At 35.9% G+C, this 130578-nt stretch overlaps 2 protein-coding genes, 1 long non-coding RNA gene and 2 other non-coding genes across 8 annotated transcripts; 4 read left to right on the forward strand and 1 right to left on the reverse strand.

Annotated features, from left to right (window-relative positions):
- Positions 1-9496: 9496 nt before the first annotated feature.
- Positions 9497-91712, forward strand: LOC117317582 (frizzled-5-like). 4 transcript variants are annotated; one of them, XM_033872421.1, is made up of 4 exons: positions 9497-9897; positions 24967-25075; positions 56836-56918; positions 85972-91712. In XM_033872421.1, exon 4 carries the CDS (start codon positions 86059-86061, stop codon positions 87772-87774), a length of 1716 nt encoding a protein of 571 aa, XP_033728312.1. In that variant the 5' UTR covers positions 9497-9897; positions 24967-25075; positions 56836-56918; positions 85972-86058; the 3' UTR covers positions 87775-91712. The 4 variants fall into 4 exon arrangements, with proteins under 4 accessions (XP_033728312.1, XP_033728313.1, XP_033728314.1 ...); XM_033872422.1 differs by lacking the exon at positions 9497-9897 and adding an exon at positions 19939-20036; XM_033872423.1 differs by lacking the exons at positions 9497-9897; positions 24967-25075; positions 56836-56918 and adding an exon at positions 70648-70753.
- Positions 91713-105454: 13742 nt separating this feature from the next.
- On the forward strand, positions 105455-105618 carry LOC117318215. Its single transcript, XR_004530312.1, has one exon. It is a non-coding gene; the product is annotated as a U1 spliceosomal RNA (small nuclear RNA).
- A 783-nt stretch (positions 105619-106401) lies between these two features.
- Trnar-ucg lies at positions 106402-106474 on the reverse strand. Its single transcript has one exon. It is a non-coding gene; the product is annotated as a tRNA-Arg (tRNA).
- Positions 106475-109976: 3502 nt separating this feature from the next.
- On the forward strand, positions 109977-121048 carry LOC117317651 (CD63 antigen-like). The gene is made up of 5 exons (XM_033872518.1): positions 109977-110327; positions 117594-117782; positions 118256-118543; positions 119579-119662; positions 119854-121048. Exons 1-5 carry the CDS (start codon positions 110265-110267, stop codon positions 119917-119919), a joined length of 690 nt encoding a protein of 229 aa, XP_033728409.1. The 5' UTR covers positions 109977-110264; the 3' UTR covers positions 119920-121048.
- A 1735-nt stretch (positions 121049-122783) lies between these two features.
- LOC117317652 lies at positions 122784-124546 on the forward strand. The gene is made up of 2 exons (XR_004530217.1): positions 122784-123750; positions 124339-124546. It is a non-coding gene; the product is annotated as an uncharacterized LOC117317652 (long non-coding RNA).
- Positions 124547-130578: the final 6032 nt, after the last annotated feature.

Genomic DNA, 130578 nt, shown 5'->3' on the forward strand with positions numbered 1-130578 from the left:
TAGCATGTCTCGGCCAGGGAACATAATTCCTTCCAAAGCCTTCCTCACTGGAGCGAACACTCAACAACTAAAGTGAGGCAGTGTCAATTGAGACATTAGAGAATGAAAGTTGTTTAGAGAAAAGATAATTCCCCTTATTTTGTCTCCTCTTATGATCATGCAATAGGAACAGCAGGTACAATTATTATGCACTATCTGGAGGGCAGCTATATTGTCCTTGTAGAATTCAGGTTTACAACAGTGACTTGTGTAAGTCTACTCCTTTGAGAAATTTATAACAAGAGACTTGAGTAAGTCTAAAAAGACCTAGCCAATTAACAAGGACTTAATGTTAGATCTAAAATGACCTAACAACAGTGACTTAATTGTGTAAGAGAAATGTACAACAGTGACTTGTGTAAGTCTAGTCCTTAGAGACTTGCACCAGATACTTCTGTAAGTCTAAAAATACCTAACAGAGACTTGTGTAAGTCTATAATGACCTAACAACAGCGACTTGTGTAAGAGAAATTTACAACAGAGACTTGTGTAAGTCTAAAATGAGAAATGTACAACAGTGACTTGTGTAAGTCTATAATGACTTAACAACAGAGACTTGTGTAAGTCTATAATGACTTAACAACACAGACTTGTGTAAGTCTATAATGACTTAACAACAGAGACTTGTGTAAGTCTATAATGACTTAACAACACAGACTTGTGTAAGTCTATAATGACTTAACAACAGAGACTTGTGTAAGTCTATAATGACCTAACAACAGTGACTTGTGTAAGAGAAATTTACAACAGAGACTTGTGTAAGTCTAAAATGAGAAATGTACAACAGGGACTTGTGTAAGTCTAAAAAGACCTCCAGATTTTCTGTTGATCACATTTAAGGTATCAAGTTATAGACCTCTGTGTGTGTTATGATAGACTTGTCCTATGGAACATTTACAGTAAAAACACCAGTACACTCCCGCTGACATCAGAGGTCTGTATGCCCTCCACCACCACCAGTGAAACAGATGTGTTGTACCAATCACAATACTTAACAAGGTTATATATCTACACTAAATTTTCTTCTGGTTACCCAAAGAAGCATATGTCACTGTTGTAATGATTTGATTATTTATGTTCTTCTTATTTTCTAACCAAATGAATATACCTGGTATTTACATTTGTTCCGCATTTCTCCATTGACACAATGCTAAGAGGCAGTTGCCACCATACGCCTATAACACCCAGTGCCTCAGGCTATAACACCCAGTGGGTCATGTGACATTAAAAGAGGCGGGATTTTTTTGTGTTGGTTTAGTTTTTTTCAAAGTTGACGAAAATGGTAAGACAATGTAAACATCAGTATTAAACAGTGGCTGTAATGTTGTTATAGTGATATGGCAGCATGGAAACCCTAACGGGTTCCAATGCCATTTGCGCCCCATACATCTTGCTGCCATATCGACTATAACAACATTAAAACCACTGTTCATTGTTTAAATGTAGCCACCTTGTTTCAAAGGAATATCTGTGCTTGTCGTTCCTTGTTATAGTGGTTTCCCTTTATAAATCTTCACTCCAAATGGTTGCCTATACTCATTGAAATAAACTGAAATGCTGCAGAACAAATCCAAGATGAAAAACAGCATCATTATACTGTCACAAAATTCATATACATGTGTACTTACATACACTTAAATTTCTCAGATGACCCTGGCCGTTAATATGACGTTAAACAAAATAAACCAAACCAAACCAATCAAAATTTCAAATCTTGAAGAGTTGGCAGGTATTATGTATATTCCTCATAATGAAGGTAGCACACATTGTCGAGAGAGAGCAAGTTTGGTTTGGAGGGGTACCTTATGCTTGACCTCCAGAGGGGTCTTAGAAACCATTGTAACTTTATAACATTGTTTATTGGACTGGCTGTTGGTGTGTTTGGAAGGTTTCCTCTGGCAAGTCTCAGAAACCCTCCGACCTGATCAGTACTTGACAGTGATGATCTTGGAAGGATCAGTGTTGTGGTTAAGAAGAGAGACAAATTGGCTACGATATACTACCAAAACACTTAGATGTTAAGTCTACACACAGCGTAAATCTACGTAAATCTACGCTGTACAGAATGAGGTTGTCCTAAGCCTCAGTCTCCCCACAATGACATGGGAGCCAGCAATCCACAGGCCCCAAATTACTGTAAATTAGCGCCAGCAGTTTAGGTGGTGAATAAATATGCTTCTTGTTAGGAACATTATCAGATATTTAGCAGAAAAACTGGTCTCCCCTACAGAGGGATACACAAACTAGAGTCTAGAGTTTCTGGCACCTCAGGATGGGAGCCCAGGGTGAGCGGCATCACATTTTTACACCTCTGTAATTGGAACTGAGAACTAAGAAATGAAGCTATCACAGAGAACTGGTCCTGTTAGGCTACAAGGAATACTATGCACTAGAACATATCTATTGGAATAGCTGAAATACATAGATCATTGTGGTCTCAGAAAATATTTTTCATTTTAAGATATAACTTATGATAGATCAAGGGGTTCATCGAATTCGTATCAATAAATGTACCAGTAGCTATGATGTCAGATGACTCCAAGCAAAGCACTAGTTATTACTCGATATTATATATATAAATCACAGGTATTTGAATCAATGGAACAGCAAAATAGAAATCAAAGGTCTAGTTAACTCAATATAATTAACAGGTAATTTAACTCAACGGAAATCACAGGTATAACTCACAATAGAAATCACAGGTGTAACTCACAATAGAAATCACAGGTATAACTCACAATAGAAATCACAGGTATAACTCATAATAGAAATCACAGGTATAACTCACAATAGAAATCACAGGTATAACTCACAATAGAAATCACAGGTGTAACTCACAATAGAAATCACAGGTGTAACTCACAATAGAAATCACAGGTATAACTCACAATAGAAATCACAGGTATAACTCACAATAGAAATCACAGGTGTAACTCACAATAGAAATCACAGGTATAACTCACAATAGATATCACTGGTATGGTAACTCACAATAGAAATCACAGGTATAACTCACAATAGATATCACAGGTATAACTCAAAATAGAAATCACAGGTATAACTCACAATAGAAATCACAGGTATAACTCACAATAGAAATCACAGGTGTAACTCACAATAGAAATCACAGGTATAACTCACAATAGATATCACTGGTATGGTAACTCACAATAGAAATCACAGGTATAACTCACAATAGATTTCACAGGTATAACTCATAATAGAAATCACAGGTATAACTCACAATAGAAATCACAGGTATAACTCACAATAGAAATCACAGGTATAACTCACAATAGAAATCACAGGTTTAACTCACAATAGAAATCACAGGTTTAACTCACAATAGAAATCACAGGTGTAACTCACAATAGAAATCACAGGTATAACTCACAATAGAAATCACAGGTATAACTCACAATAGAAATCACAGGTATAACTCACAATAGAAATCACAGGTAGAATTTGATAATAACATTCCAAGAAACTTAAGTCTTTAGGACTCGCACAACTAAATAATTTACTATATGTTATTACTAGCAACTCCGTCCCTTTATTCGCTCGTTTGAAGATCAAATGATGTGAAATTTATATCAAATTAAAGTTTGAAGTTTTTTCTATCGGATAAATGTTATTGTATAGGTTTAATGGGATAAAAGAGCACACAGGTACTCGAAAGACAGTAACCCTGACATTAACAGTACACTGGGGAACCCCCACCTAGGGAATTCCCGCCTTTTTACATCTCGAATCCTACTCTTTATTCTCGTATATAGAAAGTACCCATTTCATATGTTATTTACTCAGGAAAACAGCTTAATCTAAGAAACACATTTTCCTCAGGGACTTGGTTCAGGTAAAACACCAGCTGATTGGCTGATTTAGTTGTGCGAGTCCTTTAATGTTACCGAAAAAGAATTCCACTTTTTCTTTAATCATGTTTGTCAATGAAATAAAATTTGTCCGAAGATGAAAATCTCATTACCTTTTTGTCAGCTTATAACTCGGAGATCGAGAAAAACTTCTCAAATCCCCGAGTTATAAGCTGACAAAATGGTAATAAGATTTTCATCTTCATCAGTCATTAGAACTGAGAAGAGTGAGGGCTTACGTCCAGTATGATCTAATACTCTACTTATATCGTTGAACCATTACCTATACTGTCTGTTTGTACAGTGGAACTTCGTTAACTCGAAGTCGACGGGACCACGAAAAAACTTCGAGTTATCCGAGTGTTCGAATTAAGCGAGTTATCGTTTTTGGTGAAAAGTTTGGTCAATATTTGTCAACATTATATAATCATTATAACTTCGCTCTGTCGCTCATCAGTTTAGTGTGAAGACTGGTCAATACATGTAAATATATATGTAATGTTTCGTTATGTCACTTGTAATTTGGTGTAGTTTTGCCGATATACAGTCACGATAAAGTTTCTTTCACTTAGTCACTTCAATAACGATCTGATGTGCAAGTCATGTTTGCAAAAGGTAAACGATAAAACGGAATTCGACAAAATAACAAGTTATTAATGTCAAAACAAATAACCATTTAAGTTTAACACAGATTGCATACAAAACGTATCATAACCATTACCTTTTATTGGACATAAATAAAATACTGTTTGATCGGCCTACTTACTTTTTATTGATAACCACGCCATTTCCATGTGTATTAGCACCGGAAGTTTGGCTGCGCATGTGCGTATAAAATGTTACTGTAACTGAGTTGGCGTTTTATCCGATTTAATAGACAGCACTGACTGTTACAGTTGTACTCTGAACACCTCGGCAGTAATTACGCTATTGTTTCAGCAGTTTAAAGATTTAATAGGCGCCGGTGACTGTGTCATTTCTACACCTGTAAAAACATCAGCCGGGTAGATCTACCGGTGTGTCAGAGATTAGTTCCGCTTGAGCGAACGGGTAGATGAGTTGTTGACTATCGTGTGTACTGATATCGGCGACCGCCTTGGGAAATTACCTGATGTAAGTAAAGCAGTACTTTTTATCACCAAGACTTGTTGTTATAAGATTCAACCGACAATTTCTTTTATGAATTTATGAAACACTTATAATAGCATGTAGGTTAGTAGTGCCGATATGTTCAGTATTACAAACGGATATTTAGCTCTTAAAAAATGTCGGCGTTTGCCACCGATCGACGAAAATTATACTTCGAGTTATTCGAACATTTCAAGTAGGATTTCTATTGTTGGGACCAAATTTTTACTTCGTATTATCCGAGTTTTTCGAGTTATCCGAATTCGAATTTTCCGAGTTTTTTTTACTAAGATAAAGAGAGAATTCGGCTGGGACCGGCGAGGTACTTCGAGTTAAGCGGGGTATTCGAGTTATCCGAGTTCGAGTTAACGAAGTTCCACTGTATATGTGTAATTCCACTAAATTATGTAATTAGAACTTTGCAATCAACATTTAAATTGAATTTAATTAATCAAATTGAAGTGAAATGAATTGAATTAATTTAAATTAAGTGAAATGAATTGAATTGAAATAAATCACAGGTAATGGTATTATAATGAAAACAAAAAATCTTAATTTCAGAAACAAAACCTGCTAAAATCATTTAAGCAAAAATTCAACATATGTCTATGTTAGTTATGTGCATTACTCTTAGGTTAGTTTTTAACCTTGTCAGTGTGGCTTGATATAAACATTTATCACAGGCTCCCATGTTCCCTGTTAAGCCACACATGTAATTAGTTGTGACAGCCTCAAGGGCCTTCATTTATCTACAGCAATTTTATAATATGTCTTACTACTCTCAGTCACCTACTTGAAACGATAAACTTTTCAAAAATTAATTATTATTAATTTACAAACATCTAACATGATGGATGTTAACATTAATTTGAAATTCAGGAAACTAGACGTTTGACATAAACCAGGTGGTGACCAGAATTACATTTTTTCATCGATGTTTGAGGGATTCATACTAATGCTAAAGATGACTTTAGGCATTCATAGCACTGGTAATAAAGCTTGTAACATTGAACCATCTGAATACACCTAAACGTCTTCAGACGTATATATTAAAGGTAATAAATGCTTAAGTAAAGCTCGAACAGGAAGAAATTCATAGTCAAGGATGAAATGACTTAATGTACAAAAAGTGATGAGTTCAAGCCGACTTTCAAATTTTGAATAAACCATTAGCATACCAAGTGTAAAATCGTGTGTTATGTAACGGGTGTCTACACTGTACTCATTTAATCCATAGATCTTAAAATTGTTGGTCTGTCCGTTCTCCAGTCACCACTTTTCCAAGTTCCTACCATTCAAAATGTCACCACCTTTTGTCCAACTATCCTGTCACCACTAATCCATTTGTTACACTAACCAGTCAACACAAATTCATTTGTCCCACTAACTATTCACCAATCCATTTTTCTAACTATCCAGTCACCACTAATCCATTTGTCCCACTATCAAACATCACTAATCCATTTGTCCCACCACTATCCATCACCACTAATCCATTTGTCCCACCACTATCCAGTCACCACTAATCCATTTGTCCCACTATCCAGTCACCACTAATCCATTTGTCCCACTATCCATCACCACTAATCCATTTGTCCCACCACTATCCATCATCACTAATCCATTTGTCCCACTATTCAGTCACCACTAATCCATTTGTCCAACTATCAAACATCACTAATCCATTTGTCCCACTATCAAGTCACCACTAATCCATTTGTTACACTATCCAACATCACTAATCCATTTATCCCACTATCCAACATCACTAATCCATTTGTCCTACTATCCATCATCACTAATCCATTTGTCCCACTATCCAGTCACCACTAATCCATTTGCCCCACTATCCAGTCACTACTAATCCATTTGCCCCACTATCAAGTCACCACTAATCCATTTATCCCACTATCCATCACCACTAATCCATTTGTCCCACTATCCAGTCACCACTAATCCATTTGTCCCACTATCCAGTCACCACTAATCCATTTGTCCCACTATCAAACATCACTAATCCATTTGTCCCACTACTATCCAGTCACCACTAATCCATTTATCCCACTATCCAGTCACCACTAATCCATTTGTCCCACTATCCAGTCACCACTAATCCATTTGTCCCACTATCAAACATCACTAATCCATTTGTCCCACTTCTATCCAGTCACCACTAATCCATTTATCCCACTATCCAGTCACCACTAATCCATTTGTCCCACTATCAAACATCACTAATCCATTTGTCCCACCACTATTCAGTCACCACTATTCCATTTGCCCCACTATTCAGTCACCACTAATCCATTTGTCCCACTATCCAGTCACTACTAATCCATTTGCCCCACTATCCAGTCACCACTAATCCATTTGTCCCACTATCCAGTCACCACTAATCCATTTGTCCCACTATCAAACATCACTAATCCATTTGTCCCACTACTATCCAGTCACCACTAATCCATTTGTCCCACTATCAAACATCACTAATCCATTTGTCCCACTACTATCCAGTCACTACTAATCCATTTGCCCCACTATCCAGTCACCACTAATCCATTTGTCCCACTATCAAACATCACTAATCCATTTGTCCCACTACTATCCAGTCACCACTAATCCATTTATCCCACTATCCAGTCACCACTAATCCATTTGTCCCACTATCAAACATCACTAATCCATTTGTCCCACTACTATCCAGTCACCACTAATCCATTTGTCCCACCACTATTCAGTCACCACTAATCCATTTGTCCCACTATCCAGTCACCACTAATCCATTTGTCCCACCACTATCCAGTCACCACTAATCCATTTGTTACACTATCCATCACCACTAATCCATTTATCCTGCTATCCAACATCACTAATCCATTTGTTACACTATCCATCACCACTAATCCATTTGCCCCACTATCAAGTCACCACTAATCCATCTGTCCCAATGTCCAGTCCCCACTGACACCATCAGTCTGTCCATTTCCAGCTAATCTAAATATCTACTAGCATCAGAGATTCTAGGGTTACCTAATAGGAAGGTGGTTCTAATTATCTGTATTATCAAATCAACAGGCAAGATACATGGTATATACCAAGCATTAGGTGACTTTAGCTGTTAATAGGACCTTAAACCAAGTGTCCCTTATCATGTAAAACCAAAACAAAACCTCATCAAGTCGTAACATAATGTTGAAGCACTAAGAAATATGAATTACATTATTTGTAATTTAATAAAGAAAATAAATTTGTTTTTTCTTCTTAATTTTGTAAAATACTTGGTCAAGAAATCAGTCTCATATGATTGAAAAGAAACATATCTCATTTGTATTCTGACTGGTATAAGAGTCCTTCTCACCCGCTCCTGAAGACAGATGAACCCCTCCCACTCCTGAGGAAGATGGGCCCCTCCCCACCAGCCCCATTAACAAAACACATGCGGTGGCCCCTAGTCAGTAAACATGCAGTCATTAGGGTGGTGTTTTCTCTCCCCTAATCTGATGATAGATAAGCTTATCTCATGGTCAATTTGGCCGTGACAGCATGGCAGGTCTGCTTCAGCCCTCAAAACTTAAGCTTTGTTATCTTACAGGCAAAACCCAGTTTACACTCCCATGAAACTAACTTTTACTACTGTCCATCGTAAAGTCTTATTGGCAGAATCAGGAATTTTTTTCAAGTCGTGTGCTCAAATTCATAAAAGAGAGAGAGCAGATTTCTTGGAAGCTTTATTGATACACTATTTTGAATGCACAAATTAAAAAATAACAATCTGGAGGGGAAGAGATAGGCGCCAAGCCTCCTAGGGCATTTCATATCTGCCATCAGCCTCGTTATTGAAATAAAACCGCTTGAATTCAAATTGATCACAAAATATGAGCATATACTAAGTTTGATATTAAATTAAAGTGAGTTGTTTCTTGAAATTCTGTATCTGAAGTTGACTAGGAGGTGACATTACAGCCTGATGCAGTCCTTCTGGCTAACTTTATCTGGGTATAGGCCCAGACACTGAATCAGTGTACTGTATGTAAGGGAGGAGAGATAGAGAGCCAGATGGGGAGGGGGAGAAACAGTGTGACCACATGGTGTGTACCAGTACCTCAGTTCCTCACAGGTCGCTTAGGTGTATAGCAGGTAAAAACCCTCTCTGATTCAAATCGGATTCTTACAGAGTACACCAGGTAAAAAATACCTCAGATTCAAATCAGGATTCTTCTTAGTGGTGTACATCAGGAATCTTGGCATGTACTGGAGAAGGAAGTGACAGATTACCAACAGAGCGAGGGAATGTGGAGTCAAAACGTTGTCAACATATTACTAAGACAGTATAACCAAGGAAAACGTACCAAAGGAAATGTGCAAATATTTGATTTTAAATAGTCTTCCTAATTAGTGAGGACATATTTTAAATATATCAATCTTTTAAATTTTTTAAACATTATTTTTTCACTGTGAGCATCACATGCGAAATTTTAAAAGACAGGAATTGGAAAACATAAAGACTTTTTGATGTCGACATTTTAAACATTTACGACATGTGTTTTGAAATTTCATCCGAGTTAGTGTATCAGGGTTAGCAATTCTAGAAGTGATGATTCTGAAGCCTATATACTGCAGCACTCTGATAAGGACCCCAAATAAAACCTTGGACAGTATACAGGAGAAATATACCAAACTATGTGGTGTACAATTTGTATAAAGTTTTACTCTGAACATCAACAAAGGTATTGAACGTTTCAACAAAGTGTCAAATTCATTGGATATTTCATAGATACTCGCAATCTTAATGGAATTGTGTGATTTTTCATCTATGGATTAAAACAACTTTGATGACACAGATTCAACAGAACAGCAGGTAAATATATACAACAATATTGAAGAATAATCATTGGCTTAAGTTTAATATAGAAATTACTAACGAGAAAGATCCTACATCCATCATGGATAGATGATATAAATGTATTTAAAGTTTGAATTTTATTCAACAGGACAACATAATATATGTACTGTAAACCTCTGGGCAGTTCGAACAGGCTGATAGTTCGAACATGTAAATTCAAAAAGTTTAGTTAAGTTCAAAAACGCTACCGCTTCATATATTTCTGAAAGAAGAGTGAAAACTGGCACGTCTTCCACTAGAACGAATATTCATTGTCCATCCGTCGTCCAGAGCTACTTTATCACAGCTAGTCTTCCACAAGTTCCTTGTAAAAATATCTTCATGATATTATTGAACTTACTTTGCTTTTTAGCTTAGGGAACTATCACAGAATTCCAATCGAACAAAGTCTCTCAAACCTGCACTGTTGAAAATCAGAAGATAAGTCATGATCAATTATCAGATAATCAAAATATTGTAATTTTGGAAAATCTACACAGTGAATCTAGAAAAGTCTCTATGCAACGATGCATCCTGTATAGAAGGAGTCAAAGATGACCTGAAAGTTACCTTTGACCTTTTGACCTTAACCGATGACCATCAGAATGTGATAGGTTTAGAGTTATATGAACTCAATCTGTCCTGACAAGTCATTGATTAGGAAGAGGATGTTATTGACAGGGGAACAGTTAATTCATTGGATGTAGGTGGGTACAATATGTCCTCCCCGCCCCAACCATAAAATGACAGGGGCCGCGGGGCCGGAGCAGAAATATAGAAAGCTGTACCTAGTACAATATTTTGCTTCAAAGATAAAAAAATTCTTTTCGCATGTCTACAAGATGACTTCAAACAATTTTTTCATAGGTGCATTTTCCGGGTTAGTTTCTCTAAGTATAGAAATATTACTTGCACTCGTACTTGCACTAGAATTTGACATAAACCCATGGAACATGAAAAGTCTGTAGCTGTTAGAGTGGAGCAAATTATACTGTTAGGATTATCAAGTATAAGTTATGACAAGAACTATTCAATTACTTCTATGATTTTAAATAAAATATGTTCAATTTATACAACATTCAAACTGACAGTTAAAACATTAGTACTGACATTCTGCATATATTATATATATACATATACAACAGATACAAAACTCACAGAAATGTACAGATAATTGTATCTTTAAGAGATTGAACAAGAAGAATTCTCAAAACTTTCATAAGTTGACCAATCAAATAACTCACTGACAAAGTTAACAGAAATGTACGGATAATTGTATCTTAAAGAGATTGAACAAGAAATATTCTCAAAACTTTTATAAGTTGACCAATCAAATTTCTTCGGGATATTAGCTCCAGTACTGTTTTCTGACATGATAATTAACAAGAGGAAATTTCAGCAGATCAGTGTGGTGGCAGTTATAAAACATTGGCTCTGTTGACTGGCCCCAAGTGTCAGACACATGATCAGTCTATCAGCACTGATAACAGTGAGGTAATGGGGCTGGGATAATTATCCTCCTAGGGGCCACCTCACCTCCTGACCTGACCCCCTAAACACACACCCAAACAGGAAACACTCACAGGTGCCTTCCTAACTTTTTTCGTGACATATCAGTCAAAAATAACATTCAACGCTTCCTGGCTGAGGGTTTAACAGAAAGGCGAGGGAACCTTGGCCTTTAAAATACACTAATAAAGGTTTAAGGCAAAACAATCTTTGTGTTACATTTGAACAACAATCTTCATTAATCAGGATTCAAAGTAATTTCCTGTTGTAGTTATTTACAAAATGACCTATTGGCATTAATATCTTTTCCTAAATTCATTTGAAATTTTCATTAAACTGGAAAAAGAATTCTAATTGGACTGCATGATCATGTTCTTTTATGTATGACGCATCTATATTCCACAATGTGATTTTGCGTCGCCTGTGATGAAGTCGCGAAGCAAGACTATGGCAACGTCAACAATTCACCTTAAAGTTTTGCATTTAGATAATATGTTGCTCAAAAAATTTAAGTCCAAATTTAACCAAACTTGGTATATAGTTTGATCACATAATGAACATTCTAAAACAGCCATCATTTACGAAATATCATCCAGAAATTATGGTCCATCAACTCTAGAAGTTAGGGATGCTGGGAATCGGGACTTAAAGTTTTGCTTTTAGTTTCTCAAAACACAGCTGCATAGCAGAATGAACATTTAACAAATCATACTGATTTTTTACTATATTTTTTTTTATTAAAACCTAAGATTTTGAGAAAAAAAACTTGATTGCTTCACTAATAGATTTACAAATAAGTTTATAACCGAATTGGAGTGATTTCTATAATACGAGGGATGATTGACATGTTGTGAGCCTCGTAAATCAGATGTATTTTTTCTTCTTACTTTTCATAAAGAGTGAATTTTGGGAGTAAAAAGGACAATATTTAGGTGAATTTAGAGAATGAGTGATTTTGCGAAATTCTTGTTGTTAAACTTGCCTGTAACAGCTGATGCAAGGGAAGAAACAACAAGATCGAGTCCTGTGGGGTGGAACATTATACATTTGAATGCTACTACTGTATATAGTGTTATATACTATCTAGTGGTTATAGCTCGCATGCTTTAACCCTGACCTTTATTTTCACTTCAAAATCAATGAATAATGGAATTAGAGAAATATCAGTAATCAGGAATTACTCAAGTAGTCTCCAACTCATTAAACACAACTGGATATCATGGTAATAAAACCTATACCAAGTTTGAAAGAAAATCATTTGAAAAATGTAGGATCTCAAATAACAAACACTGAAATAAACGAAGTGCAATAACTTTTGCAAACATAGTCAAATCCAAATGTTGTTGAGTGAAACATAACTATAAGTCATGGTAATGAAGGCTACAAAGCTTCAAAGAAATTGGTCGAAAAATGAAGGAGATCTGTGGACAAAAAAATCAAAAGGGCAATAACTTTAGAAAAATAGTGTAATTATAATTTCTATATGGGAAAAACAATTACATATCATAATCACAATGCAATACCAAGTTTAAAAAGATTGGTCATTAAATTTAGGAGATCTCTGGCCAAACAAAAGTTTACAGCTGGACCAACGATAAAAATTGCCTTAATAGATCTAGAGGTTCAGTGCAAGAACAGGGCTGCTTAGATTGGGGAGGAGTGAGCCTGAGACTTCAGCAACAATGAGGGGAGACGGTATGTAATTGAAGTGAAAGTAATTTTCTGTGTGAACCCTTGAAGTCAAAGTTTATATCTTCAGACCATCATATATATATACTGACCAGGCTGTAACACATGTTGATGTCAGTGTATTTATAAGGAACACAAGTGATAATTAATAACACACTCACTACCAGCAGGAGCTGATCATCCTCTATAAACAATTGGTCAGGTTACCTCAGTCACACTAGGGATGTGTGGAGGAGGGCAGGATCAGGGAGGGATGGTTTGGTGGAGGGCGGGATCAGGGAGGACTCACTAGAGATGGTGAGGTGGAGGGCGGGGACCAGGGAGGGATGGTGTGGTGGAGAGAGAGGATCAGGGAGGACTCACTAGGGATGGTGAGGTGGAGGGCGGGGATCAGGGAGGACTCACTAGGGATGGTGAGGTGGAGGGCGGGGATCAGGGAGGACTCACTAGGGATGGTGTGGTGGAGGGCGGGGATCAGGGAGGACTCACTAGGGATGGTGTGGTGGAGGGCGGGGATCAGAGAGGACTGAACATGGCTGGGTGGAGAGGGGGAAATCAGGATATTCCTTCTAACTGACAAAGTTTTCAAGAAAATTTAAAATCTGCAGGGAATATTGCAGCATTCTTCATGTATATATATAAAAGAAGTGTTCATGACTGGTAAAATGATCAATCCCCCTCCTCCTCTTTCTAATCTACACAATTTCAAACCTTTTTGGGGGGTAAGTGGAGGAAAGAGTTTGGTGTTTTTTTCGAAGGTTGGGACTATTTGTATGTCCTTGCACATGTCATATGATGACAAAAGGTTCCTAGGAAAAACAACCATTATACATCTTGAATACTATTTCTGTGATTTCTGCAGGATCTTTATAATACCACCTAGAAATCTATTAATACCATTTCATACCTATCAAAATCAATTAAATATAAAAAGTTCTTATCAAGATAACCATGATAACCTTTGACCTTTCTGCTGACCTTCCACCCTTGGGTAATGAAGATTAACAGGTTATGAGGCTTTCAAACAGCATTTCAAGTTTGAGACACAATTAACATGAAGATCAGTTGTGACAGTTAAAGATAGCAGGAATATTTTTGTACTTTTTTATCCAGCGGTATGCCCAAGTCCTACTCCATCACAGGGTATTAATGGTTGAGAGGTCTGTGTGAAATATCTCAGATAGTTATGTGGATAACTGGTATAAAGATGGAAAACACCGATTTTTGGATTTTGTTCAGAACTATAGAATTGTTATCATGACTTGCTATGTGCACCATTTCGGGCAAATTTATTAAAAATGCTTTATTTTACGACAATTATGGAATAAGTTATTTTAATCATGCTTGTTAGCCCGTTGGAAGCGCAGGAGGGGTCTTACTGTGGGAGGAAACCGGAGTACCCGGGGAAAACCCATGTGGTTTGGCAGGTGACCCCATACCTTTTCACGTCCGATCAGGGAATCAAACCCAGTGTCCGCCTAGGTGAAAAGCAAGTGTTTCCACTGTGTCACCCAACCAAATTTATTACATTGATACACTCAATATATTCAACCTTCAATGGGGAATTAGCTTCACAAAATTCTTAATGGGATTTTAAGTCAAGCTAATATTAGGTAGTTTACATAGTAGACTCCTGAATCTTAAGTTATAAATGTATTTCTAATAAAAAGTAGAAAACATGTGCATATACAAACTGAGATGTTGATTATTTTTGATAATCAGAGGGAAATATATCCTAATTAATTTTTAGTGTATTTCTGATAATTAGCAAAGTTATTTTTTTCTGTAAAACCCTGGCATCATTGCAGCATATCTATACAACTATATAATTTTGTGGCTTGTTGGAATGTTTACTGATGATCTCAGTGGAATGTCTGGACCATGTTTGGGGAGGAGAAACTGTCACACAGGCTGTCTGGTATACCGTCATACCAACCTCCTATAGTACAGGTGATCTCTCAATGCTGACACAGTATCACCAGACCCCTTCTCCTCAATTTATAAAACGTGCCAAAAGGTAAACAATTGAAATATATAAAGTTATATGAAATATTGATGGTATATCTTACACATTTCCCACTACAGGTCATATGACCATTTAGATATCATGTACAATGCTAAAGATTTCACAAAAGGGACATGACTCTCATAAAAGTAAAATATCTAAGAATTAAGAAAACAAGTTAAACATGTGCAATCAATGATTGCGAAAGCTCACCGGCGACAGCAATCACACTATGTATGGTATTCATTTTTAGCTCACCTGGTCCGAAGTACCAAGGCGAGCTTATTCCATACCTAGCGTCCGTCGTCTGTCCGTCTGTCCGTCAACAATTGACTTCTTCTTCATAACCACAGATCAGAATTAGACCAAATTTGGTCAGAAGCATCCCTATTGAGTAGGGATTCATAATTGTACAAATGATGGGGCTGACTCCTAGGGGCCTGAGGGGTGGGGCCGAATGTGGTCTATTGTGCTATATTGATATAAACGACTTCTTCTCTGAAACCGACCAATGGATATTACTCATATTTACCTGGTAGCATCACTATTGGGTGGGAATTCAAAATTGTACAAATAATGGGGCTGACCCCACCAAGGGGCCTGAGGGGCGGGGCCAAATGTGGTCAATTGGGCTATATTGATGTAAACGATTTCTTCTCTGAAACCGAGCTATGGATATTGCTCATATTTGCCTGGTAGCATCATTATGGGTTGGGAATTCAAAATTGTACAAATGGTGGTGCTGACCCCCTGGGGGCCTGAGGGGCGGGGCCAAAAGGGGTCAATATAGCTATATTGATATAAACGACTTCTTCTCTGAAACCAAGGAATGGATATCACTCATATTTGCCTGGTAGCATCACTATGGGGTGGGGATTCAAAATTGTACAAATGGTGAGGCTGATCCCCGAGGGCCAAAGGGGCGGGCCAAGAGGGGTCAATTTGGCTAAATTGATATGAACAACTTCTCCTCTGAAACCAAGCAATAGATATTGCTCATATTTGACTGTGAGCACCCTGGGGAAGGGATTCAAAATTGTGCAAATGACAGGGCTGACCCCTGGGGAGCTAAGAGGCGGGGCCAAAAGGGGTCATTTTCGCAGAATTGATATTAACAACTTTTTCTCTGAAACTAAGCAATGGATATCTGATATTTGATTGGTAGAATTCCCATTGGGAAAGGTTTCAAAATTGTACAAATGACGGGGCTGACCCCATGGGGGCTGAGGGGCGGGGCCAAAAGGGGTCAATTTGGTTAAATTGATATAAACAACTTCTTCTCTGAAACTAAGCAATGGATATCACTCATATTTGTATGATAGCATGGTCATGGGGTGGGGATTCAAAATTGTACAAATGGGGTTGACTCCCCAGGGGGCTGAGGGGTGGGGCCAAAAGGGGTCAATTTGGCTAAATTGATATGAACAACTTCTTCTCTGAAACAGCTCATATTTGACTGGTAGCATCCTTTTGGGTAGGCATTCAAAATTTTATAAAGGAAGGAACTGACCCCCCGGGGTGCAAAGGGCGGGGTCAAAAGGGGTCAATTGGTTTAAACAACATCTTTTCTGAAACTAAGCAATGGATATCACTCACATTTGTGTGGTAGCATCCTTATGGGGTTGCACCAAAAGTCAATTTCATTTCATGTACCCATATAAAATGCATGATATATTGACACAGCAATACCAGTGACAAATATGCTTAATCATCATTCTTGTTTCATATCTCATGAAATCCATGTGAGCGATACAGGCCTTCTGGGCCTCTTGTTTATGTATGTATAAGCATGTCATTTTGAAATTGTATGTGACATAATATCACTCCTAGACCTCAAATGGATGTATAAACCAAATAAGAAGGGTGTGTACTTACAAGCTTTCCAAAACTTACCCCCAAAATCTTTAAAGTGGGTTTTGGTGCTAAAAAGTCCACTAAATGGTAAAATGTGAAAAAATCACAAATTTGTTCTGCATGATTTTGCCATAATATCACACCCTCCAACCCTTCCCACAACATTGCAGACAGTAAAGTTGCAAATCTCAAATATATAAATCGATGAGAAATGAACTTATGCATTAAACTTTCATCAATTTTCAACTTGATTAGTAAAGCATTAAATGAATTATAAACCCTTTATTTCCATGTAAAACACATACAGGTGATTAGCACCTTTACATATTGGTGAATTAATAGATATGGTGTATGCTGAGTAATGAATATAAACTACATCATACAGTTGCTTCGTCCTTCTAGGACTCCTCAGCGATGTTTGGGACATCATACAGTTGTTTCGTCCTTCTAGGACTTCTCAGCGATGTTTGGGACATCATACAGCTGTTTCATCCTTTAAAACTTTTCAGTGATGATTGGGACATCATACAGCTGTTTAGTCCTTCTAGGACTTCTCAGCGATGTTTGGGACATCATACAGCTGTTTCATCCTTTTAAAACTTTTCAGTGATGATTGGGACATCATACAGCTGTTTCGACCTTCTAGGACTCCTCAGCGATGATTGAGACATCATACAGCTGTTTGGTCCTTCTAGGACTCCTCAGTGATGTTTGGGACATCATACTGTTGTTTCGTCCTTCTAGGACTTCTCAGCGATGTTTGGGACATCATACAGCTGTTTAGTCCTTCTAGGACTTCTCAGCGATGTTTGGGACATCATACAGCTGTTTCATCCTTTTAAAACTTTTCAGTGATGATTGGGACATCATACAGCTGTTTCGTCCTTCTAGGACTTCTCAGCGATGTTTGGGACATCATGCAGCTGTTTCATCCTTTTAAAATTTTTCAGTGATGATTGGGACATCATACAGCTGTTTCGTCCTTCTAGGACTTCTCAGCGATGATTGAGACATCATACAGATGTTTGGTCCTTCTAGTATTCGTCAGTGATGCTAGAAACAAAATACAGCTGTTTCGTCTTTTTCGGGCTTGTCAGTGTTGCTAGGGACACATACAGATGTTTGGTCCTTCTAGGACTCGTGAGCTATGATTGGGACATCATACAGCTGTTTCTTCCCTCTAGGATTCCTCAGTGATGCTCGGAACATCATACAGCTGTTTCGTCCTTCCAGAACTCCTCAGTGATGTTGGGGACATAATACAGCTGTTTTGTCCTTCTAGGACTTGTCAGCGATGATTGGGACATCATAGAGCTGTTTTGTCCTTCCAGGACACCACAATGATGATTATAAACATCCTAAATTGTGAAAATCGGGAAAATCAAAATGGGCCTTATTGAGAAAAGTTTTTTTTTTAAACCTAACAAGGGACAGTTCATCGACTTCGTAATTTCATCGATTTGGAGATTTTTTGATACTGAATTATTTCAGTATTTTAACATATGATTTATGTGCATTTTTTGAGATGTTGTCATTACTTATAAGGATCAGATGTTAAAGGGTAAAAGGACAATTCCTGGAGGGAAAAATAAAGTACCAACAGAGCTTGCCTACCCAGACAAAAACAGCAAAATGTCTAATTGAAATTTAAGCAAGGGGTGGAAATGAAGGTTGATGACTGGTTGATCTTGAGAAAAATTGTGTATTATGCAAAAGACTAAAATAATGGAGATTTGACAGGAGGAGGGCAAAAAGTTGTATGAAGGGTGGGGACCAATGCCATGCTTTTTTTGTTTGTTTAGTTTCTTTAAAGGTACTTTCTAGGTCGCTACATTATCGGCATAATGTCTATAAATAGGTGTTCATATAGTATACATGCAATTACATACAGGCAAAATGGGGGGGGGGGGGGGGGGGGGGGGGGGGGGGGGGGGGGGGAGAAATATCATAGGTAGGTAATACTGGGAGTATGTATATAAACAATAGACCGACCTTATCCTAACTGACCTAAGCTGTCTAGGAAATTCCCGTGACCCTGGTAGGTAATTATACTGTACATCTCAGGGGATGGGATATACATGTAGCTAAAAATAATAACAGTCTTTGTGATGATGATATTCTTTCCTTGTGACAGAAACATGACATTAACAGTATTTCAATGTGATATTATCAGTCTGTGTGATATTAACAGTATTTTTTGTGATATTAACAGGATACTTATGATGATAACCATGAGAATATAAACAAGAAAAAAATAAATTACTATTTGCCTGATTAAAATCAATAATAAAACAAACTTTAAAACTATATTTTTGAACCTTATTTGATTTATTTTACCGTAAGGGCCCAATATTTTTGACATTTTGAATATCTAAAGGGGCATTCTTTCGTTTAAATAAAGTTTAGGTCATAGAAATTAAACTTACTGGAAAACATGTGTTCTTTACAATAATACGGCAGTTTTACTAAGTTTATATAAGTCCTGAAAATTCTTAATTCGACCCAAAGTATCACTAATTACCGCAAAGACATACAGGTATTTGCTTACGATACGCCTTTTTTCCTGTACATTTTGGCGTTAATTTCATTACTTGTAGGCACAAACACTCATATAATCATCATTCAGACAAACAGTAGATTTCATCAACAGAAATTGTGCATGTTTCCGATGTCCAAACGAATAAATACCCCTTTAAAGAGTTTAGGTGATACCGACAAAGACATGACAAAAGCTTGTAGTGTAGAGAGATGTGAACAGGCACAGGTACTTAATCACCTGGCCTAAACGGATTATTAATGAGGATGGTGACCTAGTCCGATTTACCAGGACAGGGTCAGCCTTATGATGTCTTCATCAGCCCATAAATCACAGGTAGTAAAAAGTCACATAAGTAGTTTGACCAGACACTGGACATGAAACTGACCACTGACCAGAGGAAAGTGGACAACAGGAAACTGACATATGTAGCAGTAAAGTTGTGTCAGTTATCATTACTAAAGGGGAGACAGAACCAGCCACACTAGTATTAGGCCCTGGACAGGTGAGACTTATAGTCAGGTAAGGCAGTGATAGTTTATGGGCGTCCATACACATATATATCCATATTATCATTACCGTTCATTCTATATGGCCGTTATGTTATAACTGTATTATCATTTATTGCCATGCAAATTGTATTCCGTGTCCATAAATAACGAGCAGCATGCATCTTAATTAATACATCCATATATCCTACAAAGAGGTGAAAACCATAACACTATGAAGATCTCCAGTTTTGAATTTTTTTTTTTCAAAACTGGGGGTTTCATTTAAATCACATTTGTTGCTAAATTATCTTATAACATTTAAATGTAATATAATCAACTCACCTTTAACGATAAACTTAAAGATAAATAATACATATTTAGCAATGGATATGTACATTAGGGGCATTATATTATGAAGATCGATGGATTAGGGATTTTATCCCTGGCACAATAGTTAATGTTGTGTTATCTAGAACTTACAAAGCAAAGACAAATGGCCAGTTACACAACTTTAATTAATTCTCATTTTTTCATGCACGTAACTCCAAAAACAACAATTTTTTTTACAATTTCCAAAAGTTTTCTAATTTGACCCAATGCAATATACAGAATATTTCATACAGAGTTATGTCTAAATTGTAATATTGTAATATGCACATTATAATATTTTTTTTTTAAACTAAAAAAAAACACATTAATGTAATTTTTTCTTCCAAACTAACAAATTTTGTGGTATTTATGAAGGGTGGGTATCATTGATAAAAACATTTTAATTATCTACGTATATTATAGTTATGATAATTTAATTGCTGTCATTAATATCCTGTGACTGTAATTACACCGAAAAAGGACATAATGTAGATTTTGTGGCCATAACTGTAGTGTTTTTGTGTCGGACGGTAATCGGTGTGTCTATAGTATATATATCATTATTTTTTTCTTTTCCCCCCTAAGAACACTGACGACTCCCATAAGATATGTGCCCTGTTAAAAAGCTCTTCATTTGACATAAATTGAAACATGGACATATGATAGGCCTACCTAAGCCTTAGGGCTGAAGGAGATGTAAACAACGGAAGTTTATATGCCTATACAGATGAAACATAGTTTGGTTGGAGTGATGGGGGGGGGGGGAGAGATTTTCGGCTCATTAGAATATTTAATTATCTTTCATAATCTTTGTTCCACAAATGTGTTATATAATTACCAAAATGTGGTAATCATTTTTGAAAGATGTTTGTGTTAAGTTAGAAGTATATTCCATAAACAATTTAATTTGTGTAAAATATACAGCGCCATGAATTTTATGTACATGTATATGTAATGTTAAAGCCAATATAGCCTGTTGTAACATTTTAGTGATGTATTTTGATTATGTTCTGTGTAGCCTTAAGAGCATTTTATCCCACTGGCATAGAATTTCCTCATGCTGGTCAGAGTGGACATATCAAGGTGTGGTAATTAGGTCTTACCATTAGATGTCCATCATTTTTGCACCTGCAACATGCTACAGCACTCCTAGACCCCCAGGTATGCTGTACAGTCACCGACTGTCTCACCTGGACACAGGTAGAAGGATCGTCATCTGTCAATAGATACATATGTAGGTAGAAATGACCAAGGAAAACCTTAGTTATCTTATCATATTTAACACAATACATTATACTGCAAACAAATTTGAATGTAAAACTTTCACATTTTCATCAAAGAACTTAACATGACTGGTATTCGTAATTTTTCCTGCGTGGTTAAATTTGCATATACAGTATATAGATTTTCACCGATTTAATTAGCATTACAAGTCAACAAATACTGTATAAAACAAACTCTAATAGACATATTAACTACTCTATTGTAATATCATAATTATGACAGCAATGAATGCCATGGCCAATATAATGTATCTATCTACATTTTATTATTTAAATTATTATGACATCATAATTGAAAATTATGAAGGAAGCTAAAACCTGATGATCTTTCTTTGAATTAATTAACCTATTCCACTTACCTAATTTAAAAGCCCATGTCTGGTAATAAACCCATCTGCATGTAATACAAATTCTACCAAGAACTATATATTCATCAAACCCAGTGGTTAAGGTGTCCCAACACTTAATGACTAGCCCTCCGTCACTGGGTCGCGAGTTCGAAACCTACGTGGGGCAGTTGCCAGGTACTGATCGTAGGCCGGTGGTTTTTCTCCGGGTACTCCGGCTTTCCTCCTCTTCCAAACCTGGCACGTCCTTAAATGACCCTGGCTGTTAATAGGACATAAACAAAATAAACCTAACCAAATCTACAACTAAACCTATCCCATAACTTTGAGTAAATTTAGTTCTTTACTTAACACTTTATAGATTCACATGAAAAGAAAATTAAAAACAAAAAGAAAGTCGTTTCCTTAGCTCTGTCATCATTATTGGGCTTATTTTTAATCAAATGGTCTTGAATCAAATTCTAAAAAATACACAAAAATGGGCATTTACTCAATAAACATGATAAAAAAAATGTATACGAGATTGGAAATTATGATTCCTCTCTAAACAGAGAGATTTGGAATTTGATGTTAGAACTAGAAAGGGAAGATAACTCTGTTACCACAAAACCTGGCAAACATGAATAAGTAGATTTTAACAAGCCATTAAATTTGTGTTCCTAAGATTTACAGTTTATGACCTGACAGATCATACTGCCCTGCCCCTACACCCTGCATAGCTGTACAGTATCAGGGTTAGTTCTCATTCCTCACTCACAGGACAGCCACACAGAGACAGATCCCCTGTCTGGCAAGCTTTACTCCAGCATGTACTTAATCTTATCTTCAGAAAATGTGTAAGAAATTTAATTACCAATTACTTTAAATTATAAGCCATATTTACACTGATGTTAGTGTAACTTGCTTGGAATAAAACCTTGAATACCAGCAATTTTGAAAATCTATTCAAACTACCAACTATATTCCTTTTACAGTTAGACCCTATGCCTATATCATCTATCTCATATATTTTCAAACTTAAACTGTCTCAAATTGTTTTTGACAAGCTTTCTAGTACCAGGTATTCTCAATGTTTACAATTGTTATATTATCTGGTCAGAGACAAACTAATCATTCTGAACAGTGTGATGTTCCCATGTGATCTCAGAACCCACAGCATTCCAGTATACGCTCCTAATACAGACATCAGACACTAGTGATTACAGATGTAGCAGGTTTTCACACTAGTGTACTAGTATACTGTTTGGTTTAGTATTGAACCTCCTATGGTCCTATGGTCCTATGGTCATTTTATGACAGCCTCCCCTATGTGGGTGTTGTTTTGGGAGGCTGCGATGTTTTGGGAGACTGCGGTATGTTCAGTTATGTTTGGTAATTTTATGTTGGTACAAACTTTATAGTGCTACCTCACTGAAACATACTGCTGGAGATATCCAGCAGGACACCACAGGATAAAATATGCCTTAAAAGAATACTTTCTTTAAAGATAAAAATGTTGAAACGGAATCTTTATCAATAAGCTAAGACTGAAGATATCAATAACACAGTACGTAGTGACTGAGCATCAAGTTTACTGTATTTTAAACATTCTCATTCTCATACTCTTTCCCAGAAATAACTGGAGGCATGATAAAAGAGGCAGACGGCTGTATGAGGTGTAATGGCCAATGGTTTACTTTAATGTTTCATTTATATCTGTATATGCCCAATCTATTTCCTTGTTTAAATTAACCCATTACTTCCTAATAGATGTGCCAATATGTTACTTAATACAATGTGAAACACCAACTATCAATTAAATTGACTTTTTATAATAATTAAAACTTGACCAATGAATTGCTCATTCAATTTCAAACAAAGCAACACTTGAATATCAGAAGGTCTTGAAATAAGAGTTCTCGTTTTCAGGAATTCAAGCTAGCTTGATACTCAGGCAATATAACCAGGTACAGATATCAGCAACTAAAATTTGATATTATTTTCTCAGTAAAATTCAGTTAAGAATATCACAAGTTTTCAAAATGAAATAGTCAATAAAAACAAAATAAAACAAAATTTTGTGATAACCAACGTTTTATTTTCACAAAATTTGAATTAAATTGCCATTAAAAATATATCTGAATTGGAATTAGGTTATAAATCTCTGACCAAAAATAGGGTTCAAACCGACAAAACGGAATTCAAACACTAATAAACATTATAGACCTGGCTATAGAGCTGGCTATATCTGGGGATATCTATATAAAATGTTGCTGGTTTTCCATGTATATAGGTAAGAGACAGTGTAGATATAACATTGAAACATCTGTTAGTGATAGTGTTTGTCTACCTTTAATAAAACAACAAAAAATATTTCTAAATCATTTTAGAAACTTTCAATAAACTTGATTTCAATAAAATATTGACTTCCTAATATGTATATATATATATATATGGGGGAAAAGAGAAAAGAAAAAAAGACTTTGACCTGGTGGATAAGGGCAGATAATCCAATTATCTCCCTTTCCATGTAAACTTTAACTTTCAAAAACTGACCATTTGGTACAGTACCATGGAGGTTAATGTACCAAAGAGCATGACAAATTGAATTTAATTCAATGTTCCTGCCTGGGGATCGAACGTATGACTTCTGGCATATTAGTATTATATACTCTCAAATGATCACGTTAAAAATAAGATCATTCGTACTCTAGCCAAGTTGTTTTGCAGCTAGTAAAGGGTTACATTACAGTATAAAATGGAATCTCCAATTTGTAAATTTCAGCTTTTGAAAAACAATTCCAGATCCATATACATGTCCTTTATTTCAGATGAACAAAATACTTTTTATTTCCAACTTAAATTTCCTCAGAAAATTCAGTTTGTCCTTCCATTTCAGCCGGCTAAGAACACAAATCAGTTTAATTTCTCTTTCTAATATTCAATAATTCTTTCTTAATTCTATATTTTTTTTTTATTTCAGATTGGTAGACCTTTACAGGGAAGGAGACAAAGAGACTATTATTATACTTGTAACTAGGATCAGCATCTCCCAGTGATCATAAAGACTACCATATATTGTAGAAGACAAGGTCAGTAACACACAAACTTACTTTTTAATTAATTTACAATTCAATCATTTGACATACCTGGCAGATTAATATCACATTTACTAAATACATACAAGCATCCTGGGTGTTGCTTGGTATTGCTAAAGCAATACATGTCCCCTAATAGCCCCACTCAACAGAGTAACAGTGGCCTTGACGTTGCCCACTAAACAGAGTAACAGTGGCCTTGACGTTGACCCAAAAGCCTTAAAACTCAAATTCTTATCTGTTGATATTCATACTGAAGTTACATACCAACTTTTGCCAATATACCTTGAAGCACAGCTTAAGAAAGGTGTGAAAAACTAATTGGATGGACTGACAGATGGAGGGACGGAGGGATGGAGTGACGGAGCGACGGACAGATGGGGAAGAACACCTATAGTCCCCCAGATTTCACCAGTAGGGAACTAAAAAATTTCTTAATATATTAAAAGAATTATAAAAAAAGACTTATATTATGCAAGAAAGGGTAGTTAAAAGGAACCATAAATGAAAATTAGGTCAAATAGCATTTGTTAGGTAGAATTTGGCAATTAAAAGTTACAAAATGAATTTGATGACTAAAGTTTGTAAAATGACAGTAATTTAGAGAAGATAAATTACATTTCATGATTTACTTTGTATTAATAAAACAGTTATCTATTATTTCACTTTGTGTTAATAAAACAGTCTTTTTATAATATGAACATATCTCTGACAAACAAAAGACTACTCATTATGAAAAAAAACAATAATTATATCATACATGTATTTAGTATTTTTTTTTCTTACTAACTTTTTTTTTTTCAAAATTTCTCCATTAAGGATCAGTTAACTGACGAATGTATATATATATAGATAAGAATCAGTAACTTCTGAATGTTTTTGTTTTCGTGATCGATGAACCACAGTTGCGATAACTATAGTTATCACAGAAATTGTAAGATGACCGAGCACGACTCTTAAGCCTGTGATAGGAGAACAATAGAACCCCTGGCGATGACCATTAGGGGTCGATGTAGACCTGACAGGCCGGCTGGTGTGTTTAACCCACCCGTGTAGTATCTGATCACGCATCAGAAGCCGTGTGTCAAGTGCACATCAATGTGTAACGATTGAATCCCTCCCTCCGATTATATATCTCCTATACAGTATCTCTCCACACCTCCTCCTAAATCTTTGTGTATTAACATACATATCCTAATCTCCAACCGAACTAATTGAAACTAATGATGTATCAAAATTCAATTTTGAAAACTTAATTGATGTTAATAATAGCGTTTACATTGTGAACTGCATGCTTGATGGATCATGTCTATACAAACACAGGGGTTGTCCCCCTTTACGCTCCTCCTACTCTGTGGTAACCGCCGGTAACCAGAGCCGAGAGATTTTACCCAAAGCTGATACTATTGTGTACTTGTCAAGTCCCGTGAGTACAAGACGTATTAAGTGCAAGGTCATAATTAAAGGTCGCCCAGTGTCAGGTGTCAGTTTTTTTCTGAATACAAAATTTCTGTCAGCTGTCAATCTTTACCAGCCATTTACAGCTAATTTTAAACTTTTCACATAAACAATGCATAAAATATTTTCAAAAATGACAACAATTATGTGGAGCTTATATCTTTATATCTATAGCGTTCCCCCTATAGCCATGGTACGAACTATGTCAACACTTCTATACAAAGTAAATTAATTACAACTGATTTTGTTTTGTTAGGTTATAAACATTTTAAAGGGAATTAAACTTTTTTTTTATTTTAATATACAAACTTGAAAACTGCACTGCTATAAACAACCTTTTCCATACAAATGGGCTAATATTCTCATGAAACAAAGACAATCATTTTAAATGAAACTTTGATAGATGAAATGTTTTATATTTCAAAAGCTATTTTGAACTGTTCATAAGCTTTAAATTTGGAATCACAATCTTTTTACGTCTAGTACCGTAATTTACTTCTTACAATTGTTTAGTTACTAATCGAAGAATTAAAAGTTCACTTTGTCAAAAAAACTCTGCTGTATGATACAATATATTTTGGTATGTAAAAAGAATTACAATATTACATAAAGCTAACCAATATCTGTGAGACTACATTGTACAGTACAATGACGGCAATACTACATGGTTCCCACCCGAATGAATGAATCTGTCATGTAGTGTAAAACGACATACCTGTGTGACACTGACATGTTACACATGTTACCTGTTTTATACCTGTACAGGTAGATTGAACTTAAGACAGGTACTGCCTGTTAGTGGAGGCTTGTGTCTCGTCTGTTAGCACACAATCTGTCCGAATCTGGTTTCAAAATCACGCTCTGGCATCAATCACTATGGAGTAAATAGCTTGTTGACAAATATGGTGCCCAACACTTGGCAGGTTACTTACAATCTGCAAAGTTCTTTTTTTTTTGTCTCTCACATTTTTGTCTAAAGAACATATCTGTACCAGAATTTTGCAAAAAAAAATCACAGACAAAAAATTTAAAAAGTGATAATTTTTATAATCTATCAAATGAAAATGAACATGATTTTTTCAGTTTAATTTCAGTATGAGAGAAAACTGGGCTGTTTTTCAAATGGAAATTTAAAAGATTTAAAATATGGTTTACGATAATAAAACATAAAAGTATGTATATACATGATATTACATGTAAAAAAAATTATGACCTCCTAAACAATAAGCCTTTATACCCAGTATATATATGTATCCACTAATTGAATCCCTATGATTGGGCAGAGATCGCTTGGAGAGTAATTCCAGTGATTTGAGTGAATGTGTCCCCTGTAATTCTGTGGATGGCCTGCATCAAGAACTAGGTAAAAGTTGACATATAATGTAAAACGTTTATGTTTTTAGTTTTTAACACATTTCAACATTAAGTGTTCTTGATGCAGAGAAATAGCCTTCCTATATATATTGGCGTGTCACTAAGTGTGTGTCCCTGTCACTTATACAGTAATCCTGACAGTTCTGGAGATGTCAGCAATTATTAAAATGTCCCATCTCATCCTTGTCAAACTTTGGTGTTTGTTGGTTGGCATGAATGTCTAGACAAATTAACCAATCAAACTTAGCTAATTGAAAAAAATTAACCAATCACATACTATTTAAATTTTGCCAGCAACCAGCAACAACACAAATAGCCAATCAAATTCTAGCATGGATCATGAATTAACCAGTCAGAAATTTACATGTCAATTGAGTTATCAGTTCACATGTTTGGAACAGGATGCATCTAATCTGTAAGTGTCACAAGTTACGTCATGCTTAACAGTTTATTTATTTAACTGTATATAAAGCTGTCAGCCCTGATGTACCTCTTAATCATACAGCATGTTTTATTAATGTCCCTATTAGTCTTTGCAGGTAAAAAAAATAAGAGGCCTAATGGGCCTGAATTGCTCGCTACATTAAGCAAGTACCTCGTAATAAAGACAATTCTTTTTTGGGTAATTTTATGTAGGTGACTCAGACCTTGGAATACAATTTTTTCAACCTCTCTTTTCTAGTAATTTATAAGTTATGTAGTTACAGAGACACCTGGTTATTCTATAGAAACTTTAATCTTTTTTAGATTTGCATTATGTGATCCATGACCTTAAATCTTAATCCCAGGAAGATACAAGGACTAGGCTGCAGAATAATGAAGTTAACAAAATCAATAAAGTCTCTCAAATTCCATGTGAAGAGTTATGTAGAAGAATAATGTTAAACCTGTACAAATGATTGTAAACTTTTAGATGCCCAAAATAAATAATTTGGTAAAGCACCTTTGCTTCTGGCATATCTAGGTCAAAAGAAACATATTGTTGAACTTGAAAATGTCTGTAAGACATAAATGCCCCTGCTGCCTCTTGACACCCCGAAACAAAGTTTGATGAGGATCGCATCAGCAGTTCCTGAGATTTGCTAACTTAAACATTGCAACGGGTTGGGATGAGACGGGACAGGACGGGGACAGGACGGGACAGGACAGGACAGGGACAGGACGGGGACAGGAAGGGGACAGGACGGGGACAGGACGGGACAGGACGGGACAGGACGGGACAGGACGGGACATGTCGACAGAAGAGGATGGGACAGACATGGGTAACACTATATATGCCCTCCATTTATGGCAGGTGCATAGAAATTAACCAAGAGAACCAATTCAGAGTATTTATGTGGGCCGCGGTGGCCGAGTAGTTAAAGTGTACCCCGCGGTGGCTGAGTAGTTAAAGTGTACCGACACTTTAACACTAGCCCTCCACCACTGGGTTGCGAGTTCGAAACCTAAGTGGGGCAGTTGCCAGGTACTGACTGTAGGCCGGTGGTTTTCCTCCGGATACTCCGGCTTTCCTCCACCTCCAAAACCTGGCACGTCCTTAAATGACCCTGGCTGTTAATACGACATTAAACAAAAACAAACCAAAGTATCTATGTGGACTGAAATTTACTTCATACTGTGAAAGAATTATGTAGCAGAACTGGACCTGACTTAGCACCATTGACCAGGTTAAGCTCAAATGTTTAGAGTGTCCGTCTCCAGTTTAGAGGTCCCTGGTTCGAGTCTCGGTCTGGTCGTTACATAAATTTGGGGCCCAACTAAATACCAACGGAGGAAGTATAGGGTCTTGTCTATCTTCAGGGGTGAAACCTTTGTTGAAGGAGGTAGGAATGGTCTGAGCCCCAGTGGCCATGCAGGTACAAATGGCTAGCGCATTCGACTATATGGGCAAGATATGGTATTTTAAATATACGGCCCATACACCTTTCCAACAAATGGCCTATATAAACCATCTAAGTGAATTCTGTAATGGTAGAGATCAAAACTATAATATCATTTGATCTTTTATTTATAAACATCAATATTCTAGAGACATTAAGGGCCAGTCTACCAGTCTATGAGTCTTATAGGAGTACCCCCAAAAAACCGGGGGGGTGGGGGGTCTGTGAAGATGGGGGAAAGGAACCACTGTGCCATCTGAATCACCCACACCAGTAAAACAACTCTGGATAGAATTTACACTGAATCCCATTAGAGTATAGCTATCAACATTTCAGTGAACTGTACGTAATACACATGGGTCACTCGGTGCACAACAGTTTCTATTGTTACATCACTATTGTTACATTTCCATCGATAGAACACATTCTGGTAATTCAAGAACATAACAGCTTGTAGCTTTGTCAGATGTGTTACAGAATGGTTCATTAAAAAACCATAATATGAACATAACATAAACATTTTCAGTAAAAAATTGCATCGATTCATTAATTGTATTTTTCCAGTGGAAATCACATTGATCTAGTTTACACAATATGGCGGTTGATTTCACCATTATCGTAAAATCTTCAACAACATCCCCTTAACAAACCTAGGAATGTGTTGAGTGCGTATCACATATATGAGTTGCATAATACAATATCAAATTGATTTACTGTTTCCCATTGATTTTTATGTCCACCTAAGTAAGTCCATGAGTAAACAGAGAATGAAAATTGTTTTTAAAATCACTTAATACTGAGCAGAAATTAAAAATTAAAAACTATTTTATCACAATAAACTTACATTTTTGTCATAAAATGGAACTAATTACCGCTACTGAGGTTCACATTAATTCCTAATATGTCAATTAAACACAACATACTGCAAAAATGTTTATTTTGGTGCACTCAAATTTTTGCCATATCCAAATTGTCAGAAAACAACATAGCTCACGGAGTTAAGAGACCTAGCTCTAAGACAATAAAGGTAAAATGCAGTCAGCAGGTCATTATAAGTTTTTTTAAAAGTAGGTCATGTTCAAGGTCAGCGGGTCCACAAATATGTATATTTACAGTAACACAGTATAGGTTTTCTAGCACAATGGCTACCAAATACATTATACCAACAGTGCAAAAGATTTCTTCAGCTGGCTCATAATGATCACACCAGATGTTTCAGATAATGATAAGCTGAAAATTGTTATCAGATCTGATCATTGTCTAACCAAATGGGACCAGAAATCTGAAATAAACATTTCACAAATATTCCAATGCTGTAGCAATAACATTGAATTTTAGAGGTCACAGAGTGCAGGAAGCATGCTGATTTCTACTGATTTTTAAGTCTAACACTATTACATAATCATTTAGAATAGGATGCAACATTTCTTTTTACAACATATTTATGACTTATTTTGGGGATAAGCTTATATTATAGCTTATTTTAAGACTTGCTTATTTTAGCTTTATTAGGGAATGTAGCTTATTTTAGGGAATGTAACTTCTTTTAGCTTGTTAAAGTGTCTGTAGCTTGTTTTAGAGACTAGCTTATTTTAGGGAATGAAGCATATATCTTAAACAGGCTTATTTTAGGGACTGTAGCTTCTTCAAGCTTATTTTAGTACATGTAGGTGATTTCAGGAACTAACTTATTTCAATGTCTGTTGCTTATTTTAGAGACTAGCTCATTTTCGAGAATGAAGCATATTTTAGAGAAAGGCTTTTTTCAGGGACTAGCTTCTTTTGGCCCATTTTATTGTCTGTAGCTAATTTTAGGGACTAGCTTATTTTAGGGATTAGCTTAATTTAGGGACTAGCTTATTTTAGAAACAAGAATATATTCCAGAGACTAGCTTATTTTAGGGAACTAAGCTTCTTTTAGCTTATTTTAGGGGCTAGCTTATTTTAGGGAATCAAGCTTCTTTTAGCTTATTTTAGGGGCTAGCTTATTTTAGGGAATTAAGCTTCTTTTAGCTTATTTTAGGGGCTAGCTTATTTTCAAGATTTGTTAAAGATGTACCATAATGACTGATTTGATTAATGATCAATTTAACATAGTTTAACATAAGAGAATCTTTTAAATCATAATATTGAAAAATTGAAAGCTGACTGCCTTTGGAGAATAAAAGTATTTATGGTATCATTGGACAATGGTTTATACATTACTGTAGCATTTCAAAATAAATCTACACTACTTACAATGACTTGTACCTTTCAAAAGTATCCACAGAAATCGTATTCAGTATTATCTACAACAATTGATATCTAGCAATATCCACAGAAATAGTATTCAGTATTATCTATAAAAATTGATATCTAGAAGTATCACCAGAAATAGTATTCGGTATTATCTACAACAATTGATATCTAGCAATATCCACAGAAATAGTATTCAGTATTATCTACAACAATTGATATCTAGAAGTATCACCAGAAATAGCATTCAGTATTATCTACAACAATTGATATCTAGAAGTATCACCAGAAATAGTATTCGGTATTATCTACAACAATTGATATCTAGCAATATCCACAGAAATAGTATTCAGTATTATCTACAACAATTGATATCTAGAAGTATCACCAGAAATAGCATTCAGTATTATCTACAACAATTGATATCTAGAAGAAAATCATTTTTCAACGAGACATTTTTCATTGATTCCTGTCACCTTGAGGTTTTTCTTAAATTAGCCAGTGATATAGATTTGTGTTTCGAGTTCATTGATATGAACCATGGTGACCTCTTCTGACAACCAAACTGACCGGAGATGACCTTTAAGGGGTTTATAATGTTACCCCGTTCAATACCTCACAAGGTACAATTACCGTAAATGTCCCTGAATAAGGAAGTTTTTTAATGAATAGAAATAAGAAAAGTTTAAGTTTAAAAGTATATTATTATGGTTTCAGTGGCGGATAGGAACAAATCTGAGAGATGTCATAAATAATCCTTCCTCTTTAAAATGCTGTTATGAAACGATCAATCATTGTAGAATTTCTTAGAAACGCATAAATGTACTACAATTGACAGTTAGAACTGATCAAGTCATGTTATTTTAAATTTTTAATCAAGGTAGCTTCGCAGTCTTTGATATAACATTATCAAAGTCAAGGATCATTCCTCATACAAATACTAAAGTCATCGATAGTCATAGATATACGATATTCACTTAAATAATATATGTCCAGTTTTCAGGGAAACATCTCTCAGATTGAGATACTGACGGCTGTTTTCTGCCGGCCAACTCATTATAACATTTGTACCTACTCTGATAATGGAAAATACATTTTTTTTTTATGTTTCTTACGGTTTTCTTTATATACTCAGTTGTAAGAGCTGTCCCTCTATGAGGGCCATTATACTTTCAAGTGTTTTCCCTTGTTACCAATTTAAAAGGATCTTAACACCACTTCAATTCCTATCATATGACCCTTGTTTAAATATTTAAAGGTCAAAAACCGGGGAAGAAGAGATGCGATATTTACAATTTTTCAAGGAAAACAGCATTAATGTAATTTGAGACAATAAAAATCTGCAAGTCTGATAGTCTTCTGCTGTTAAACAAAAAATCAGAGATAATTTACATTCTTATTACCATGGTAACAGATGACATATGATAGAAAGTCTTTGTAGACTTGTAAACAGCTAAGCTTTATTTTAATTAGCTCACCTGAGACAAAGGGTTATGTGAGCTATTTATGTTTTTTTTTTTAATCCAATGATTTAAAAAGATTTAAAACATCAAATCTGTGTTGGGTTTTAACATAAACACCTTCTTCATTCAACTCTATAAATCATGACTTGGTTGTTTCTAAACTATACTTCATTCAGATTTAAATGTACAAAGTTCAGCTTAAATTCCCATGATTCAAAATCTAAAGAAAAACATTTGAAAAAAATTGACTTGTGACATTTTAAAAGATTTCTTCCCGGTGTAAGATAATCTACAACATTCTAACATTTTAAACAAATGACACTGACTTATACTGTATTTCTTAGTTTCATAAACAAAAAGTTTTTTTGAAATCTGACAAGCACATATGTCAGTTTTAAACAATTTACCTTGATTGCATAATGCTAGTCTTCATGGCTGACAGTAAAAACCTACCGAGATATTTGAAATTTGGCCCACACCAAAAAAACTGGTAAGAAAACATGTCAATGTTAAATTTGATAAGATGACGGGATAAGATAAATCCTTAACAGTACAGACAGCCTGAACAAAATAATGTAAAAAGCTGACACGGCCACAACAAATGTTAAAGTTCTATATGACACCGGATATTTACTGCACATAAAACATATCGTGGCGTGACTAATGATGTTCAATTCCTCAACACTCAATGAAACTCATTTTTGAATTTGACAAGGGAGATAACCTCATTTTGATTTTCAAATCAAGCAAGAAAATCTTTGGTATAAAAAAATAGATGTCATTCATTACAACATAAATCACTTTACTTTAAAGCTTATTATGTTAAGTTAATATGTAGGTCATCACAATTTTGAAATCGAGCAAGTCAGTATTTTGAGTTATTTTACTCTTCTCTGAATGGCTATGACTATAAATCAGGATTCTAAATCTTTAGAGAACAAAAAAAAAATCTTAGCTATGGTGACATATTGATCATCCTATGATAAGATGCCTGCAGGTCTAATATAATACATTTGTTGATAATTTTTTGCCTGGTCATTTCTTCTATACATTCAGTGTTAAATTTTCCAAAAAATATTGAAAATAAACCGTAAATACCTTTGGAAATTTAAAGAAAAAATATTAATAATTAAAGGACCATACACATTGTAAATTTCATTCATAACAGTGATATCAGAACTGAAAAAAAGTTACAAAGAAGAAACAGTTACAGGACGTCTTCAAAGTCAGGTGTCAGTAAAGTCAGGTTTTACTGTATATTACAGGATGTCATTAAAGTCAGGTGTCAGTAAAGTCATGTTTTACTGTATATTACAGGATGTCCTTAAAGTCAGGTGTCAGTAAAGTCAGGTTTTACTGTATATTACAGGATGTCATTAAAGTCAGGTGTCAGTAAAGTCAGGTTTTACTGTATATTACAGGATGTCCTTAAAGTCAGGTGTCAGTAAAGTCAGGTTTTACTGTATATTACATGATGTCATTAAAGTCAGGTGTCCGTAAAGTCAGGTTTTACTGTATATTACATGATGTCATTAAAGTCAGGTGTCAGTAAAGTCAGGTTTTACTGTATATTACAGGATGTCATTAAAGTCAGGTGTCAGTAAAGTCAGGTTTTACTGTATATTACAGGATGTCCTTAAAGCCAGGTGTCAGTAAAGCCATGTTTTACTGTATATTACAGCACGTCCTTAAAGACAGGTTTCACTGTATATTATAGAACATCCTTAAGACAGATTTCACTGTATATTACAGAACGTCCTTAAAGACAGGTTTCACTATATACTGTAGAACATCCTTAAGACAGGTTTCACTCTATATTACAGGACGTCCTTAAGACAGGTTTCACTGTATATTACAGAATGTCCTTAAAGACAGGTTTCACTGTATATACAGGGTGACATTAAATAATTGTATATTACAGGATTTCTGAACCGTCTGGTGTCAGTAAATAAGAAATAAAAATAAATCATTAAAATCTGCCTTAACCCACATTAAGTGATTAAATCCCCAATTTGGACGTGTTATCACCTCATTAGACACACCTAGAGATAAGATTAATCAAATGATCTTAAATCGTCTACCAAATCAATTAGTAAAGGACTTCAGGTACATGTTTTTTTTACAAAGTTATGAGTCAGGCAGTGGAACTGTGGATTACTTGATCCGGATATCTGGACATACATCCCACCTGTGTGTGGCAGGTCCCCTCCACGAACCAATTATCTCTGGACTGCTGATCTCCATCTTAATAATGATTCGACAAAAACACTTCAATCAATGTTTTAACAAGAAACTGCAGTACAAATTTTAGCATGGGTGTACATATAGATTCCTATCTTCTTTAATGATTTGACAAAAAATATAATGAAAGCAAACAAACTGTGTGAAAATAAAATTCTAACACATATCAGTCAAATATCTGAATTATTTAAGTTAAACATAAACATTTATTGTTTTTCCAATCTATGTGAGAATTAACCTGATACCAACAAATTAACTTTTAAACAGAAGATTTGGAGATTTATTGCTTTCTTTCCACTGGGATTAACAAATATACATTCCACAAAGTCACGGGATAAACCACAGAAATCAGATGGACGCACGCAAATTACGATTATTTACACTCTAATAGCATTTAGTGTATTGTGAAAAAACTGGAAAGTTCCTGATCTAATCAGAGAAGCATTATCATACAAACATGACAAATTAAACAGAGGGTTTGTCATACGGAGAGTAAATTGTGTTCAGGTGACTACAATCTGACTTTTACATGCCACTGGATCTCTAATTCCATTCACAATATACACACAGGTACCCGATTGTTTTACCTGTCAAAATTTTATAAACCTGCCTGTATTGTTCGTTTTGTTGGCGGGTCTTTCGCCTCGTTACACCTGCCCGTCAAACCATAAAACATCTATTGATGCCTTCCTCGCTTTTGATTTATTACGATAAACATTTGACCATTGTGGGTGTACTTGTCAGTTTTTTAGCTTGCCTCATGTTACCACATTTGGGAGTCGTCGTTTAACGGCTGTATTTACGCCCAGGGTCAGCACTGACAAGCATTGCAATTTGGGAAGTAATTACTAAATGTCTACTGTGTCGTTGATTTCGGTAGTATTTTGTCGTGTGACAACGTAATTACAAGCTAGGTAAGTGTTCTGTGTGTGTTGTCATCCTGTAATGATGTTGTAATTTTGTGAGGACAGAACTGGTAGGATTTCCAGTGCTTAAGCCCTGAGCTCACAGATTTTATCCTCCACTGTAGTGTTATTCCTTTGTCCCCTATGATTAGATACCCGAGTGTGGATAATTTTATTAATAACTACCTGGAGAGATATATTCGTGACCGTACACATGAGGATCAATACTTACAAACCAATGTGAGATATATATCGGCACATTATACTAAGACTTCAACAACTTTACAGATATAGCTATGATAATTAGAATTTTAGAAATATCTAAAATGACTTATGGGTGTTTTTTTACAACACATACGGATCGATGTTTGTAACATGGTGTGTGCTGGTTGTGGATGAGGTTTTAGACAGGTAAGTTTGTTTTTATTACATAAAGGTAAAATGCCATGTTCTATGGAGTAGAAATGACTTTTGTACCCAATTGAAACCATAGACTTAGTGTCGACACTAGACGTAAATATATATATGCACTCTTACGAAAACAAGGATGGTCCAAACTGGGCTGGGAAACAAAAAAGATATCTTATTTTACATTGGTAAACAATCTTATTTGCGAAAAACGGGTAAACGGCTTTAAGAAAACATGTTTTTGTTCTTACTTAAACAATCCTGTATAAGGAAGACACTCTTACAGTAAATATCAAAATAAACACGCAGAATTTCAAGGAAACATTGTATACTTCAAACGGCTAATTGTTTACACCTTGTACAATACATGTCCACAGGTATATATGTACACATTGTACACAGGTAAATATGTACACCTTGTACACAGGTAGACATGTACACTTTGTACACAGGTAAACATGTACTCTTTGTACACAGTTAAATACATGTATGTCCACTTTGTACACAGGTAAATATGTACATTTTGTACACAGGTAAATATGTACACTTGTACACAGGTAAACATGTACACTTTGTACACAGGTAAACATATACACTTTGTACACAGGTAAATATATACACTTTGTACACAGGTAAATATATACACTTTGTACACAGGTAAATATAAACACTTTGTACACAGGTAAACATGTACACTTTGTACACAGGTAAACATATACACTTTGTACACAGGTAGACATGTCCACCTGATACACAATGAGATAGAGGACTCACTATGTTGTTCAGATAGGATTTGTGTTTTTCGCTGATAACAAAATTGAAATTGATCGATGTGGTGATATTAGTGAGGCCTCACTATCAAAACTAGTATGTACTGAATACCACAATGTCAATATATTGAATAGAATCAATACAATTATGTGTAAAGCTGTGAAAGTTATCTGTCCAGGCAACACTTTGAACAACTTTAGGTAAGCCTTGAAAATACACATAAAATTCAGTCTACTGGCAACACTTCGAACAACTTTACGTAAGCCTTGAAAATACACATAAAATTCAGTCCAGGCAACACTTCGAACAACTTTACGTAAGCCTTGAAAATACACATAAAATTCAGTCCAGGCAACACTTCGAACAACTTTACGTAAGCCTTGAAAATACACATACAATTCAGCATGTTCCTCAGGATAATAGCTGTGATTAGCCATGTAAATCAGTACCTATGTTTGAGAAGTAGCATGGCATGAATCTTGTGTTCCATCTCAACATAAAAAGTCCAATCACAACATAACTAATCATGTTCAGTCTCAACATGACAAATCACATATGACATGTTAAATCACATGACAAATAATGTCACATCACATGACAAGCCTGATCACAACATAACTTAATTATCATGTTCAACCACAACATGACAAATCTTATGACAGTGATGTCCCAATACAACACAACATCCCCGACCCCCCTCCGACCCCCGACAGGCTACAGTGGGAGGTTAGTCTCAAATGGTACTATCACTAGGATATACAGGTCCTGTCGACATGATAACTCCGCCAACAACAGTGTTTATGATATTAAATATCTATTATAAATGTCAAGGCCATTTTATATCTCTCTCCTGTACATGTAATCCTACAGTTTGATTAGGTTTGTATTTTACTACAAGGTCACGTGATGACAGGATTATTATTACAGAGGTAAGTTATAACATATTAATCATAAAATCTGTGTTCAGTGAGATATAGCGCTGGACACAATATATCTTACAAAAAGAGTCAGAATATGTTTGTTTCATTTGGAAGTTTGCTTTACAATACTGGGTTAAATATTTGTTGAACTGTAATTGTATGTCAGAATGTTCTTTGCATGTTTAACAGTTTTATAAATTTATGAGTCAAAATCACTATGTTGTTTTTATAGGATGTCTAAATGTTCTGGTCAGAGTTGGTAGTTTTTTTCAGAAATTGGTTAAAATAGTTATGTTTGATTAGACAGGATATCATGATACCAGGTCCGGTTAAGCTGAGTTTTCATTAGAAACCAGTAACATACATTGTGTTGTATTAAACAGGAAGTCTTAGTATCCAGCAGGTTATAACTGTATTTATGCACAGTCAAAGCTCCTGCCACAAATAAGCCACCCTCCCCCCTCCCATACCCCACAAATAAGCCACGTACACACACCCCACAAATAAGCCACACACACACACAAATACCAATCTCTCTTGTAAATGTACTAAACTAAGACACATATGAAACATCATCTTCAGTTCATTTTGTGTGATGCTGAGCATATCAATATTACATGCTGGGATGAGGAATCGAGTGAGAATGTAAATGGCTATGGTTACGTACCCCGATAAAAAGATACCTGTTATAGGTCTATAGAACAGGTGGTATGTCCCAGAATAATAAAACTTTATATAACCCCTCAATTCATATAAAACATTCTGTGTGCTCATTATAAGTCGCAAGACATGTCTTGAATGAATGATATCGTGGATTAAAATGTATAGTGTTCGATTCTCATAACATGGAATCTTATGACTTGTTGATATTTTAATTGCAAATTATGTGTAGTATAACAATATCATCTGAATTTTATTGATAAAAAAACCTTACACTCTTTAATTAAGCTTATTTTTACTAAACAATCTTTGAAATAGGTGAATTCCATAAAAACCACATATCCAAAATAAATTATTTTGTTGAAAAAATGTATCTTATGATGGAATCATTTAAACATTTATTGGGGGGGGGGGGGGGGGGGAGTTGCATTCATAATTACTAGATGAGGGAGAAAATTGAAATCTAAGGTCAATCGAATTGGATTTTAACACGTTTTACTCACGACCTTAAAACAGGTCCAGACAATCCACGCTCACAATACAAGTATCATGACAACAGTCACTTAGGTTATCCAAAAAGTTTGTTGTAGAGCCAGACAAACAGATGAGGTAATAATCCTGATAAAGTACTGTTATAATCCAGCAATAGCCCCATACATAGTAGTGATAAGCCCATCCCTGTCTTGCAGTTCAGTATAGAAATCTTGGAATAGAAAAAACTCAACTTCACAATTCTGAATACTCCTCTTACTTGCATATTTTCTCCTGGAGAAAAAGCATGCAACTATTTACTTTGTCCTTCAATAAGCCAATGCCTAACAACAAGCCAGTGCTTTACAACAAGCCCATAACTGTCAACAAGTCCATGTTGACAATAAGTCCATATCTCAAGCCCACGTCTGTTGATAAGTCCATATTTGGTAATAAGTCCATATTTGGTAATAAGTCCATGTCTGATAATAAGCCCATGTCTGGTAATATGTCAATGTCTGGTAATCCATGTCTGATAATAAGCCCATGTCTTGCAATAAGCCCATACCTGGTAATAAGCCCATACCTGGTAATAAGCCCATACCTGGTAATAAGTCCATGTCTGATAATAAGCCCATGTCTGGTAATATGTCAATGTCTGGTAATCCATGTCTGATAATAAGCCCATGTCTTGCAATAAGCCCATACCTGGTAATAAGCCCATACCTGGTAATAAGCCCATACCTGGTAATAAGTCCATACCTGGTAATAAGTCCATACCTGGTAATAAGCCCATACCTGGTAATAAGCCCATACCTGATAATGAGTATATGCCTGATAATAAGCCCATGTCTGTTGATAAGCCCAATGATATGTCTGGTAATAAGTCTATGTTTGGTAATAAGTCTGTGTCTTGTAATAAGCCCATGTCTGACAACAAGCCCATCTTCTTATTTTTCAAAAAGATTTACTCAGGTAATATAGACAAGCAATCCTGGCTTTAAGTCCTTCATTAAAAACAGTAAAAAAAACCTTAAGATTATAAGCACAAAAACACAGGGTAAGTAGTGTTAGCAGAAACACATGATGTTCAATTGGAAATCTTTTTCTCAGGAGGTAGCATTTGACATTTGTTTCGCACCACATTAAATAAGTCAGTAGGAAACTTACTTGTATCTTACCAGGGCGACATGCTCTCCCGTCAGATAATAACTTATCACAAAATTTTCTTGGGGTTAATTTTTACCATTGCCATGACTATAGCGCCCACTATTACGGCCTTTCAGTGGGCGAGGATTTAAAGTAGTAACTTCAAGTTCTTGTAAAATTAAGGTTGATTATTTGCATTACTCATATTGATGCGAATGCTGTTAAAATCAAAATCAGGGCCCCCCCCCCCCCCGACTTACTAGCTTGACACTCTACTGATTGAGCTAAAGAGAAATTGTTCCAAGTCAACTCTATATAAGGTAATGACTCAATATCTTACTAAGGGGGACACACAAATGTAGTATTACATGACGTCACAATTTATTGGGGACATTTAATAATTGTCTTGTTTTGAATATCATGATTCAGGCTTTACAAATCCACCATAATTAACAGGAAGCACAACCCAGATTTAATATGTTGTCGTTTGGTGAGGTATTGTGTTCTTGTGATAGCCTTGAACTCTTATGTACGTATGTTTGGAGAAAGAAAAAGAAGTGATATATTTCCTTAAATTCTTTATTACTATGTGCATGATTGATTGAATGAAATCCAGTTGATTTATAATATCAGTAGGTGTAAATATCATATTTCTCTTGAAATTTTTAATGGATTGTAATTACATATATTTGAAGATATAATTTGATTTATGAATTTCTGTACATTTTTAAAATTTCTGAATTTCTTGTCTCACTTCCTTCTCATATGCTAGATTTATTTTAAAATCCCAAAAAAAATTAGGAAATTAATTTAACTAAAGTGAATTATTGGGCTATTTTTTTTTTTTTTTCATCTAAATCCAGATTATGAAAATTATATTCGAGTTTCCTCCATTACCTCCTCAAACCTTCAGGCCCTTACAGCATTACTGTCAAGTCCAAGAATGAAAACACTGTATGATGCAGTTAAATTCATTTTTTGGCTCTACTGTTACAAAAGTGTACCTTACTCTCAGTTTGTATTGAAAGATGTTAATTTCCCAAAAGTCTTCAACAAACTTGTTCACCAGTGATACACAGCGAGTTTACCGCAAGTTGAATTATACAAACATTAAGATTACTGGCAGTATCAATTCCCAATCAATTTGTAAATCCCAATATAAAATTGCTAATACATGCTACGTTGAACATCTCCATAAATCTCACAAAGTCTAAATTATAACCTTATATTAACAGTGGAGATAATATTGGCATTTTATTGTTTGTATACAAATTAAATATTTACTTCTGATAACAAATTCTCTAGTATCATTCAGTAGGCTCATGGCACTGTCTTACAGGGCACTGTACCATCTGTCTATTCTACCAACATTAAACTGCCAAATCTCTAAACCTAAAGCCTGGTTAGCTTCGCATCTAATATTATCAATATTTAATTTCATTATTAAAATTTAAATCTAATTATAGTTTAATTCTTTTGTTGAATTAAACTTCAAATATGTTAAAATAACTTATATGTTGACATTTATCTTAAAAAATATGTATGTATATTGAAAATTAAACAATTTATTTGGACATGTCTGGTTTTAAAACTGTGGAGGCTTTGGTTTATCCGAAACAGGAAATACTTACCTTGAATTATACAAAGACTCTTGTAAAGCTAGAGTTGCCTCTTTAACCCACCACCAGAGGGCACTTGAGTGAAGTTCTTCATTGCACACCTTTAAAGCCTGTTCTACAAAATATTTACATAAATTGATGTTATTTATGAGGTTTGCTGCCTACTAAACATGGCATATGAAGATTTATAGTTAAGTTAAAGGATCGCTACGACATCTGTACATAAATAGTTGCTGAATGAGGCACATACACCTGCCAAAAAGATAGGCAGGTATTTTAGATTTGTCATATAAATGACAAAATCATGAGGGCAAAACAAACAGTTTTTAACAAGTTTCTACCCATTATTCTATACACACATTTAACTGCAACAAAACTGATGATCATATTCATCAAAATAATTGGAATTTTAATCCATTGAAAGAAAAATAATATTCAGTAGTAAAAAGGAAATAAAAATGGCAAGTGTGAAGAGTTATGAACACATACGTATTATAGATGGAATTCTTGTATATCAATATCATCCAGAAATGTCTCTTAATAATAATTTCATCGGAGACCCCAATCTTTGTAACTGTATTATGGTGTCCAGTCCATTTGCGTCAGTGTTCTACTACAGACTTATTTGATTGTCATCATTATAAAAGACAAGTTCATAACATCTTTCATAAGGCATATTTTATGGGGTAAGAACACAGTGAAGTGGGGTTTTTTCACAACCACAAATCAATGTCATATATGTCAAAATTTGGACTTATGCACTGCTAAATTCCATCTCCTCTATCACTTAAGGGTCAACTAAATAGCAAATCTAGATATATTTTACAAGCCTATAAATCACTACTATGGTGAAATTCAATAGAAGTAACTTGATCAATTTTTAGTAGGTGTCATGGCTAAGCTAACTATGGGCCTTGCTGTTGACATGTAATTTGTTAAGCTGTTGACAAAACATGCAAAAAATGCAGGTTTCGGGGTGACACAATTGGCTCATGTGTAATGCATATACAATGTATTGCACAAAATGACCATGCTCACATTCTATAGCACACATAAATAGGAGCAATCGTTTATATGCATTTAAACATTGATTCTGTTTTTAATTTATGATATGCAAATGGTGGTTGTGAATAACATCAATTAAATATGGCATAGGGAGGCATTTCAAACATCAAAAATGCTCTTATGAGAACTCTGAACATGGCAAGAAGACTGTTTTAAGAAGAATTGTTCAACTGCTTAGTCAGAGGAAAAGGATGAATATTTCTGAAAAACCTACCACAAAACTCCACAGTTTAACTAGACATGTAATTGTATTGAAAACATGCTTCTTACTTTGATTACTGGATGTCAAAGTAGTATCCAACACTTCATTAACTGAAATGCCTCCCTTTATGCCATATTTGTGTAAAATTATTCACAACTGCCACAAACATTTCAAGGTCAAAATAGAGTCTGTGTGTATATAAATGTATATGAAGTCAAATTCAGACAAACAAATGCGCCTATCTTTATACCTGTGAGTATAATGGCATGGATATTTTTAGTTTTGATTGTTTGTGTGACCAACAATTGAGCTACTGCAACTTACCACAAAGTAACTCTACAAAAGAAACTGTCACCATCTACAGTCAATTATTGACATTTTTTTAGAAACTACATGTCCTGACAAACATTTTGGTATATCACATCATAGGGGCTGGGTTCTTATAAAAACGCCTAAGTTTCCTTTGGCCCTGACATGGATAGCATGGTGTCAGGGCCAGAGGAAACTCGGGCAAATATTTTATTGAGAACCTGTTTATCTCATGACCAGCTTTATGCATAGATCTATGTGAATATTTTTGTGTATATTTTTTCGTTTTTTAAAGTTAAATATTATTTAAAAATATAAGACTAAACATGTCCCTGTGATTGAATACTGTGTATCACCAACTTATAATCCGAACTTCTGAAATACGACTTGAATAAGAGGTATCTATACAAGAGTGTCAGAATTAAACAAAATTAGAAAGTTTTACCTTCACCACACAATTCGTCATAATCTGTGAGCTTATAGACGAATTCTATGTTGTCTTTGTCGTCATGTTGCGGGGCACTCTCTTGTGATTATACCGAGAACCGCAATGCACTCTGGGATAAATTGTTACACGTGCGTTTTGAGATCACGAATTATATGTTCCGGATTAGCATCGGGAGACATTTTTATGTAATATATATTGAAATAATAAGGAACGCTCCACCACTGTTTACCTCAGACATTTTCCAAGCTAAATATAGCCGCTAAATACTCAAAAATGTCATGTAGATTATGTAGAAAAAATATTTTATATTTTTTTATGGGGGGGGGGGGGGGGGGGAGGGGGGCTCCCCTTTGACAAGCTTACTTAAATTAAAATAATATGAGATAATTTCACTTGATCCTTATCATATATGGAGTGAGTATCTTTAAATGGTCACCAGCTCCTAAGTTTTGTTTGTCAGACATTGCTTCACTAAATTCTAATACCAGATGATCTCCCCCTAGGTTGAAACTTTATCAGACATATCGTCGAGACCAAAATAATAAACCTCAATTCAATTTATAATTTTAATATCCCAGAGACAGATGGCCAATCTATGGGTATCTTAACAGAACTACATTAAAAGGTATAAATTTAAACTCGCATAAAAACATTCTTTCATGAGTAGTCTTTGGGATTCTTACTTCTTTTAGAATATATTTATGTTCATTTATTTATCTCTTGTTTTGCCCATAAACGTATAAAGCCTTTACATTTACGATATTCACGTGAAAAATAAATGTCCAGTTTTCAAGGAAACGACTCTTTAGTTGAATAGGTGATTTTGTTTTGTTTTCACTGCAGTAATCGTTTATGAAGGATATATTGACCGTGAACCGTTTTGTTTTCCGTTAACTCATTATCATCGTACTAATGACAATTACATAGTGATTTTCAACAACAAAATTTGTATTTCTCGAGTAGTATTCAAGTTTAAAGAAATTTTCATACGTTTCTCAATACACATTACAGTTACAGTTTTATCATTTTTAAAGAAATATCGTAGATCCTGTATATAGGTTATTTGACATAAAAAAAAACACCCTATAAATTGATGTGGAGAATGCAGAATTCCGTTTTGTCCGTTTTAAAAGTTAAATACTGTATATTTGTTGCCAAGAACACAGGCCAAGGCATTAGTTATTCAAATTAATATCCAAGTCGCGTGTATATGTTCTCCTGTGTTGTAAGGGGGGTAACTCCGGAGACAACCGCAGCAATCCCATCCCGACGTAATATTTGGCCTTGGTTGTTTCAGCGCGCATTTTTACCCTACATTTGTGAATATTAATCAGATAGTATCACCAAAATAAAAATGGCGTTCTGGTATCTAGTAGAGTACACAGGGACTCGAAACACATTTCAAACCGCACACTCTATATGATTTCAAATCCCTATGATGCAGTATTCTCTGTAGAGCATAGATAATTGCACTAATGCCAAGATAAAACGGAATTAAGTTGACAAATATTGCATTTGGTGTTCAGAAAGGACATATATACAATAGTGTCATATTACAAGGTGCGTGTAAGTGGTGTGACCCCGGTATATTTCATTACTTTAGCGCCAGAGAACACTTGGACCCCGGTGTTAAATTAAACAAGTTTGTGACATAATTCTTATAAACAAGACAACAATTACACATTGTTTGACTGGTAACTGTATGCATAATCACACGCTATATCACGTTCAAGTTATATTTAAAATGGCACAGGTTTTAATTACAATTTATTGGTTTTGTACGCGAATATAACATGTTGTGGTTAATAATTGTTTGGATGCTGGTAATGTGGCACATATAATGAATTTTACCGAGAATCTAGATACATGTTATACATATACAGACATGAACTGTTTCCATAGAATACAAAAGTCCATATCACAGGGACCTCAGCATACTCATATTTCGATCTTTTTTAATTCAAGGGTCATTTATTCGATCGGACATCAGAAACGTGTAGAGTTTATATTGATAAAATATATATTATGCCCGTATGAGGATTATTTGAGTTTTTGTGCCTACCAGTAATGAAAGTAACGCATAAATGTACAGAAAAGAAAAATGATGTTTCGTACACAAATGTATTACCGCCTTTGCGGTAATTAGTGATACTTTGGGTCAAATTGAGAATGTTTATGATATAATACTTGAAGCACTTTGTTTTCCCTTGAGAGTAAAATCGCCGTATTATTTTAAAGATCATAACTTTTACTACTTCGGGAAATACACATTTCCCATTAAATTTCATTTTGGCGACATACACTTTATACAAACAAATTAACCTTTTTTTAGGGGGGGGGAGGACTCATATTAGCATTCAGTCAAATCAACACAACTCGATATGTCTTGAGGTTCGGTTGTTTTTATTTCTACTGTAAACTTTTATCTGGCTTACTAAAACTAGGATAGGTCCAAAAACCTACAATTTAACACATTCTCAGAACTTTGTGACGCTGCCTACAAGTAAAACTCCTTCAATATTCCAGGGACATATAATAGTCTTATTATATGTCCCTGGATATTCTAATGAGGTGTTTATCCGTATTGTCGCTTATCGCGTCAGAAAAAAAAACAAATACAATTTACATGCACACATATTTAAATAGATAGATAAAAAGATAAATAAATAAATAGATAAATAATATGAGATCTAGTGAGAATATCATTAACGACTTATATTGGACATTGGTTATCGGAGAAGTAGTCAGTTATGAAATTGATATATTTTGCTCATGTTTAGGGGAAATATATTTAAAATACAAAAAGGTGGGTGGTAAATTTACTTTTAAATTCAAATTTGCTGTGGATAATAGAAACTTTAGTGTTGTGTGAATATGTGAATTCACACGAGACGAAGTAGTGTGTTGCAGCAAATTTATCAATATGTGGGCGTCACTCTACGGTGAACACGTAGACTTCATTCAGGAAGTGATATACACGTATTGTTACCCTTTCTAGTGGCATTAGGTTATTCAGGAGGAAAAGCGTTAGTTAATTTCAGGACTGACATATAATGACCCGGAATAAGCCATGCCTTGTCCATTTTGGATTTAGGATGGAGTCTGGGTGGGTGGGTGTTTTTTTTTTCTTGGACGTGAAGGAATGTGTTTCCGACCTGATTCCTTGATTTTCCGTTACATGAATTAGGAAAGCGTTATCACATGGTCCCATTGTCTAGCGTGGCAATTTAAAAACTATCTGAATATCATTTGTTTGAGGAAAAAAAATGGTATGCAAAATTGAGACTCAATTCAACTTCATTAGCACATTTATAATTACAGTTGTAATTTGATGGTTATAATCCTTCTACAAACAGAAGTAACTAAATTCCTCAGAGTATCCAGACATATGCTAAATAAATTTTGGTTTGGTTTATTTTGTTTAAATTCCTATTAACAGCCAGGGTCATTTAAGGACGTGCCAGGTTTGGAGGTGGAGGAAAGCCGGAGTACCCGGAAAAAAACCACCGGCCTACGGTCAGTACCTCGCAACTGCCCCACGTAGGTTTCGAACTCGCAACCCAGAGGTGGAGGGCTAGTGATAAAGTGTCCGGCCACCTTAACCACTCGGTTTGATGAATATATATAGGTCTTGGTAGAATTTGTATTACATGCAGATGGGTTTATTACCAGACATGGGCTTTTAGATTAGATATAAAAGGCAACAATTCACTGCCTGTCGTCAGGTCTCATTATTAACAATACAAATGTATATTTTATGTAAATATATATATGCACCAGTTAGCATGTTTTTCATTATGAGATTTGTCATTTCAAATTGGTGTACATATTGGCTATGAATTCTAACTGAATCCAGAGGGCTAGTAAGGGCTACTTTAACCACTCGGCCACCGCGGCCCCCCTGCTGAAACAAATATGCTATATACACTTGTAATATTAAATATATTTTAAAAAAAAAAAGGGGGGGGGGGGATTCGTTCATATTGTCGCATGGCTACCTCGTAAAGTGTCACGCATGAGATTGCATTATGTAGACAAGCACGCGCCATCAGCTCAAATAGGGTTACATAGTCCACTTTAACGCTGACAAATTAAACTCATTAAAATATTTTACTCTGTGACCCAAGAGATACTAATTTGAAATGTCACTATGTGAGAAAGTGCCAGCCAGGTATACCCATGCGATACATTAGGGAATAGCAGGTGCCCGCCATGTCACGTGATCCATACGACTGAAATAAAATTAATGAAGTTCGATCACGGAATTTTACTTGACACTTCCTTTATTTCTGTTGCCGATATAAGGTAGACATTGTTGTTTAATTACCTTCCGTGATAACCACAAATTAGGCGCTACGATTGGTTAAAAATGGACTCTGTGAAATGTGTAGAAAATAAACCTCTTTTCAATTCAATCTTGTCGTGAATTGTTATGGTCCTTAAGGTTCTACTGTGCTGTCAAATAATAATAATAATAAAATAAAGTAGAGCCATTTACGATTTAAACGGTATGTATACTGATTGTTTTGAATTACAATATATTCTGACAGTCAATTGATTTGATATTCAGCATTTGAAATTCTTCTTGAAAGCAATTAATTGAAATGATCTTTTATATGAAATCTGAGTTTTGACTGAGTATCAGCATACAAATATAGCGGCTTAAACAAATAAAGTGAAAATGTCATTTTTTTTTCAATTGTAACAAATCATTTATATAAATGTAGCATATTATAAGAATTTCGGTTGCTGTTAAATGTTGTTCAATTCCACCGTGTGACTTCTGACTAGTCCACATTAGACCACCCATGCACACGATAGACCTAATCTGTGTCTAGGCTCGGTCTTGACATTGTTTAGACGTTTTTTGACACATTGCGATATCCGGAGCCCGGTATCGTTACATGATATTACGCACGCCTGTCATCAGGCTATGGTTTAAGTCAATTGAATGCTTGATTTGAATGGAACATATTGTAATGTAGAATATCTAGTTTCCCAATCTGCATTTTTTAATGCAGTTAAAGTTGAACATTTTTGTTCAAATATGAAAAGAACATTTATCAGAAGATAATCATTCATAAACGGCTAAACTGCAGAGATACCAGTATACACATTACTGTATAGCGAGCATGTAGCGTAGTCAGTTCATGTCTTAACCGAGATTTGAATTGCAATAAATTTTAAAACAGACTATATTACAAATTTCAATTGTACCGCAAAAAGAATATAGAATTGTAAATTACAAATAAACACATGCCGAATATGCATCGCTCATCGTTCCATAAATACACGAACTTCTTGGTAAATCTTTCGGAAAACTTCACAACAAAATGATTTATAAAAACACTTTTAAGTTTAAAGAAGACCTTCACAGTAAAAAATACAGTTAAACACAAGCGTGCATATATGTGAATAAAGATATAGATGTTAACTTAATCATCGTATAAAAAATGCGAAACAAGTTATAATAATATCCATCAGTCCCGTTGATGGAAGCGCGCGACGGGTCTTACTAACTCACGTGGTCGGTCGGGGAATTGAGCACCGGCCGCGAATGTGTTACCACTGAGCCACCCAATCATCCAATACTTTATGTTCTTCTCTGATTTTATTGAGCGCAATTTTTTGTTCATTTTAAAACTGTATTCAAGTTCCTTGTGAATTTTACACATCGCCCGCAGCCTTCTAATCCGACCCTTTGTTTGACCCATACAGTGGCATGTTTAAGAAAAGATTGACCCGAATGGCTTTATTTAACAAAAGATTACTATCAATCTCTTGTCATTCTCGGCATAAAATGACATTTCAACAAGCATATTATAGACCTAGTAAGGATAACGCAGCGCGAACCCAGACTAGTCCTAAATAAACTCGGCTACTTAGCACTGAGTTTGACGTCAGATGGGGCAACACGCTGTGGTGCATGCTGGGAGATTGACAGTGACGGCGCGCCACCTAGTGAGAAGACACGGCGTTCTGCGATAAAACATCACTTGTAATAATACGCCTTACTAACACGTCCGTCTCCTGTTTCATACAAACGTTTAGAACACTTATTTGTTCTTGTTATTTTAGCAGCAACCATATGCGTTTTAAAGACCCCCCCAACCCCCTCCCCCCATCACCCCCTCCCCCTCCCCCCATCACCCCCTCCTCCCTTCCCCCCTCCAAATACGGGACTCACGATAGATGCACGAAAAGCGTCGCGTGCTCCTATCTTATACAATGTATATATATCGAACTTTCTCTGACCTTTACAATCCTGTGCAATTTTCTCTAACTGTAGGTAAAATTATATACATAGTTCTAAAAACCATGTCCCTTCTCCCTCCGTGTATTCCCCATTCCACCACCTCCAGCTAAATATCGGTTTTTCAAGATACCAGATGGCATACAAGACAATAACGTGTTCCCCGATCAGAAAATGAGTAAACAACTAAATCACATTACCAATTTCTATAACGAAGAATCCAAAATGGCGTCGACCTCTCATACATTAGATTCATGTCAAGTGTCTCGAAATCCATCGTGGATAATAGTATTTATTGACCTTTCATCCAGAGAGTTTCCGAACAGATGTGTTTCACCTCTAAATCGAGGCTTCCTAGATGCTGTGTTGGACGGGCTCGGATGTTTATCATTTACATAGAGTCATTATGAATCATTTTAAAGCTTTTTGAATTGCTGATAGCATGTTCTTTGAAATGTAATGCGTACGACAATTTATTAATTAATCAAAATATATATAACGCTACATTCAGACCCAACATAAATTGGCATGAAATTCGAACAAATGAGTTGTCATGGAAACACATCCTCTCCTTTCTAGGGCCTCCATTGTTGTCACCAACACTTACCTTGGACTGCGGAGGTCCGTCCCGTGCCCTTAAGTTCACTGAAGGACTCCCAAGGGACATGAGCACGTCATAACAGATCAGACAGAAATCTGCCGCCGAGCACGCGCTAATGCCGAGTTCTTGTTCCTCAATAAATTACATTATTCATGCATTTGATTTTGAATTTACGGCAAATTGTAGAATTGTACAAGATTTAATGTCGTTTAAAGTACACGCGACTTTTGATAGAGATGTGACATGTTTGAAGGGGTTGGGGGGGCGGGGGGGGGGGGGGGGGGGGAGGTCTTGAGAAGGGGTAGGAGTTAGGTGATTTTAGGTCAGACAGAATCAGTGAGTGTACATATGGAATATGAATTTCAGGTCTGACATAAACAGGGAGGGTAGAATAGTTAGTGCGTGGATTACCGGAAAGAAGCGGGAGGGTTCAGTTATTGTACTTATATCATTAAACATGACGCCATCAACTTTAAGTCTTTTTTCAATTTAAAATAGTGTTCTTCCGACTTTTTCACCAGTAACGATCGATACAATTTTCCAGTATACAGGTATCTCATTCCAGAGAACCTGCTTTCTCTATAACACGTTTTGTCTTCTAACAAACTATCACAGTCCTATCAAAGCAAATTGAACAAGGACGACTCCCAACTCTTTAAGATGTTTTGTATTATCTTTTTGAGTTTGCTTTCCATACATGACACGCCATGTGATGAATTCTTACATTCCCCAATACCCAATATATGTCTACTTAATCAAAATTTATAGCATGTTCGCTTTGATCTATAGTAAAATTATTTTTCCACGCCATAAACAGTAAATGTGGTTATTCACAGACTTAGAATGTCCGTGATACAGGTCATTCTGAGTGACATTAAACCCTCTTAATATATGCAATTGTCATGACAACAACGGGTGGAGCTGTCTGACCTTCAGCAGCGCGTGATGACCTTTCCGTTCGACCTATAACGAGATGTGATTGGTCAATACATGATGATTCTCAATTTAAGAGCTCGTGCCTATTGTTTGAGTAGAATTCCGCCGATAATTTCTGGGATTTCTGATGAACACGCCCCACCCTGTCATTACCAGCGGTAGTGAGTGATAATGATTTTCGTAATTAAGTTTCACTTTCGCTTGAACACATTCCTGGTTTGACAGGAGGCTGTAGTAAGACCGGTGGCCCCCCGCTAAGTCACTTGACAACTGTCACCAACGCCGGCTCTAATTTGGACATGAGGACGTACCGGGTACTCTCCGATGAAAGAAAATAGCGAGGCATTCCGAACGGATAGAATATTAACGAGCTCACAAAGAGATGGGGGGTAAATCTGACCTCTGACCCTGACGCGTCATTTAGGTCGAAAGCGTGACACTTGAAGGCTGTCTGTGAGAGGTTTTGCACGATTTTGAAAACGAGTTGTACGGTTTCTTCGGCTGGACGTCACAGCATATTATCAACTGTGACAGTATCTTACCTCATGACATCAGAGATTCCACACGGATAGCAGCGAACGTTTGTTTGTCCCGTCTGTATGCAGTTATTGAGAAATGGCGTCGATATTACTCAACATTGTATTAAGGAGACAGAATGTAGCGATAGTGTTCGGATAAAACTGTCTTAGTATTGCAATGCTCTGGAAAAGGGACAGTCAAAGGAAATCGTCCTGAATAAAGGTTTAACTTTTGTGGGCTTCACGTTTTAGGTCTTTTCCCGTGAGAAACGTGATGAAATTTACAATCAACGCTGCTCTGTGTTGTTAAAATATGATATGACCGTCAGCAATCTTTTTGGAACTATTGGCTGCTATGATCTAATAGATAGTGGTCATAGGTGGCTATCGTCGTTTTACGTACTATTAATGTAATAAGGTCATTTCAGACAGTGTCTACGAATATAGTGTTATCACACCGAAATGCCACACCAAATCCGGTCACATTATACTGACAATGGGAGAACGGTCTTGCCATCGACTTAAAAACCGAACACATTACCTTCCTTAAAGAGGAGGACGCTAAACTAAAATGCCAGAAGTGATTAAAAAACAACATTTTGGATTTTTTTATTACAGATGACGTATCTCAGTGACATTTCATTTTCATTTTTAATTTCATCCGGGTTCTTCATTATAACCACATAGTGTCATATTCACTAATCAGGCATCTACGGATATTTCCGGCAATCTAGTGAAACATCGTTTATTCTGTCGTCTTCGAGAATTCAAAAGTTCCCGATTGATTTTGAGTGATTTCAAGGGAAATATCGCTTAATATAACGACTAGGGGAGAAAAGACAAGGACAGGCGTTCTATTTTGGCTTCTTCAGAGTGAAAACACAACGTAGCTAGGGATCCACTGCACTCGTCACATCTCGGCAGATTCCGTAACTACATTAGTTAATGAAGGTTACCGGAATCAGCCGATGTAAGCCGAATGGGATCCATTTCAACGTACCACAGGGCTACACTTCATACTAAATATTTCATGATCTATACCAAAACAGGCAGTAACATGGCTAGAATTTTCATTCCAAAGGTCCAAATTACATTATTAACATATGATATGGACCGTGGATTTGGTATCCGGTTCAAGTCCCTGTGTCAGAATATATTCAATAAAAACAGAGGCCTACATCATAGGTTAAAACATTTATTCTCCGATCTTACTCAAAGCAATAACGGAATAGTTTCATTATCAGAAGTATCTAAACACACTCAAATAATCATGCTTTTTTTCTGCGCAATAATTTGTCAGTATTTCGTGTAAATACAGAACAATGTCACAGATCTCAGCGTAGGCTTTACAAATATTGTATCATTTTCATATAAAACCAATAAAAAGTGAAATTTTAAAGAATGCCATTGTTCTTTTTGCATTGAAATTGTCTATCAAAATCATGTTTAAATAAGTTCTCCCAAACCTTTGTAAGTATCGCCGTATTATGTCGTCATGAAACAGGGCTTTGCTTGCCTTACCTGTATCGAATAACAATCGGAAATAAAAGACATATTGTTACCTCAGTATTTGTCTGCTAACACGTGAAGGTGTATGTAAACAAGTTAAAAGATATTAAATTTCGCAAAAAGTACGTGGTACGTACAGAGGTCTGCTGTACGACAGGTGTATAGTTTAATTATAGAATTCAGATCACGTGATCAAAGCTTGATAGGCTTAATCAGTCTATGTGGGGAAAAAATGAAAATTATACAAGGTTTTTATTTATTCATGAGCACAAATATTTGAATTGGTTGATTTTCCTCACCATTTGAATTTGACTGTCTTCCGGTACTGTCATTACGCGGACTTCGAAAAACAAGCGCGGTTTTAAATGAGGACATCTTGAAATAGTATTTTACGTCTTTGTTACAAACAATTGTTGTAATGGAGACAACAAATACACTTTTGATTTTCAACATTGTCTAAATAGATGAAGCATGATTTAAAAATCCAGATTCTGTTGACATCCACATTAGTCGCCTCATGCGTACATCGGTTTCTCTGGTCACAATTTATTTTTCACGTTAGTAACGACAATAAAATTAAAATCACTAGGTCCTTTAATCGCCTTTTAATAAACGTGTTAACTTTAGTCGCAACAAACAGACACGGGAAATCATTCTACTATGTTACTATGACAAAAACATAGAAAAACAGACATTAAAACCATTTCCGTTTCTTCCTAAGAATAATCCACGATTGTTATAAGATTATGTCTGCATCTACGCTCGGTTCTTGACATTTGACTATAAGTCTCTGACTCGCGTGGCTGGCTTATTACATACATGTAGATAGGTCTCTAAGTAAAGGTCTACATTGAGCTATTCGTTTAGCTCTTATGACAGAAAATGCCGATAGGAGATTCTTGACTGTATTCAGGTCCATTGAATGCGGATAAGGGAAAATCCCTATCTATCCCAACTGACAACCAAGGCTTTGAACAGAGCCCCGTTCGCTTCTATTAAGCCCTACTGACGGCGGATGCCTATGGGAAACTCCATATTTCCATATTTGGTATGTTGTCTAATTAAAATGAATTGTAGTGCTCCCTCCCCCGTCTTCGTCCCCGCCTCCGATTGAGATGTCTTTACACTGAACACCCTTGGGTTATATAGGTACAATAGAAAAATGACTCCTGAGTGATTAACGCCTCTCGTTCACAACAATGGCGGCGTCGGGTGTCGGGTAGTGTGAAACAGACATCTTGTAGAGAGTGTCATCTTTCTCGATAGTACAGCCATTAGGAGATCTCGCGAAGCGCGGCTTCTATAATGAGATTTTACTATATATACGGACGCAGGTGTTATATAACTGTTAATAAAGGTCAAAGGTCATACGGAAATGTATTTTTTGTTTGTTGCTTTTTTTTTTTTGTATCGCCAGAATCAATTTATAAACGAATGAATGCATATAAAACGAATGTTCGTACTATTTTTAATGAAGCTATTTCGATTTTTAAATATGTTTATTTCTTGTTTTTTACATATGCCGACAGCGTTTTTAAACGTAAATCTAATTACCGACCCAAGGTTTTATGAACTATCATTGTATGACACAATTAAATACTTCTATCGTACTTTAAATTTTGGACATGTTTCCAGTGTCTGTATGCAATCAAAGAACTACGGAAATTCTACAGTCTAGTTTTCGCGTGCACATCGCACTGAAGTAATTCTTCCTTATCAAAGGATGAAAAGCAAATCCTTAATTGGTTGAGTTCGAGCAACATTACGTTGATATTTTTATTTACATGTTATACGTTTGGTTTGGTTGTTTTTGTTTAACGTCCTATTAACAGCCAGGGTCATTTAAGGACGTGCCAGGTTTTGAAGGTAGGGGAAAGCCGGAGTACCCGGAGAAAAAACCACCGGCCTACGGTCAGTACCTGGCAACTGCCCTACGTAGGTTTCGAACTCGCAACCCAGAGGTGGAGGGCTAGTGTTAAAGTGTCGGTACACCTTAACCACTCGGCCACCGCGGCCCCTACATGCTATACGTCATCTTGAGATACGTTGGTTTCTATGAAATGGAAAGACGACAGTTGTTTCCGTCGTGGCAACTATTTAACTGTTGAATGTGAATTTTGATATATATCTGTAACCTTGTGCGAAAGCTCGGACAGTTTGTGCGATAAGATTTTTGAAAGTAAACAAGAACTTTGAAAACTACTACCAAATACCCAACCTTAAAATGACATTGACTATTCACGGGGCGATTAACCAAGCAAACAAGCTAACAACATTCCAAACATATAAGTCTTGACATATTGGAATAGGTAAATTATTCCTTATATACATTTATATATAATTTGTTGTTTATTTTCAGGAAGACGTAATATCTCTGATGACATTGCGGTCGCAGGCTGATGCCATATTGGAATACTGAAGTGCCCTCATCCAGGAAACAAGGTAGTTTATTGTGGTCCAATACTGATACAGTTAGATATCAGCTTGATAACTCAATGGTCGAAATCATGATATCTTCTTATGTGCGAGTTCGGTGTTCGTTAATTGACGGACGTGACGTGGTCTGGGGTTATCCTAGGTTTATATGGCATTGTCGTCGACGACAGCGCTTACCATTCTCAAAGGCTTATATTTCTTGTATTTTTTTAAAGGGTATCCGTTGTGTAAATCGCTGTTATCGATTTTGAGTTAGAATTTCGGTTTTCTTTCGTTAATATTTTCAGTTTAAACTTTATAACCGGGCACATTTTAACAAAACATTTTGTAGAATAAAGGGAGATAACAACGGGAAACCTTTCGCGCATGCGTTCCCTTGTGATGTTATGACATGATAATCACTGTGACGGTCATCCAAGTCGGATGTTCCGGACAGTGTATGCGATGTACAGGATCCATAATTGTTCCCGGTCAACATAAATTGTCAAACAATTATACAGGGGTTGCCATTTTGACAGGAAGTCACGTGACTGTCGCTCACGAGTCGAACTCTGACAGTAACTTGAGTGGCATTCCATTTGCAAAGGAAGCGGTAATCAGGATCCGATAACGAGCTCGAGAATTTAATTATCACATTCAGCATCTATTCTGTCTGATATCATCTGTCCGTTCTACAGTCGCTCAGACGAAACAATGATGTGTGTTGCATTGTATGTTGTTTGTGGGTGATATATAATTACAAATATTGATGCATATCACACGGAATGTTGTCATTGTTTTGAATACAAAAGACGAGCGGATAACAAGAGGCATTTTATTATGATTTGTAAACATATATATATATTACTATACAGCCATTTTATCAATTTTCTTTTATAAACATTTTTGTTTTACTTTCGACTTTTCACAAAATTTTGGATGGCGAAAATTCTTTTCATTTGTAGAATATTTTTCGTCGATGTTGATGATACATAGACAATGTCTCGGACAATAGCTGTGTTGCCATGGTTATTGGAAAAAAAACCAATGATAAACCGATATTTTGTAGATTTAATATACATTCTCTTGTATATGTATACGTCTCTGTTAACATATTATCAAAATGTGTTGGCAGAGATCAAGTTCAAAATCCAAATCCCATTTTCCACAACCACACCTGTCAAATATTTATTCGCTGGACAATTGTGACCCCTGGCCATTTAGACTGTCCTTGGTGACTCGACACTTCCACGAGAGGTTCATTAAAGGAACCCCTGTAGTTACTCCTGCTCGGTTAACAGAACTCCTCCACAAATGGACATTGTCCGAGTCTTCTGCTTGCTCGGGTCTCCCGGTCAGTCGTTTTGTCGTGTCTTTACTCGCCTAATTTAGCATTCTGCTTTGTGTGCTATCAAGAACCACAGTTGTGTAAATATGACATGTTTTATTCCAGTGATTTCATGCTTCCATCCTACAATGACTACCTATAGGCGGGGACAAGGTTCCCAAGGGATGGGGGTCACATCATGTCTCGAGGCGTATGACCTCAGAAACGTGGTGATAGGGATAGAAGATATTCGGAATGCCTCTGAAAGCCGACGTCTACGAGGGGTTCAGAATGCCGTCGATGTTTACGTTCTTGATTCTCGGAACCCCGCGAGACTCTGCTCTGTCGTTTATGTCCATATATAGGACTTCATAAGATAGGATTCTCAACTGTTCATGCCCACTTTCATAATTGCTTGCTATAATTGACATGGACATGTGAACTGTGTCCATATACATGTATATAGAGTCTATTGTAAGAGGAAGCAAAGTATTACTGGGGAAAACGTCATATTCACATAACTATGAATGTTGATAGCACAGAGCACAATATCCAACTATTCGTCCATTTTAAACACACTTTACATAGCTTAAAACATCTTCTGCAGTACAAAAGACCTTTAAATGATACGGAGGTCCATCTCAAAAGATAATGATTTCGCTTGGTCAGTTCATGTTGTGTTCGCTGTTAATTATTATTTGAGGATTGAAACAATAACCAATATAACTATTCTTTTTTTACATCTTCTGTGAACACCTGTGATGGTTTTTTGTATGATTCAGAGGTTACGTAGCTACTGAAATGTTACAGTAAAATCCCATTACGACTCGAGGTCGGATTACTGATTATTTCATTAAAACTTGGACAGGGATTTTCTATTTGTAAAAAAAATGTATAGTCTCGCAGGTGGAAGTGTTGGTCGAGTTACGTATGTAAGTGTCTATTAACAGGTAAATTCCACACCTGACACTTATAACAACCTTTAAACACCTGTACACACCTGTCGCGTATTGAAGAGGTGCCAACGTTAACCTCTCTCTCATTCCGCGACCCGCAGTGACGGAAGTAGTTGTCCCGGGATATATTAGGGAGTATTATATTCAAATTCAAATTCTTTTGTTGTATGAAGTTTTACAGCTCATCTTCATACAAATACATACCTGTAGTGTACGGGACACTGTCATACATGAAGAATTGGCACCATGATTGCACTGAAGGGGCATGTCTGCGTGGTCGTAAAAATTAAACTTTCTGGAAAGTATTATATCTTCCAAGTAGAAAAAGTTATACTTAGTAATCTTTACATAAATAAGGTAGTATTGCTCTCAAGATATACCGAAGTTCTTCGAGTATGAAGTCCCTGAAAATTCTTAATTCGACCCACAGTATCACTAATTACTGCAAAGACCTACGGTAGTTGTATACGATACGCCATTTTCTTGTATAATTTCATTACATGTAGGCCAGGGACATATATATATTATTATACGTCCCTGATGTAGGCACAAAAACTCATATAATCATCGTTCGGACATAGATTTCATCAATAGAAATTGTGCATGTTTTTGATGTTCGAACGAACGGAATGCCCCTTTAACGATTTTCTCAAATTATTTGCATCGTAAACAAACTAACTCAACATATTTAACTCTTACATTTGTGGTACTAAAAGATTGAAAAATGTCGTAGTTTGTTAAACCATAATTCCCAAAATCATATAAAATTTGCATTCCTGAAAAGAGTTTAACTCATTGCCCATGAAAAGTTCTCCTATCTATTAAAACATGTTTTCAAGAAAATGTGTTGAAACAGTTGCACTTAACCTACTGTGATCATAACCCTGCATACATCTATTGAGATCTATGTCTCAATTAGCTTTTTATACGTGTAACATGACAGCATTATCAGTCAGCCAATTTTTTTCCGGATAAGGCGATTTATTCGTCATTAGTTTTTTTTTCAAATTATTCATATCTCAGTTAGGCAGATATGTTTTCATTATCATACTTGAAAATATTTGACAGATCCCTTCACAAATAAGTAAATAAAATAAATATAAAGGGTTTTTTTTCAATATCTGAAGAGCCGTTAAAATGGTTAATCTGTTTTTTCATTTCACCCTTCTTTCATCGTCTCAACAATGACGTTTTGTCGTGGTTATAATTGAATCCCTCGTCACAAATATTGCACCTATGTAGCCTTCTACATCACAATGGCCCCGAAATGACATAGAATTCCAATAGATATATTCCTGTTACGTGTTTAACTACATCTACACAACCCCGCCCCTATTTCTAAGTACACCATGTCGCTAAACTTGTAAATTTGACACTGTCGACGATTTCGTGCTTAGTTCCGCTTGTCAGCACGCCCCTACGTTAATCGCCGAACGAGTACGCCTTTGTGGGGTACACAATTGGCTCGGCAGGGGGCGGAGCGGCCATTCAACGAACATCGTCGGAGAGCTTGCCACATATTTAAAACTTAATAGAACTTAAAATTTAAGGAGGTGATTTGGGCGATATTCTCTTCATTGTGGATTTGTATCTGGTGCGCTCTGCTGAACAAATACAGAGACTAAAACGTTCCCCTTCCCTTTAACAAAAGGTGTGCGCGATGGGACACGGGAATAATTAGGCGGTGATTTGGCCGACTCCTTCCGCACATATGCTGCTAGAGAGCTGTCATCTTCTCCCTGTGAATCCGATGTTGTATGTCCTCCCGAACACTCTTGAATTGTTTCGTTTCAGTGGTTTAAACCCTAAGGATTCTGTTTTATACAAGAAATTGTGTCCTCGGGCCTTAAACGCCGCAGAAATTTTGCAGAATTTTTCGAAATGCAATCTTTTTAATTAAAAAGTCAGGTCTTGCAGTCAATTATTTCCTGCATTTTTCCTAATGATGGATTTTTCAAAAATATTAGAATACATATGAAAATGAGAGGGAATATAACTTGGTTTGGTGTTGTATTACTTAACGTCCTATCAACAGCTAGGTTAATCTAAGGACGGTCTCTCGATCCTGTTTGCGAGGTGCACGAGTGTGATGAAAGGGTGTAAGGATGTATGTGTTTTAGGAAGCTGCGGTATATTCGTGTTTGACTCATTTTTAAACTGATGCCGTTTTTATAGTTCTACCTTACTGAAGTATACCACCGAAGACACATAGCAGGACACCTCAACCGGTCACATTACATGTCATTTGACAACGGTCGAGCCAGTTGTCCTACTCCCAAAGATGCTGAGCGCTCAGCAGGAGTAGCAACTACGATTTGTATAGACTCTGGGATGTCTTGACCAGGGGAAAGAACCCAAAGCCTTCCTAAAAGGGATGAACACTCAACTATATGTCAAAAGAGAGGCATTGTCAACGGACACATTAGAAAGAATAAAATTGTTAGAAAGAAGAGAAAATATAAGATACCAAATTTAGTCGCCTCATACTACCATGCAATAGGGGCGGCAGACACCATTCTTACACACAACCTGCAGTTCAGGGATGTGTGAGGATATGAATATTGCTCTGGGGAAAACAAAGTCAAAAATACCAATGTATTCTAATTCAAAGTGAAATAACAAGATCATGTTGAAAGTAACAAAACAGGTTTTGAAACTACATTTTGTCGACGTCAATAATATGTCACAAGCGTTTCACAATGGTCAATATTGACATGGTTCCTTGACAATGTCTATTTGTCAGAATATGCCAGAAAACTTGAATATCTTCAAAAACAGGATTGCGCTCGTTGTTATCTAAAACAATCTTGCATATCGATACAATGAAATGTATCACAACACCCAGGCAGATGACGTGTGTTTCTTGTCGTCGTACTTACTACCGCTTCCGGCGATTTGCCGTAGGATATTTTCTTGCGCCGCGAAACATTATAACACCATTTTCATATACGCACGTCGAGGATTTGACAAGTTAATAATTACTTTTATTCAATTTACTAATCGATTTTTATGACATCTTACCTGAACACGGTGTCTGCTTATCAAAGCTATCGAGTAAGGACCAATACTAACCCTGTCAATCACTCGCTTGTCCGTGACAGCACTGGGCGGTCTATGCCCCCGAGAACTTGCTCGTACAAATTAAACCCATATCTACATACTTACCCTGTTCCTTTTCTGTCAATAAAATCCGAAAACACGATCTGTAATATCACAAATCGATCATTGTATACGACAAGTGTGGAGGATTAAAAGATCATAAAATTTACATGAAAGAAAACGATTATGAATCAACAACATTTTTATCACCTTGGAATAAAATTGTATGAAGGTCATGTATGAAGGTCATGTATGAAGGTCTTTTATGAAACTTTCTCAGGGGACACTTTTTTTCTGAAACGGTGTCTCAGTCTTCTATATTGCAGGTCAACGACACAAATTAACTCAAATGCATAGTTTTAATGATGCTATTTATAGACATATTTGAATATTTGCATAAATAAACATTTAAAACATAAGCATAGTTTCGCTTCTGACAAGAGTTTTATACTTGAGCACCTGAATCGTGTTTGTTATTTCATTGAAGATGCATTTAGGAATTAAATTATAAACACCTGTAGAGTACAAGACCGTTAGTGGAATCGAACTCTGGGCGCCTCTTCGAATGTCGATTGCATTCTCACGAGCACATCCGTATAGCTCTAATTGTCCCTTTAGTTTACATATTTGTAAATCACAAGAAAAACAGTAATATGTAAGAAAAATCTCTATGTATATGGGTACTTTTCTTCCGAATTCATATACATTCTATTGCGTAAATATTACACAAAATGATCGAAAGCAGGTTACCACAACTAATCAATATCCTTTCTTCTTTGGGTCGCGAGTTCGAACCCCACGTGTGGCAGTTGCCTGATACTGACCCTGAGAGTATTGTATATTTTGTGCATTATATAATGGATAGTGATAAATAAAATGTTCTCTCTTCAATCAGCAATTCCGTTTTAATGTAGAGGAGGTTATGATAATTAATTGTAACAGTATGGAAAGTAAAAAACAATTAATTGAAAAAAAAGAATGATAAAAACAGCGTAATTGATGAAACTGTTTCCCTTCAAGTCAAGTAGGATGCATTGTATGTATTGAGGAGAGGCAAGGGAAGTCACGAAACGGACGGTACCATTCGGGGGAGGGGTGACAGGAGGGATTAGGTTGTGTGTATCATATAAGTCGAGTTTTTGAAATGTAATGCATGTCATGTTTTTTTAATTAACCAACTTTTTAGAAATATCTACTTGATAGTTTAAAAAAAACCTTTTTTTATATTCTTTTCTGTCAATATCTCTTGATCGTGTAGACAAATCAGACTGAAAGAGGTGACGGGTACGTCCTTCTAAATAGAAATATAATCAGTCGTCATGTGTTGAAAACTTTAGTGGTATCTATTTCAGGAGAAATTAATTGCAAGTGTCATAAGACTCTACGTGTAAGCATGTTCAGAAAAAAATATAAAGACGGGTCACTTTTTCGCTTGGCCGCTTTAACAGACGCCCCCTGTGTAAATTTCACTCGGCCTCTCTTGGCACCAAAATCCTCAGTGTTTTGGCATGTACGGGGTCTTATCTTGGACGGCGCAGATGCGTAAACAAGCGGAAGAAACAAGCGATAAATTGTCAAAATTCTTCACAAAAGCTGCTAATCAGAGTAAAATATTTGTTTATACATGCCATGCCTCAGTTTTCCGTGAGCAAGCGTTCGGAGAGGGTTGGTATATCCTGCGGATCAGTCTTACGACGGGGTACTTTATACCGAGAACAAACTTCGTCAACGAAAACTCTCTAATCTTGGCGTGTTTTGCTCTTCCGTTGGGTTTTAGACGTGAAATGAAAACACTTCCTCTACAGGATTCCAAGCTGAACTTTCCCTTCTGATAGCGACACAGGCGTGACTTAATATCCCGCTGATAACGGTGCGTACACATGTACCTCGGTCGATCAGAGTTCTCTCTGACATGTCGTGTTTTGGTGTAACTTAATACAGATACATTGGCATTCGAAAAAAAAATAAAAAAAAAAACCGGCTTTTTATAGTTTAAATCCCTAATTCGTTTTGAGTTATTTGGTTTTCTTCTTTGAGACGACTAACACGACTCCAATACCTTATATATAATGACCGTGAATGAGTTTTGATATATAGCCTATGCATTCTGCCTTTATGAATAAGAATATCTGCTGCCTAGCCAAAACGACACGTTTATTTTTATTTTGATAAAATAAACCCCGATGATCGATTTCCTTTATTAAAAACTCGTGTCATATTGAGTTTTATGTATTTTGATCATTTAATCATGAAATACGTCGCAGTATGAACGGCGGTCATAATGGGAACGATAGGATTTCTGATATACACTCAAATTGACTTAAAAAACACTCAAATGTAACCTTCTCTGCAATATTCGCCAAACATTAAATGTTGAATCAAAATAGATCATGTCTCTTTAAAGGGTCGCTAAAACTCATAACTTTGTATAATGGAACTCCCATAAGGTAATCATTATAATCCTTTCAGTTAAGTTTTACTCCACGCCAGGGTCAATACAATTCTAAATCACACACAGCGGTACACTTTAACGACTAAGTGATACCACTTATCGAATAGGTGAATCACTTATTCAAAACTAATAATGATATTACTTAGTCTTAGAAAAGGTAAGATAGGTAAATTTTAGATTTCTCTTGTGTGAATACAATCTTATATGATATCACTTAGAGTAGGTGAAATGGATACACTTTAGATTTCTATTGTGTCAGAACAAAGACATATATCTATATATGTCTCTGGTCAGAAGTACAAAATCGTAAGTGATATATCTTTAAGTCGTTCATTTGATGTAGTGATATGACTAAATGGGAATAAATAGTAAAACGATGGCCCATAGTTTCTCACGAAAAATGTATCAAGATCGCACCCATAATAAAGAAACGTATGTAATCTGTGTATTCATATAATTTTATTAACGCCAATGAATGTATAAAAAACAATAAAAACGTCTTAATAATGATCGGGTTCGAATACTCGTTTTATATTTAAACATTAAATTACTTCAGCAGTCTCAGTCAATATAAATTCAAGCTGACTATTGACCATATATCGACCTGTACAGTCATTAATTAATATTCTATCGCATGAGGACCGTATAATAGAGAGATCCGAAAACGGAAAATTTCGGATCCGCTTTTGTGGATTTACCGGTTGTTCGGTTCCGGCAATTAGGCGAACTATGTCAATTAAACGCTTGATTTGGACTCTATTGGTAGCATTGAGTAACAACTCATCGGTAACCATCTCCTCCACCCATTCCCATTATCTGTAAAAGTACTGTAGATTAGTACACAGAATTAACCATTAGTTCGCTGTTATCCAGAATATTGACGAAATGTCAACCGTAAGATCAAATTAGAGTACATTTACCGACGACAAGAAATTAACTAATAACGACTTTCTAGCATTATCGCTAAACTGACTAGCAGTACGATTCGTTATATGTCGAAGAACACACCAGACATAAAGTAACGATATGCTCGTCTAGTGACGTGTAAACCATTGTCTCCTTTCCGCGCGTGCTGAGCACGGATTGGCTTCGTCAATGATACACCATATCATACCTCTATCCGCCGACTCTCCGAAAACTTCTCCTGATGTTTAGATCGGTCATATGATTTTCTAGCATTCTTTAGGAAGGGGTATTTTTTATGAAGATGTAGGTAAACTTAGACACCATACCTAAACCGGAAGTATCTACGTGATGCTTTACCAGAGACTAAACGTATCTTTCATAGCTCTAGACGACGGACAATTTCTGACAGCCTGCCGGAGAGCAGTGTAGGCAGGGTATGAATATTCGTTCTAGTATCTTACAATGATCAGATAGTATTTCCCCTGAAGATTTTACATTTTTTTCCGGAATATTCTAAAAAAAAAAATAATGATAATACATGGTCATTCGTCCTTCTATCTAATCAATGTTTAACTTTTCGTTCCCCGAATGACACACTAGATTCGACTGTTGTCCACCTTCATCAAAACGTTTGTAAAAATTGTTTGATTTAATTTCTAACCTGTTCGATGAATACTGAAAATGAACTGCTCTTAGCAGTTAAATAGCAATTACCGTTTGTTAAAATGAGCAATCGACAGACAACCCTATCTCGTCGAAGATGATTCAAAGATGATGAAGGTTTGTTGTTAACTTAGACGACGCGTAGTCAACTTGACCACAGACAAATACACATGACATTCATGCACAAATAAATGACATCAATAGTGGCCAGACCATGCAGTGCCAGCGAGCCTAAAAATGAAAACGATCTGGAATTGCAAATCCTTTTGACAATATTTTAATATTATATTGATTTATACATAGTTCAACTGTAGATATTTTAGTCAATATCAGCTGAAGCTGTTTGTGTTTATTATAAGATAAATGACTAATGTCTTGTCTCCTAGACCCCGTGATTCACCTCCGAATGCACGTACATTGCCCGACATGACCAGACAAATGTAATTAATCGATCCAACTCATGTGAATATCTGTGTACAGTGGGAACTCCGCAGACCCTGTGACGTGTAATAGGAGGCTAAGGAAACCAAACCGGTAAACTGCACGTGTATACCCAATCCATTTCAATTTCTTTATTGACTGTGGGCCATATGGCTCATAAGTACATATAATAAATAACACAATACATGATATTGGTATAGAACAGCAATACAAAACATGGTGAGGTATGGGTTCAAGATGTACAGATCTGATCCTATATATCCGCGTAAAGGACTGTACCTGTACCTATATCTAACACAGGGACATGGCACGATTACATATAGAAATATAATACATACATGTGTGAATTATGGGTTATTTTGAATCATATACGCTGTATGTTATGGGAGAATTTTATTTTTTTTAGAAAGTGGGTGGGATTCTCCTATATAAAATAGTACATTTTCTGCATGTGAATTTTCAATGAGTCTTTTTGCAAAATCCCAAATCTTGTTACGGAGTGATCCCTGATATGAAAATATGGACCGTCCCTTTGATAAATACCTCATTCGACACGACGTAACTTTAAAAATAATTTTGTTGTTATTATTATTTTTTTTTTAAATATGATCAAATACCTTACATATTTCGTAGGGACTGAGAACACTTACGGCACGTGGAGTCGGAAATGGGTGATAAGTCCCTGTGGCAAATATGTTCGATCTTAGAATTACAAATTCATTTCAAACCAAAGCGCAGCATTCAATTATAAACCTTTGGTATTAACAAATATGATCAATTAATTTCTCGCTGGGACTTGCAATACTGGTAATGAAAAGTTAGGGATACGCTATAATTGGCCAGAAATATTGATAATTTAATTCAAGATACAGACAACGAGAAGGAAAATAGTCCACATCTCGTAGCGTTTTAGAGTTCTTATTTTTGTTTTTTTGTTGTATTTATTTTTAATCATTCACGAAATCCCTTAAAGGCAGGATTGAATAATTAAGTATTTCGCAAGGAGAAATTCGTTCCGCTTTGTCCTTCGTCATCATTCAGCATTTTTATTTACCCATTTGTCATGGTCATATGAGGTGTTGAACCACAAACACAGAATTATTTTTTTATCAAATTATTCCTTGACTTCCGGTTCGGAGTGACATGATTTGCTGAAGTCGAACATGAGGAATGACTCACAGTATCTGCTGTAATTTTATGAAGATTTTTTTCTCTCGGAGTCTAATTAATTCTTTCGGTGAAACGAGAAGGCACCATACAGCTGAAGCCAGCCCGAGGCTAAACATCTCTTGCTCTCAAAGGACGACTCGTCTTGTGTACAAAATGCAATTTTCTTCCTAAATGAGATAGCCCAGTCGACAATCAGATTTTGTAGTCACATCTCAGAGTTTGCTCTTTAAATTTAGTTTATAATTCATCAAATGTTTAGCATTCCTTGAAAACAATACATTCCATAACGTCAACATATCTCGCAGTAAAAACACAAAGTATACGAGACGTCAGCACATATTTAGTACACAATACTATATATTATATCGTGAAAAACATTATGTCAGCGCCAGCACAAATAATATTTTAATAGCATCAACAAAATAATATCTCTCATAGCCAAGACAATAGCAAACGTCTCAATGTTACTCACAAAACATCTCGTATTGTCAACAAAAAAACATCATAGCGTCACACACAAAGCATTTCATGGCGTCGACACACAAACGTCTAATAGCGCCAACACACAAAACATCTCATAGCGTCAACACATAAAACATCTCATAGCGTCAACACACAAAACATATATCAGTGTCATCATAACGAAATATCCTATTGTGTCAACACACAAAATATCTCATAGTGTCAACACACAAAACATATCATAGCGTCAACACACAAAACATCTCATAGCGTCAACACACAAAATATATCATAGCGTCAACACACAAAACATCTCATAGCGTCAACACACAAAATATCTCATAGCGTCAGCACACAAAACGTCTCAACTTCAACACAACCAAACAACTGATTGTATTAACACACAAAACATCTCAAAGTGTCAACACATAAACATCTCATAGCGTCAACACACAAAATAGTTCGGTGTTAACACAAGAAAACATCTTGTAGTGTCAATCCAAAAATATCTCAAAGCGTCAACACAGAGCATCTCATAGTATCAACACACTGAACAATCAAATATAATAATAAAATGGGGAATGTCAAGTTGTTTATAACACACATGAAAATCCGGCGTTTGGTTTCTTAATCGTGTGTAAGGGGCGTGTCTGATTCATGTAACGGTTAATTGCACGTGTATCGGCTTAACGTGTCTGCGTGTTGTGACGTAATGGTTTACCGGTAAATATTAACACTTATGACGTCATTGTTTGTCTTGGCTTAAAGTCTAAACTTACGTCCGGCCACAGACAGATGTATCGCCTTAGACTTGTGCGTTGAGGTGTAAACACATTTGATAAGTTATATCCTTGGTGAAACACATTTGATAAGTTATATCCTTGGTGGTCTCCGAATATATCCAACAATATAAAGATCGTCATAATAGAAGAATTCGGGAGACATGAAGGGAAAAGGGTCTGGGATGGGTTCAGTGCTCCTATGGAAAAAAAATGCAAGAAAAATAGTTATCTCTAAAATTATTTAAGGATATTTATTAGAAATGACCCGGTTGGAGATTCAGTTCCATTTTATTTATAAACTTTTTAAGTGTGGCAGCTTATCGCTTAACACTACAAATCCTCTACGAGATGGTTTTCCAATTTAATGATACAAATGACATTTGAATCTCTAAAACAATAGATTGCTGATTACGAATGAGAATATTACATACAAGTCCCTGTTTTATGCTAATTAGAGATCGCTAATTCCTCAGATGTTCAACAGGTACGTAAGGGACGGTTAACGAATCTGGTTTTCGTCAGGTAAATTTGTTGTTGCTTTTTGCGAAAGTATGTAAGTTGAAAACTTGTGAAAAGTCATAATAAACCAGAAAGTGTATGTTTTAACACAGTTATGTATATGAAGACTTAGGTGTGTGATATTATCAAAATAGACAGTGATAAAGATGATTACATAATCATATTATACTACTTTAATGATAATTCTATGACATATATCTCAATTTTACATTTCTGTGGTTGGTTTCATAACAACTAAGGTTTGATAGTAAATGTTGAAAGCTGGTAAAAATTCAACGAATATGAACTCGGCAAATGATTAACAATATTCATTTATTTATTCATTTTTTTTTTAGAAAATTTAGATTTGACTTTTAAACAGCTTGTTTACTGTTTTCCATAAATTTCCAAATATCAATAAACACTTTGACATAAATCTAATATCAATTCAATTTACATTTAATTTTCTATAAATATGCACTCTTTATTAAAACACAGATGTTATATCTCTGTTTTGAATAATCAAAATGTTAGAATTTATAAATTGGATTATAAACCATTAAGCCTTAGTTTTGATATTCTGATAATATTGAGCATAAAGTACGCTTAATTATTTGAAAAACACAACAACTCGCCTTAAAAAGTCACTGATTGTCACCTATTCTGTTTTCTGGTGAGTGGCTTTCAAAGCCTTATCAGTATAAAAACAAGTCCGTGTGGTTACAGGTGAGAGGCCCTAATCTGGTGGTACAAGGTTTAGCGGGTGTTGTAAGAGTCCCCGCGGCCGGCATTGTCTTGTAGGGAGCTGGTTTTAGGGGCCGACACAAATGACCCGATTATCAATAGGTAATGAGCGGTATTGGGGCGTATTGTTATATCCTAATGGTCACATCAACACCATATATAATATGTTTTAGAGATTTTGTAAGTAAATATTTACACGTGGTTTTGGCTCCTCCTCCACCTTTTGTTGACCAGTTTATTTAGATCATATACTTATATACTTCGGTCTCTCTAAGTTTGACCAACATTTGGAGCTAGACCACCGAAGATAACGGTCAAAGCTTGCTTGACCCATCGAAGACAGTCAGCTATCGTAGAACAAGGTAGGAAAATGTCTTAACCCGACCCATTTAGCCGTATCATAATTCATACTTTATTCGGGACCGTATATTTGATTAGCATTTTTAATGTTAAGAATTTGTAATTACGAGAAAACAACCACATACATGTAGCATTATCAATATGGCATGCATCTCCAACCAGGGACGTACAGTCTCCTAAGTCCCTGAAAAGCACGCACCATTATTGGTAATTACTCATTAGTAAAATATATAGTAAATGAACTTTTAATTCTAGCGATATTGATTTTTTTTATTCAACTTTTAAATATTATTTCTCAGACGTCACGGAAGTTTAGCAAGAATCTAAAATACGTTCTCGATCAGAAATATATTTCACTTGAGTATATAGTTTGTTTATAATCATGTTTATTATCGATCGTGACCCATCTGTTCTTCTAAATAGTCAGCTCCGTCGCACGATTCAGGGTCCATTACATGTCACTGAGACCATATTTAATGTGTACGTCAATTTCCCAGTTTGACAGAGTGTGTGTTGGTTCTTTGTGGAGAATCATTTATATCTTCAAACGTTAGCGTTCGTTAGGTAGTACTGCTGAGGTAGAGATAATTGAGATATCAATTCATTGAACAATGAATGCCACCTTTGCTACAGCATGCTATGCTTCTAAACCTTATTTGTACACCCCCATGTTATACTGTGTAAACCCCATCCCCACCCTCATGTTGTACTCTGTAAACCCCCTCCCCACCCTCACGTTATACTCTGAACCCCCCTCCCCACCCTCATGTTATACTGTGTAAACCCCCTCCCCACCCTCATGTTATACTGTGTAAACCCCCTCCCCACCCTCATGTTATACTGTGTAAACCCCCTCCCCACCCTTATGTTATACTCTGTAAACCCCCTCCCCACCCTCACGTTATACTCTGTAAACCCCCTCCCCACCCTCACGTTATACTCTGAACCCCCCTCCCCACCCTCATGTTATACTGTGTAAACCCCCTCCCCACCCTCATGTTATACTGTGTAAACCCCCTCCCCACCCTCATGTTATACTGTGTAAACCCCCTCCCCACCCTCATGTCATACTGTGTAAACCCCCTCCCCACCCTCATGTTATACTGTGTAAACCCCCTCCCCACCCTCATGTCATACTGTGTAAACCCCCTCCCCACCCTCATGTTATACTCTGTAAACCCCCTCCCCACCCTCATGTTATACTCTGTAAACCCCCTCCCCACCCTCATGTTATACTGTGTAAACCCCCTCCCCACCCTCATGTTATACTGTGTAAACCCCATCCCCACCCTCATGTTATACTGTGTAAACCCCCTCCCCACCCTCATGTTATACTGTGTAAACCCCCTCCCCACACTCATGTTATACTGTGTAAACCCCATCCCCACCCTCATGTTATACTGTGTAAACCCCATCCCCACCCTCATGTTATACTCTGTAAACCCCCTCCCCACCCTCATGTCATACTGTGTAAACCCCCTCCCCACCCTTATGTTATACTGTGTAAACCCCATCCCCACCCTCATGTTATACTCTGTAAACCCCTCCCCACCCTCATGTCATACTCTGTAAACCCACCACTCACCATCATTTCATTATCTGTAAGCCCCTCCCAATCGCCATATGATACTGTGAACTCCTCCCCCCCCCCCCCCCCCCCCCCCCCCCCCCCCCCACCCCATCCTTATTTAATTTTATGTTAACCCCTCCCTATCCTCATGTCGTACTGTGAACTCCTCATCCCACCCCATCCTCATTTTATTATATGTTAACCATCCCTATCCTAATGTCTTACTGTGAACTCCTCACCCCACCCCCATCCTCATTTTATTGTCTCTTAACCCCTCCTCAACCCCATGTCATATTATGTAAACCCTCTCCCCCATTTCATTCTCTATAAACTCCCTCCCCTCCTGTAACACCCTCCCCCATTCTCGTGTCATACTTCGGAAAACCGCTGCCCACTTTCAACAATCAATCCTCTTGCTTTTTCTGTTTTCCTCTGTTCTTCACAACCTCTATCTCTTTTTCCCTTTCCATTTCTGAACTCCTCCATCACCACCCCATTATCCTTCTCTGTCCGGCCAATATCCCTCCCATTCCTCTCTCCAATATAAAAATCTCATCCCAGTCATAGGTTACTGACCCAGGCTCTCAGCACGACGTTTGACAAATATTTATTCAGCTTTACGTTATTATTGAAGATTTGACTTAAAAAATATTGCCACGACGCTATCTTAATCTCGTCTACGATGTTAGTCGCTTCTGGAAATTGTCTGTTTGGATTAAATAGATTTGGCAGGACATTATAGAAATTTCATGTTAAAAAAAACCAGAGACATATATAGGTCTCTGAAAAACCCACACACGGTAATTTTATAATTCATTTTTTTTGTATTTTTTTTACCTGGTTTGTATTAAATATCGATAGGTTTTAAATACATGTAAATTTTAAAATGTCGATGTCTGACATATGTTGCTTTGGAGATAAGGTTGTAACTATAACATAATTCTTGGTACATAATGACCAATTCCTAAACGAAAGGGCAGTGTTACTAAAAACCACGTGACCGGAAGCGGTCAAGATGTATAAAACCCGTCAACACAATTTATCTGTCTCGGTGTTCAAGGTCATTCATTACGCACGAGAAGAAATCTGTTTACTGTATTTTATATCGAAATATACACTAATGAGATTCACCTGCTTTTTTACCTGTTATAAGTACCAATTTTACCTGTAATTAAAGCCCTTTGATCTCCTCATCATCACACCTGTGGAATGTTATCGTGGATTTGAGTATTGTGGTTGGGTCCGGCGCTTTGTCAGTTTCGGACTCAATTAGAGATAAACAGCATCAAAGGCTTTAGATCTCAATATGGGGTAAACAAAGTAAGTCCTCGGTCAGTCTCGGGTTCTGGGTGGACGGTTAACATCTCATTCACTTCAGTAGTGTTTATTTGTACGATACAAATGTGTTTGTATGTTTATAAAACAACATTTGTTGATGGTTGATACGAAATAGAGAATTTCATCTTTAAGACAACACGTTTTCTTGTAACAGTCTCAGACAAATTTAATAAAATATCATGAACCGTATAACCATGTATGTGATTAAAATAAAGACACCCATGATTATTGTAGTAAACTAGAGACATGCTTTTAATAAACAAGAGACACGTTCTTGTACTACACTAGAGACACGTACTTTTACTACACTAGAGACACGTACTTGTACTACACTAGAGACACGTACTACACTAGAGACACGTACTTGTACTACACTAGAGACACGTACTTGTACTACACTAGAGACACGTACTACACTAGAGACACGTACTTGTACTACACTAGAGACACGTACTACACTAGAGACACGTACTTGTACTACACTAGAGACACGTACTACACTAGAGACACGTACTACACTAGAGACACGTACTACACTAGAGACACGTACTTGTACTACACTAGAGACACGTACTTCACTAGAGACACGTACTACACTAGAGACACGTACTACACTAGAGACACGTACTACACTAGAGACACGTACTACACTAGAGACACGTACTACACTAGAGACACGTACTTGTACTACACTAGAGACACGTACTACACTAGAGACACGTACTACACTAGAGACACGTACTTGTACTACACTAGAGACACGTACTTCACTAGAGACACGTACTACACTAGAGACACGTACTACACTAGAGACACGTACTACACCAGATACACGTACTACACTAGAGACACGTACTTCACTAGAGACACGTACTACACTAGAGACACGTACTACACTAGAGACACGTACTTGTACTACACTAGAGACACGTACTTGTACTACACTAGAGACACGTACTACACTAGAGACACGTACTACACTAGAGACACGTACTACACTAGAGACACGTACTTGTACTACACTAGAGACACGTACTACACTAGAGACACGTACTACACTAGAGACACGTACTTGTACTACACTAGAGACACGTACTACACTAGAGACATGTACTACACTAGAGACACGTACTTCACTAGAGACACGTACTACACTAGAGACACGTACTACACTAGAGACACGTACTACACTAGAGACACGTACTTGTACTACACTAGAGACACGTACTACACTAGAGACACGTACTACACTAGAGACACGTACTTGTACTACACTAGAGACACGTACTTGTACTACACTAGAGACACGTACTACACTAGAGACACGTACTACACTAGAGACACGTACTTGTACTACACTAGAGACACGTACTACACTAGAGACACGTACTACACTAGAGACACATACTTCACTAGAGACACGTACTACACTAGAGACACGTACTTGTACTACACTAGAGACACGTACTTGTACTACACTAGAGACACGTACTTGTACTACACTAGAGACACGTTCTACACTAGAGACACGTACTACACTAGAGACACGTACTACACTAGAGACACGTACTACACTAGAGACACGTACTTGTACTACACTAGAGACACGTACTTCACTAGAGACACGTACTACACTAGAGACACGTACTTGTACTTTACTAGAGACACGTACTACACTAGAGACACGTACTTGTACTACACTAGAGACACGTACTTGTACTACACTAGAGACACGTACTTGTACTTTACTAGAGACACGTACTACACTAGAGACACGTACTTGTACTTTACTAGAGACACGTACTTGTACTACACTAGAGACACGTACTTGTACTACACTAGAGACACGTACTGCACTAGAGACACGTACTACACTAGAGACACGTACTTGTACTACACTAGAGACACGTACTTGTACTACACTAGAGACACGTACTACACTAGAGACACGTACTTGTACTACACTAGAGACACGTACTTGTACTACACTAGAGACACGTACTACACTAGAGACACGTACTTGTACTACACTAGAGACACGTACTGCACTAGAGACACGTACTACACTAGAGACACGTACTTGTACTACACTAGAGACACGTACTACACTAGAGACACGTACTTGTACTACACTAGAGACACGTACTACACTAGAGACACGTACTTGTACTTTACTAGAGACACGTACTTGTACTAAACTAGAGACACGTACTTGTACTACACTAGAGACACGTACTACACTAGAGACATGTACTTGTACTAAACTAGAGACACGTACTTGTACTACACTAGAGACACGTACTACACTAGAGACACGTACTACACTAGAGACACGTACTACACTAGAGACACGTACTACACTAGAGACATGTACTTGTACTACACTAGAGACACGTACTTGTACTACATTAGAGACACATACTACACTAGAGACACGTACTACACTAGAGACACGTACTTGTACTACACTAGAGACACGTACTACACTAGAGACACGTACTACACTAGAGACACGTACTTGTACTTTACTAGAGACATGTACTTGTATTATTTTTTCTCTATTAATCTAACACAGAAACATTAGTCGATCAACAATCCCGGTTTGCAGATGAAACATTGTAATTTATTTGGGTGAAAAAAGTCCCTATGATGACATTAAATATTGAATAATAGAAAGATAATATCGTATCAGAACATTACATCCTGTTCTGGGTTGAACATAGATCCCACTCGTACTTATGATCAGAGACATATATATGTCTCTGTTATGATACATGTACGGTGCCAAATCCCTTTATACAATGAACGTGCGGAGAACAGACCCCACAAATCGTCAACATGATGGAGTCCTGCTTTACGCAGTCCATAATTAACCAATTTATATCAATATTTTGATCATGTTATCAACCTTGACCCCCATAAGTCCTTTATTTGGCCATCTGGATGTATACGGACATATTACTGCCATTTAGAGGATTAGGATTGTCGTATCGGGGTATTACATCGACCGTAATCTAACGGCGAGTTGATAAACCCACCCGGGAGTACCAACGTCTCGAATTTACATATAGGCCTGTTAGTACAGGTACTGATAGTATTATATAATAAACTCCCCGGACCACCAACTAGCCTCTCTAACATCCGGATAACAACAACATCGGTAATAATATCCATACTAACCCAACATCCTAAAATTCTGGAGAAACATCGTTACCCGAGTCCTGAGCTGATGTAAATTAAACGCGGAGAGAAAATTATTTGAAAAAGATATCTCTATGTTCGGTGTTAACCTATTATCGTCAAGGCGATATTTATTTGTAGAAAAGTATTTCTAGATATTTGTCGCGTTTGGCTTGACACATCTTCGCTAGCCAAGGCTTCTGTTCGTGTAGTGTAACGTAATCAGAAGCCTTGGCTAGCGAAGATGGGCTTGACAGGGAATGGTTGACCAGTCCTTAGGTTTTGCAGAGAAACGCCCAGCTGAGTTCCGATACAAGATTATCTCCCCTAGTTTGAAATTCTAGAATCAGACATGATCCTATGAACCAAAACCATAAAGCTTCATTTTAATTTGATTTATAATTGTTTATTCGATCAAGAATGTAGTGCAATATAATCTTTCGTTATGCGGCAAACATTATACGGAAACTCTTCGGTAAAGTCCGTCAAAATTGGAATATTACGTCTTTTAAATTATGATTGGTTCCCGATAATATGACGGAAAGTATCGAACATTGAGCTTCCGATCGTAAATAAGGCCAGAGTAATATAATATTGGTATTTTTAACATCAATTAATCTTAGGACTAATTACAGTGAGCATGTCAATATATAATACGATTTAGAGATGTTTCAAGGAGTTTGTTCGAGCAAATGGATCATATTTGTATACACCATCACATTTTGCTTGCAGCAATATCGGTACGAGACTGTGCCTAGTGTCAATACGTTTATTTTACTACATGGAGATCTCTCAACCGCTTCCATGTTATACATGTCACGCCAACAGCTTCGTGTAAACTAACCAGGATTTCACGTCGATGTTTATGATTAATAAAACCGCGCACCTGTTGTAGTGCGTACGTATCTATATAGGACATGTATATAGGTATATACTGTGTAGACAGATTATCCTAGTTCTAATTAGAACAACGTTTCTATGAAGCTAAACACTCGTTATCAGTTTACAGTATATCAGATCAGTAGATAGTTCGTCCGATTCCTGAGTTGATTATTAGCTATATTCTAATTAATTTCTCCAGCTTTTCTCGCTAACATCGACGTTATGGCAGGAGACACCTGCTCCTAGTGTACTGTTTGGATCCCCAGGTTAATGCTGTCGACGAGAGTTTGCACTTGTGGTACAAACTAGAAATAGTGACATACCGTGACATATTTACCTCCTTAAAAAAAGAGTTCTTCAATAGAAAAACGGCAAACTTGCACTAAGAGGTAAACAGTCAACATTCAAGTGTTCAGTTTAGACAACGTTTATTCTTTTTCACGCAAATTTTGTGAGACACCTTCATGTAACCGCAAAAATAATGTCACATTAGCGTTGTGGTTTGCCGTGAAAACAACGTCTCGCGATTATCAGAATGCCAAGATCCCGATAAAGTGGCACGTGTACATATATATCCAAGCACAGGGGCGTGCCAAGCCCCTGTGTATCCAAGGTTCACGGAGAAAACAAACTCTCGCGATATCGCACGAGAATAAGTCTCTCCAGGTGGTCGTGTCACTAGATAAGATTCCCGAAATAGTTTCAGACATAGGTGTTTAGAGATCTTCCTCTGACCAACGGTCACTCTGTCAACCTGACTTACGCAATCGCTAGTTCTTAATCCCCAGTTATCTCAAACACTGGCCAAAACTTTGACCCAAAACAATGACAACGCACTTGGCGACGAGAGGACAAATACCCATTAGAGTAAACCCAGCTGTCACCACACGAGGCTTAGAGTAGGGGACGAGGGGCTCCGCATACATTATTATAAGGGGTCAGAGGGGCTGAGGATGAACACACAGATTAGGTTCAGTGGACGAGACCCCGTACGTGGGGACGGTCTGATTGCTAAACCAAATACAAGTTAGGTAAACAGATTGTCTCCGGGAAGGACAATTAAACTAAATCACGATGATTGTGAAAATAACTTCACTATAGAACGATGAAAAGGCATTTTTTTTATCAATGTTATTTTTTCTTACATTTGTATGTAATGTTCACATGTAACAATAACTTTCTTTGCAATGTGTAATGTCATACCGATACTATACAGTGTCATGCAATGTCTGATGTCATATTGGCGTCCTACAATGTCTAGTGTCATATTGGCGTCCTACAATGTCTAGTGTCATATTGGCGTCCTACAATGTTTAGTGACCTACTGGCGTCCTTCAATGTCAAGTGTCATATTGGCGTCCTACAATGTCAAGTGTCATATTGGCGTCCTACAATGTCAAGTTTCATATTGGCGTCCTACAATGTCAAGTGTCATATTGGCGTCCTACAAGGTCTAGCGTGATATTGGCGTCCTACAATGTCAAGTGTCATATTGGCGTCCTACAATGTCAAGTTTCATATTGGCGTCCTACAATGTCAAGTGTCATATTGGCGTCCTACAATGTCAAGTTTCATATTGGCGCTCTACAAGGTCTAGCGTCATATTGGCGTCATACAATGTCAAGTAACATATTGGCGTCCTAGGTAATTGGCGTCCTATAATGTCAAGTGTCATATTGGCGTCCTACAAGGTCTAGCGTCATATTGGCGTCCTACAATGTCAAGTGTCATATTGGCGTCCTACAAGGTCTAGCGTCATATTGGCGTCCTACAATGTCAAGTGTCATATTGGCGTCCTACAATGTCAAGTGTCATATTGGCGTCCTACAATGTCAAGTGTCATATGCGTCTACATGTAGCATATGGGCCCTACAATGTCTAGTGTCATATTGGCGTCCTACAATGTCTAGTGACATACTGGCGTCCTACAATGTCAAGTGTCATATTGGCGTCCTACAATGTCAAGTGTCATATTGGCGTCCTGCAAGGTCTAGCGTCATATTGGCGTCCTGCAATGTCAAGTGTCATATTGGCGTCCTATAATGTCAAGTGTCATATTGGCGTCCTACAAGGTCTAGTGTCATATTGGCGTCCTTCAATGTTTAGTGTCATATTGGTGTCCTACAATGGCTGATGTCATATTGGTGTCCTACAATGTCTGATGTCATAGTGGTGTCCTACAATGTCAAGTGTCATATTGGTGTCCTACAATGTTTGATGTCACACTAGTGTCCCGCGGTATTTTGCTGGGTCTCGCGGTGCTACATTAGATCTCTCGCCATGCCGTAATGTATGGCGAAGTTGGTGTGAGTTTAACATTGGTGGAAGCTACACGTATCATAGTTCCATATTAGTTACAGGAAAGATAAATGATAGAGCAGAAATCCGAAGGCCATTAATTATCTCGCTAATGAGAACACATTTAAATGAACAAGTGGTCGTTTTTAAGTATTACATCTAAAAGTACTTCTATGGTACTTTAATGTGTTTTTCGCTTACTAGCATTTTTTTTAACAGAAAATAATTCTGGCAATGTTTAAATATAGAGATCGATGAGAACGTAGTTTTGTTTACTTTAACTTGTAAATAGTTAAAAAAAATCCTCTATACCTTGGCCTGATTTTACACATTGTAAATAAATGTAAAGCAATTTAACTAAAAACCCATTTAACGAGATAACTGGATAGATTGTACGGGACCTGATGTAAATCCTACCCGTATGCGTGTACTGTTAGGAAGAAAGGAGCCTAAAAATCTATAATCTGTTTAGGGGTACAAACATGATCGGATGTGTCAGGTAAAAAAACCATTTACAGGTCTCGGTAAATGTGACCGCGTCACGGTTGTCGCATTGTGTTGTTACCGGAGACATCAGGGTCTAAATCAGAATTAGACAAGTTTTTAAATAGTCTTTTTATTAGTGATTGAAATGTTGTTTTTTTGTTCTGTTTTATGTAGAATGAATAACCTCCTGTCGCCCTCCCTCTGTGCGTCCGAACACGGTGCCAGTCGTGGGACGTTAAGTTTCGAGTGTCATATTCATTTTATCTATAAAATTTAAAATGCTAATAATTTGAAATATAATGATTTAATTGCCGATCGAATTTCTATTGATAAATGAAAAATATAATATATATAAACATATTAGCTTATTAGATGAATGTTTCATAATGATGTCGCCATCGAAGGGTTAGTTTTTTTTTCTCGACTCTTTATTTCATATTACAAAGTACTGGTAATATAATACATGCATACAATAGCACAGTTCCGTATTCCGCATCCAACGATCGATAGTTTTGATATCGAGGTCAGATACACACGGCGATGTTCGACAGTGATTGACTACCCGGTATGTGACATGTCGAACTGTTTCTAGTTCTTTTCTTGTCTTTTCTGTGCCATTCTTTTTAGTATAAACTGTATTTTATTTAATATACTTGAACTTACAGTATACAAACCACAGGGGCATGAAGGAATGTTTATTGTTACATGCCCCTGTGTTATAAGCAATAAAAGAAGGATCCAAAAACCGAGTACAGTACATGTCATCTGTTTCCTTTAGCAGGGGGTTGCTAAAGTGTTACAAGTAAATGAATGAATGAATGAAATGAATGAAATGAATGAAATGAATGAACGAACGAACAAACGAACGAACGAACGAACGAACGAACGAACGAACGAACGAACGAACGAACGAACGAATGAATGAATGAATGAATGAATGAATGCTTTACGGAATGTTCAATTATTTCAACATTTCATAAAACCACCCGGGTATCATTTCGTTCGGGCTCGTCCAACAATAACAGATATTGCACCCTGTTACAGAACCTAGTCGGACTGGCGACTCTGGCCTTTCTCGGGCGATTGTTCCAACTGTTGTGGTGTAGATTGTGTAAGTTTAGCTAACACGTAGATTATATCGTTGTAAGAGACTTAGGCTCAAATGTTTGTTAAATCTTGTTGTGACATCAACTAGGAAGAAATCTTAGTGCCAGTAAAACGATTAGCTCGTAGTGAACTGTTGTTAATACCAGATATATATATATATATGTCTTTGCTACTACCCAACATTAGCATTTATGGTAAACGTTTGACAAATGTAATTCAATGATTTAACACCGTGCTCGGTCAATTTTATTATAATTCGAAATTAACATTTCATGGTTTAAAAGTAAGAAGGAAATGTAAGCAATCGGTTGATGGTGGCTAGCTTTCTTCTGTTACACTATATAATAAATGGTCCAATATCCAGTATACTGATCTAAGCACAGGGGCTTGGCACGATTTTCCAAATGATAGTCCATATATATATATGTATATGGATACTATATACATATATATATGGACTATCATTTGGAAAATCGTGCCAAGCCCCTGTGGATCTAAGTGCAAAAACTGGGTCTGGTTTGATGTAAGCACCGGCGCCCGGTCAGTACGATTATGGATAAGCATTAAGGTCCTGGGAATTAGTTTAGTCCCAGTGTGTTTGGATCTCCGGGTGCGTAAAGCACCTTTTTAGACGTTTTACACGTGCCAAGGATAGGCCCAAATACACTTAGAATGTAACTAGTTTTCAGGTCCCTGTGATACGTACTAGGATAGGCCCAAATACACTTAGAATGTAACTAATCTCGAGGTCCCTGTGATACGTACTAGGATAGGCCCAAATACACCTAGACTATAACTGATTCCCGGGTCCCTGTAGATCAAACTATGGGCTTTTTGTCACTTCGACTATTCCTCGGGCATTGCAGTATCGAGGATGCACCACAGGAAGTATAGGCCTGGCATTCTGACATCTATCTGACATTGGTGGGACGATATCTGAATTCCTAAAACTATAATTCGCTACTGACAATCCGCTAGTCAAAATTTTAGTGATATGAAATAAGATTCACTCAGGTATAGAAGTAAGTTTCAACACTACAAACTAATTAGCACATACAGCGCCCCCTGTCGGGATGTACCCAGTACACACGTTTGTGTACCTGTTCAGACAGGGCCGGTAATTAGTCATCACTTGTCAGCGGAGCTAAGGACACTAATTTAGTAACTCTAATCAAACGAATGTAAGCGGTTTGTTTTCACGACTTTGGGTGATGTCGAGGTCGCTTATTGGTCATTTGACATAGAGTTTTCACACCCAATACTGACGTAGCTGACTCGTGTAATGAACGATCGTTAATTGGCGATGGAACAAAGCTCCGTAAATAACAATAGGCCGTAATGAATAATTATTAAGAGTCGGTAATATTGATTTCATTGTGACAGTGAACACATTTCACCTCGATATTTTCTTGACATACCATATAACGTTTTCATTTTTAATGTGAGTTCAAACTTTCAGTCAATTAAAAGAATTGATGGTAACTATGTGAATGAGCAAAAAACTATGATGAAATATGAGAAATACGTGTCTTATCGACACCAAAACCTCCAGCATTAGACAAATGTTCAATACTTGAAATTAAGTTTATTCCTCAGATAATTCATTAAGATTTAAGTACGGTCTATAACATCAAATTTGTATTCTCAAACGTCATAATTATAAACAGATTAAGAATTAAAAGTATTCATTATTAATAGATGGTTGTACCCAGGTTGTATATGATTAGTTTATACCATACATAATATAGTCCGGGTTTCCTCTGACACCAATACCAGAAAATATACGTCTTCAATGGCAGATATCAGACGTGGTTCTTTTGGCTTTAATAAATATATAAATAACTTGACGGAAATTGACAGACGTTTTATAATACATATACCAGTATATTGCATTAGGATTAAGCTCATCACTAGAGATAACATATCTAATTGCTTACAGTCGTAATCCAGTTGTCATATGACTAGAAATTCATAATTCATAAATATGTTTAGCCTTATCCTCCATTGTTTGGTCATAAATAGCTTTAATCGTCGATGGATCTTAAATAAATATAAAGATGGATATCTGCATTGTTATCACGCGTGGTCGTTATATCTTTAATAGTGAGCGGATGTATGTTTGATAATGTAAGATATCATTTTTATCTGGAGGTACTACTATACAGGCGAAATCTTTATACGATATGTAGTCTGAATCAAACATACACTATGAAAAAACACAAATTAAAAAATCGTCTCATGATTCCTTTGTCATGAATTCGATCGTCCGAACTGTTTTAAAGTATGTAGTACGATATACTTTTGGTTCGTCGTAAATTAAGTAATTGTATTTGAGAAGTTTCATAAAAAAGCATTCCAACGCCCTTATTTGTTCAATCTTCTTTGTTCAAATCAAGAATAAACCTGATTTGTTCGAATTAAGAATAAACCTGAGTTGTTCAACTTAATAATAAACCTTATTTTTTCAAATTAAGAATAAACCTGAGTTGTTCAAATTAAGAATAAATCTTATTTGTTTCAAATTAAGAATAAATCTGAGTTGTTCAAATTAAGAATAAACCTTATTTGTTTCAAATTAAGAATAAACCTGAGTTGTTCAAATTAGGAATAAACCTTATTTGTTGAAATTAAGAATAAACTGAGTTGTTCAAAATAAGAATAAATCTTATTTGTTTCAAATTAAGAATAAACCTGAGTTGTTCAAATTAAGAATAAACCTTATTTGTTGAAATTAAGAATAAACTGAGTTGTTCAAAATAAGAATAAATCTTATTTGTTTCAAATTAAGAATAAACCTTATTTGTTCAAATTAAGAATAAACCTTATTTGTTCAAATCAAGCACATACTCTAATTGTTCAAATTAAGTATAAACTTAATCATTCAAACTTAGAACAAATGTTAGAAATGCAGAAATGTTGCGGACGATTTACACAGGTGAAACATGAATCTGCTGACAACCTGTCACAAAATAAATCTGGATTATCTGTCAAATACCTATATTCAGAAACTGTTTCTGTTAATTTCTATATTGAACACTTTCATTAACTTTTGGAAACTGTTCCACTGATTGTGGTATTGAAACTATAAACCTTGGGATTTCATGTTTTCATCATCTGCTTTTAAAATGACTTATTTGTGATAATTTCCTCTTCTTTTTTTTTTTAAATATTCTGAGCTACCAAATGTGGTTTTCGAAATTTAGTTAATTTACTCGTAAAAAGTAACTATGGAATTGTTAAAAGAAACGACATCGAATCAATAAAAACTTTTAAAAAAATATATGAAAATGAATTCTTAATCTCAATCCATGTTATTACTGAAATATCGTCATTAGGGTACTAGAATAGCGTTACCCATTGTCACCTACAAAACAATAACGCTACCCCATTGTCACGTCACAAAGCCAAAATGTCGCCAAAAAACGAATTTTATATGAAGGTGATTGTGTGAGGTTGTGTGGTAGGCTTGTGATACCGATACGGATTTTTTTGCTGTTGATATCTTTATGAAATGAATATTGTACCGTCACTAAACTTTGACAGTGATATTTTCCAATCCATTAAACCACTAAAAAGTCATCCAGATAAAGATCTCTTTATTTAGACAGGGTTGACATATTGAGAGTTAATTTACAGGAAACTAAAATGGATTTAAAGCTTGACGGTGGCATGTTTAAATATTTATCTACCATATTTATTTTCTTTATAATTTTTTCCCGAGCTCTGAGATTTGTCTTTATCAGAGCACAAGGCTCTACCATCGCTCCGGGGTGGACCGAGATGATATCTCCGCTTACACGCAGCTAATTATGGGGGCGGGGCTTAATCTTTGACATGAGGGCTTTTGATTGGCGATAAGGTTACTTGATTGACAGCTCTCGTGTCGGGGTATGAATTGACGTCTTGTCCATGACAGTCTGTACACACAGAAGTGGAAATACTGGAAGGACGGCAGTTCGTTTTCATAGTCAGTCAATTTAAACATTTCATGTGGAACTTTTTTGCGTGCTAGTCATACCAAGAAAAACAGGGAGCATTTGTTTAGTTGTGGGGCGCACTGGATTACTACAGTATTTAATGTAACCCAAAGCCGTAAGGAAAACGACAGAAAGGACTTGGGTTCTCTAAGTAAGGGAACGTGTTAATCCCCTCCAATACTATTACATATGTAAGAAGATTTAGGTATACGCACTGCGGGCATAAACACGTAAGGACGATTTCTCTTGTGTACGTTTTACTCAACATTTACGGGACTCTGTGTTTGAGAAACATGAGAAGTTTGTTTTCTTCTCTCTACAAACCTTTTTAAAAACGTTCGGAATGAAAATGTAACCAGGATTTTTTTTCTGTTTGTTTTAGGGTAATCGTCGACTACAGTGAAGGTCTGGACCCGTGTTGACAAACTAATGGATTCTAACCTGTGGTAGTAACCTCACACGTACAACAATGGCGGGTCATTTGGGACTTTCAGTGAAGTTTTTGGCGTTAGTGCTTTGTGTGACATGTATTATTACGACTGATGCTGAACAGAAGCTGCAGTGTCAGGATGTCACTATCCCTATGTGTCGTGGGATCGGATATAACTTCACCTACATGCCGAACCAATTCAACCACGAGACCCAGGAGGAGGCTGGTCTGGAGGTTCACCAATTCTATCCTTTAGTGGAAATAAAGTGTTCGCCGGATCTGCGGTTATTCCTGTGCAGTATGTACGCCCCAATCTGTATGGAGGGTTACCATCACCATCTACCCGCATGTCGACCTGTCTGCGAGCGAGCACGTGCTGGATGTGCACCTCTTATGGCCCAGTACGGATTTCAGTGGCCAGAGCGCATGAACTGTGATAACCTTCCTGTATCTGGATTGTGTGTGGATGCTAACGCTACCGACAGCTCCACGGCCGCCCCTCGCCCTCAACCCACATCCCCTTACAAAGACCGTTTTCCTCCGAAAGTCCGAGATCCAAAACCACCGAAAGTCCGTGACCCTCTGAAACCAGTGGTACGCACGTCCAAGAACAAAGATTTGTATCCAGAGTGCTGTCAATGTAAGATGGTTCGTTTGGAGAAATCGAGTGGATTTTATAACGAGATTGTGACAGGTGGACTTGAAAACTGCGCTCTAAACTGTACTAGTCCGTACTTCTCTTCCGATGAGATGACATTCGCCTCGTTCTGGATTGGATTGTGGTCCATTCTGTGTTGTATTTCTACTGCCATGACAGTTTTGACATTTTTCGTGGACATGCAAAGATTCAAATATCCTGAGCGCCCAATCGTGTTCCTCAGTGCTTGTTATTTCATGGTCAGTTGCGGCTACATCATTCGTCTCATCGTGGGTCACGCGGCCGTCGCGTGCGATGGGAAGATGATTCGTTACGAGACTACAGGACCTGCGTTATGTACGGTAGTATTCCTTCTTCTGTATTTCTTCGGGATGGCGTCTTCCATCTGGTGGGTGATTTTATCTTTCACGTGGTTCCTTTCTGCTGGATTGAAGTGGGGACAGGAAGCCATTGCTAGCTATTCACAGTATTTCCACGTAGCCGCCTGGCTGATCCCCTCCATCATGAGTATCGCCGTTCTCTTCAAATCCTCTGTAGATGGCGATCCGATCGCGGGAGTATGTTACGTTGGAAATCAGAATATAGACAACCTCAGGGGATTCGTACTGGCCCCACTCTTTATATTCCTCATCCTCGGAACCTCATTCCTGATGGCCGGATTTGTGTCGTTATTCAGGATCCGCAGTGTGATCAAAGCACAGGGCCGCGGGAAGACAGACAAACTTGAGCGACTTATGATTCGCATTGGGGTGTTTTCTGTACTATATACAGTCCCTGCTACTATTGTGATCGCGTGCTATTTCTATGAACAACATCTTAAGGAGCGCTGGGAGAAATCTCTCGTGTGTCCGTGTTACCAAGGTGCTATTAAACCAGAGTATTCTGTATTTATGTTGAAATACTTCATGTGCTTAGTTGTGGGAATTACTTCCGGTTTCTGGATTTGGACCGGAAAGACTGTAGATTCCTGGAAACGTTTTTTCCATCGGACTGCTTGTTGTTGTGATAGAGACACTTCGGGATATAGCTCTCGTATATCTAAATCTACGAACTCCAGTTACCCTGGTGTGAAAGCTCTCCCCCTGAGTCAGGTGTAGCAGTGCCCATACAGTGACGATAGAAAAAAAACAGCCAAATGTTAAATAAATTATATATATTTTAAATGTATGAATCATTTCTAGAGATTATCTATATCTGTCTGGAAAAAATATTATAGTATGATATAAAGTTATCGATATACAATTTAAGATGCATTGATATACTCTTATTTTTTAAGATTCAATTTCCGTCGAATCGATCAATAATCATCAGATATATATAGTAGATAATCTCTAAGAAACGATCCGGGTATGTATCGATGGAGTCTGTTTTGTGAAGTTTGAGGTTGGTTTGAAACAAAATATTTTTTTTTCAAGTTTATAAAAAAAAAAAAAAGATAAAAATCTGAGATAATTCAAATAAAACTATCCGTATTAGGATATAATTCATTTAGTTTTTCAATTTGATTTAAAATACATGTAACTGAAAAAATTAAATATTGTTTCATTAAGTTGACCAATCCTTTACAAGCACACTGCACTGTTACATTTGTATGTAAAGATGGCATCCACGTGTAAAAAACCGCCTGTTTAAAACTGAAGGTGAGAATGGGAAGTTATAGTGCAATATTTCAATGCGGAGCACCTAATCCAAGAGGTGAATCAATATTGACATGCACAAATCTTGTGTTCTGGTGTTCTTCAATCAATTTTTTTTTTATTATTTACCGTAAAAAATATTGATTTTTTTTCTTTCTCCCTTTAAAATGTATCTCAAAATAACGCGTTGGTAATGTGTGGTGACCCGACCCAGTCCATGGGTGTCGTGGGGGATAATTGCTGGTTGAGTATTTTCTGTACAATACCAGTTCAAACTTCGTCAACATACTGGCACTGTCGACATCTCGAGTGTTTAATGCATGTACGCAAAGACTTCAATGAACTTTGGCAAATAAAGGCAAGAATGTAGGTACACAATTAATCTCGTCACGACTGGAGAGTTGGTTATGAGTATTTACATTCTCATTTTGTGAGTTAAAAATATCGACATTTACATGGAAAAAGAATTTGGAATTTGAATTTTTATCAAACAAAATTGGAATCAGGAAAAAAAATCTAACCACAACAGCACGTTATTTTTGTAAGGTATTTGTCGTGGTGTTTTAATTTCACTGCCCTTTCCTTGTCATTGTTCCCATTGATAACCCATATAATGTCTTTGTAATGTAGAAATTATTAATTTTGATCTTGTGAGAAGCAAGCAGTAATATGGTTCTTTTTACACGTGGCGAGTCCAATTTACATTGATCAAATGATATTATTTATCTTTAGTTTTTGTTGATATATTTGTTATCTCCGAATATAGGGTAAAACTGATTTCTTGACCTAAATGAGAATTAATTAATTCTCACATGTTGAATGAGAAATACAGACTTCCCCCGTCCTCCTATCGCCCCTACAAGAAATAGTGTATTGTTTACATACTGCCCCCGGCCGGAAGTGTGTGCCCGCGGATTGAGGGATCATTAATTATTTCGAAATTCTGTTACACAATTGACATATATTAACCTGAAGGTGTTGTTCTTTTGTTGATTACATGACAGGAAACATGATGAGGGATTCTTTATGACACTTGCTACCAAACAGTATTATTCTCCGCCCAAATCCGGGCTATTGTCCATTTATTCCTTAACATGCGTAAAATCCGTGTTCCCATCTTATCTCGTATGTCCGGGAACAACAAACCCAGTATTTTTGACAAAGATGAGTTGCTGCCCTCTATATCATACGAAATAATTAATGATCTTTATGTTGCGCATGCGTACGAGATTTTTTTGTATATGTTATGTTTATTTATAAGACACAAAATATGTATATATTCGTTGATTGACACCCAAATACCGCCGTTTCATTGGGCCAATATTGTTTCGTTGTATCATTATTACTTTCGTTGTGTTCAAAAGTACTTATGTTGTATTTGCCCGTATTTTCATGTATTCACTTTCAAGCGATTTTAATGATAAGGCTATCAGCTGTGCTTATTTATCCACCATTAAACCACATGAAAACAATTTTACTTGCCAAATAACTTTTTTTTCCAAAAAATATTTTGTGAAGGGAAATTTTGTGGATTTAACATTTATTCAAACAATTTGCATCTAGTTTTCTAATTTAAAATATCTGTGTGTGTGCAAAAATTAACGTATTCAAATCGATTATTCATGAACAATTTTGCATATAATGCTGAAATATACAATTATTTAGACGATAAAAAAGATTTGTTGTTGAATTTGGCGCTACTTTATAATTAAGGTTGATAATATTTTTTTGAAAAAAAAGAGCAAAAGAACTCGGCATTTCCTGGTTGTAGATTATCATTTATGGTGCAATAGAAAGATATCTGAACGATATATCAAACTTAAAAGAGCAAGATGTGAGAGCAACTGACAATCTGATATGTAAGGATATCAATATATTAACATAAAATTGCTGTTGTTAATTAATGTTACTTTAATAGGAATATCTGTCGACAGTCAGTTATTGAGAATTTTTTTGTTTGTTATAAAATTATTAACGGTTGTTCCAAGCTACCAGCATTTGTAACGTTTAAAATAGTCATGATATTTTTTTACAACTATTAAAAATTCAATTTTTTCTGATGGTGATTTAGATTAAGAATTATAACTCTCTATGTCCAATGGAACGCTGCGGCGAATTTCTAGATTTTCTGAAGTTGACATCTGCAATATAAAAAGGAAAAACCACTTTATTGCATTGTAGTAAAACAGATTTAATTGGTAGTCAAATTACATTTTTGAATTAATTTTACAAGTCCGGATGGGTCTACTTTTTCCTTAAATCTTGATTATTTTCTGAGACTAGAAGTCAAGTGTTTCTGATCCTGTATTGAACAGTGCCATACTGAGTTATAAATTTAGGGGTGTTATAAACTGGATTCAAACGTAATATGAAATATTTCAGAGGTATGTTAAACTGAAAAAAACTTCTTTGGACAATTACAGAGAACTAAATAACAACCTATAAAGATCTCTGGCCGTCATCAACCCTAGTTTTGATTTGTCTTTTTAAAATACAGTTTTATACAACGAGGTTGAACATATTGATGTATAAAAGGTTTAAAGGACATTGAAAGTAAAGAGAAATGTAATTTAATATCTATTTTCTTATTTGTTTTGTGATATTAAAAACGATTTCGATAATTTGATATCAGTAAAGAAAAGAACGGCTCTTGAATCCTTGGTATTGTTATATGAATATTAGGATTGGGGAGTGTAATCACAGTTTTGGGGTGGCATGCAGTATTCAGCCATTATTCATTATTAGAATTCTTTTTTAGCAAGTGCCCATTGTAGGCTTGTCACAATAGAATATGAGACCATTGTGTTGGTGAACGTCTGAAATATAAGCTGTTTATAAGGGACCTGGTCTATAGTATCTGTTTACATACTTTTTCAAATGATTACAAAACTATTACAATTTTTTGTAGTGTTTTCAGAAAACCCACCTGTTCTTTATCAAGTAAACGTTTATAGATTGGAAATTTTAAAAAGGAAAAATAAGGATGTGTTAAATTTATAACCTTCGGATCAACAGAAATTATAATTTTGTTTAAGAACAATATTTTACTAGGGATTTTTGTTTGTTTTTGTTCTAAAAAGAAAGTGGAGCTTTATATTTTCAGAAATTTAGTTTTAAATTGAATATGTGACTATGTCAAAGCATTTTTCGATATTGGGAGACTGGATTCATACCATTTTCATTTTCATTGTCATGTTGTTCACAGAATTGTTCAGTTTACGAAACAGTTTTTAATCACTGTTTGGATTATTTTGTGTTGCTTACCTGTAAGTGAGACGAGTTTTTCCTGATTTAGAATGCATTCATGCCATGTCAGATATGTACATTGATATCATATATTTATGTTATTCACACAAACAAAAAACAAAACGAAAATACACAAAGTTGAAGACAATCAATCTGGTTTTGAGTTTTTAATTTATTATCATATAGAACTGATCTGCATTCTGGTTGATTTTGAGATTTAACGACGTATCAACCACAAGGGCCTAACCCCGTAAAACGTCTGAAAAGCTGCAATTCACACTATGGAAATGTTTAAAAGGGAGACTAACATATTCTCAGGTCCCTGTGATATCCACACCTAAAGTTTGAGGCCAACTTAGGACTGAGGTATATTGGAAGATATATCATTGAAATATCACCCCGGAGACACACTGGAATCTCTTCACGGTTCTTAAACCGACACAGGAATACATGTATGCCAATGACCATGACAATGACAAGATTGTATTCTCATAAACATATAAAGTGTAGAGAATGACATACATGTTCAAAATTGTGCAGGACATACGACATAATATATGGATACATTTGCCTGTGATGTGATTGACAGGGAAATTCATATTTCAGACTTAGTAATATATTATACAATATATATATTAAACGAGGCCTTCTTTTTACTCGGCCACACCTTGTGTGGAACAAGAAGTTACATTTACACAATACAATGTAACACATATTCGTAAGAATGGTATATGGAAAATACATTGAAACTAACATTACGTATCTTTAAGAACTCCGATAGCAACGAATTCATTTCACTGTTTAATCACTAGATCCGGGGAGAGTTGTAGTTTGTGTGCCGTGTCACTCGTAATTACAAATGTATAAAAGTACAAACAAACAATGACGACATCCGAAAAAAACCCCTTTATTTCCGTCTAATACTGATTATTGTCGCAGTGTACCTGATGACCCGACCGCAGTTCTTTATAATATCGTCTTAATACGGTGCATTGATACTTTAACTCTGTTGTCGGCATTCATTGGAGACTATTTATTTGTGGTTAGTGAAACAAATAACTGCCAATCAAATGTCATATTATTATGAACTTTGCCCATAGATACCCGGTTTCTAAGTTTGAGTGACGTTTCCACAATTGTTCATTAAGCTTTTCTATGTTATAAGTACTGTACCAGGGGTTGATTTTCTGCATATGTTTGGATTCCTCAAGAAATAAGCTATCTATGACAATATTTCAATGTTCGAATACTTCAGTCTTTAAAATGTACGATCTGTTGTGTAATTTGATCAATTTATAACCTGATTTTAGGTTCTTAATGTTTTGTATATATTTATATATATTCTGTACGTAAATAAAAAAAAAGATTTGAAATTAGACGTTAGAATGTAAAATGTATATGTATAATATCATACACTGAGAAATCCATATTCAGAATCCAAGGATTCCGCTTTCAGATATAAGGTAAAATGATCGCGAGTGGGACATGTTCCGTATTCAAATAGAATCTGATTACATTTTGTGTCACATACCGTTATAAGAAGGGTTTCGACCGAAAGGTCCCGGTTTTCCCTACAAAGTGCTTCTCAGAAGCTAGGTGTCGGACGACATAGTGTAGGTTGATAAACATTTTGATTAAACCTAAATGCCGGTCCATTGTTGGTGATTATCATAACATTTTAGGTGTGTTTTTCTGTATGTGTTGATATTATTAGTGGATTGAAATGATAAGAAACATCTCTGATGCAGTGCAATCTTAGGGATTTCATTTAAAAACATATCTTGGCTGTTTAACGAGAATGGGTACACATTACTTTGGGAACCAAATCTCCCTGAATATTTTGTCTGGACAGATGATGATAAATTATATCGATTGCAGACCGAGGGTTTTAAATATTTGATTGGTCTTGGATAAACATGTGAATGTTTTCTAGTCAGGTAATTGGGTGTCGCTTTCAGCAAGAGGTTACTAGTTCGAGTCCCATCGGTGACAGGACACTTAGTTACTAGTTCCTATAATCATGTCACTTATAGTTCCCTGTTCTTTTTAAAGTAGCACAAATCTATAAAATCATTGTGGATTTTTCTCCTAGCGTGTCAACTTTGTATGTTAGCAAAGCACGGATGTCAAACTTTCGTTGTCACCAGTAAGTTATAATTTACCACAGCTTGCCTTCTCTGTCAACTAGTCACAGATTTCTGAAATCACAAATTCCTCTGATTTTAAAAACATACAAATACACAGATTCCATGTTTGATAATACACAATAAACATACAATATCGTAAAATGAAATTTAAAAGTCTGTTTAAAATGTCCGGCTCGTTCAAATATTGAATTGGTGAGAGTGAGAATAAAAGGGAAGTGTAATGCGCAATATAAACAACGTACCGGAGACGTGTGCTATTTTCCGGCCTGCGGGTTCACAGAGACACGTATAGTCAAATATAAATACTGGGGTAGTATACTAAGTCCTCAAGCTATCCAAACAGACCCAATTCCTGAATGACCACTAAGACTGACCACTACAGGGTCTTAGTGGAACATTCACACGCGCTTGTTAGTCTGGCTGATTCACCTGTCTGAATATTGAGAAGTATAGTTAGACATTTTAGAGACATCATAAATATCTTGAGGTCTCTTGAAATACCCAATTCATTTACTCATTTCTTACAACTGAATAACATGGAAACGTCATGCAAAAAATATTGAATAGCAATTACAAGTAACAATTTTTCTTTTTTTTAATATTTTTTATAGTTTTATATTTACTATCGATAAAATCACAATTTTGAGCAATGCTGCTCTCAAATTTATAAAATGTTGATTTTATTTTTACTTATTTTTTAAAAACTGAAAGCCCGCCTTATCACTTCACGTTTTGTATGGCATGTGATTATGTATACTGTAAACAATGGTGCATTTTAAAAATCTATATTTGTTATTCATCCGTTTCTTTGTTAAATGGATATTACATTATTAGTTGTGTTAAAGGTACTTCAAACGAACAAAATATATACCAGATATAGAAGGTTATATTTGTCGAGTGAAAACCGCATAAGTGAACCAGACTTTCACCAGAATTGTTGGATTTTACTTGACACCGGGCCACAATGGGTATAATGGTACAGGGCGATCACTGATTATTGTTTAACAAGGCTCGTTTAAAATACTATTTCTTTTTTATCCTGTACTCATTCAAACACTTCCACTAAGCCTACTCCAACGTGTAGTGGTGCGTGTGTATCAACAGTGTCCATGGTCCAAATGGTGTTCGTACACAGGTATATAACATAGACATAGTTTACTACATTGACCAAGTGTAATGAAGATTTATTAAAATAGCTAGTCGAATATAGCTTTGGCCTTATTGATTAAATTGACCTAGTTTACAGAAGGGTAATAATAAACGAATATTATATTTATCTAGTTTATTGAATTGGTAGTTATTGTCGAATATTATATTTATCTAGTTTATTGAATTGGCAGTTATAGTCGAATATTATATTGATCTAGTTTATTGAATTGGCAGTTATTGTCGAATATTATATTGATCTAGTTTATTGAAGTGGCAGTTATTGTCGAATATTATATTGTGTTTATTGAATTGGCAGTTATTGTCGAATATTATATTGACATAGCTTATTGAATTGGCAGTTATTGTCGAATATTATATTGATCTAATTTAATGAATTTGGAGTTATAGTTGTATATTACATCGACCTAGCTCATTGAATTGGTAGTTATAGTAGGATATTACATTGACCTACATATGTAGTTTATTGAATTGGGAGTTAAAATCGAATATAATATTGACATAGCTAATTGAATTGGGAGTTATAGCTGAATAGTACATTGACGTAGTCATTAAATTGGGAGTTATAGTCGAATATTATATTTATCTAGTTTATTGAATTGGGAGTTATAGTCGAATATTATAGTGATCTAGCTAATTGAATTGCCATTGTGGTTATAGTTGAATATTACATTGACATAGTCATTGAATTTGGAATTATAGTTGAATATGACATTGACATAGCTTATTGAATTGGAAGTTATATTCGAATATTATACTGACATAGTTTATTGAATTGGGAGTTATAGTTGAATATTATATTGACATAGCTTGTTGAATTGGAAGTTATATTCGAATATTATACTGACATAGTTTATTGAATTGGGAGTTATAGTTGAATATTATACTGACCTAGTTTATTGAATTGGGAGTTATAGTTGAATATTATATTGACATAGCGTATTGAATTGGGAGTTATACTTGAATATTATATCAACTTAGTTTATTGAAAATATCTTAACGCGGATATCACACTGACTCAGTATATCTGAGGTATTTAGTAGTGTTACTGAATATTATATCGAGCTTGTTAGAAGCAGATTAGTATTTGTGGCTATTACATGTTCTAGATTATTGGAGGTTTGCATATGTTATATCGGTGACGTCACAACTGATCGGAACCAACAGGGTATTGTAGCTCTTATTGCCGAATTCTGTTAGAAGTCACAGTTCTTTTTTGATAATAATTTACGTCCGTCATTCAATTCGCCTGCTTTCTATGTAATGTAATGTAACAGGCCACGGCGCAATTTTGATAAACAGGAATGGTTTTTATTTCCTGAGTTCTTCGGTTAAAATATCTCGTTATCCAATCATAATACGAACAATTAGAATTGGTGAGACTTAGATTTGTGTAACGTCCTATCAACTGCTGAGGTCATTGAGGCATGCGTGTAGTGGATGTGTGTGTTTTGGGAGACTGTGTTCGGTTTCCTTGTAATAGCGCGAAATTGAAGCCGACTTTATAGTGCTATCTTACTGAAGCATACTGCCACCCAGTAGGACATCTCATTCGATCACATCATACTAACAATGGGCGAGAGTAAAAGTAATTGGGCCAAAACGATTTAATTTTCAATTTAAGTTACGACGGAAATTAACGAATTGTTTGTCACCAATCGGAAGTATCGTCACAAATAGAACGAGCATATCCCTCAAACACAACTGCTCTGGCTTAATGGTTAGAATAGTTGTAAAAATGTATCAGATTTTGAATGCAATATAGACATTGAAATGTATTTAACGTATTGATCATACTGAAATATATATTCTCTCTTTGTCATCCATCGAGCAACATTTTCAACTATATCGAACGGGTTCGGGTTTTAGGGGGTCAAGGCTAATGTCACAGTTGCCATCGTTCTAGCGACTTCATTTAAAAAAATTGACAAAACTTCACACTTTGGTCAAATATGAGAATACCTCAAACAACTTCGTGTTGGCGTTCAAGGGAATTTGTACCGCTTGCGATTCCTTGTTATAAATATTGTTGGTACGACTCAAAAACCACGTGCATATATCCATGGAAGGTCGCTTTGAATGGTTCAAAAATCGTCGTGAAACTTTCTCTCGCAGTCACCAAGATTATTGACAATCTGTGACGTATGTAGAGGAAGCACCTGTAAAGTGGTGGGAACTCTGTCAGGAGGTGTAGCGTCACCAAGGTACGAGACCTGTCAACAAAGTTCGTCTCTCGAGCGTGTATAGTACTCAACACAAGTGGCTGTGACGGCTCCGTCCGGAGTAGGGACAACTAGAGGAAACCCTCTTCAACTCTTCCACCTTTTGTGATTGTAGACTCAAACGATTATACTATTTAAAAACCTCAAGTCGCGGAAAAGGTTTCAGCACGTGGTTAAATTTCAATTCGAGTTAATTTGCTTGTTTTGGGAGAATGTCAATTTTACTTTTGTGTATATCTGGAGATTTATGAGAGTCTCCGATGGTCAGGATGTTTAAATTTGTCTTGAGTAAACAAATTGAGGGACAGTGTTTTGTTGCTGTCTGAGAGGTCTAGCCTGTCGAAGTAGACTAAGAGTGACATGCCCTGTTGACACCAATGGACATGCGCATTAGAAGAATAGCCAGGCGATCATTTTCAGGAATTTGCGGCTAGCTCGCAAAAAACACACCAGAGAATGCAGAACTGCACTAGACCATTGCTTATCTGATTAGGATTGGTTTACGAAGGAATAGTTCATTCATATAAACAACTACCTAAGATCGACTTACTATTAGTAAAATCAAAGTTACAGAGAGCAACGTACTAAGGAAGTGTTTACATGTATCACATATACATGTCAACTTCATAGAAGTTACATGGAGATACTGCTTCAGGCCTAAAATAAGTAATATATATCAATACTACAGTGTACATATAAGCTGCTTTTCTTGTGGACATTTTTTTTCAAATTATGAACAATGCAAAAGTATTTACTCACATTTGATGTTATGATATTAAAATCTGGAGTCTCTCTCCCAGATCAGGGAATAGTTTACTGTCTATAAACAGTAAAGTACATGTATATAGATTAATTTACTTAAGAATGGCAAATTTAGATAAGCCAAATTAAGAATAACATTGAAAACACTACCGGGACATACATATACATACTTACTAAGGAGTGAATCCATGTAACTAATTAGGTGGAGCCTGATATCATATTATACAGATAAATTGCTTAAAATGGGCTTATAACCATATATACACATATATGTACTTCGGACAGGTACATAGGATAGATATTTAGGGCTTGTATACTACAGGGGACACCCAGCAGGACACTCCACCCAACCAAACCTCACTGTATACTACAGTAGAAACCCAGCAGGACACTCCACCCGGCCAAACCTCACTGTATACTACAGTAGACACCCAGCAGGACACTCCATCCGGCCAAACCTCACTGTATACTACAGTAGACACCCAGCAGGACACTCCACCCGGCCAAACCTCATTGTATACTACAGTAGACACCCAGCAAGACACTCCACCCGGCCAAACCTCACTGTATACTACAGTAGACACCCAGCAGGACACTCCACCCGGCCGAACCTCACTGTATACTACAGTAGACACCCAGCAGGACACTCCACCCGGCCAAACCTCACTGTATACTACAGTAGACACCCATCAGGACACTCCACCCGGTCTGATTCTTTAATTCGTTTCACTCTGTCAGTAGATGGTATAGCGATAATTCATTACACTGCCAACAGGCGAACCAGTCGCCCCACCCCTAAAGTACTGAGCGGCTGGAGTAGCAACGTGTCGACCTGAGGACAGAAATCAAAGCCTTTCTCACAAGGGCGAACGTTCAACTTAATACCGAAAGTGAGGCAGAAAGTTGTTAAAAAAAAAGAGAAAGAGTAAGATCCCAAATTCAGTCGCCTCTAACGATCATGCAACTGGGCGCATCAGGTAAATGTACCATTCTTAGAACGGACTCGCACTCAATACTACTAAGATGTATTGCGGTGTATTGCTGGGTGTCTACTGTCTACTGTTTTATACATGTTTGTACCTGTGTGTGGTGACGTATATATCACCTGTGATAGATACGTCTATGATTTTTTGTTTCGAAATTCATATAACTAAAAATGTCCAACTTCAAATACAGGGACCTGAAAATGGGTCAATGTCTAGCACATTTCAGACGTTTTGGGGTGATAGGCTAAATTAGCATTCGGCAAAATGACACCCTGTTGTATTCATCATTTGCATATAGAAAAAAAACGAGGAGTGTCTTTTTTACCTACTAGTGTAGGTCCAGATACACATAGTCTTGAACAAATTCGCAGGTCCCTGTGATACACACTAGGCTTGGCCAAAATAACATAGACCTAACAAATTCACAGTTCCCTGTAATTAAAACACGACAAAATGGAGAAAAAAAATCCGACATTGCATGTTTTTCTAGATTTTTGAATTCCTTTTTCCCCGTGCAGATCAGGCATTTTCGAACTGTGGTATCATTTGTTTGTTTTAGGGCTAATACAGTCTTATTTTGGTCTAATAGCTAATCATATGGAAATTAGCCCCCGATCTGCATGCACAGTTATCGCCAGACGGCCGCAGCTGGGCAAAATGGACGGTCATATTGGAGATATTTTAGAAAGTAGGAGAAATATGCCGGGGGTCGGCTTTTCAGCGTCTCGCGGTTTATATTTAGGAGATTATTAGGACTTAGAAATGCTCCAAGGCTGACTAGAACTCTGCTGTGACGCGACCTACGTATGCCGGGGTCAAGCTGAAGTAGCCATCTTGGACAAAGCACCATGGGTGACAACACCCTGTTGTGTTGGTAATGAGGTGACGTATTGTTCTCAAAACAGTTGGAAACGAGGAAAAAAAGACAAAGAAGCATGACTTGGACAAAGCATAGCTACAAACTCTCCTCATTACGACGGGGATGTCCTCGATTTTGCCGGAGACGTCTGATATAATATTATTAGTCTCCGATTTTGTCAAAATAAGCCCAAGTTTCTAATTGTCATATATATACGACTTCATATCAAAGTTTTTTTACAATGTATATCAAAACCACAAAATATATCTAAAACATCAACAAGTCAGCAACGTTTTTTTTTAAATTTCTCATTTGAATTTTGAAATTGTGATTATCTTAATGAAGCTATGTATTACCATATTTATATCGCAGTGTCTGATATTATAGATTATCTCGTGCAAAGCCGTACGCCGCGTGCGGCTTTACCAATTGCATGAGCGAATTGGATAGGATGATACGTAGCTTCATTTTGTTTGTCTGGGTTCCGTGAAGTCAGTCTTTTTCACAGCAATGATCGCTTTAGATGGCAAACTTATCGGTGAAGCGGTCACAAAATGGCGGCCTTTAAATTTCCTCCCAAAACACAACCGGTGATGACGAAGATTGGCACCTCTGTTCTTGTTAGATGTTTCGGATTTAGTTTCATCACAGGGACTTGTGAATTTGTTATGGTTCTGGTTATTTGGACCTATCACAGTACGTGTGAAGATGTCTTTATGGTAATTATAAATATCTTAATAAAAATTAAATTTAAGTTTTAATTATATGTACGTATGTACAATAAACATAAAATATCTAAAATGCAATAATCTAAACACTTGCTGCACACACTAGGATATACGTTTCAACAAAAAAATATAACCAGGTCCGTGTGATTCTTGCATCTTAGTATTCATTTTTCTTCAAAATTAAAACAATATATTATATTCAATTTACATGTATTGTCTATGTATGATTAACAATAAGAACGTGTGGACCGTCAATTAAATTCGGTTATGAATTAACATTGTTTAGTGACAGTTCACTTCCTTTGTGTCAATATTTTTGAAAGTAATAGAAATAAAACGCCTTACACCGACGTTCCCTACCTTTGGCGGTTTGTGTTTTTCATGAAGCTGAGAACGGAACGATTTGTACGGACATGGTTGTATCCATGGCCCGAACTTCTCTGGATTACATACGATAGACTTCCTGTACGTTGTTCAGTGTGGTAGCCACCAGCTACTACATGGATATCCCCGCTTGAAAATGGCACTGTCTTCAAGGGGCCGCCGCCGAATTTAGGCAGTGTACATGAAGGATGAATAGAGTAAATATTCGGTCATTAAATAACTCAGCAAGGGTATGGATGAGTGTTTGTTGATAAACCAAACACAGTTACGTGATTGACCACTACATAGTATATGACTTAGGGATTATTGAGCTATTTTGACCGTTTGATGGACTTTGGACGAATAACAATGGCGCCTTGGTCCAACCAGCTCATAGTAGATACCGAATTCCTAAAATCTACATAACATTTTCTTCGGATCTTTTCATTAAGTTTCATTTAGAAAATAGAAATATTAGTCTTTTAGTTCAAACAATACTGTCACACAGATTTCGTTTCTGTTTTCACTCTCGAAGATACATTTTGAGACAATAGAATATTTTTCAGAATGGTGGTAACAGGTTGACAATGCTTTAGATCACAGTTTCCTGGTGATCTGAGCGGTCAGTCGGAATGGCGATAATGGTCAGTTGACAGTCAAGTGTTAGAGACTTTCTACAACAACATTGTTGACAGAATACATAATGAAGTTGTGTTGAATGTACACAGTTTTACATTGAGTCTGAAACATTATATTTTACCGTCACATTCCAATACAGTTACCGATATCTTAGAGCTCTATATAATACAGATAGAAAACCCTGTATACTATAATAGATCTGTATTATGCAAAGAAGCCAAGGCCATGACAGTATGGCACAGAGGCACGAGAATTGAATTTTACCATTCCATATTCTGATTGGGTGTAAAATCATCCACACGTCATGAATCTTACAACCAATCAAGATTTAACACCCAGGCTGAACGTGAGTTTTACATCCAATCATAGACGTGAGTTTTTACATCAAATCAGCCGTGTGACTTTTACAACCAATCGGAATGTGCATGGTTTAACACCCAATTAATAAAACCAACCGAGAATCCAACGAAATTCAATACACCCAATCAACGATAAGGACAGTAACATCTTTTAGAAATATTATATATATTTGTTCATGTCAGAAATTGTGATTTTTCATCTAATCCGAAATGTAAATCTTTATCTATATAAAAAATTGATGTTTAAACCAATCAAAACTCGTCAGTCGCTTCATCTGCATGCACAGATGACCCTCTATGACTTTGATTGAAGTGAATCATGAGATAGTATATTCTACCCTCGTTATACCGCCAACTTTTGTCCACAGTGATTTTGGCGGTATAACGAGTGTGGCGGTAGTATTGAAATTTGATGAAATACATCAAAAATGTAAAATTCTGACTATTTTGGGAAAATGCATAGAAAAATCACAAATCGAGCTGCGGTTAGACTTATAGATGGATTAATACCAATCTTCATACGTATGACAGATGTCATTTTAAAAATCAATATTACAGTGTATCCTGCGTCACTTCCGGCTAACCAAGGCCATGTTGGATGAGCTGGTGATCCCTGCTAACGACAAAATAATTCAGAATCCAGATCCATGTTGTTAAGCTTAGGAGAAAAAAGCATGCACATGTATCCAATCCTCGTTAGAAATCGAACTCTGATCAGGACTTAAAAGTATGTTATTTAATATAATTACAGGTGTGTGCATGTATTGCGTGTTTAGACCCAAAGTTAGTCAACAGAATTCAACATATCGACAATAAACATGCCAGGCAGTTATGTAATACCGAACATGGCGTGGTTCATCGCTTCTATAAATTATATGCCGTTTTTATTTACATACACGTGCAATTGAAAACAAATCCAATTGTTCACACTAAAAAAACCGAAACGGCTGTAATACACTTCTATACCCATATCAATACTGTAGGATATACCGCCTGGAGAGGTCTCTTAGCACAATACCAAATCTGTGATATAAGGATTTCAGAACAAAATCTATCGGATAGTGTGTAAATTAAGCTTTTCCTTATATACTTCATTTACAGATTAACACCAAAAATATCTTAAGTCTCTCTCGAACAGCTACCCAGTACAATGGTCCTCTGTAATACTAGGCCAGTTCATCCCTCACAAATCTGAAAAACATTATTAGTTTACATTGCAAACTTAATCTCACTAGACCTGGATTTATTTCACACGTTTTGCACTTAATGATACCGAGTTAAGGTGTTAGGTACGGTAATACCGCATTTAGTAAATAAGTTTGCAGATATACATAATTTCGAGCACGTGGAGTTTGTATACTAATACTCTATCGCCTGTGTTAATATTTGCTTGCCCCTTCTTAAATCGCCTCTTTTGAAAATTTTGTAAACATACAAACACAGGGTCTTGTCACAAATCCTAAAGCAAATGGTATAATATAATATAATATAATATAATATAATATAATATAATATAATATAATATAATATAATATAATATAATATAATATAATATAAGCATCATATTCAAACTGTGGGGATATGAGTAATGTCCCTGTGTTGAAGCATGAATAATGAAATTTGTTCCAGTTGCGCAAATAATGACAAAAATGTCCATTCTTGTTTTCACAACATCCTGTTTATCTGAACTTGGCGAAATACTAGCTCAAAAACTGATTTCGATCCCCAGCGGCAACAATGGAAATATCTGTGCGCCTGGAACCACTGATGAACATTTCGTTAAACCAAATTATATTGTAAAAAAACAACAAAAGGACCAGACATCATTTTTTAAAATTGATGAAACGTCCTCTCTGTAACTGAAAAAAGTAATAACTTCAATAAAATAAGAATAATTGCTTACCCGACCAACATTTAAACGTTATACAAGTATAAACTCCTTGTACTGATTGGGAAAAAATGACTGTTTCAAAATCAATAAATTGATGAAAGAAAAAGGTATTGAAATGCCAAGCGTGTTGCATTTGTAGGATAGTAATGTAGAAACGCATTGGAATATGATTTGTGTACATAAGTTTCGTATATGAAATTTTACTTTCAAACATTAGAATTTATTAATATTTAAAGTTGGTCTGCGGGTCAGACTCGGAGCTGTTTTAAAGAACAGTTTTAAAAATATCTTCAACAAATGCAGACAGAATACATAAAAGAATTTTTCATGTAAGTTATTTTTAGCAGAAATGCCATCTTAAGATATTTCTAAATAAGGAATGATGTCTGGTGGACGAAAACCTCACCAAAACGCCACGTAACATTTCCCTCTCGATTAAGGGCGTAAGACTGTGTACCTTTCAATAAAACGACGAAGTTGTATGATCGATTAACTTCAAATTTATTTTCAGGTAAAACATACATTTTACGATCACTTCATTGACAAATCATCCGCAGATCGGCTAAAATCTGTTCAAAACTTAATGAATAATTAAATAATTATATATATATCAGAGCTTGGAAATAGTAAAACTCATCTTACGAAAATTAGTATTAATAGTAAGCAGTACACAAACACAAAAGACTATGTATAAAATGCTGTAATAATATGACTGTTCTTTTTTTTCGCAAATAACATGTTACAAAAAAAGCCCTATTGTTCAGTTTGGGCATAATATAACCTCAGATCGGCACAATTGGTCAAATTATATATATATATATTTTTTTTTATGTGAATGCATCAATTTTCATGTACATTTAATATCAGATATAATGTTTATATACACTCTTCTTTGTAACTGAGACTTTCTGAATTTTGAAATAAAATAAAAGCCAATATTCTGTAATGTTTTCTATTTTCAAGTCATTTTAACAAATCAATATTTCTGCTGTGACATTCTCGCAAATCTGGAATAGGCCTAGATATCAATTGATCATGCAATTCCATTTACACACTTCAAAAGTGGTCAGAGATGTGATTTCCCTTATGTTCCTGATCGTTTAGCCCCAAAAATATTTTCCTAAAGTTTTTATTTCAGGGGACTTCTATCCTGTTGTAATTCTACATCACACATACAAAAAAATGGCTGCTTTTGATGAGTAAAATGACTGTGCTTCCTACAGACATACCAAAGTTATTGATTGTTTTGTGTTAAGTTTTGAGGTGTAGGGGACACAACTCGTATTTTGAAATAAGCATGCCATGTGCCGACAAGGAACAAGAGGTAACTCAGCTTGGACGTCAATATTACTCGAAAACGTTTTTTTTTAAACTACATAAATATTAAATACATAGATACATTGTAGATACTGCAATGATGTTCTTTAATATTGAAATAATGGAGGGCCACATAAATATGAACGAGGTCGCAAATAAACAGGATAGACTTTACCAGGTTGTAGCGGTTATGTCCCTTGTCAATGCTATTTGGAATTAAACAAAAATGCATACAAAATATAATATTATTGAATTATATAAACGTAAATTATAATAAAAATGTTACCAAAATATAGCAACTAATCATATTAATTAACTTCATGCAATACTTATCAAATAAGATATAGAATTATTTAATTTTTTGATATAGTAATATTTAAATATGTAGAATACTAATACCATCGGTAAGTTGATAACGAAATCATTTATAGTTCACCGAGAACTAATTGAAATCATACTTACCTGGTACAGGGGATACCGTGATCAGCTAGGCGGTTCCCCCAGGTCGAGGCCCTTCCATTGCACTCCGGTCGGGCTGAACCCTGCGATAATCCCAAATGCGGATTACTCGGGTACGCTATTTTTTAGTGTGGGGGTCTGCGTTCGCGCTAACCCCTGACCATAAACAATTTAAAGTAGAGAGCCCCAACAAAAGGGAAACATCTCGTCCCGCCGACCACATTTTCATTCCTATTTAAGTGAACCCTCAATGAGGTTCATATGGTCCTTATTATCAAGTAGAGAAATTATTATTAACACACTTGGCACAAATGAGTCCTACCACAACGAAACAGCTGCATGACAGATTTCAATTCAGCATGTCTTTTGTCTTTTGTACATACCACAACGAAACAGCTTAAGGAGACAGATTTACATAAATACATAGTACTTGTTTCTGAATCCTTTTTGAAATTATATTGTATATATTATATTGCCATGTATTATTGAATAAAATAAAGTTTAAACTAAACAGCTGCATGTCAGATTTCAATTCAGCATGTCTTTTGTACAATCAATTTATATCATTAAAAATCTCTTAGTTTCTACGCATATATACGATATTGTTTTCTTTCCACTAATTTGCACAAATTGACGAGTCTATGTATGTCCCGGGTTGGATACACATATAAATTATGATAGAATGCAATATGTATGGCATTGACATTTGTAATCAATAAAATATAAACATTACTTGATTGCTTCAACAATGAAATAATGGAAATGTAAATAAAAAGGAAGAAAATAAATCATAATGTACATACATCTAAAATGCACATGAAACACTGCCTATATACATTTAAGAATTAAAAAAATGAACTGTTTTGATATCAATTTCTAATAAAACAAAAAAATATTCCCTTTTAAAAGCGAAATATAAAATAAAAACTAAAATTATAGTATCGACCACGACGAGACTCGAACTCGCAATCTTCCGATTCGAAGTCGGACGCCTTATCCATTAGGCCACGCGGTCGGTAACAATTATAGAACACATTTTAATATTTAAATCTAACCTGTAGTTAGACTGTACTATTTTTACATTCATCACATGTATTAATGTAGATAGATGTATCATATAAAAATTACTATGTCGAAGAATAATCTGCCATATCGTAAACTTTTAAATTGTCCACAATACCGATACGAAATAATTCAAAGAAAACACCTTACCGTGTCAAAAATCGTATTTAATATCTCGAGTTACTTCCCTTCCACTATAGAGTGTTGTATGAAATATCTTGAACAATGTTTTATCGTGACTTGAATCCATATGAAAAGATTCTTTTCGCCAGTCTGAAATTTGAAACTGATATTTCGTTCAAGATGGACGTAAACCTGGGTATTCGTTTGCAAGAGTTTTGTTTTGTTATTTTACAGTTGGCTGGGTCAGAGACCTATATACAGGTCTCTGACTGGGTAATAAGTAATAAAGTTTGCTCAGTGATCAGTAAATAATACGTTACCGTTGGTTAGTACGTAATTGCAATGCAAATGTTGAGTAGATCTAATTGGTAATTCAGTAAGTTCAGTAATTAGTTATACATTTGGCTGAATAATTATTAATAGTTGTTTGAGTAATTAGTGATACAGTTGTTTGAGTGATTAGTGATAAAGTTGATTGGGTAATTAGTTATAAAATTGACTTAGTTTTCAATAATCACGTTCTTCGTTTAGTGCTGCCAGCCATGTTTACAAACTGCCGAAGTACTACGTTGTGATACTCTAAGTTCAAGGTCATAGACTTATACCTTTTCTATACTTACATGGGTCAAGGGATTAACCCCCTTTGGTTGTAGCAGTACTATCACATAACTGATGTAATTGTAAAATGAGATTCCTGTACATCGAAGCCATCGGATTTATTCTCATTATTTATGTTTATTGTTTAAAATGCTTTATCGTGACTTGAATCCATATGAAAACATTCTTTTCGCCAGTCTGAAATTTGAAACTGATATTTCGTCCAAGGTGGACGTAAACCTTGGTATTCGTTTGCAAAATTTTTTGGGGGGATATTTTACAGTTGGTTGGGTAATAAGTAAAAGTTTGCTCAGTGATCAGTAATTAATACCGTTGGAATTATATGTATATTGATGTTTCCACTGAATGAAAATATTGTTTAAATATTGTTTCTCATTGAAACAATCTTAAAATTAACCCTGAACCGATCCCAATGACCTGTAATGTTTATATAAACCAGAATTATCCCTGCCGATGTGACATTATTTGGAAAAGACCTATCCACATAACTTTTTTTGAGTTATCATTTAACGGGAGTCGATTATTTTCAATATTCCACTTAGTAAGGATGAAGGACTATGTTCAGCTTGTTTTCCTTGAGGTATGTGTCTGTGTGATGAACTGTGGTGATCAACAAAGTATAACACCTAAGTTCTATGATTAAATGTAAAACCCATAAATCAATGCACTTGTTAAAACATACACAAAACCATACATAAGTGACGTGACCCTCTGATTATGATCACCAGCCAGCCTACTCCAACAATGTTATAGGTTTTACACAGCGAGATACTTTTGACAGGGAGCCTGAAGTTGGTTCCGAGTTCCGTTTAAGTACAACGGAACTCGGAACTTTACTTAAATGGAACTCGGAACTCGGAACCAACTTCAGGCTCCCCTTTTGACAGGCTTCGCAGTCGGCAAAATCATATCCGATAGAAAAAGAGCTGACCAGCGGCCTCTTATGTTATAGGAGTACAGCCAGCCAAGCGGGTCAGGTCAATAGACGATCGTAATTTGTCATGATCATTGTAATATTTTTATTTGGTGGCATAAATAAAACCGAAAACTCTTCAGGGGCCGCGGTGGCCGAGTGGTTAAGGTGTCCCGACACTTTATCACTAGCCCTCCACCTCTGGGTTGCGAGTTCGAAACCTACGTGGGGCAGTTGCCAGGTACTGACTGTAGGCCGGTGGTTTTTCTCCGGGTACTCCGGCTTTCCTCCACCTCCAAAACCTGGCACGTCCTTAAATGACCCTGGCTGTTAATAGGACGTTAAACAAAAACAAACAAACAAACGAAAACTCTTTAAGTTAGTGTTATGAACAACGAACAATTTATACCTTCCGATTGTCAAAGAACAGCGCACTAATATGGTAAACTATCGACCATCGGCCATGTGTATGAATGGAACCGGAAGTATCTTTACTCCGATCAAAGGGCACATAACTCTAAAAATCCAATATGGCGGCTTTATGTGGATAGGTCTATAGATACCATTGGACCTTTAATGAGGTCCTGGTTGAAAAACATTAACAAACTAATAGCCAGGCTGTCGGTTAATATGATTCATTATTTGTCAATGATCACAAGAGCACCACAAACTGATGTATGATACACCCGTCTGAGTATATGAGGTAAAAATGCTTGCAAGCACAGGGGCATGAGAAATGAAAATTTGTTACAGTCTGCACGTAATTTGACCTTTTTGGGGGGCTAGATTTAAATTCGCTAAACCTGGCATTGACCCCCCCCCCCCCCCCCCCCCCACCACCACCGCACACACACACACACACATACACACAAATCTGAAAAATGTACTATACACATTAGGGAAGGTCCAAGACTGTAACATATTCTCAGGTCCCTGTGATTTCAAGCACTGATCGATGCCCTTCATCACTGTATCATTTGATGCTATAATATAATGTGCTTTGCTTATACATTATGACTCTCAATCAATACTTTAGCCGAAACATTAAACATTGCACAAGAAAAAGAGAGAGGCAACACGGTCACGCAAAAAAGAGTTTATATCTATATTGTCATTTTAATAATCACCAACAGTCACGTGTTTACAATGATCAGAATACTACACCGATATGACGTATTTCGAATTAATAGGTATTGCAACACCGCACGCGATTGTTTAATTGTGATATGACTCGAGGGTAACAAGGGTAAGCCTTATGATTTTGTGATGTCCTTTCGAAAAACTTCTTGAATTTGTCATGTCCTTTTACAAAATTTTATTGGATATACTCGTTCATTTTGTTATGAACATCAATGATGAACCACGGACATAAAATGTATTCGCCTACAGAAGCAATAGACATATTAAAATGAATCATCATTTTTAAAGCAAGAGAAACCCGTCTTATTCATTAATTGTTTGTGTATTTCTAGCTTATATCCGTTTTTCCTGGAATCAGAGAGCTGAGAATTCCTGTACAAGTTATATCGGAAACATGGTTTTTTCCAAAAATCTCAACATTTCAGCACTGATTTAAAATAAATAACATGTGAATTTGTATATCGGTCATTTAGCCAAGAAAATAGTCCATTTAGAGAGTGAGACAGTTGTGTAAAGTAATTGTAAGTTATCATTTATTACATTTCCAACGAACAATACAACGTCACAACTAAAAATAGCAATGTCACAACCCCCTTCGGTGGCCTCACCTCGTGACGTAGACCAATAAATAATAGTCTCGTGACGTTTACTCAGGATTCAGATAATATTCCGCAATAAATATAGTCCGTAATACCGAAGTCAGTTAGACGCTCCTGGAGTTTTGTTCAACAATTTTATAGGAACAAGATCAGAATTTTGTCTATCTTGTTTGTAAATAGTTACTTTCCATAGCCTGTCACCTGGACGCCTTTTAAATTGTAAAACATTTTTGCGGAGCTGTTGATCGAGAATATAGTTTCTCATTAGTGCGGCGGAAAGTGTCCGTGTTCAGGAATTTCGTATAAGTGTAGTGACATTTGCTTTCGTTCGTCAACCAACAGACTTCAAAATGGTGGAAGGAGGCATGAAATGCGTCAAACTGCTTCTTTTTGCATTTAATTTTATATTCGTGGTAAGTTGTTGCTAATATAACGGATGACAGACTGAACACATACAGGCCTATGATGGTAATCCCTCCGCCCGTTTAGAATATGGTCTGTTGAGAATGACAGTCAACCATTTCTCGACAGGTGTTTGTGACCAAACTGACTAAGGTCTCTAAGGATATGTTATAGATTTACGATGTTTTGGTTCACATTATAGATATACTGTTTCATATGTTTTTTGGCATGATGTTTTCATGAACGGCCAATGTAGGTACGTGGCAAATTTCCTTTTTGGATTACAAGAGGTGCGTTAAAGGAGTGGCTGAAAATGTTTGGATTTTAAATCCGAGGCATCTCTTAGGAAATATAAAAAACACATACATTATAAGCTAGTGTTAAATTCCATGTTTATTTTCTTTTGTAAATGATATAAGTAATCTCATCATCATGCTTGTCGTAGCACAAAATACTTTCCACATCAGTACTTCACTGTAGTGAAAGGGATACGTCAAGATTTTTAGTCGACACACTGTTAAGCAGTCGAACAATAATTTTACAATTATTTACGGCTATAGCATAGTATTTGACTGGAGAGTAAAATGCTGATTAACATATAATTTCACAATGTTTCATTGTGAACACAACAATTAAGGATACTACATGTATGTATTACGTCACAAATTAGTGATGTGTATTACCTAACAAAATTAGACAATAGGCTAAGCCCAAAAATTTAGGTTTTACATTAAAGGGACATCACGGTAAACCAATTTTTATTTTGTATTTTTTCATATTATTGGGTATATGTTTAAAAAAAATATCCTTATGACCAATAACCATTCGAATTTGATGATATATGTATATAAAAAACATCAATTATTAATTATAAAAAGGTTATCACAATTCGTTGATCAATAGTCTGAATATGCAAATTTTGTGACATATACGATAACACGCATGCGCACAACACACTAAAACACCTGAAAACAAAAATGGCTTCCAATGTGAATCGACTGCGGTTGAAAACGATAACAGCTTCCGCAATGAAGAGAATAATTGGAAAATGGGTCAAACACAATCCTAGAATTAAACTGGGGAAGCAGTACAATACAATTCAAACATGAAAACAGCAGTACGTAATACGGACGCTGCTCGTATTCTGCTTGATTGCTGGATAGTAGGTCATGACAATCTCGGTAATATTTACACAAACTCGGTAATATTTATACAGTCTGTACCAGTACATCGCTACTGTCACTATACTATATGTACGGTGTTTACACTTATTTACACATACATACATGTATATGAATACGGAATACATACAGAACGTGTTATTTAACATTTAAACCACTGTATAATATCGTCCAAATAATCCAATTCGCCTTGTAAACTATCGTGTGTTTGTGTTGCCTCGATTTCAAAACAGTTACGTGATGATTTAAAAATAATTTCCGCGCTAAATTTAGAGGGGGATTCCCAACTAAATCAAGTGGTCAAGCTGGACATGAGGATCGACTGTGAACATTGGGACAGCACAGAAACATAACTGGAAAGGAACAAAACACGTACATTCATTGAAAATTACAACGTTTTTACCGTGATGTCCCTTTAAGTTTATAATGTATTTTCTAGAAACACTGTTTTTTATGAGGATATATACCCAGTAACTATAATATTCAGCAAAACATATTGTGTTAATCATTAGGCCAATATTTGTTTTTTTGAGTAAGACAAAATAATGAAGGAAGTGAAAATACAAAAACAACCACACATGGTTGTCCACACGTACACAATCACTCATATTAACAATAAGACCTATATTTTGATATTATTTACATATATGTAATAAGATAAAATATGTAAATTGGAAAATGTTCAAATTATTTTTGAAAGTAAGCACGAGTGTGACAATGTATTGGTTATATAAATTATATTGGACATACCGACAGCACATTTATTAAAATCTGAAAATTTACATGTCCTAAAAGGTCATGCACTGCATATGATTATTTCATGTCTAAAATTCATATCAAGAGGACATTGTACATGCGTCACAGAGCTATCTATGGGCCTAATGCCCGTCCTCATGTATCATATGACCCTGGCTGTTGCGAGGACATTAAACCCATAAACAAATCTTGGTCTAATGATTAACAATAATGTTTTGCTGTAGATTGTTACTGGGTATAGATCATATTGAACAGGGTATGTAGAAAAATTCATCTAAAGCCACACCGAAAAGCCCCTCCACCCCCACACATTTTATTTTACAAGATAAACTGTTCAGAAATAAAAGATTATTTTGATTAGAGCTAGGATATGTTGTATTTAAGTCTAGCTCTGTTAAGCTTATCGAAATAATATCATGATCTGTGGCTAAAAATAGAGTTTGATTCATTGTGTACAGGTTTAAGTCATAATGAAATACAGATATAATTTATGTTATTGTGGGTATATGATATGTACAGCACAAGAATGAATATTTCGGGATTAAAGGCCTAGGAATGTCCAGCAAATAATATCATGACATTTTATTTCAACTGGACTGTTGTATGTCACCTCTATAGATCTAAAATTATTATGCATGTAAAAATGTTATGTTTATATTTTAATTTAATAGATATTTATACAGTGTAGTAGTAATATTGTTATAGTTATTAGTGCGAATATAGTTAGACCAGTTGGGCTAGACTTCCAGTAACATGTTAGGTGCTGAACGGGGTAGCAGTTATCATATAAAATACTATGCACATGCATGAAATCTGTTGAGAAAAATCTACTTGAAGCTTGATAATATTTGGGAAATATTAGAGTTGAAATAGTTAAGGGAATGAAGATTTAAGAGGCGAGTGTCGCATTGGATACATGTCTCTAGAATATATATATAGTCTTTAAGATATCAAGACTCGCTGTTCAACCATTAAACATTATTGTGTGAAGAAAAAATCTTGGTGAACATAACAGCTGAATTTTAGAGGTAACAGGAGAAATACCTGTTACAAAGAGTGAATGTCCAGTTGTCTGCATCCATGACAAGAAAAAAAATCTATATATCTTTCCTGTTACTGTTCAGGTAAATCCCTTATAAACATACCTTTAGAAAATGTCATGATATTGGCTGGTTCACTTTCATGGGTTACAATAGATAACAAAACTGAACACTGTATGTGTACTCCTCATGGAGATTTAAAAGGTATAGAATTCCATGAATTTGGGCCTTGGACTGCCCTGAATGAGAAAGGAAATAAGGAGAACAATGAACTGGAAAGTTTGCTTTGTACTTCTGAGAAAACCATCCTTGTCAGTATACGTAGAAATCTAAATTTGGACACTGTCATTCCCTTAAACCCATATAGTCACCAGGTGCATATAGCTGCCTGTATGCAAGTACACAGGTGAATCCACTTAATTTTTCATAAAAAAAAAATTGTGACACATATACATAGGGAACAGAAATGAAGAAATGAAAATTATTTTACTTGGGGGGGGGGGGGCAGACCATCGACTTTGTTTGAACTCCATTTTGATATTTTCAAATCAAAACTTTCCAAAACTTTCGTACTTAATGGCGCTCGTGAATCCACTTAATCAAGGGCCTAGCTACGCTCCTGGTCTCAAAAAATGTGGATCAGAACTTATTTTATTGTAAAGATATTCTGTTGTACAGAATTTAATCCTGTGATATCTTTCAAGAAACAACATTTTTTCTCAGAGACTGACCCTGGTATTGGATATAAAGGATCTTAAATTAGTGGCTATATGACTGTCATATGGAATTTATTAAACAAGTATAATAACTTAATATGACATATAGCCACAAGTGCAAGATTCTATTTATCACATAATTACTATTTATGAGAATATAAGCAAAACAATTCCAATTTTCGTTTCTAGATGAAATTTGACTGGGATGGAACATTTCCGTCTATCCAGACTGTCAGACAATCATGCGACGTCACATATTTATTAGGAAGTCGAATGTTTATTATGACGTCACAATAGTGTTATTACACATCTGTCTTAAGATTAGGAAATGGCAGAACGGGCCGTGGTCAGTTATATATGTGATAAATATATATATATATTCATAAATTGTAAGAACCAAAATTCTGCCACTTCTCTACAAAGAGTCACAATTAAAAAACAATGTACTAAATAAAATGTTTAGAAATAGTTTTCTCATTGGGGAATTATTACAAGTGATATCTACATATGTGTTTATTATTTGATTCCCTGGTAATAAAAGTCGGTTCACTTGGCCTGTAGTTCATCTGTACTTGTCATTAGAATGGCCTGGTCCTGGACACATTACTTCATATTTACCCTGGAGATATAAATACCAGATAACAATGAAGCTGTTGTGCTAATCCTAGCAGATACATTAGTGACTTTTCAGATGGTTTTCATCTGAGTCATCCTGATGTTTGTAAATGTGTACATACACATACCGTTATATATATGTATACATGTACATGTACAGCTTCAGGAATGCCTGGACATTGACATCCAGTTGTCACTATACGTAGTTATTAGGTTATATGCATCAAATGAAATATTTATATTTTCTACCAATTCTGAAATACCATTTTCAAAATATTTGAAATTTCCAAATTCGACTTTTAAAATTGTCTTGTTTGTTCTTTAAAAGAGAAAATAGTTACACCATTGTTTTGGCTCATGCATGATGCTTAATAAGCTGAGCTCAAACAAAAATGTTGAATACCGATACAGTATAATTCAATTCAACAAATCTATTGCATTAATAATAAAAAGGATTAAAACAAGCAAAACCTATATTAATCTTCTATATATAAATATCGGATAATTGATTACTACAACCTTAATAATTTGACATATGTAAATATTGGAGGATTATTAATTTAATACGTGAATGCACATGAGTTTTAATTAAATCAATTAATATTGTGACTTATAAAAATAGTTCAGAAATATTAAAAGTTGATAGTATTTCAAAATTATTTTATTAAATCAAAACAATCTAACAGGAATTTTGCAACAGCTGAAGTGATTATACGCTATAGTATATAAGCCTGCTTTCTTAATTCTCATGTCATCTATGATGAGTCCCCCAGATGTTAATCCTGATCACAGTTTGTCTTATAAATAAATTATTAATTGTTCTGAAAGTCGTTTCACTTAATTAGTTAAACTATTTCTTGACACTGTTTATGAATTGTTCTGAAAGTCGTTTCACTTAATTAAACTATTTCTTGACACTAGTACTGTTTATGAATTGTTCTGAAAGTCGTTTCACTTAATTAGTTAAACTATTTCTTGACACTGTTAAATAATGCGCATGCACGTAGGATAAATTAATGATAAAAATAGACATTTCTGAGTTACAGTAAATTAACTTTTGTCATACATGCTTCTGATAGTTGTAAAATACATCATGAACCTCTCTTTGATGGATTTCTGTAACTCGATACCATATTTATGGGACAGTAAGCTTATGCCTGGTAATAAGTCCATCAGGATGTCCATAGCTCTAGTTTCTTTTGAACAGAAGCTTAAGTCTCACAATCAGGATTTATTAAACTTTAACTTAAAGAATTAATATATTGGGCCACTGATTTGAGAAAGTTGAGATAGTGCATTTTTGCCTCATTTTGGAAATTAGAAAATTTGTGGATTTGGAAAGGAAATTTTCAGGAGTAAACTGAATTGGGTTTAAATATATGAAATACATGTAATGCAGAATGGGGCCCATTATCGGTCCAACAAAAAGTCCTGAATGTGATATATAGTGGTTCATACTGTTCATATTGATCTGATCAACATACTACACTTCAGGCTCACTTTGTCCTGTGCGACAGCTGTTCAGTATTGTGGTATTAAATTGCTTACAACTCTTTCTTGTCTGTACATATTGTATAAGTACATGCATGTCAAACATACTTTTATACCCTATGCCCATGTTGATTCATCTTTTTAGTTAACGTTTATTTGAAAATCTTGTCAATTCTGGAATCAGAGTTTTTGCCTTGATTTTAGACAATATATTTAATTGATCCACTTTATTCATCATAACTTTCAAATACAAATATTCATAATGTTCAGGAAAAAATAGCTTAGAATATAATTTGTCATCTCGAAAGCACTATACATGTATACCACATGTAGGGAATTGATTTTAGAAAGCCTGGCAACATTTAGGTATGTAAATACGTCCTTGCCAACAGATTAGTCCCTTCATTTTTACAGAATCTTCAGTTTTAGATTACTCATCGGAAAGTGTTCACAATAAAGCGCTACCCAATTCAAGCTTTAATGTTAAATATAACTTTTACTAATGGCAAGGGGGCTTACTTGATAGTATTGGTTATTATAACAATATGTCCTTAACAGTTGATGACATTTTCTCTGAAATGGTACATTGAAAAAGATTGTCCAGTTGAACCTTTAAAATTTAATTGAATAAATTCCTGTTTAGATAATTAAAAAAAACCTGCAACTTTCCCTATTTTCTCCTAGTGAAAAATTATTTTCCTGAAATGTATATGAAACATACCAGTAATTGATTTCTTCCTAATAAAGGCCAATATTTCAAAAAATTGTCAATGCAGACTTGGGCGGTTGTGGTAAACAGGTTGTTGGGTGGGACAGTTAAACACACTTGCCTTTCACCTAGCTGATATAGGTGGCCGGGGTTCAATTCCTGTATGGGGTCACTTGCAATTGCCCGACCACGTGGGTTTTCTTTCTCTGGGTATGTATATACGTACTTGGCCATTGGTTTTCTCCCACAGTAAGGACCGAGCCCCCTTTGCTGTGAATATGTTTTTATAACTTGTTTCACAAAAAGACAACGTTAACATTTCTATTTTAGTAAACAGGTAGAAATATCACTTCAATTTAAAAGTGAATGATATTCAACGTAGAATATTACTTCATAGTTTATCCTTAGAAGATTGTTTATCTCTTTGCGTGAAGTTTAATATGGTCTATATTAAGGGAAATTTATGTATATATATATATATATCGGCTTGTCTTCAGTCATGATCAGTTTCAATGGTTATTTAATTGTTTGATAGTTTTTAAGCTTAAAACCTATTTAATAAATGATAACTTCAACTTGCAATATATTTTCTTAAGGTGGTAGCTATAGGATCCTGGATGTTTATGTATACAGTGCATAGATATATATATATCAGCTTGTCTTCAGTCATGATCAGTTTCATTGGTTATTATGTTATTGTTTGATACTTTCAAACTTAAAATCCTGCTTTATAAATGATAACTTTAACTTGTAATATATTTTCTTACAGGTGGTAGGATGTGTACTGATTGGAGTGGGAGCATATATCCAAATACAGTTCAAGGATTACTTAGATTTTGTAGAAGGGCAGTTTAGTTCAGCAGCTGCACTTCTTATCGCCGTCGGTGTCATCATCTTCTTTATTGCTGCTTTTGGCTGCTGTGGAGCATGGAAGGAAAACTATGTCTGTGTTATGATCGTGAGTATATAATTATTACTAATAACACTCATGATCATGAGAGTATGATTTTGATTCCTCAAATTGAGATTTGACACGTGGCATTGAAGGAACTATTTTACATATGTTTCGAACTTTTGTCAGAGAGTGTTGGTAAATCCTGATTTTTCCCCTTAACAATGATTTTAAAGGTAAAGTTTAGCATGGTACCTTACCACTGATAAGGTGACGCCAATCTTATTTCAATGCAAGTCAGTATATAACACTATGTATGGCATTGACAGGCATATACTGTTCCACCCAGATGCGTTCTTGTTTGAAAATGGATCTTGCATTGGGGAAAAATAATGATTGAATTACGGTAATATGAATATTATATTTCTCAATGTCAATATTGAGCTAAACATGTGTCAACATTGAGCTTATCATTCCTTCTGATAAATGGTATAGAACTACCTGATAGAAATAATTTCTTATTGTATTTCACTTTACAGTTTTCAGTATTGCTGGGAATTGTTTTCATCCTGGAGATCGCCGGAGGAATAGCAGGCTATGTTCTCCATGACAAAGTTGAAGATGGTGTGAAAACTTTGATGGAGGACTCAATGAAACGCTACAACGCTGACCCAACAATCTGGGATCTGGTCCAGAAAGACTTTAAATGCTGTGGTACAACCAATGGGACAGACTGGGTGAGCGCTAATAATGGAACCTATCCCAAGTCCTGCTGTAAAAAAGATGCTGCTACCTGTGACGGAAAAGGAACAGGCATATACACCGAGGTAAGTAATGCTGTATAGATGAACATTTCTTAAGGGCTTTTTTTCACTCGTTGATGATGGGTCCCCTTTGTCTTATTAGTCCCCTATCGGTGAAATCAGGGGGACTATGTATATACATCCCCGTCTGTCTGTCTGTCAGTCCGCCATTACCAAGCAGGCTTGTTCTATAGAGTTGCATTAGTAATGAAATGTTTAGGGGTAAAATGTAAATTGTGGGAATTTGGGTTAAATGTGAAATAATTTCAATTGGGAATGAGACCCATTATCATCGTCAGAAAGCCTTGGCGAAGAAGACCCTGTCCCATCAGACTATTAATTTCAGTTTGAGATACCTTTTAATAAATTTTATAAGAAATAGGCTTAAATAATGTTTTTCTTTTCTTCAAATTTTCAAAAAATAGTTCTGAGAATTTTTTTTGGGCATAACCGTATAATATTCTTTTGGCCCCGGATATGACACGACAGGTGGCATTACTGGTCAAGATGAAGTATGTGATTGGTCAATGTAGCGGTGATATGCAGTTAAAAATGAAACAAAGTTAAGATTGAATGCAAACTGAATAAGTGGATGTATCTTTTCAAATGACACATTAATAGAATTAGGCTATATTCCTGATTCAAATGCAGTCCTATTATCACCAAAAATTATTCAAACTAATATAATTTTGTTATCCGTGCTGAAATGCATTAGTTCGTTAATTTATTTCACCAGCAGTTTTACATTATAACAACAAGCATTAAAACTATGCCATTTATCTTCTTTAAGGATATTTCCTGTTAGTTTTACTATACCTTTACTATATCTGGTAAAATCCATGACAGTTCGACAGAAAGAGAGAAATATTAACACAGACTTGAAATAAATGTTTCCTCTTGCCTTGTTCATGATATCACAATTGATGTTGTGTGTGACAATACAGATGTATTATGGGTAACCCTGATGACTGGTTAGTCATATGATGCTATAGCTATTGCTAAATTTGTTACCCTTGTTGACTAGGAAGTTTTGTAACACAAATAATTTTTTTTATTTAGGGATGTCTAGATGCCTTTGTTAACTGGGTGAAGGATAAAATCTTCATTGTTGGAGGCGTTGGAATCGGGCTTGCTTTTGTACAGGTAAGTGATTACATTTTTATCTAGCCAAACAAACCTGCCTTAAAATCGAAACCATTGAAAGAACTTCCTCAATACTGCCTAATGATAGAATGATATAGAATAGTGGTATTAATTGGATTTTGGTGTTATTAAGTTCTACATTGGAGACTTAATTTGTGAGTTTAACTGCAATAATTTATTTTTCTTTATAGATTGTTGGAATCCTCTTTGCCTGTTGCTTTGGTCGGGCCCTGAAGAAGGAATATGAAGTTGTGTAAGGCTACCATCACAGATATTACTTGTGAGGGATTCGGATACATCTGCTGCCCAAAAATGAAACTCCTGGAAGCTCATTATCAGCAAAGATTTTCGAACTTCTGCTGATGTAAAGAAAATGATTTCACATTCTCTGATTGGCATAACACAATTTCTTTTGTGTTTCATGAAAAACATGCCAAAATCTTAATTCTTCATCTTTTCACCTAACATTTCTTACAATCATTTCAAAAGGAACAATTTGATATCAAATTATATTGGTGCATGACATTTGAAGGAGTTTATTTTTTTCCAAATATATTTTGAATTCATATTGGAATTTATGTTTGAGATGGAGATCATATATTTGACAAACACAAGAATATTTCTAAGTCTTGTGATAAGGCAAACATCTCATCAGTGATCGCTGGCATTGTATCATTTCTAGAGAGACTCATACTCTGGAAATTTTTTCCGGAAAAAATCAAACCGGGGGGGGGATGTGGAGGAATTTCGGTTAAACATTCAATCATCGTAAAAGTTTATTTTGTTGTTGAAGTGTACCTAGAGTTATGAGATTTGACCTTATTGAAGGCCAGCGTTGTTATATTGGAGGTTGAGGGGAAAATTTACCACATATTACTAACCGTCACATAATATTACACTGCATATGTAGTTGTACAATATCTGTAGATTTTAACAGTTGGGAAAGGACAAGTAGATGGTGTTAATCAGGGCAGTGAACTTCAAGATTTGATCAAGTTCGAAGCATCAATAGGATGTTATCAAACTGAAGGGTAAAAATGGACAGGTCAAGGTTGAACAATCAAAATTGTCATTCATATTTACAAGGTTGAAACAGATGTTTACACATTGACACAGGTCAAAATGATGCTCTGAGATTGAAATGTCGGCTGTCATTTAGGCATTGACATAGGTCAAAATGATGCTCCGAGGTTGAAATGTCGGCAGTCATTTACGCATTGACATAGGTCAAAATGACTTTTCAAAGTTGAAAGGTCAACTATAGTTGACTGATGAAACCAGTCATCTTTGACTGTGCTTAGCGGGCCCAATTATCTGTTGTCTTTTTTTTTGTAATTTGCTATATATTTTCTGTTAGTAAAAGCAATTAAAATGCTTAAAATTTCAGCTTGTGTTTGTTTTTAGTTGCGTATATTTCTGTTTCTTTTTTTGAATGCTGCAAATGGTAGAGTTCTCATTTTCATTTATCAACATGAAAGTGCCCGGGTTTGGATCCAGAGTTCTTTGTTATGGACATGTCGTACCATAACACGTCATACCGGTGTTCATTATTCAGCTTTTCTTACATCAGTTTTCTTTATTTCTAAGAAATTTCCCTGTTTTGACCCATGTAAAGCTTATCATAAGTAGAAAGTCGAGTCTAAATGTATACTAGTTATGTCGTTGATTTTAACTCTTGACACCTTGTTGTGACTTTTTGTAACAACTTGCATAATTAATATTTCAAAGATATATTTTTACTCATTTTCTGAAGTTTCTAGCTTGCTGTTACAATAAGCAATTATGTAAAATTTTAGTGAAATGTAAAAACGATATATACTGAAAGTTTACGGTAACAGTGTGAATCAAACTATTTGTGTGCTTCAGTTAATTAGGTTTGCCTAATTGTCTGCGTATGTTTCGACTCCAGCATAGAAAATTAAGGTGGTGGACTTTTAAATGGTAGGCTTGTACTGTTTAATTGCAAATAAAATGCATGACATATAAGCAGTCTGGTTTGGATAAAGATATTTTTGTGGATAGGGCAACATATTTTGTATAACTTTTTAATAAGTATTTAACATTACTCAATTCTCAACAAATTTTTAACAATAAATGAAAAGGAAATAGATAAATACATTTGTACTTCAATTTATTGGTGAAGTGGCCAAGGTTTCGATTGAATTGATGAAATTTCCTTGTCTTTGTTCCTGAACTTGATAACAGATAATTATTTAGAAGGCAATAACCTTCCCTATCTTGGTCACAGTATTGGACCAGATTTTTATCTTGTGTGTGAATTATTTATCCATGAGCAGGAAGTTAGAACTGGAAAAGTAGAACGAAATCTATTTTGTAGATTTGCTGTTGTACTGGACAGGAGATTTGGTAGACAAATTAAAGTGATTGTTTTCTCTGCATTTGTGATAAATTGGTATATTGAGAAACTTTTAGGTACACCTAATTAAGTACTACGTATTTCAATTACCATGATAAATGCACTAGATTGGATTTTTGTAGATAATTCTTACCCAAGTATCACTGACGAGTCCCAGAAGAATGAAACTTCTGCATATACTGTGCAGTTTCTGATTCACTTAAAATGTTCCTGTTCCCAGATGTATGCCTTTTTCACGATAATTTTGAATGCACACGTCAAATATAAACCAATGTAAATGCAATGGTTAAGTAATTTTGAAGACCAACTTGATAAAATGTTACATGTTACATAAAATGAAAATACAGTCATCGTATCTTTACACAGGGATGTCTTTAGCTATGCTGATTTATAAAACTATACAAATACATGTATGATGTATAATAATAAAAAGGGTAAAGTTTTTTTTAACAGCTCAATTGTTAGAAAATAGCTTAAATTGGAGAAGTTCATTCTGCATTTTAAACTACACCTAACCAAATTAGAAGTGTGCACGGAAACAATTTCTATAACACCACTAACTATACCACAATTCCATTGTTATGAATCACAAACCAAACAGTTGCTTTGTCGATATTCACAAGGAATAGACGTATTGTCGGGCGGGTAACTACCTGTTGATAGGCACGTCACGACTGTTCTACCTGTAAACCCCTCATCCTAACTCTGGATGTCCATATCTCTAGACCAGCCCTCTGTTGTGCAGGTATTTATAGGTTCACCAGAGGTCACAATCTTCTACAACAAGCTGTGATGGCTTCTTTCTCTGTTATTTCCTCCTTCCATCAGCCTGGATAATGAATCCAGTATCCCACTTAGGTTTAACGTTTAGCTACCCTGTCTATGAATATATGGACTCGTCTGGTGTAATGGAGAGTTATTTAAAGATACCGAGACATTTGACCCGTCCTATAGTGCGCAGTTATTATCGATTCGTCTTGAGGGCAAGATCAACATTACTATTTTTACCAAAAGTTTTCAACAATTATCTGGACCAGAAAAAGTATACAGCTGTTTTGTCCGACTTCTCAGTGGTACTGGGGCATGAAAGTATTTATACGTATGAGCCGACGGAAAGAACGAATTAAGAAGGAAATGTAAAATGCTGGAAGTACAATAATGTACTCGGTTTTATGTAGGTAACAAGAAGTTGAGTTTTTCATTAAAACGCTGTCTAATCTTGTATGCCTCTGTTGCTGATAACAAGGTGTTTAGCTTTTCATCAGAATTAGTCTAAAAGTTTGTCTTTGTTGTGTCTTGATAACAAATGCGTGTTTCGTTAATGCAGTTTAACAGTTGCTTCATCAAACACCTTATCTCTTTCGTGTATAGTAAACGAGGTGGCCAGCTCATTAAAACAGTATAACCTTGCATTTGTTGTAAGGTGTGGTGCATGCGTTTCATCAAAATAGTTAAACCCTGTCTGTTGTGTGTTGGTAAAAATTCAAATCATCATTAAAACTGTTTCTTCATCAAAATCTAATACGTTGTCTCAAATCAAAACAATTTTCCATTCTTAACGGGGTAAGCTGGTGATATGTTTGCATGTGCTGATGAACCTCTCGTTTTAGATATTGCACGACCGACCAGATCAGTTTTACTGTTTTAATTCCGAAATTCTATAACAGTGCCTTGGTGCTTCAGGACGTAGGTCACTATATATAGCTGATAGGTAGTAGGTCACTATAGCTGATAGGTAGTAGGTCACTATAGCTGATAGGTAGTAGGTCACTATAGCTGATAGGTAGTAGGTCACTATAGCTGATAGGTAGTTGGTCACTATAGCGGATAGGTAGTAGGTCACTATAGCTGATAGGTAGTAGGTCACTATAGCTGATAGGTAGTTGGTCACTATAGCTGATAGGTAGTAGGTCACTATAGCTGATAGGTAGTTGGTCACTATAGCTGATAGGTAGTTGGTCACTATAGCTGATAGGTAGTAGGTCACTATAGCTGATAGGTAGTAGGTCACTATAGCTGATAGGTAGTAGGTCACTATATATAGCTGATAGGTAGTAGGTCACTATAGCTGATAGGTAGTTGGTCACTATAGCTGATAGGTAGTAGGTCACTATAGCTGATAGGTAGTAGGTCACTATAGCTGATAGGTAGTAGGTCACTATATATAGCTGATAGGTAGTAGGTCACTATAGCTGATAGGTAGTAGGTCACTATAGCTGATAGGTAGTAGGTCACTATAGCTGATAGGTAGTAGGTCACTATATATAGCTGATAGGTAGTAGGTCACTATAGCTGATAGGTAGTAGGTCACTATAGCTGATAGGTAGGAGACCGGTCCACGTGTATAAAGATAGCATTAATGGACATTATATCGTGTTAGTTTCCTCTTAAACAATAACAGATCCAAGATGGCCTCGATGGATTGTATCGGTCTTAATGTGAAATGAAATTTAGGAACTCGCACTTGTGATCAGTGAAGGCAAAACTCTCAAATGAAAAGGCGAGTGTAGCGAGTAAAAAAAATCTCTTTATTTCTGTGAAATTGTTAGGCCCAAACATAAATAAGTGACTTATTGATAAAAGTACTTTGTGCTTGGAACTGCTGTAGAGCTCCTCTTCCTAAACATTTTGGCATACGTATCAGTTGTAGATTTCTCTTGTTAATTATTACCATTATACGTATGCTAAAAGAACAATTCCCAGCATGACAAAAAGCGTATTGAAATAACTTTGGATGATAATACAAGATGTAGTTTGTTCCTGTTTGTAATGAGCAACAGCAAGTCTATAAATCTTTGTCAAAATCGACGTTATCAAGTTGGCCGAGACAACTAACTGTAAGCGACATACAAATGTCACGGAGATGGACGAAAACTTTTTGAGTGCCATGGTTATAATACCGTTTTAGTGGTTGTGATTTTATTGAGATTTTCAAATATTCATACATTTCTAGTGAAGAATTTAATGAATATGGGGAAATTGTTCAGTTTCTTCCATGCAAATGTCGCATGATGGTGTTATTTTTCTCTACATACATTGACAAGTAAGCATGAATGATATTTCCTTAAGGCTGTAGAGATTTATTGTCTTCGTAAACATTTGGGTAACATTATCAATTATAGTTTCCTCTTGTTTAAGTAGGGTACTGTAAGCAATCTGCATTTCATACTGTGTACAATTTTTTATAGAAATAAAAATAATTATCACCAGTTTAGTCAATTAAGCAGAGATATCTATATATGTCTCTGAATTAAGTGATGATTTCAGTTTTTGAACATAATTGAGGAAGGCATCACGCCAAACAAATTTTATTTGGATAATTGTAGTTTTTTCTTTGAATTTATGTAAAATTATTTCTCAAGAAATACTGAAAACTAGTTGAGAAAAGTTTTCCTGTTATAAATCAATCTATCTAAAATCAGATGTTCATTACCATTTAGATTGGTTATAAATCATATTGCAATTGTTTTCAACAAAGTACAATTACAAAAGGTATATCTATTGCTAAACAAATATTGCAACTTATTCGTAGGCATAATTTTCAATACTCGCACTATGTTAACCAAAATCTAAACAAAAGCATGCTGGTGTTTAAATGATCACATCACATTCCTAAAGTGAATTACATTCTTGTATATCATGTACAATTATGGCGTTGATACATCTGGTGTCGCGACAATCTTGCGAAAAGGGGCGCATTTAAACTGAGTCGTTCATCCCCGTGTATTTTTGTATACTTCTATAAATATATATATTATATATATACATGTAACTTAATCTTGTTGACTTTGTAGTGAAATATTGCACAAGGAAATTACTGTTGATACGGATATTTCCTGTCCGGACTCAAATTTTGAATACTATATGAAACCAAAACTTGTTAAAGGGATAACATGTAGCCTAATATAGACCTTTTATAGGCTGACCATTCAACTGACGAGTTTTTGGATTTAAAGAATATAGTTAAATGTTTTTCTATTGTTTATAATCATCCAGATTATTGGAGTCCGGATTACGAAAATCCATATTAATGAGTATACGCTGCCATAAATAATTTCCTAGGCATTTCACAGTAAATATTTTGAAATTGGCGAAATTTTATTTATTAGTAGTTGAATAATGTAATTTTGTTTGATTAATTCTGGCTGATATCTTATCATTATAATTAATCTTTTAATTGTTGATACAGAGGATCCCCAAAATGGAAAATTTTTGCAATATTGCCTTTTTAGAACTTTTTTAGGTCACCTGAGACAAAGTCTCAAGTGACCTATTCTAATCCCCTTTTGTCCGTCGTCGTGCGTCGTGCGTCCGTAAACAATTTACATTTTCGACTTCTTCTCCAAAACTCCTAAACCAAATTCAATGAAATTTGGCAGGAAGCTTCTATGGCTAAAGGTCAACCAAAATTGTAAATTATATGGTCCCCACCCCCCAGGGGCCTCAGGGGCGGGGCTAAAAAGGGTCAAATTGACTAAAACTTCAAAAATCTTCTTCTCTACTCTCAGATATGGTGGAATCAAACACTCTTCATAGATGGAAGGGTCTTCAGGTGCTTTACCAAAATTGTAAATTTCATGACCCAGGGGTCTCACGTTTGCCCCTGGGGAAGGGGTAAACTTTACTATAGTTTATATAGGGAAATCACATTTTTGACTATAATTTGTTTGATTTCTATTGGAATTCATTCTAATTTGGTTAACATTATCAGCATGGGATGACAGTTTGATGGCATGCACATGTTGGCCCTGACTGACCCCCAGGGGCTGATGGGCGGGGCTAAAAATGGTCAAATTGGCTGAAATTTCAAAAATCTTCTTCTAAAGACCGAAATAAGGTAGAATCAAATACTCTTCATAGTTGGAAGGGTCTTAAGGTGCTCTACTAAAATTTATTAATTTAATGACCCGGGGGTCATAAGTTTGCCCCTGGGGAGGGGTTAAATTTTACTATAGTTTATATAGGGAAATTACATTTTTGACTGATTTGTTTGATTTCTATTGGAATTCATTCTAACTTGGTTAACATTTTCAGCATGGGATGAAAGTTTGATAATATGCATATGTTGGCCCTGACTGACCCCTGAGGGCTGATGGGCGGGGCCAAAAAGGGTAAATTAAATTAACTGAAATATTTCAAATCTCAGGTGACCGTTAAGGCCCATGGGCCTCTTGTTTAGATTGATAGCACACCCGGTATTTTCGCAGATTAACAATTTATTGAAGGGATTTTTCAAAGAGTGTAAAGTTATGCTTCATATATATTTAAAAAAAATGTGCATTTGAATAAATATATGCAGTTTTAGAATATCTTGGAAAATAGGTCCCTACCATGACCCTCCATGAAAGTTCATGGTTATGGGTTATTTTCATAAGAATTCGTCATTGTCACTGATAAATGAATGATCTGCAAGAACTTTATTAGAAGTTTATTCTGAGGCACTTTAACTATTTCAACAAGTCAAAAGTTAGTGTATTGTTATAATTGTTGATGGCAGTGTATGGTCTCCACAACAGTGTGCATAGCGTATGTTATATATCTTGCTGTTATGTGTCTCTGTTAAAACGTTGTCTTAATCTAGTTGTGTTTCAGTGTTACTATACCTATATAGTTGCATCTTCTACAATATTTTAATAACGGTTATAATAAACTTCTTGTTCTCTTTATCTTTGTCTTATGTTTTAAAGAAGAGAAACGCATGATTTAATTTAAAGTCATACAAAATAATTAACCTAATATTAAACTAGACTTGCAATTTGGACTCTTCTACGATGTCGTAAGCGTTGTATATTGTTGACCCTGGCTGTTAATAGGACGTTAAACAAAAACAAACCAAACCAAAGTGTATCGTGGAAGATCAACCGATGATTCTAAGCCTAGTTTTCCCAGCGACTGTTGATGGAGAAATTAACAACATGCGATTTGGAATGGTGAAGGAAGCCCACGGGAAAGACGGTCGACATCATAATTTCACGTTGAAACATGATATTTCGCGATATGAATTCAGACATGTTTGATGCCTTGTAGGGTATGTTACCATCCTAACTCTCATTTGAGATTGTAACTTAACCAGGATTAGGCCTAGATATGTTTTTATGTCGACGAAGACGCTTACTCTACCGGTGAACCTGGTCTTACTCTCCTTGTAGTTTTTCACGAGTCTCCAAGCTTTACATTTATAACTTGCTGGAAGTACAGGGAAGCTATTTCTATACCCCAGGCGTTAGAATTAAAGAGTTTGTGTTTTTAGCTCACCTGGACCGAAGGTCCGGTGAGCTTATGCCATGGTGCAGCGTCCGTCGTCCGGTGTCCGGTGTCCGTCGTCCGTCCGTCAACATTTGCTTCAAATCGCTACTAGTCATCAAGTTCTTATTGGATTTTGACCAAATTTGGTCAGAAACATTCTTGGCAGAAGGGGATCAGATTTTGCATGAATGGTGACTCTGACCCCCAAGGGGCCTGAGGGGCGGGGCCCAATAGGGGAAATTGAGGCAATTCCTTTAAATCGCTACTAGTCATAAAGTTATGAATGGATTTGAACCCAATTTGGTCAGAAACATCCTTTGGGGAAGGGGAACAGATTTTGCATAAATGGTGACTCTGACCCCCAAGGGGCCAAAGGGGCGGGGCCTAATGGGGAAATAGAGGTAATTCCTTCAAATCGCTACTAGTCATAAAGTTATGAATGGATTTGAACCCAATTTGGTCAGAAACATCCTTTGGGGAAGGGGATCAGATTTTGCATAAATGGTGACTCTGACCCCCAAGGGGCCTGAGGGGCAGGGCCCAATAGGGGAAATTAAGGCAATTCCTTTAAATCGCTACTTGTCATAAAGTTATGAATGGATTTGAACCCAATTTGGTCAGAAACATCCTTTGGGGAAGGGGAACAGATTTTGCATAAATGGTGACTCTGACCCCCAAGGGGCCTGAGGGGCAGGGCCCAATAGGGGAAATTAAGGCAATTCCTTTAAATCGCTACTAGTCATAAAGTTATGAATGGATTTGAACCCAATTTGGTCAGAAACATCCTTCAGGGAAGGGGAACAGATTTTGCATAAATGGTGACTCTGACCCCCAAGGGGCCAAAGGGGCGGGGCCTAATGGGGAAATAGAGGTAATTCCTTCAAATCGCTACTAGTCATAAAGTTATGAATGGATTTGAACCCAATTTGGTCAGAAACATTCTTGGGGGAAGGGGAACAGATTTTGCATAAATGGTGACTCTGACCCCCAAGGGGCCTGAGGGGCGGGGCCCAATAGGGGAAATTAAGGCAATTCCTTTAAATCGCTACTAGTCATTAAGTTATGAATGGATTTGAACCCAATTTAGTCAGAAGCATTCTTGGGGGAAGGGGAACAGATTTTGCATAAATGGTGACTTTGACCCCAAAGGGGCGGGGCCCCATATGGGAAATAGAGGTAATTCCTTTAAATCACTACTAGTCATAAAGTTATAAATGCATGTTGTAAACTCAGAGAGTCTGGACTTCATTATTTCTTTAAAGCAGTTGGGATCCCCTCGCTATAACCATAAATAGCATTGTTTGAGGTTAACAAACAAAAGGAATTGAACATAAACATTATTTTGACATTTGGTCAAATCCAACCAGGTGAGCGATACAGGCCCCATGGGCCTCTTGTTTTTTTTATAAAGCACTGTTATATCACTTAATCTACTAAATTATATCACTTTAGTTTTGTTTAGTCGTTTATGGTTACATGTATCACTGAAGTTTTGTATGAATGATATCACTTTGGAAAAGGAGTGAATATAGCTTTCTGTTGTGTCAATATATTCATAAATCATATCACTTAAACGTTTTGAATGAGTAATATCACTTATCCAACAAATTCACTTAGTTGTTTATGCGATATCACCTATTCAATATGTGATATCACTTAGGTGTTTATGCGATATCACCTGTTCAATATGCGGATATCACCTGTTCAATATGTGATATCACCTGTTCAATATGCGATATCACCTGTTCAATATGTGATATCGCCTATTCAATATACAATTATTGCCCTTGTTCCGGGTTGACATGAATATTTGACCACCCGAGAGGTGTCATGTCACCCGAGGGCGTAGCCCGAGGGTGACATGACACCTCAAGGGTGGGCAAATATTCATGTCAACTCGGAACAAGGGCAGTAATTGTTTTATTATACCGAAAAAAACATAAGTGAATTAATTTTGGTATCAATAAGTTTATTTATTACTATCAACAGTTTTTAAGAAAAGTTTTTAAGAGGTACCCCATCGTCTTTCTGGACCCGGCATAAAATTCTCCCAGTCGAACTTTCAATGCATGGACGTCGAAGTTTTCACAATCCTTGGTCTAGGCCTACCTGTTGCAGATAGGAAATGTCTAAAGGAATCCACGGCCCCATTGATGACCCTTTTGGTGTTTTTAGAATCCTTTTCTTGCAATAATTTCGCCAATTCCTCCTCTGTTGGCAGACGATAGCGTCCGCCGGCAGCCATTGTTGTTGTCAAGCAGAATACTCGGAACTCCTCTGATTCGACTACTTT

This window comes from Pecten maximus, chromosome 19 (genome assembly GCF_902652985.1).
Source record: "Pecten maximus chromosome 19, xPecMax1.1, whole genome shotgun sequence".
NCBI classification, from domain to species: domain Eukaryota; kingdom Metazoa; phylum Mollusca; class Bivalvia; order Pectinida; family Pectinidae; genus Pecten; species Pecten maximus.

Bases quoted from the DNA above. Each gene is read 5' to 3' on its own strand.
- LOC117317582 (XM_033872421.1), top strand. From the start codon at position 86,059: ATGGCGGGTCATTTGGGACTTTCAGTGAAGTTTTTGGCGTTAGTGCTT.
- LOC117317651 (XM_033872518.1), top strand. From the start codon at position 110,265: ATGGTGGAAGGAGGCATGAAATGCGTCAAACTGCTTCTTTTTGCATTT. The intron at 110,328-117,593 runs GTAAGTTGTTGC...ATTTTCTTACAG, and splicing joins CATTTAATTTTATATTCGTG to GTGGTAGGATGTGTACTGAT. The intron at 119,663-119,853 runs GTAAGTGATTAC...TTTTCTTTATAG, and splicing joins TCGGGCTTGCTTTTGTACAG to ATTGTTGGAATCCTCTTTGC.